This window comes from Ovis aries, chromosome 4 (assembly GCF_016772045.2).
Source record: "Ovis aries strain OAR_USU_Benz2616 breed Rambouillet chromosome 4, ARS-UI_Ramb_v3.0, whole genome shotgun sequence".
Classification (NCBI taxonomy): Eukaryota; Metazoa; Chordata; class Mammalia; order Artiodactyla; family Bovidae; genus Ovis; species Ovis aries.
The window spans coordinates 94,190,801-94,330,823 of NC_056057.1; the positions used below are offsets into that span (position 1 = coordinate 94,190,801).

Sequence of the window (140,023 nt, forward strand, 5' to 3'; positions counted from 1 at the left end):
GGAGTCCCCAGCACCCCAGTCTGGCCCTGCAGCAGCTTGATTCTCCCATTTGAGGGGGCTGCTCCACACTGAGGAGGGGGCTGTGGCTGCTGGCCCAGCTGAGGGTCATCCAGGTGGTCATGGCTGGAGGCTCCCTGATGCCACCTTACACTGACTTTTCTGGGGACCAAAGAGATACCAATACTGTCCAAGCCCTCAGAGTTTGCTTTCTGAAATCTTTTCCTTATCACTATACATGCTTATTGTAGAAAAGGTGAAAAATTCAAAAAATATAAAGACGACAAAAAATGGTTGTGGAGTGTCCCTTACCTGGAAGTGACCACTAGTAAACCTCCAGCATTTTGTCTTCCAAGCTTCTCTGCTGCTTCTTTGCCTTCACACGGTTTAAGCTCAAACTGTTGTCCTGCTTTTGTGCCCTGCTTATTTCTCTTAACAGTAGATGATAAGACATTCTCTATGGTATTAAGCATTTCATAATGTTATTTTAAAGACTGTGTGTGATGGCTAATTTACTTTCATGTGTCGGCTTGACTGGCCATGGGTGCCCAGATTAAACATTATGTCTGGATGTGTCTGTGAGGTGGTTTCTGGATGAAGTTAGCATTTGAATCAGTGGACTCAGTAAAGGACCTGAATAGGAAAAAAGGGGAAGGAAGAAAGAGGAATTTGATGCTTTTTTTTTTGCCTTACTACTGGAGCTGGAACATCTTATTTCATCTTCTCTTGCCCTCAGACTGGCTTTATACCACTGGCTCCCCTGCTTCCTGGGCCTTTAGAATTGAACTAAGTTTCACCACCATCTTTCCTGTGTCTCCACCTTGCAGATTACAGATTGTGAGACTTCTCAGCCTCCATAATCATATGAGCCAATTCTCTGTAATGCGTCTTGGGGATCGATAGATCTCTGTCTCCAGTCTGAAGAACCCTGACTAATACAAAAGCTGTCACTGAGCCATCTCATATAGAAGAAATGAAAATACTTTCCACCTCTCAGTGGACAGAGCAGTAAAGAATTGGCAGCCTTCTTTTTTTCTAACACTTTTTTTTTTTTGCACTGGGTCTTTGTTTCAGAGAGGAGGGTTTCTCTGCTTGGGGTCTGCAGGCTTCTCGTTGTGGTCGTTTCTCTTGCTGCACAGCACAGGCTCTAGAGCGTGGGCTCAGTGGTTGTGGCACACAGGCTTCGGTGCCTGTAGCATATGGGATCTTACTGAATCAGGGATGGAACCCATGTCCCCTGCCTAGGCGGGAGGAGTCTTAACCACTGGATCACCAGGGAAGTCCTTCGCAGTCATCTTTAATTCACCACAGCAGGTATATGAATGCTACGGTGCACCACGGAGAACCAGAACCAGGAGGAGACGTAGACACAGATACAGATACAAATACAGTCATAGTATATATCTCATTTACAATTACTGTAAGAAATTGGTTCATGCAACTGTGGATGCTGAGAAGTCCAGGATCTGAAGTTAGCAAGCTAGAGACCAGTCAGTGGTGCAAGTTCCAATCCTAGGCTGAGTCTGAAGGCTGAAGACTGATACCCCAGCTCAAAGAAAGGCAGAGAAAGAACCCCTTATCACTCAGTCTTCTATTTTATTCCAGCTTTCAGCAGATTGGATGAGGTCCACCCACCCTGGGGAGGGAAATCTGCTTTACTCAGTCTTGCTGTTGTCATCGCTCAGTCGTGTCTGACTCTTTGTGACCCCATGAACTGAAGCACGCCAGGCCTCCCTGTCTTTCACGATCTCCCGGAGCTTGCTCAAACTCACGTCCATTAAGTCATGAAGCCCTCGAACCATTTCATCCTCTGTTGGCCCCTTCTCCTTCTGCCCTCAATCTTTCCCGACATCAGGGTCTTTTCCAATGACGTTAATCAGAAATTAACATCCAGTGATGTTTCTCATCCAGAAACACCCTCACAGACAACACCCAGAGTAATACTTAACAAATAAATATCTGGGCACCCTGTGACTGAGTCAAGTTAACTCATAAAATAAAGCATCCCAGCCATCTAGCACCTCCTTCCAGATGAAGACATTTGTTTCCCAGCTGGTAGAGTGACTGCTCACAGCTGGGTGTCTTTCCAGGAGCTGTCCTCCCCCAAAGATCCCCCCACTCAAAGCACAGCTCCCTCCCAATGACTGGTGCATGTGGGGGATGCCAGAGCCCCCTTCCCTCTACTTGGAACAACTCTAAAGGGCCCTCCCAGCTTTAGGTCTCCCCACGGGATTAGCTGGTGACTCTGTTGTAACTATATCACAGTTCAAGTCACCTCCTGCCCACTCCTCTTCCCTCACTTCCTGGCAGATGCTGCTCTCAAAGTCTCCCCAATAATCAGACACAGATCTCTGTCTCAAGAGTTTCCCACCAGCCTGACCTAGCCGGAGGAGGGAGAAGCTGAGTTCCGAGGGGGAACTGAACTCTGAGCAGGGCAAGTATCCCCGTAGACAGACTCTGAAATACAATCAGAACTTTCTGTGGGATTGGAGAGGCTGCAGCTGAGCAAGACGTGGAGTGGGTAGAATGAGAGGATTAGGAGACAGGTAGAAACAAAGTAAGCATTGATCTAACCAACCTGCAAATGTTAATCATTTCGTTGTCTCCCTGTTCATGGTGATAAATAAAAAACATTGCAATGCATGTCTTGATTCCTAAATTCTTTTGTTCACAGTTCTGATAACTTTTTAGGACAGATCTTGAGCAGCGAAATTATGAATGAAAGAATGTAAGTTTTCTATAGAGACTACCAGAACTTTCTAAGACCCCTATTCACACTGCATTTACACAGCATTCTCTTTCAGTCAAACTCCTAAATTTATAAGAGACCCAGTTTAGGGAAGGTCATTGATTCAGCTACAGTTAATTATTCATCTGAATTGGTTTGTGCAAAAGACTCCAGAGAGCCTACAAGAATAAATGGAAAAGCTATTAGAACTAACAGGCGAATTTAATAAAGTGGCTGCATGCAAAATTCAATAGCTTCCTCATCAACTAGCCACAACCAATTAGAAAATAAAATGAGGGTGGATGGATAGAGGGAGCAGAGAAATCAGTTGAAAAACAATAACAGTAATGAAAATACCCAAGATTGACCTTACCAACAAGTGTGGGAAACAGGAAAACTAGATCTTAAAAATATATAAACTTCTCTAATACATATGAAATAGACAGAAAAGGCATGACATGTTCCCAAGTGGGAAGAGTGACTGTACTGTAGGTTTAACCTATAAATTAAACACAATCCAATTAAAAGTCCAAGGAGGTTTGTCATTTTCTTGTTAAACATGCCAGATTTATCCTAAAGTTTACTCAGAAGAAACACATGGGCAAGAATAGTTAAGAAAAAAAATGTGTAGAGGAATGAAAAGGAATTTTATCCCATCAGCTATTAAATACACAATGAAGCTAAAATAATGCAAGAATTGGAAGACAGGTCAAGGGGATTATAATCCTGTCAGAAGAGGCAGCATCTTTTGATAAATAGTATGGAGACAGCTGGTTAACTATTTGGGAGGAAAAATTATACCTTCTTTCACACCACTCATCCAAATAAGTAAATTCCAGAAGATGAAAGAGTTCAGCGTTATGGGTTGAACATATATATCCTAACCCCCAGCACCTTGGAATGTGACCTTGTCTGAAAACAGGGTCATTGCATATGTAATTAATTAACATAAGGTCAATAATTAGGGATGGGTCCCTAATTCAGTAGGACTGGTATCCTTACAAGAAGGCAGCACAGGAAGACAGAAGCAGAGGTGGGAGTTATGCAGAGCTGCAAACCAAGGAACATCTGGGGCTACCCGAAGCAGGAGAAGGCAAGGAAGGACTCTTCCCTAGAAGTTTCAGAGGGTGTGTGGCCCTACCATCACCGGACTTCTAGCCTCCAAAGCTGTGAGACAGTTCTTGAGACTTCCGTGGAGTCCAGTGGTTACGACTCCGAGCTCTGAATGCAGGGGACACAGGTTCAACCTCTCGTTGGGAAACTAAGATCCTGCATGGTTCATGACGCCAAGAACACCAAAAAATCAAACAAAAATAAACCACCTACTTCATGGTACTTAGTTACAGAAGCCCAAGGAAACTAACATCGTGTATAAATTAGACCGTTTAAATTTTTAAAGAAAATATAGGTGAAAAATGCATGCGCTTCCAAAAGCAATAAGGACTTTATAAGCATAAAAGTGATGGAAAAAATCCAAAGGGAAAATCAACATTTGTTATACATTAAAAAACTTAACATAAAAAATAGCTTTACCAAAAACTAAAAGGTTTTGGTAAAAGGAGAAGATATAATTGCTACAACATGATAAGTGACCATTATTCTTTTTTAAAAAAAAATTTTATTGGGGTATAGTGCTTCCCTGGTGGCTCAGAGGTTAAAGCGTCTGCCGCAGTGCGGGAGACCTGGGTTCGATCCCTGGGTTGAGAAGATCCCCTGGAGAAGGAAATGGCAGCCCACACCAGTACTCTTGCCTGGAGAATCCCATGGACGGAGGCGCCTGGTGTGCTACAGTCCATGGGGTCGCAAAGAGTCGGACACGACTGAGCGGCTTCACTCACTCACTCACTCCGTTGCTTTACAATGTCGTGTCAGTTTCCGCTGGACAACAAAGTGAACCAGTTCATGTGTGCCTATCTCTCCTCTTTCTTAGGTTTCCTTTCCATTTAGGGCACCACCGAGCATTGACTGGAATTCCCTGTGCTATCCAGTAGATTCTCACTAGTGACCTATTTTATGCATAGTAGTGTATACATGTCAGTCTCCCGGTTTATCTCACCCACCCCTCTTCCCCACTTGGTATCATGTTTGTGCTCTACACCTGTGTCTCTATTTCTGCTTTACAAATAAGTTCATCGGTACCAGTTTTCTTCCTTGGTGGATCAGGCAGTAAAGAATCTGCCCACAGTGCAGGAGTCCTGGGCTCAGTCCCTAGGTTGGGAAGATCCCCTGGAGAAGGGAATGGCTACCCACTCCAGTATTCTTGCCTGGAGAATTCCATGGATAGAGAGCCTGGGGGGCTACAGTCTGTGGGGTCACAAGGAGTCGGACATGACTGAGTGACAAACACTTTCACCACATATACCACGTATAAGCAACATTATACTATATATGTTTTTATCTTTCTAACTTCCCTCTATGACAGTCTAGGTGTATCCATGTTTCTGCAAATGGCACTATTCCATTCCTTTTTCTGGCTGAGTAATATTCCACTGCACATATGTACCAGAGCTTCTTTGTCCATTCGTCTGTTGATGGACATTTAAGTTGATGACATGTCCCAGATATTGTAAGTAATGCTGCAATGAACATTGGGATGCAGGTATATTTTTTAATTATGGTTTTCTCTGGGTATATGCCCAGTAGTGGGATTATTGGGTCATTGTAGCCCTATTTTTAATTTTTTGAGGCACCTCCATACTGTTCTACATACTGACTGTACCAATTTACATTGCCACCAACAGTGTAGGAGGGTTCCCTTTTCTCTTTATCGTCTACAGAATTTATTGTTTGTAGATTTTTTTGATGAGGGCCATTCTGATCAGTGTGCGGTTATACTTCACATAGTTTTGATTTACATTTCTCTAATAACTAGTGATGTTGATCATCTTCATGTGCTTGTTGGCCGTCTGTATCTCTTCTTTGGAAAACTGTCTATTCAGGTCTTCCACCCATTTCTTTCATTGTGCTGTTTTTTTATATTTTTCTGCACGAGCTGTTTGTATATTTTGGAGATCAATCCCTTGTCAGTTGTTTCATATGCAAATATTTTCCCATTCTGAAGGTTGTCTTTTCGGTTTGTAAGTGGACATTATTCTTAATATATAAGAACTCTAAAACCCAGGAGAAAATCAGGTGAACACAAACAGAAAACTCACAGAACGCACATGACTGTAAACATAAAAAATGTTTAAACCTATTAGTAATCAAATTCATATAAATTGAAAGATGGTAAATTTTGCCTTTCAAATTAGCCATGTGATACTACTTAATACCGATAAGGGTACAGTAAAACTTGTATGCGCCCAATAATACTGTTCAAAGTTTAAATTATATTTTTAAGAATGCATTCTGGGGCTAGGTATAAATAGATATTTAAAATTCACACCCTTGATAGAGAAATTCTTCTAAAAGTCTAGCTTAAGGAAACAAACCAAATTAGGCAAATATTTACATATGAAGATGTTCATTATTATAGTTTATAATAATGACAAATTAGAAATATCCTCATGCTCAGTCATGTCCAACTCTTTGCAACTCTCTGGACTGTAGCCTGCCAGGCTCCTCTGTCCATGGAATTTTCCAGGCAAGAATGCTGGAATGGGCTGCCTCTTCCTTAACCCAAGGATCAAAGCCAGAGTATCCTGCATCTCCTACATTGGCAGGCAGATTCCCTACCACTGCACCACCACTGTCCAAAGACAGGGGAATCCTGCACAACTATGTAATTACACAATCACTAAAGGTGGTGATTTCAATTTAATTAATGAAATAGTCACAATAAAAATCTAAGACCAAAAAGCTCACTATAATATGTATATTATAAACTAATCTTTATAAAACACAGAACTGTAGGGGGAAAAGTGGATTAAAATAAGCTGGAATATTTATCTTCTCTTCTGGGCAGCATGATTTTTGGATGTTTTAATTTTTTATTGTGGTAAAATATATATATAGCATAACATTTACCATTGTAATCTTTAGGTAAATAACTTAGTGGCATTAAGTATATTCACAATGCTGTGTGATCATCACTACTATTTCCAGGATTTATACCAAGACTCTTATGCCTTTTAAGCAATAACTCCCTATGCTCCTATGCTCCCTTCTGCATAGCCCTTGGTAACCCCTGTTCTAATTTTCCATCTCTATGAGTTTGCCTCTTCTAGGTACTTTATTATATATGTGGAGTCAAACAGTATTTTCCTTTTGTGGCTTATTTCACTTAGATCAGTGAATTGAATGTTTATATCCCCCCCAAACTCATATATTGAAATGTTAGCCCTTGACGAGGTAATACTTGGAGATGGGAACTTTGGGAGGTGACTAGGTCATAAGGGTGGAGCGCTCGTGAAGGAGATTGGTGCACTTATACGAGACCCCAGAGAGCTCCCTCACCCCTTCAGTCATGTGAAGTTACTGTGAGAAGGGGGCTATCAGTAGGAAACTGGACTCTCACTCAGGGTGTGTTAGTGGTACAGAATCCACCTGCCAATGCAGGAAAATCAAGAGACTTGTGCTTGATTCCCTGGATCGGGAAGATCATCTGGAGGAGGGCATGGAAATCCACTCCAAGATACTTGCCTGGAGAACCCTATGAACAGAGGAGCCTGGTAGGCTAGAGTCCATAGGTTTGCAAAGAGTTGGACCTGACTGAAGCAACTTAGCATGCAGACACGGAATCTGCAGGTGCCATGACTTTGGGCTTCCAGCCTCCAGGTCTGTAAGAAATAATTTTCTGTTGTTTATAAGCCACCCATTCAATGATATTTTGTTTTAGCAGCCCGAATGGACTAAGACACTTGGCACAATGTTTTTAAGATTCATTCATGTTATAGTATGCATCAGAATATCATTCCTTTTTATAGCTGATATTCCATTATATGTAATTTACATACCACATTTTGTTTATCAATCTATCCTTTGGTGGACTTTTGAATTGTTTTCCCCTTTGGCTGTTATGAATAATGCTACTGTTAACATTAGTGTACAGGTATCTAAGTCTCTGGTTTCAATTTTTGGGGGGCATATACCTAGGAATAGAATTGCTGTATGTATTATGTGGTAATTACATGTTTAACTTTTTGATGAATGGTTGGTTTTAAGTTTTTAAGTTTTCTTCTGCATTTTTCAGATTTTTTCTACTGTGCATGCATTATTTTTAGTATTAAAAAAACATTTATTTTCAAATGCCTCATCTTGCTTTTTTTTTTTTTCCTTTTCTCTATGCATAAACACTCCTTCCCTGGAGTCAAACAAGTGTTAGTTCCTCATCCATGTCTGACTCTTTGCAAGCCCATGGACTGTAGCCCACCTCTGGGCAGGCTCCTCTGTCCATTGGGATTCTCCAGGCAAGAATATTGGAGTGAGTTTGCATTTAAGAATTGCTCAAATTTTCCCTTTAACTGACAGCAAGGGCTGCACATGCACAAAATGACTGTTTTTAAATGAACTTGGGATTCGTTTTAATCGGACGTGGTGACATGATAGATGTGGAGACAATTGCTTTTTTTTTTTCTTCCTGTTTTAGTGAAATATGATTGACATGCAACATTGTATAAGCTTAAGGTATACAACATGCTGATTTGATATATGTCTATATTGTGAAATGATTAACACAATAAGGTTGGTTAACACATCCATCACATCACACATTTACCATGACAACTGTTTTTTTAAGAGATGAGTTTGTTACTTAACAATTCTCAAGGGCAGGAAGCATGCATGCTGTGCCATGCAGGAAGCTCCAGGGTCAGTTAGAAGACAAGAGTGAGGAGAAAGGATGGGCACAAGCTTTTATTATGGTTTCCATGAGAAAGACAAGGCAAGCCAGAGCAAATAGATTTACGATTGACTAGTCTGAATAATTTCTGCAGGCTCTAGGCTAAAAGGGTGGCCCCTAGTTGTTGGGTACCTGGTCCTGGGTACCAGGGACAGGGGCAATATTGACTTGGTGTGTGAGCTAGGCCAAGGAGGTGGTTGGCTTGGATTGACTGGTTTACATGTGAAAGGCATGCTGTCTGCTGAGTTGTTCACTGTCTTTAGGAATCAGCTAACCCTGAAAAGGTCAGACACAACTGGGCAACTAAACAACAACAACCCTGAAAGGGACAGGGTGATCATGCCACATGTCAAGCCACACGTCGAGCCAGATGATCAAGCCCCACATGTCAAAGTACCATGAAATTGAACCCAGGTCTCCCGCATTGCAGGCAGATTCTTTACCAGCTGAGCCACAAGGGAAGCCCTAGAATACTGAAGTGGGTGGCTTATCCCTTTTCCAGGGGCTCTTCCCAACCCAGGAATCAAACTGGGCTCTCCTGCATTACAGGTGGATTCTGTACCAACTGAGCTATCAGGGAAGCCCAGAGAAAATAAAAAACCTTATTAACACAGTGATGTACAGGCAAGGTTTCTCTTTTTAGCAGTTTGTAATAGCAAAGATTAGAAACCAATGGAATTGCCACCAAATAAGGAGCAGGGTAAATAAGTGCTGGTAAAAAAAATATACAATAAAATGCTATGCAGCCATGAAAAAGAATGGACCGTCTCCAGGAGACGTCATAAAAAGGAAAAACCTTGGTGAAAATCACCAAGTGCAATATTCTCCCCTGTACATACCTATGTGCTTGTCAGTACAGAATCTCTCTAGAAGGACCCACAAGAATCCCTGATGGTGGTGCCTCTAGGGAAGGGAACTCAGTTGCTGAAGACCTAGGTTAGGAGGGACAGAGGAGCAGTATGTTTTAAATTAGGGCTTGGTGTCTAGAATGTGAGCTCCATGGTGGTAGGAGCTCAGTTCTATTCAGTGCTTTCTGCCACTGCTGCTGCTGCTGCTAAGTTGCTTCAGTCGTGTCTGACTCTGTACGACCCCAGAGATAGCAGCCCACCAGGCTTTCCCATCCCTGGGATTCTCCAGGAAAGAATACTGGAGTGGGTTGCCGTTTCCTTCTCCAATGCATGAAAGCGAAAAGGGAAAGTGAAGTCGCTCAGTCGTGTCCGACTCTCAGCAACCCCATGGACTGCAGCCTACCAGGCTCCTCCGTCCATGGGATTTTCCAGGCAAGAGTACTGGAGTGGGGTGCCATTGCCTTCTCCGTCTGCCACTCCTAGACGTGATCAATTAATACTTGCTGAGTGAAAGAAGGTCTGACCTTTCTCAGGCCTCACAATATCATTAAATAAGCACACTAACAGCATCCACCTCCTGACCTTGTGGGGACTGAAGTTACACTCATGCTCATGAAACTCTACATGATGGCTGGAAAAAAACAGGAACTTTATAATGTTAGTTATTAGTTAACCCAATATTAATAACTAATATTGGGTTATGTTTTGACAAAGAAGACTGTTCCCTTACAGCAAAATTGGCAAGTAGGCATCCCCTCACGTGCCAGCTTCAGTTGTTGGTATGGTTGCCTGGACTGTTTTGTTGAAAAGGATCTTGAGGCCGGATGGCAGAGTGACATGATGAGTTAGCAATGATTGCCCTGAGCAAAGGAGGAAGTAGGGTGGCTTGGATGCCCCATCTTTGCCGTCTCCTTACAGCATTCCTATCCACAGACCTCCTCAAATGGCATAGCCAGCTCCTCACAGAGGTAAAACGTCCAGACAAGACAGATTCATCCTCCTGGCCATTTAGGAGGCAGGACTGTCTCCAATGAGGGCAGGTTGCCCTGAGAGCAGAGCCTCACCCGCGTATCTGCGTCTCCCTGCAGAAGTGAGGCCACCCCTCCCGTGAGGACAGGCAGTGGGCTCTGGGCTCTGGACTCCAGGCAGGAGAAAGGTGGAAATTAGCCAGTCCTCTGGAGGTGGGCAAAGTCCTTCTGGGACAATCATCCTTCCTTCTCTTCCCTGTGAATTCACTCAGGTCACTGAGGGCAAAAGACCTCCTAGAGACCTTCTTCCCCAGATGCTGCAGGTCTCCACCGTCAACTTCCACACTCCCCTCCAACAGCACTTTCATTCACTTAGTGCTAACAACTTTGCAAATGGGCTTTATTGCCTCTACTGGCTCAGATGGTAAAGCAACTGCCTGGAATGCAAGAGACCTGGGTTTGATCCCTGGGTCGGGAAGATCCCCTGGAGAAGGAAATGGCAACCCACTCCAGCACTCTTGCCTGGAAAATTCCATGGATGGAGGAGCCTGGTGGGCTACAGTCCATGGGGTCACAAAGAGTCAGACATGACTGAGTGACTTCACTTTCACTTTCAAATAGAAGAATGGAGAGTCTGAGTGATTTGTCCAAGACCACTCCTTTGCCCCTTGGCCTTTTATTCTGGGAAGAGGGACTGTGAAGGTGGGCAGAGGGTGAGTTTTCCAGTGCTTCCTGTCCTCCAGAATTTGGAATCTCTGGGGAGCAGCCCTAGAATCTTTTCCCCTTTTGTCCCTCGCCTGCTTAGAACTGCTCAGATCTTTCACTGCTTCCTTAGGAAAGTAGAACATGGGTCCCTTGTTAAAACCCTAAATTGCCTAAATCTCACTAAGGAGCTCAAACCCCAGAGGCCCTGCAGCGGGTCCCTGGGAGTTGTGTGGATGCTCCCCCAATACCATCTCAGCCCCAGAAAATTAATGCCTCCTGAAAAGACAGAGGACCTGTTGGGGGCCACCCCTGGAGGGCATCCTCAATGCATTCTCTCAAGTGCCTGCTAGCTACCAAGTATGCCTGGGGTTGGGCAGATGGAAGGAAAGTCACCCCACCCCGCCCACCCTGCTGCAGCTCACACCCTAGCACAGAAGGCTGGCCCAGTAATAGACTTTCAAGGGCCCCGTGGAGGGCATCATAGGTGCCCTGGGTTCTCAGCTAATTAGTCAAGTGCGAACCTGCATTCCAAGCTGTGTGACAATGCATGGGGTGTTTGTGGCAGAAAATGAGCTCCCCGTCCCAGAAGGTCTGCAAGTGGAGGGAAAGGGAACTCTAGCCTTCTTATACAGACTTAAGTCCCTTCTGTCCCTTTCTTCTGGCCTCTGGCCTTGGGGGTAGGGACAGGATATGCATTGTACTCAAAAAGATAATCCTCAGTGCATGCCTGACACAGAGTATGTGGTCGCCAATTGTCTGCTGCTGCTATGAACCATTATATATTTGAGTTTAGTGCATCCATCCTCTTGCAGAGAGAAAGAGAGGTGAAGGGTTCTTCCCCTTCACCAGCTGCACCCGTGCACAGCTGGCCGTGGGCAGGAAAGCCCTGCTGGCAGCTGTCCCCACAGACGGGAGCAAGGGTCTGTGATTTTCTGAGCAGCCACTTCAATTCTAATGTCCCTTTAATAGTCCTCGTCAAATTGCCATGGCTCTCCCCAGAGGTTTTCATACGATGGAAAATAAATAGCCATTATCTGACCTCCAGGGGAATGGAGATGTCTGCAGAATTCCCGGAAAGGCAGTTATAAAACTGAGTAGAGTCAATCTGTCCTTTCGGTATTTACAGCCCCAATGCAAACAGAAGGTATGGAGCCCTGGCGACTGCTAAAGAAATCACAAGATAAGTATAGCAGGCGCTCAAATTTTCTCTTCACCTGTTTTGATGTATATGAGTACATCTGGCTTCTGGTAGCCAAAGAGAGAGAGAAGAGAGGGAGAGAGAGAGAGGAAAACAACTACAAAAAGATGTGAAGACTGTTGTCTATTGCCCTGGGGTTTGGGGGAAAGGAGCTGGGAAGCAAAGGACTTAAACTGTTCACTGCTTCCAAAGAACGTGTGACGATGAAAATGTCCTTCCTTTTCTCATCATGTAATTTGAAAAGGAGAAACCATTTTTTTTTTACCCTAAAAACACATGGTGTGCCCGGGAAAAAGTATTTTCAAATAAAAGTTCCTTTTAGAGTCCCCAGAGACAGAGCTCTGGGCCAGGTCAGAGCCCTGCTCTGGTCCTACCTCAGCTGCCAAGGGTTCCTAGGACAGCGTCATTCTGTTTCCATCAGCTGTAAGACAGGGATGGAACAATCACCCCGTGGTGATCCAAGCCAGGATTGTTGTGACGATCACCTGAGATGAGCGATATGAAAGCCCTGCCCAGACAGTCTTCATGAGAAAGGGGCAATGCTCAAACCCAGTGGGCACCAAGGGAGCCGTGATACAGGCTGCAAAGCTGAATTAAACGCCTGTCACAGCCAGGCCACCTTCCCTCAGGCAAGCTTTATCTATTCTCAAATGACTGGGCTGTCCTCATCCTGCCTGGGAAGGGCCAGGAAGGGAAATGAGAAACGCAGTGTGGACTTCCCTGGTGGTTTAGTGGTTAGGACCCTGTGCATCCATCACAGGGAGTGTGGATTCAATCCCTGGTAGGGGAACTAAGATCCTACATGTCATGTGGTGCAGGCAAAAGAAAAAAAAACAACTGTTGTGATTGTTTTTGTTGGACTTCCCTGGCATTCTAGGGGTTTAGACTCCGCACTTCCACTGCAGCAGGGCACGGGTTCAATCCCAGGTCAGGGAACTAGGGTCCCACCTGCTGTTCGGCTTGGGCAAAAAAAATCAGGAGAGATGTTTTTCTTCATGGTATCTTCCCCATCATTAGCAAAGCTTCAATCTAGGAGGGGATGGAGGGGCCCACCATCATGCCCATTATTTCACCCCAGGGTTTTGCCTGCACACTCCCATGGGGTGGATGGCCCCAAGAAAGCCTGGAGCCCCAGGATGAAGTTGACTGGCCGCCCCTCAGCCCTGCCTTTGCCCACACTCCACTATTTTGATCCAGAGGCCCGTGTGGCTGTGGGTCCATCCCTCTCAACAGTCACAGGCTCTTCCGGGCCACATCCTCCCATAGCTGGTGACAACCAGGACAAGTGAAGCCCACGCTCCTTCAAGTAACTCTTTTTATGCAAAAGTGGACATGGAGGCCCTGAGCGGGGCAGGTTGGGCGGCAGCAGAAATCAGAGGAGGACAGAACACTGGCCTGGGTGTCAGATGATCTGGGCTCACCTCCCAGCCCTGTCCTGCACCGGCTCCCCTGTCTGGGCCTCAATTTGCCATCTCTGAAAGAGACGGTGCTCTCTGGCCTGCCTACCACATAAAGTGGGTCTGGGGTCTGATATAACGAGGGAGTTGGCTGCTGCTGGCTTGGGAGGAGCCAGAGCACTCTGCCTTGGAGTTGCTCTTCTTTTCCTTTGTGGTGTTGTTGTTCAGTTGCTCAGTCGTGCCCAACTCTGCGACCCCATGGACTGCAGCACGCCAGGCCTCCCTGTCCTTCACCATGTCCCGGAGCTTGCTTCATGGCATTACCCACCTCTAAAGACACAGGCCTACTTTGCTCCCTAGGGCCCTGCAGCGGCGGTATCGTGAGGGCAGGACAAGCACATATACTCCAGCAACTGATGGCCACTGCACTCCTGGAGGAGGTGTTTGTTGGGGCACTTTTAAAAGAATATTGTCTACAATTCTAACTACAATTTTGCATCCAACTCCGAAGGGTGTGTTTTTTTCCCCCACACTAAGCAACTCTCCAACACCAGCTGGTGTCCTACATTCCAACTGAGTTCTGACACTGTCTACTTGGAGATAGCATCAGATCCCACAGGTTAAAGGCCCAGTCCCCTAAGACTGCTCCCCACCCTCAAATCCAGAAACCAATCACACATTCAGGATGTCACCTGTGCTTCTGACCAATCGGAGTTCCAGTGACCCCCTCCTAAAGCAGCTCACAGAACCCAGAGAAACTGGATTACCAGTTAATCATAAGAGGATGTAACTCAGGAACAGCCAGATGGAAGAGATGCACAGGACAAAGCACTGGGAAGGGGCAGGGGGCTTCCATGCCCTCTCCAAGTGAGCACCCTCCCCAGATCTCCTTTCACGTTATCAACCCAGAAGTCCTGAGAACCTTGTTCTTCCAGGTTTTTATGGAGGCTTCCTCAGAGGTGTGATTGATTAAATCACTGGCCACTGACGACTGAATCTTCAGCCCATTTCCCTGCATGGGAGATGGGAGGGGAGGCCTGAAAATTCCAACCCTCCAATTGCTGGGTTGGCTCCACTGGCATCTTGAGGGACTTTCTAAAAGTCACCTTATAACAAGACACCTCTATTGCTCCCTGCACAGGAAGTTCCAAGAGTTTTAGGACCTCTGTTCCACGAACAGGGACAAAGACCAAATATATATTTCAAATTATAAATCACAACATGACACTATCTTATAAGAAGGGTACACCTAAATCCTCTCATAGGAACAATGTTCTGGACTTCTTCCTCCATCTGAGGTGCCAACTGCCAAGATAGGGTCTTCCCCAACACAGGTTAAAATAGAAAGCATTTGTCCTGCAGCAGCTTCCAAGGGGAAAACCTCATCAAAAGCCCAGCACCTGAGTATCTTTTGGTTGAAAAATGCATGCAGAGAATGGAGTGGCAGACCCAGGACAGAGGAAAATAAGAGGGGAAAATAGTGAGGCTGAGAGTGAGAAGGTGACACTTGAGAATCAGCTTCTTAATAGGGTTTCTGCACACAGCCTTTAATGTACAGCCCTGTATATAAGGGCTGGGAGTCCCTCGTGCAGAGGGGGACAGGAATGGGATGGGCACCAGCCACAAGGCAGATTGAACAATATCTGAGGGAAGTTGCTGTGGACTGAGGCTCAGACAGTAATCTAGGGAAGATGAAAATGAGACAGGAACTGACATTAACTGAGCACCTACTATGAGGAACAAGGTTGAACTAGAAAGAAAAAAGGAAATACTTCAAATGATAGGCTGGGGAGACGTCACTACAGCAGGTGACTGCTGTACCCCTTATCTTCATCATCCTTATTAGCAATCACTAAGGGCACCATCGGCCATGCCCTGGGGCTGGGACTGCCATCATAGGGGTTCAGTCTACTCGGGGAGGTCAGACCCAACGAAATGACTAGTAAGCTAATTGCATTATTACAGAAAGAGTAGGACACCAACCAGAAAGCGTCAGGGACCAGGGAAGGGGCTGTAATGCCCTGCGTTGGATGAAGTTCCCAGGGAGAAATGGTGGATATGAGTGGAGAGGGACAGTTTGGCATGGACGAGGGACAGCAAAGAGAACACAGGTGGCATGCTCAAGGGACTGTGACCAACAAACAATTTATTACTCATTTTCTATCACTTTGTATTTTGGATCCCTTTCACATACATCACCCCAGGAAATGACTCTGCTGTCCTTCACAAACCCTGCTAAACCCTGGAACAGATGGCCTTCTGTTCCAGGGAGTTCAATGGAGTTAAGCGAATTCCTACGATGGGTAAATCATTGTTGAGTATTGCAGGGTATATAGAAAAGTGTAAAATACAGTCCCTGCCCTCAAGGACAAAAAGGATTTCCCTTCTGTCAAAAGGCCAGAGAAGGAGATCCCGGGACAACTCTGCAGCAGTGAAGTCTTATGTCTGACAAAAGGCAGCAGGCTCTGGGTGGCGTGGACAAACCTGAGGAAAATTGGATTTACCATCCATTAACATGCTCCATTTGGGGGTGGTCCAAAAGGTTATTCTGGTGACTCTGCAGTTTCCTTCTCAGAATTACCGAGCTCGAGTCAGTCTGTCCTTCACATTCTTCCCACTATATTACTCTACGCAGAAGCCGTCTGCAGCCAAACACCAGTTCAGAATTAAGAGCCAAAGTCACTGTAGATGTACTTATACCTCATCCTCCGCTGGGCCACTGAATAACATCCCAATCAATGAGCAGTCTCGGACTCTGCAGTTAATCCTGGAGAGGAAGAGGCATCAGGACAAAAACAAAAGAACCAAAATAAGACAGTGCATCTGTGTAACTTCTAAATTAGTCAACTGTGGGCAAAGAGAGGTTTGGAAATTTTTACTCTGCCCGAAGGTAACAGAGCAACCTTATCCTGGCCCTTTAAGTGCCAGTGAGGACTGAGGGGGAGAAAGCACAGTTGAGCATCATCTGAGATAGACGGAAGTGCAGTCCTACCTCAGGAATCCTCAGTCTGATGATATGGCTCCTGCCGTGGTGTGGCAGTCCATGGAGGAGTCTCAGGAACCTTCCAAGCTAGGTGGGCAGCGTCGCAGTTACACGACAAAATTGGCAGAAGCCTGTCAGTCACTTCTCAAAAAGTGAGTGACAAGAATATTAAGCAACGAACTAGCTATATGGGTCAGCCAGAGGGCCTATGAACCGAAGATTCTGAGTGGTCAGCACTCACAGAGGCCTAAGTGACCTCCTGCTTCCTCAGATGACTGAAGGTCAAATACATGCTGAGAAGGAGCTCTCTGGAGCTTTGAGGTTCTGTACTCTGAATTTTTAGTTGGAAAACCTCTTTTCAAGACAAAAACATACCAGAGGACATTTGGAAGTATTTCCAAGAACAACTTCACATGCCCTGACTTTGTAATAGAGGGAGTTGGAAACCTCACTTCAAGACAGTGGAGGCAGAATCCTTGCCGCAGGCGAAGTCTAGAGGAAGGGACTTGTACACTGTGGATCAAAGCAGAGTCTTCACATCGACCGAGTCTCCCCCTTACACCACCCCCTTATGAAAAAAAAAAAAAGCAAAGAAACAGCCAGTACACAATCTTAAGACTCTTTATTTAAAACAAGAATCTCTGGGGCAAGCTGCTACATAATCGAGCCAGAAAATCTACTGACACTTGACAGTTCTGACCGACAGCCTTCAGTCTTGGATGTTAAATGAAATGTTTGTTTTGACGTTGTTTTTGAACCAAGGAGCCCAGAAGTCCACTTTCATGTTTAATCCAGAAAATTCCATTTCATGAAACATCAGGCTCTGAAGTGAAGAAGCGGGCACAATTCTCCTTGCATTAAAACTCCCAAGGCAAGCATAAGAGGCTGCCCAGATAACCGGTGGTAACGTGCCCCCGAGGAGGACGTCACACAAGGAATCTGGGTGTTGAGAAAGTGGATGATTCACCCTAGAACTTTTTAAAGAACTTTTCGGGCAACTGAATGATGTTTTAAATATACCGGGTTGCTAAACCTGTCAGGAGAAACATCTGGATCTGAGAAAATCTGGCAACGCTATCTGAATGAACACCAACTGTTCTCTATCCTAAATGTTAAGATTATTTTTAAAGGTTAATTTATAGATATTTGGACAACAGGCGAAAAACTGTCTGGTGGGCAGAGAGTTGGAGAAGGAAAAACAGAGCAAAGGACAGACAGGCTGTGGATATTCTATGCGTTAATACACCCTTAATAACACGTCTGACTCCATCCTAGGGTTGACGGGCTGCCAAGCTGCTGCCAGGATTCCCCAGGTCACACAGTCTCAAGGTAACTCTGGAGACAGAGATCTCTCCAAAAGCTTTCAGCATTTTCATGGTCTCTCTTTTACCCGTCATTAAGCCAGTTAAGAGCATTTCTGAGCATTCACGGGTTTCCCAAGACACTGCAGTGAAATAGTGATATCCCTAGGTCAGCAGTGGTTCTGAAGAAAGCATCTCTCATGATAGCACCAGATTGGACTGGGGAACTAAGAACTCTCTGCTGTATTTCCCTCTCTCCAGCCTGCTCACTGCTCTCTCCACTACCCATGACATCTCTGAGTCCACAGGAGGTGGTACTGGAAGACAGGAGATGCAGGCCAGCACCAGCCAGGCTGGTGTCTGTGGGTCACTGCAAACTGACTTCAAGTTAACTACCAGCTACTCCCCACTCACTTGGCAGAGAATTATCAAGCGCTGCTCCTGGCCAGGCCCCATGCCCTCGATTACTTTCCAAGTTTCTCCCAACCTCAGATATTAGGTTGGAAATCATTTTTCTCTGCTCTTTCTTAATTCCTGCAGTATGTAGGCCTAAATGACTGAACGAGAGTTGGGAATATTAAAGACATTTATAAATTATAATAAAGAAGTCACATATGTTAAAAATGAGAGTCTGTTACTCAAAAAGCCACAAATTATCTCATTTAGAGAAGACACTTAACAAAATATACATCTTAAAACTTCGGCAGTCAAGAATGCTTTTTATAATTGTTTCCACTTGAGAAACACAATTAAAATGGGTAAGAATTAATAGACACAACTTCACTCAGAATATGTAAAAAGCATCACAAGTTTTTCTGATATTCCTCTTTGTGGTTAGCTAACCACGCACAGGAGGAACCAAAGTCCAAACGTTCACATCCCGAAGTGGCAGTGCTCCCAGGGGGCTTCTTCCCTCGTAAGTGACAAGCGGCAGGGGGAGGAAGCGCTACCAAGATGCACACAGTCCAGCTCCTTACCCAGTCTTCTAGCATCAACTGTCAAACCATTTGCTCCGCTTTGCATGAGGAGCTCCTTTAGAAGGTCCCAATAATTTCTGCTTATATTGTTCCACCAGCTGGTTGAAGCGAACTTCTGTCTTATTTCCTTTAGCTTTTTTTCTAGGTATCTACAAATGAAAGGAAAGGAAACATAAGATAATCAGTTTCAAGCATTAAGCATTACTTTACCCTCAGGCCAGCCAAGGGAGAAAGAGAGTTAGGTTCAGAGATCTTGTCCACCACATGAGGGACTTCCAGGGAGTGACCCCAAAATGATCATCCATTGGTGAGAAAACAGACCAGGAATGCTTAAGAGAAGGACCCTGCTAAAACACCACTCCCTCTCCAACTCCCGAATGCTCACACAGATCTCCTCAAGGATGAGTCAGACTCGAGTACAGATGGTCTCGCTTGCCCTTTCCTTCACCAAGGATTACAGGGCTTCAAAGAGACCTCTATAAGAGAGTCTGCTGGGTCAGAGGCTTCCCAGAGACACAGATTCCTTGAGTGGGATGAGAAGGCAAATGTATCTTGTACCCTTAAAATAAAGGAACTAGGCAAGGAAAAAAGAAAATCTGAGCTCAAATGATCAAGAACGCATGACTAACACTTTCTACTAAAAAGAGCCAGGGCCCCTTGGAAGCTAATGCCAGGACTGACAAAGTAATAGATAAGTGGGGACATCCCGCTGGGTTAGAAGCAAGGACACTACCACAGGCAAGGTTACATCAGGACTCAGGAGTCACCCTGAAGGGGCTTGTGCTGGCCTCAGATGGGACAGAATAATGACTGCATCTGGCTGAAACATGTCAAGTACACAGAAACTCGTGAATTCACAATGCTTCAAAAACCTTACTTTCTCAGAGAAGGTTGGTAGGGCAACAACTCATTACTCTGGGAACTGATAAAAAGAAAAAAAACAAACTCAAGCAATTACCTTGCTTTTCCTACACAAATGGTATTTCTTGGTAACGAAACAGTTGATAAGGGAAGGCTCTTTTTTCTAGAATTTTACTTAAAAACACATAAGGATTGATAAAATTAAGAAATTACATTCTGCAACTCGTACTGAAATACAGATCTAAATAAACAGCAATCATCAATGGGTCTAAGACTTTACAAATGGACGGATGAAGCAGACAATCTCTAAGGCTACTGATAAATCAGAGCATCACTGAAAATGGAGCAAGCAAGGAAGAATGGGGTGACGGGGCAATTAGGGAGTTTGGATTGACAGACACATATTGCAGTATTGTTTAAAATGGATATCCAACAAGGTCCTACCACATTGCGCAAGGAACTCTGCTCAATGTTATGTGGCAGCCTAGACCCATGTATACAATGGATACATGTATATGTAGCCGAGTCCCTCTGCTGTCTGCCTAAAACTATCACAACATAGTTAATCAGCTATAATCCAATGTAAAATAAAAAGTAAAAAAAAAAAAAAGAGGCAACCAGGCAGTATGCACCTTATGGTACAATACAACAGAAAGCACACAGCCCCACCTATGAAATACTCTCACCAAGAAAACAGAACCTAGATCTAATCAAGGCTCTAGAGCTAACATCCCGTTTGTAAGCAACGTGGGGTACTACAGGAACAAGTTCAATGATAGCAACAAGGAAGAAAGCAGCTAAATTCAAAAGGTAATATATTCTAACAGGCCAAGGACCTGGGTGATTCAGCTAATTAATAGCATGGAAAAAAGGGTGTAGTAAGGAAAACTGGATATTATAGGGGAAAAAAGATATAAGAGATTTAAAAACCAAATACAGGGAATTCCCTGGTGGTCCAGTGGTTAGGACTCGACACTTTCACTGCTGCGGCACTGCTTCAATCCCTGGTCGAAGAAGTAACCAGGCTTTTTGTTTGGAACCCAATTTATACAAACCAACTTAAAAATATGTATTTTTGAGGTAACTGGGAGTGTTTTAATATGGGCCACATATTAGCTAGTAAGGGTTTCTTATTAATTTCATTAGATGTGATAATCGCATAACACGTGTCTGTATATGTGTGTTTAAAGTGAAAGCAAGTGCTAGTCGCTCAGTCGTGTCTCAATCTTTGTGACCCCACAAACTGCAGCCCACCAGGCTTCTGCTGTCTGTGGACTTCTCCAGGCAAGAATACTGGAGTAGGTACCCATTCTCTTCTCCAGGGGGATCTTCCCAACCCAGGGTTCAAACCCAGGTCTCCCACCCTGCAGGCAGATTCTTTACCACCTGAGCCACCATATGTGTGTTTAAGGCCTAATCAGCTGGAGATGAATCCTGAGATACCTTTCTACATGGGGTACATCTACAAGTGAGGTAGATATACTCACAGGATGGGGTGGGTGGTGGGTAAGTAAAACAAGATAATTGTTGAAGCAGAGTAACAAAATCATGGGGTTCATTGTATTCTTCTCCCTACTTTTAGGACTGTGTACCTCCACATCTGCAGCCCTGTACATAACTGCAATCTAGAAGAAGCTTTTTCCTTTGCTTAACTAATCAAGGCTCAAGCGGCTGCCGACCCCGGCAGAGCTGTGCCATACCGAAGCCTCAGGGCCTACAGAACTTACCTGCTTGGAAGGTAACTTCTGCTTCTCTTGCTTCTGGTGGTTTGTCTGGGGCTTTGGCTTCTTGGGAGGGAGAGGCTGCGTTTTGCCTTTGTCCCGCAACCTGAAACAACGTGGTCAAGTGTCACCCTGAGTTCTTCCTCTAATTGGCACTCCTGAGGTTTTCTCAGCCCAAAAGATAAAAGGCCTTTTCTCACACTGGCTCTTTCTAAGCCCCTGAGAAATCAAGGGATACTGCAACAGAATGTCCTAGGGCTCAACATTTGTATACTTGTCTTTTTGCTTTGGCTTAAAAACCTCAAGGGACTTTCAAAAACCATTGTTTACTTAACAAAAATTTCGTAAAGATTGGTTTTTGTTGACAGCATTAATCTGTTGTTCCAGACAGAAACCTCAAGTAGGTGGGCCTCCTACTTGAGACAGCCATCAAGACAAGAGGAAGCGCTTCAGAGGAGGAGAAAAATTGCATGAGAGCCCACCCTGGAAGGCTCCTCTGAGGCACCCAAGGCCAGTCCTGTTCTGGCCTCCATTTGGTCCAAGAGTGACTGCCGGCACAGAGATACTGCATGCGGGACTGGAGCAACCAGCATCCCTTTCATCCACACAAAAGCCCCAAAGAGGGAACACAGCGAAGTAAGACAAACCCTCTGAGAAGCCATCCCACAACTCACCTAATTTTGGGGCCTCGGTGTGAAGGGAGCGCCAGGACCTTTCTTCTCTTCTTCCCATCAGGCAGCTCCACGTGCTCCACTTCGGCCTTGGTCTGGAACCCTGCCCACGAGACAGAGTCCGCCATCCTCTTCTGCTGCACGGAGGCCTGGCTTTGTTTCTGCATGTGGTTCTGAGCTGCCTTCTGTTGCTGCTTTTTCCCAGGCTCTGGTAGTACCTGCTGGGGCTCACCAGTTTCAGGCTTGGATTTCACTTTTTGCTGCAGAAGACGAGAGAATGCTACTTGATTACTAGGTGAGATTTATTTGCTGGAAACACTCAGGAGAAGAGGACTTAGTTTGGTGAGAGAAGGGGAATTCTTCCCCCAAATAGTCAGAGACTTTAAGAAAGTGAACATAAGCAGTTCACAGGCCCTGACATCGTAACAGAGGGTTACTGGGTACGGGACACAAAACAACCATTTTCCTTTTCCCACACAGAAAGGAGGGGACAGTGTAGGTACATCCCAAACTCAACAGCCAGCAAAAAACAAACAAGAAAGGGCCAGCAGCGTGGGCCAAAGGTGTAATGGGAATGAGAAGAAATACCTGAAGCAATGAGAGTTGAAGATTTTCAAACTTAAGGACAGACACTAAACCACAGATTCAGAAAGCTCAAACACCAAACAGGATAAAAAGAAAAAGTACATCTAGGCATATCATATCAAATTGCAAGAAATCAAGGAGAAAAATCTTTCCCCAGAGGTAGGGAAAACTCATTACCCACAAAGGAACAAAGTTAAGATTACATTGGATTTCCCTTATGTAAGCAAGAAGAAAACAGAATAAAGTGTTTAAAGTATGTGTGCGTGGCAGGGGAATCACCAACCTAGAGCTCTGTATCCATGTAATTATCCTTCAAAAGTGAAGGAAAAACAAAACTTTCCCAGACAAACAAAAATTAAAGAAATCTGGGGATTCTCTGGGGCCCAGGAGTTAGAACTTGGTGCTCTCACAGGGCCCTAGGTTTGATCCCTGGTCAGGGAACTAGGACCCTGCAAGCTGCTCGGTGAGGCACCTACCCACCTCCAAGAAACAATTAAGGAAATTTATCGCTGGTAGACTTGCATCGCAAGAAATACTAAATGAATTTACTAAGAAAGGCAAAATGACAGGTTAGAAACTCAAATCCACATTTAAAAAAAAAAGAAGAACCTTAGAGAAAAAAATAAATGAAGATAAGGAAAAGACATGAGGAGGAGGACATAAAGTATGTTACATATTTATTTTGCACAAGTGGGGTAAGACAAAGAAGATTCATGTGAAATCAATGCGATAATAATAATGTTATTCTGTCCTTTTCACCTCAGAAATCTAAATAGGCATAGTGGGAGAACAAAGATCTACTTTACGCCTCTTATGTGCCAGTCTCTAGTGGTAAGGGTACAGATGAAAGAATGAAGTGTCTACCTTTTAGAACTCACAGCCCAGTGGAGAAAAGAGATATAAACCAAGTAAAAAACTAAAAAAGAGCCTAAGGACGTTCATGAAAGCACAAGTAATAAAATCTTATCTCTTCTGAGAGAGGTGGGGAAATGCTACTTGGGGAATATGAGTGTGGAGATTGAGAAGTATCCCTGAGTCAGGGGAAAGGGGCACTTCTACACAGACAGACAGGTATGTACGTAAGTATAGACAACAAATAAGGCCACCCGAATTTTTTTTTAAAGCCAGAAGCTATAGAATCACCTCTGATTGAGGCAGTAAATAATTCTATAACTACAATAACAAAGCTGCCTTAAATAATAAGCAGAACCCAGATTTTTCCAACCTAGGGTAATGGTATGAATCACTGAAACTCCTCTTCTATGGGTCATGCTCATGATATACACCATAAAGACCCAGAACACAGCAAATGTGTGGTATATATGCAAGTTAAGGTACAGTATCGATGAGATCTGTAAGAGTTATGGTATCAAGAATAACCTGGCCTTCTATGTCCTGTGGCATGATGGATAGGAGAATAACTACTGACTGTATACTGACCATGTAGCTTGTGAGACAACTTACACATGTTAAACACAGATGATATTAAACCTATTTTTATAAACCAGAAGCTGAAGCTGAGGGGGGGAGTAACTTGCCAAGGAACTCAGAAAGGGGCAGAGCCTGAGTCTGAACATGAGTCTTCCTGTTCCCAGAGTTCCTCTACACTACACTAGATTAGAAACAGTACTGAAACTACCAGGCATCACACCTCTGGAGCATACAGGATGGAAAGAGGATTACGGAAGAGAGAGCTGAAATCTACAGGTAACGGACAACTTAACCTTGGCTATTAATTCTGACAGGTACCATCACCAAATACGGCAGTGCAAGCACTGCTGACCGGTAACAGCATCGGGCTGATTCTCCTCTCCCTTTCCTTCTGTGGAGCTATCACCAGCCAGCCCAGCAGAGGAGAGAGGGCCTGCAGAGTTCTAGGGAACTAAGAGGAAAGGGTACCCAAGAACCTAGCAAGGCAGAGACCTAATTTAAGGGAACAGAACCACAACTGAACAAAACAGGAGTTTAAATATGGTCTGAGAAAAAATTGAACTGTATGCTTAAAAACAGTAGAGTTTATGTGATGCATACATTACCAAAATTAAAAAAGCAAAGAGAAAAGAAAAAAATTTCAATTCTGTACCTGGCTGCGCTGGATCCTCAGTTCCTTGACTTTAAGTTTCCTTCGATCTTCCAAAGAGAATTCCACTATTGGTCTCTGCGACAGAAGGAGGCAGATTGTCATTCATTTGATTTCTTAATCTCTGCATGCAATGGAGCTGAGATGCTCGCCACCCCCGCCCCCACTACCCTCTTGCTTGCAAGTCAGAGGGTGCTGCTCACTTCCCTCTGCCTAAAGGCAAGGGGCCGGTTCAGCAAGCAGACTACCCAATTTAGAGTTCCCTCCAATCATCCCGTCACCCGAATCACCGCTCACTTTTCCAAGGCCTTGCCACTTTTACCCATCACACAAGTGTCAGAGGGCTTCCATAAATGGCCCCCGGAGCACAGGCTCCCCGCCCCAGGACAAGGCTCACCTTCTGCGGCCCGAAGATCTCTGGATTGTTGTTGATGTGGCGTAGGGCCACTAGGGCATGCTCGTGTTCCTGGAACTCTGCAAAGGCGTAGCCCAAGGACTGACCCTTAATCTTCCCGTAAGCTCCTTTCAGGTCTCGCATCACCCGACACTACCGGTAGAGTGAGGAAAAGAAACAGTCGTTAGAGGATTTATTTTTATTTTGATTAGAGACTAATTACTTTACAATATTGTAGTAGTTTTTGCCATACATTGACATGAATCAGCCATAGATGGAGGATAAAGATCCTTAACAGCTTCAACAAGAAATCAGGTTATTGAAACAGTCTTCATCTATATCACCATCACAAGAGTTTTACTGGAGTAACACTTATGAATGTCTGTGTTATTAGAATATACCTGAGAGCACAGAACACATTAAATAGGTATTTTCTTGCTTTCTAAGGGTTTACAAACATCCACACAGACCTCCAAATAAGCATGCAGAGAAACTTCCCAAGGAAGAATTTTAAAGGTAACTACTGACATGACAGCACATGCTAGCCGAGAGGTGTGTGGTACCTGGGGTGGTATATAGATCAGCTCCAGGCCTCAAGTGCTGTCTGCAGGTCTCCTCACTGAAGAAGTCACTCAAAAGAGATATTACTCAAGAAGGGAAGGATGAAGGCCTGATGGCTTTAGATAAGAAAGTTCTGGCATGAGGAAGATCCTGACCAACAAATAGCCTCAGAAATACAGGAAGGAGCGTCACCTGTATTTGCTCAGAGCTCAGATCTTCTCTTGCATGATTTTTTCCTAAAACTTTAAGCTGTACCAGGCATCTTGGGGCACCAAGGAATGGTGGGGTATTTTGGGAAAACTGACCATTTACGGGGTTTCACTCCTAGGAAACTGTGTTTGTCAGTAATGGAGAAGTCTAGGTATCAGGGACATGTGGATGCCGCATTTGGTATATGTCCAGTATCCACTCTGTGCCTAGAACGGTGCCATGTACTGCAGGGAAGTCGAGAAAAGCATTTTGGCAGCCAGACACGCTGCGCAGCCCTCCAGTTTCCTCAGCTGCCGCCCCTAGGCCTGGCCAGGTCTCGCCTCGATGCAGCATGGCACAGCACCCTCGACTTCATGCTCAGAGCCAAAGTGAGATCATTGGATGGTAAGACCATTCCAAAGGCCTCTAGTCCATTTTCTGGGAGCAGGTGATGATGGAGTCAGTGCACACCTGGCAGGACCATGGCTATTTAGCAACCTACATAAAAATGGCAGCTTTTGCCAATTTGAGAATTTACCTGCCTGGATCCAGATTTATTCTGGACCTTCAGAGTTACGACTGTGATGCCCAAGGCAAAGAAGCTGACAGTCTTTTGAACACAGTAGAAGAATGAAAGGACTGAGTCAGGACAGTACTGAGCAGGTGAAGTGATTACCACCCGTAGCTAGAAGAGGGGCCATCAAGAGATACTGGCCCACTGCAGATGGCAGACTGGCTGGGCACAGCATCGATGAAGTGGTATGTGATGAAGACTCACCTTAGCAAAACATTAAAATTGTACACTCAAAACAATGTGGAAATATTCTTATCCTCAGTGGGGATGTTACTAAATACTCCATCCCTTGGCACTACTGGTGGGTTGTTTTTATTTTTGAGATGAACATTTATATTAACCTGTGGCTCGTCTGGCATGCTTTATAACAGAGCCATAGAAACTGTGTCTTGATACTCTTTTTTTCCTTAGCTTTCTTAGTGATTAAGAAATTTGGATTGTATTTCAAAAGAAAATATAACTGATTTTTTTGCTGTTTAAAAATTTTTTATTGAAGTATAATTGATTTACAATGTTGTTAGCTTTCAGTGTATAGTAAAACGATTCAGGTATTCATTTAAAAAAAGAAAAGGATAAAATGAGGCTCTGATCTTCAAAAAGCTTACTATCTTAGCTGAACACTATACTTACACATACAAAAGATTTAAAGAGAAAATTCAATATAATGCAAATACTGTAAAATACACATACATGTCTCTAAGCAATGACAGGTGTTAGATATGCAGGCTCTTACTAAGTCCTGCAGATGCTGATGAGAAATTACATAACTGACTCTTATGACAGTAACTGAATGGTTTTACCAAGAGTGGTGGCAGCTATGTTCACATTCTCTCCTATAATTCCCTGAATAGCAATATCTTACATTTTGAAGAGGATTTCCAGGAGTAGGAAAATAGTTTATGGTGATGAATCAGAGCAAAGCAGATTCATAATACTGGCTATGCTACTTATTCAATAAACACTGATCAAGAGACAACTATGTGCCAGGTACTATGCCAGCAACTGGGAACAATGAGATGACACCTGCCCTCAAAGAGCTCAGTGTGGTTGGGAGAAATGACTGACGAACAATTACAGGACAGTGTAGTAATAAACGCCACAACAGGCATGTGGGGGTGCTGCGGGGGCAGGACAGCAGTTCCTGTAGTCATAGAGAGCCTGACTAAGTCTTGGTGTGAATTCAGAGTTTGTCTAACACAACTGCCGAAGACCCGAGTGACTCCCTGTGCTCACCACAGGGCACTGAGAACTTACTATAGTGCAAGAGCCTAAATGGTAGTGAAATGCTCCTCCAAGGAGCAGAGAACATAGATTATCTTCTCTGCAAGAAAACTAACATTACAGCACCTGGTATAATGCTGAGAATGCAGCAGGTACCCAATAAATGCTTGCTGAATTAAGTCATGAGCGCAGATACTTCTGCACATTCTGCTGCAACTGGTCAGATATGAAAAGCAGTTCTTAGAAGAGGGGAAAAAAGTTTTTTAAACCTCCCAAACCATGAACATCACTAAACTCAGTCTTGTCTGCTGACAATGAGCCCAAAAGAAAATCTGTCAATCTACTAGCACCTTGGGCATGCGCGCTCAGTCGCGTCAGTAGTGTCCGACTCTTTGTGACCCCGTGGATGTAGCCCGCCAAGCTCCTCTGCCCATGGGATTTCCCAGGCAAGAGTACTGGAGTGGGTTGCCATTTCTTCCTCCAGGGGATCTTCCCGATCCAGGGATCAAACCTGCGTCTCCTATGTCTCCTGCAACGCAGGTGGATTCTTTACTGCTGAGCCATCAGCGAAACCCACTAGCACCACAGCCTGAAATAAACATGCGCTCTGGCCCAGGACGAGCACCGAAGCCCCCAGTGGGCAGAGCCAACTCTCACCTCTTTGATGCGCACCACCTTCTCCCCTCTGGTGGCATTCAGCAGCAGCTTTCTGAGCTGTTTGTCATCCACGGCCTTTGGGAGATTGTGCAGGCACAGCCTGGTCCGGGAGACAAAGATATTTTGGTCCTTGAGTTTCTGATGCTTCAGCAGCTCGAACTGAAAAAATAACAAACTGTTAACAGTACAATCCACCCTTTAAAGATACAGGCACATAATTCTCCAACAGGAAAGAACCATGACCCCAATCCAGTAACCACACATCTAGAAAAGATAAGGGAATCACCCATGCTGCAGCCTTTTGGTGATGCCCAGCACATAGGGAAAGAAAGGTTCGAGGCGGCAAGAGGGCGGGTGGGTGATAAGATCATGGAGTCGGGCTGAATTTGAGAAGTTACGTAACACTTTTTAAGCCTCAATAATTTCACCTACAGGGTAGAACTGCAGATCAAAATATGATACCAATTTTTCAGTACTGATGTGAGGCTGAAATAAGGTAACATGCATAAAATCCCAAGCTCAAATCTGGCCCAGAGCAAATGATAAACAATACTGTAGTTAACATCTATGCCAAGTCCTTACCTATCCACCAACTCAAACTGATTATTTACTCCTTCCAAAAGGAGATGGATTTACTTAAAGAATACGCGACAGAATACTGTCTTGTCTCAACTCTGCCACCTTGAGGCAAAGAAACGTCAATAGAAACAAACAGTTTCCAGAGCCTGACCTATGTTGCACAAAGCACTGGCCCCAGGACAACCTCTCTCTAAAGTGAAAGGGTGACCTTCTCCTGACTTGTTTCTTAAGAGCAGCTCAGCAGAAAAGTTTTAAGCTAAACTTTTATCAAGTTTCATTTTTGCCACTTCTTACTTGGTAAAGATACTATTACAGAAACTCACAAAATAAATACCCTGGAAATGAATATTAAAAGGGCTATCTGAAGGGTTATCGTGCTTAAATTCAACAGTGCGATTTTTCTCCCAGGAAAAGCTGTGTCTGCTGTTTAATTATAATGCATATAATCTAGTGAGCCTTTTGCTAGGAAAATTCACTTTAAGGAGAATTAAATGTGTCACTATCGCACTGTGATCAGAAAAGGGCATTCAATGCCCCCACAGACCATGATCTCCAGATGCTCACTACCAACACCTGTTGAGGACACCAGTCTAGAGCCTGCACAGAAAAGACATGCTGCCTCCAGCCGTCACTATATTCTCATCTCTGTCCGTCATCTTTTGCACTTCCAGGCTCCAGAGCTAATTCTATTAATGATCATGCATCTTTACCATTCTAGGCTGGCTTAGCTTTGTGAAAGTAAACTATACGGGCAAAAGCAAAAATTATTGGAACAAAGATTGCTAAGCAGCAAAGGAACTCAACAATATTAGTTATCACTAGAAATCCCATAGTATGGGGTTTTCCTAAAATGATTTCATAATCTGGAGATACCACCCTCCCTCCACCAAAATACATCCTATCTTTCCCTTCCAAGACACACATCCACACTTCCCTCCCTATTTACTCTAGCCCACACTGACCTTCCTTTCTCATATTATTCTGCATTTATACTGACACCTAATTATATATAGCCTGAGCCTCTGTCTACTTCATGATCTAAAAGCATACTATTTGGCAAACACATACTGTTGAGCATTACAAAAACAAAGAATAAGACCCAGTACATAATGTTGACATGGTATGATGTATAACGTCAGGTTAGTGGCTGTTCCACCTGTATACATGTTTTCCAACAATAGTATAAGTAGCACCTGTGACCGATACTTGCTTGGCTCTTTGATGAGCACCTTTAGCATTATTATTTATTGATTTATATTAAGTCCTGCAGAACCTGAAGCTGGTGCCTAATCTACTCACTCGTTCTCTCTTGGCCATATCAGCAGCGCTCACACCCTCTGCAGCCTTCGTCCCAGCGCGAATCACTGCAGAAAGAGGGAAAAAGGCCAAGACATCAGCAAGGGAATTTTCACTGAGCAATAAGAGGAATGTGATGTGAATGATGCAAGCTCTCTATAGAGGGCCCAGAGGACTATGCTGGCCAGGACACAGTGGTTATCTGGGTAGGTCCAGAAATAGGCTACAGGGCTAAGTTCTTGTCTATGAGCTGCTCTCAAGGACTAAAACTCTGAACATTTTGTGATTTTGTTCTTCTTCTTCCTTCCCTTCAAAAAATTTCATGTCGTGCCCAAAGTCAGATGGGAAGGCCTAAAGGAAGTTTGGAAATAAGTACATTTTAGGCATTTGGAATGCCAATATGCTCTACCTATGACCTGTCCTTGGAAATCTCCCTGCTAATGTATTTGGGAGCCATTTCTAAGCGGTGAGATAAGCCAACCAAGAGAACAGCCACACTGTATAACACCAGGCCCGGCCTCCAAGGTTAACAGCCTCCCATTTGCTAGTCCGGGCGGTAAGGTTGTGCAGCAGGTGGCAGTACTGTGTGACCTAAAGGAAGGAATTCTCCTTTTGTCTTAATTAAAGCTAATTTCTGATTATCTTTCAGACACTAAGGGAAAGGTGCTCAGTGCATATTTTAAATCCATAAGTAATCCAAAAGAGTAATTTTAGTCATAATTTTCAACTCCTTCAAAAAACCTATCAGAAATGATGATAAGGGACAAAGGTACTTTGGGTTTTTCCTCCCTCTGATGAAATAATCTTCTGATGAAAAGGTCTAAAGACAATCAGTCAGAAAGGAGAATGGGGACTGGCTAACCCATGAACTGGGTGAAGGCTTCCTAACAGAAAGCTGTGCTTCTGTTAAAGTGGACTATCTACTACATCTGCTAAAGTACAATAATAATAGTATACCACCATTAAAGAGGCTGCAGGGCTTTTAATTTGAAACATGCTCCAAACATACTACTGTCAGGTTGCTGTCATGGCAAGTGGCCAGCTACTCCAGAGCCTGGTTCCCCTCTCCCTGCCACTACTCACAGCCTTCTCGCGCCAGGTAGAGGTTACGGGTCCCAGTCGGCTTCTTCACCTTCTTTGTCCGGAGTTTTGCAGCCTCATCACGGGTCACTGCCAAGTCAACCTTAAGCTGCCGGCCATCCAGTTTAAGTCCGCCACCCTGAAATAGATTGCAACCTCTCTCTTAAAATTCATGATGATGGCATTGTAACATGTATACTATCATGTAAGAATCGAATCGCCAGTCTATGTCCGACACAGGATACAGCATGCTTGGGGCTGGTGCACGGTGATGACCCAGAGAGATGTTATGGGGAGGGAGGTGGGAGGGGGTTCATATTTGGGAACACATGTACACCCGAGGTAGATTCAAGTCAATGTATGGCAAAACCAATACAGTATTGTAAAGTAAAATAAAGTAAAAATAAAAATTAAAAAAAAAAAAGAAGAGTATCTTGGAGAAAAATGACTTTTATGGGTGGATGGAGAATAAAGACCTAAAAAAATACCAAGAGTAAAAAATAAAATAAAATAAAATAAAATTCATGATGAGCAGAAACTAAGCACCTGACAAGGAGCACCAAGGAAAGGGAAACCAGCAAACCCCCACTGTTGTGTGGACCCCCGCTGCTAGGATGTTTTAGGCCAGCCAGATGCAAGTGGATCACTGAGCTGAACAGTATTTAGCACAGCTATGCAAAGGCCACATGTTCATTTGTTTTCAGGGAGTTGATTAGTCCCAAAGTAGGACCAAATTAAGAAAAACGATCTGTAAATAGGCAAATTTTTAGTATGCTAAAGAAAGCTAATGAAATAGTAGTGATAACTCTACTCATGAGAATTTAAGAGACAATGGCAATACACGATAACTCAGCTCAAAACAGTTTATACTTGGTTATAGAATACACAGAAAAATTCTCTATCACCTACACACTTTCTCTCTCAAACATTTACTCCACTTCATAGATGGCCTTAATCCCTTCTTGTCCCAGTCTTTCACACCATCAGCCTAGGATAGAGACTGATATAAGAAACTGACCCATAATATAAATTATTATACCTACTTCCTCACCTATAAAGGATTACTCATCTTATAAACACCTATAGGACTGATGTGAGGATTAAACAAGGTCATGCGTGTAAAGCTCAGTGCCTAACACACACTGTGCTGTGCTTAGTCCCTCAGTCATGTCCGACTCTTTGTGACCCCATGGACTGGAAGCCCACCACGCTCCTCTGTCCATGGGATTCTCCAGGCAAGAATACTGGAGCGGGTTGCCATGCCTTCCTGCAGGGGAGCTTCCCCACCCAGGGATCAAACCCAGGTCTCACGTATTATAGGCAGATTCTTTACCATCTGAGACACCAGGGAAGTCCTAACACACACTATGTATTCAATAAGTCTTAGCTTTATTATTTTCATATCATTGACAATAATAATAATAAAGTTTTGTGGAAGTATCAGCTATTGCCCCTGGAAGGCAATCACCTAAATTACAGAATAAAGGAAATGTTTTCCTTACCTCGGCCTCTGGAGAAGCAGCTTCAAGGCATTTTTGGGCTGCTTCTTGAGTCATGAACTGGGCAAATGCACAGCCTGCACAGAGAGACAAAACTAAGTGGGATCCCAGGCTCTCACGGCCCACCTGGAAGCCAAAGACAACACTATGCATGGTGGCAGCCTGACATGAAGCGGAAGGGGTAGTAGCACCCTTGTGTTAAGTACAATGAAACTTAACTAAAAAGCACTGTGTCCAGCACCAGGGGTTCAAGACAGGCAAGACAGCACACCTGCTCATAATGAAATTTTTTTATTATTGCCTTCATCTTTTCTAATGCTTCTTAGAAACTTTAGTCGTACCATCTCATGCAACGAGATATATCCGCAAGAAATACTAGAGAAATCCCAGCCTAATGTTTCAGTGTCACATTCTACGTGCTTGTTAGAGGGCTGAAAAGAAAAAAAAATGAAGCAGCAATCACTTAAGCCTGAAACTACAGATCTCACTGTCATCAGATTCCCTAAGGAGGGATCAGATGAGGGCAAGTCTAGTTCCTGGAGTAAAAGTCCCTGGCCTCTATCCTGTGAATATAGTGGTGAACTGGAAAGTCATGAGCTCAGCTTTTGACTCCTGCTATAGAATTTCCACAGGCATAACTTTCACTGGTTAGAGGCAGGACCTATCAACTATCCTAATCTTTTGCTTTTGATAAAAAGCAGCTTTTATAAGGAAAAAAAAAAAAGTTGACTTTATAGTAAACTAAAAAAAAAAATTAAGTTCCATAATATTTTGTTAACATTCCTAAAAACCTTAATTCTTCCCTCACAGAGGAAGGCAGTGCCATATTTCCTAGAGCTACTGGGGCACTGACCTTTTGCCCCTCTAAGAATGAATGGCAGCCAACTAACTGCAAGGACGCATGTGGCAGGCCAAAGGCCTCGTCTAGTGAGGTCTTCCCTGCCTCCTGCAGGCAGAGCTAAGTAAGAACCCCTGTATCCCCCCCCTGCCCCTACACTCCACCCCAGCCATCCTCCACTCCCATTTCTATTATGGATGTCAGGGAGCATCTTCCTCAAAAGACTTGAACGTCTCAGGAAGAAAGCTCATGTTTCTTGGCTGTTTCTACATCCAAAGTATGTACCATAACATCCACCATTAGAAGATACTCAATAGGAAGCAACAAGTAAAACAGAAAGAAGTCCAATGTGAAGAAAATGAGGTGGGTTCTTCTCTCTGAATGGGTAAGAATGTTACCATGGGAATTTCCAGGGTATCTACTGGGTCAGTTTTAACACTTCCCCAAAAGTCTTCAGATAATACTTAGCCCTTCCAGGCAGCAAAATAGCAGCTAACAGGGATGAGGGGTAGGAGGCAGCCAAGGCTGTGTGAGTAGGCAGAAAGTGCCAGGAAAATCTAATATGAGCTAGGGAAAGACAACATATCATGGAAAAAAAACAAACTATGCTCATTAAAACCATTAACTCTCAGCTAACATTAACAGACCAAGAAAGAGATTGAGCAATCAACCACAGACTCCATTCTAAAAATGTCAACCCAATACATTAGGGCACTCAGAAAGAGATAAAAGAGATGACCAAAGTCAAGCAGAATCAGACAGTACTTGCAACATTCTATGCAATTCTAGTTGCCCATTTTCAGAAAAATAAAAATGGAGAAGGTCCAAGAGGTATAATTGAGTATCAGAGCTAAAGGCACCTTAAGTGATTACTCTAGTTGAACCCACTCATTTTACAGATAAGGAACGGAAGCCCACAGTGGTTAAATGGGTGCCAAAAAATCACCCAGCTGGTGATTTAGCTGGGATTAGACCCCTAACCTAACCTTTCCATTATACTACCTCATTTTACATCTTCTAAAGCTAATGAAACTAAAAATGATCAGGTTTCATCAAACAGGAAAATAAGATTTAGAATGGAAGTAATTAATCCATAGATAGGCTCCAGAGAGCTCCAAAACACTCAGAAATGGCATTTTTATGAGGATAGGGTTCAGAGTTCTTGCTAGATCTCAAAGGGATCAAGAACCAGAATGAATTAAAAAGTCACTGCTTTAGCAGAACAATTGTACTTGATAAAAATCAAAGATTATGAATGGGTTGAAAAGATGTTTATCTAACAACAGTATATTAGAATGAGGAGTGGTCAACCTTTAGCTCAAAAGAAACAGCTTAGGGAAAAAAAAAAACAAACCAGCACCACCACTAAGGCAGCACTTCTGCTTTTCCTTTTGACTGTTGGCATTGCAACAAAGTTTCCATCAGCTTCCCTCACTAACAAAAGCAACTGAAAAATAGCTCCCTAATTTCAAGCACTGTGGAATGATTAATAGCCATGAGATGCTATCACATTTGAAATTCAAAGAACAACAAATGGAATTCATTACCCTAAAGTAAATAAGCAAGAGCTTAAAAAGCTTAGACAAAATTACAGCTGGCAACACCATGACAGATGCTGAGTTTGACATCACTGGAAAACAACCTCAGAATGTCCTTGGTGCTTCTATGGATCACAGAAACCTGGATGATGGTGGACCCCTCGGAGGGCACACATTATGCCCTCATGTAACCTAGTCAGTGCCCATGGCAGTGGTCTCAATCCTTTTGGGCCTAACCAGATGACAGCAAATACCTTTAGAATGCTCTGTGTCTGGATGCAAGACAATACGGACATATTTAAGATCTCCAAATTGCTGCAGGAGCTCTCCAAGGTCTTCTTCCTCTGAGTCGAAGGACAGGTTTCTATGGAGGACAATCAGGGAACAAGAGAGCTCAATTACAAAAGTGAGACCCTGTGCTCCAGTACAAGATGAATGAGTCAGACATCATCTGGAGTGGTTCCTTGGAACCACCCTCCCCAAGGATAGCACCAAGGGGTGACCCCCGCTAGCCAGGCCACCGATGTATGACTCTGGCCATTGGCCATAACCGACTGAACGTCCTCTGTTAATCAGATTCTCTCTCCCAGGAATATAAAACTTGAACACACATATACAAAGACCGGAAGTTGCAGATACAGATTTATCTCAAAACAGCTGTGTGGGGAGCTGAACATGTTCTGTAACATATATATGTATCTCCACATATAAAGGTATATGTATATCTGTGGCTATATATATGAAAAATGTCACTGGGTTGTACACATACTTTACAGAATACATGTTATACCTTAACAAGGGATAAAACAAGAATGAGTGTCTTCAGAGAAAGGATCACACAGTCTTCCACAGCAAAGGACCCAGCAAAGGTCCCTTTTTGAGGTTTGCTCTTTGACAACTTTGATTCTGTGAGCTACCCTAACGTTCATCCGACAAACCAGGTTTTTCACTTAAATTGGCCAAAATTAGTTTCCCTTAGAACCAAAAGACTGACAGCAAATGAGAAATCAAACATCTCTCAATGTCTCCTCTGTACTCCTATGAAATCTCGGTTTCAGTTAAAACTTTACAAAAGTCAGAAAATCTTTCAAAATAGTAACTCAAAACCAAACATGGTAAAGTTTATTAGCTAAGTACAAAAAAAAAAGCGGGGGGAGGAGGGGAGATGGGATCCCTTGATGGGATTAAAAATGTTAGGAGACACTGTTCTACTAAATTTCAACACAGTGTAAAGGTTCTTAACCCAGTTATACACAGCCTTCCAGGGGCAAGAAAAAGAGTTCCAAGTAAATATCTACAATTTTACTTCTCTTTTGCTCAATTAACAGCTCCATAAACAGTTTTATCTTATTGAGCAACCAAGATAAAAAAGATTTTCTGCAATAAGACACATCCTAGCTACATTATTGCTTCTAATTTGCCTCATCGTGTTCATAGCCTTCTCTCTTCCATCCCTTTACTTTCCTAAGTTCTCTTTAAATTAAAAAGATGTATAAGGAAGGGAATCTTGGTACTGAGGTCACAGGCTTCTAAGTGTGACATTCCTCATTCCTATTACACAGAATCCTCTACAAACATGAAATTGTTTACATGGAAATTCCAAATAACACAGAAGAAAAAAAAATGGAGACGTGCTATAAAGGAAGAAAATGGGCTACAGCACAGCATGTATAAGCTGAAATCATCCTTGTTAAGTATTTATGATATGAACACATGAGTGGGTATTCCTTGAGTAGTGATGAAAAGTTAATTTTGTGCATATGTCTTTTTGCCTATTCATGTCCTAAATTTCCCACAATAAACATAAATTACTTGCATAATGAAGACCATCTTTAAAAGACTGTACAAGAGAATAAAACAGAAATCTCTAAAATAAGACCCAAATAGCCCGAGCAAAAATGGTACTCAAGAAAGGATGAAAAGGCCATTGAGGGGTGCCAAGGACATCCCGACTTCCTGAAAATGCCAACCTACGGCAGTCAGTGCAACTGAAACAGCAAAGGCAACATTGACACGGTATCCCCTTCTCTCGGTTTTCCAGGAAACAGACAGGATGCTTCACTTTATGGACATGACTTTAGATCAGTCAGGCGTGAGGAGAGAATTAGGGACAAGAGGTACAATCCCTCCCCAGCACTCACCCTAAAACAAAGGCCAGAAGCAAGACGCTTCTATTAATAATAGTTGAAGAATTCATTTGTTCCAATGACACCACCCCAATTACAAAGAATAACATCTAAATGGGGACAAGATACAAAGACCCCTGCTGCTTACCTCCTGTGTATAGTTGATTCTCCTACACGTTTCTCAGTGGTGCTACGTTCCTAGGCAGATGTGCTGATGGTCTTACATGCATCTAACTTTTTGGCCTAGCTAACAGAATTAGTGAAAAAAGAAGAAGAAGAAGAGGAAAGGAAGGGAGAGAGGAAGAAGAGAAGAAAAACTTATGAAGGTGACAGAAACAGCAGTTCTCCAGATAGAAAGTCATACCTGATAAAGACAGTCTTCCCTTCATTCACATCAGAGGGTAATTTCCTCTTCTTCCTCTTCTTCTTTGAGACTTCTATATTCAAAATAAAAAGAAAAGCAACAAACTGAATTTAGGACTAGTGCAAGCCTTACAACAAAGAGCTAAGTTGTTAAATATATAAAGATCTTACATAAATTAAGAAGAAATCCAATTAAAAATGAACAAAGGATATGCAACTAAATATATGAAAATGCTCAAATTCACTCATAATTAAAGAAAGACATAGCACCAGAAATGAGATATTATTTTTCACCGAAGATTGGCAAAAATCAAAAAAGACAGATGAAATTCATTATGGTAAGGGTGTGGGGGAAAATGAGAGAGAAAGAGATTCCCCTACACTGTCTGATGGTAAACTTTCTAGAAATGTAAAATGTAGAACATCCGAAGAGAAAAAAAAATACATTCACATAGACAAATATACATTACACTGTACACCAGTGCATATACATTCATGTTTTAGCTTACAGAAGTATTATATTAGCTATCCTCAGATACACAAGAAACCCTGGTTGTCTGGTGGTTTACTTGCTAAGTTGTGTCCAACTCTTGCGACTCCATGGATTGTAGCCCATCAGGTTGTTTCTGGGAAAGGGCCTTAAGTGGCTGTGGATTTGGGTTTAAGGGAGATTCATTGATTTTAAGAATTGACATATATGCTTATATATATGAAGAAAATTTCTGGAAGGATACAAAAGAAATAACAGAGGCTACTTTGGGGGAGCGACTGAACTGAACAGAACTGAACTTTGGGGACTGATGGGAGGACTGGTGAGGAATTTCTACTTTTCTGTGTTACATCCTTTTGCACCACACATATATTTTAAATTATTTTTCTCTCATTAGTGTCTATCAGCCATTTTTCCTAGTGAAGAAGAGACAGCTGAATCTCGTTGCAGGATGAAAGGTCTCTCAGTTCTCTCAGTGTAAAAGCTTCTTTGCTTCTAAGGTGTCTACCATTCTCTCCTCATAGAAAAAGTTTATTTCCTCAGATTTCTCATATGGTCAAATCAACATGCCAGACTTACAAAAAAGGGAGAAGGGAGACCTGATTAGTGAATAAAAACCTCCAAGGAAACCAAAGGACCACTTACTGACCACTCTTGATTCTGTAATGACCTGCCTCACTCAATAAATAAGTGGAGTTTAAACCCAACATTCTTGATGAAAGTAGTAATATGGTTTGGTTACAGTTTTACAAAATGCCCCGGGAGGTCCTTTATCCCCATTTCAATTCAAAATTGTTGTTTATACTCCACTACTGGCAGAGAACAGTAACAATGATAATATTGGTAGTCATTAGTAGTACAGATAATTTAATCTTCACAATCCTATGTGGTTACTAGAGCCATTTTATAGACGAAGAAACTGAGGCATAAAGAGGTTAAGTAACTTGCCCCAACGTCATACCTCAAGAAAGGAGCAGAAACAGGATTTGTAACTCTTTGCTAAACAAGCTGCACCTGTGATCTCTGGGAAACATGGGGTTTTATTCTCTTAATTCACTCCTGTTCACCCAGTATCCAGCACTGCAGGCATTCTGAGTATCTGCTGTCTGAATAAATCAAGGTGTGCATATCAGAAAAAATGTCAACAACCTCAGATATGCGCATGATACCACTCTAATGGCAGAAACAGAAGAGGAACTAAAGAGCCCTTGAAGAGGGTGAGACAGGAGAGTGAAAAAGCAGGCCTAAAACTCAACATTCAAAAAACTAATTTCATGGCATCTGGTCCCATCACTTCATGCCAAATAGATCGGGAAAAAGTTGAATCAGTGACATATTTTATTTTCTTGGGTTCCAAAATCACTGCAGATGGTGAATGCAGCCATCAAGATGCTTGCTCCCTGGGAAAAAAGCTATGACAAACCTGGACAGCGTATTAAAAAGCAGAGACATCACTTTCCTGACAAAGGTCTGTATAGTCAAAGCTATGGTTTTTCCAGTAGTCAGACGTATGGATGTGAGTAGTAGTAGTGTTAGTCACTCAGTTGTGTCTGACTCTTTGTGACCCCAAGACTAGCTCGCCAGGCTCCTCTGTCCATGAGATTCTCCAGGCAAGAATACTGGAGTGGGTTGCCATTCCCTTTTCCAGATAGTCTTCCCGACCCAGGGATCAAACCCAAGTCTCTTGCATTGCAGGCAAATTCTTTACCATCTGAGCTACAGAGAAATCAGCTGGACCATAAAGAAAGCTGAGCACTGAAAAATTGATGCTTTTGAACTGTGGTGTTGGAGAAGACTCTTGAGAGTTTCTTGGACTGGAAGGAGATCAAACCAGTCAATCCTAAAGGAAATCAGTCCTGAATATTCATTGGAAAGATTGATGCTGAAGCTCCAATACTTTGGCCACCTGATGCGAAGAACTGACTCTGGAAAAGAGCCTGATGCTGGGAAAGACTGAAGGTGGGAGAAAGGGATGACAGAGGATGAGACAGTTGGATGGCATCACCAATGAACATGAGTTTGAGTAAACTCCGGGAGATGGTGAAGGACAGGGAAGCCTGGCGTGCTGCAGTCCATGGGGGTCACAAAGAGGCAAACACAACTGAGCAACTGAACAACAGTTAAAAAAGAAAAGGTACATTTTTCTATCCTGACAGGTTCAAAAATCACTGTCACATGCAGCATCTATTGCAACAGTTCAAAGAGCAAACACGTGGGCATTTATTTGCACACAATTTGGAAGGGTATGCACAGAATAACATTCATTCATCAGTTTCAAATTTGTTTATCTACATTTAAAAAAAAATCTCTACAAATGCAGAAGTGTTTGTTGGTCTTTGCTTGTTTTCTTGCCAATTCTTTGGGACTGAAAGTCATGAGCCAGATCAAAACTTCCAGGAGAACAAGGATTGTTTTTTTTTTTTTTCCAGTTCAAAGTTTAACATTAGTAGGTGTTCAATAAGTGTTTCTTTTAACTGAATGAAGAGGAGAGGGGACTTGTTTTGCTGAACTGAATGGAGCAGTGGAATGCCAAGGTTACATTCTAGTTAGCAGAACTCAAAAACTGCCTCTACATCCATCCTAGTTACCGCTAAAGCCAGAAGATTCTATCAGCAGCCATCTCACATCTAACTTGATGAGACTCACACATTTTTTAGAAGACTGTTGGAGGAGGAGGCCATAAAAAGACAGTAGCAACAAAGGCAACTAGTATCACTGAGAGTCTACTATAGGGAAGGTACTCTTCTAAATGTCAGGAGATGAGGACCTCTGATATCCAGTCACAGATGAAGTAATGAGGACACCAGAGGCAAGGATTTGACAGACCCATACAACTGGAAATAAGAGAGTCAGGACTTGAAACCATGTGATGTGACTCCTAAGCCCATGCAATAAAAGGCAGAGATGACTGCTAAAAAGACCTGAGCTTTTCCAGATAAAAAATTCTGAATTCAGTAGTTTGTTGCTATAATAATGGATTACTTTATTGCTGTTGTTAGTCTCCATCTTGGAAGGTGTCAGTGATTCAGTTCAGTTCAGTTCAGTCGCTCAGTCGTGTCCGACTCTTTGCGACCCCATGACTTGCAGCACGCCAGGCCTCCCTGTCCATCACTGTCTCCCGGAGACTCAGACTCACGTCCATCGAGTCCGTGATGCCATCCAGCCATCTCATCCTCGGTCGTCCCCTTCTCCTCCTGCCCCCAATCCCTCCCAGCATCAGAGTCTTTTCCAATGAGTCAACTCTTCACATGAGGTGGCCAAAGTACTGGAGTTTCAGCTTTAGCATCATTCCTTCCAAGGAAATCCCAGGGTTGATCTCCTTCAGAATGGACTGGTTGGATCTTGCAGTCCAAGGGACTTTCAAGAGTCTTCTCCAACACCACACTTCAAAAGCATCAATTCTTCGGTGCTCAGCATTCTTCACAGTCCAACTCTCACATCCATACATGACCACAGGAAAAACCATAGCCTTGACTAGACAGACCTTAGTTGGCAAAGTAATGTCTCTGCTTTTGAATAGACTATCTAGGTTGCTCATAACTTTTCTTCCAAGGAGTAAGCGTCTTTTAATTTCATGGCTGCAGTCACCATCTGCAGTGATTTTGGAGCCCAAAAAATAAAGTCTGACACAGTTTCTACTGTTTCCCCATCTATCTTCGTTTTCTGAATGTTGAGCTTTAAGCCAACTTTTTCACTCTCCTCTTTCACTTTCATCAAGAGGCTTTTTAGCTCCTCTTCACTTTCTGCCATAAGGGTGGTGTCATCTACATATCTGAGGTTATTGATATTTCTCCCAGCAATCTTGATTCCAGCTTGTTTCTTCCAGTCCAGCGTTTCTCATGATGTACTCTGCATAGAAGTTAAATAAGCAGGGTGACAATATACAGTAAAGTAATGCTCAAAATTCTCCAAGCCAGACTTCAGCAATATGTGAACTGTGAACACCCTGATGTTCAAGCTGGTTTTAGAAAAGGCAGAGGAACCAGAGATCAAATTGCCAACATCCGCTGGATCATGGAAAAGCAAGAGAGTTCCAGAAAAACATCTGTTTCTCCTTTATTGACTATGCCAAAATCTTTGACTATGTGGATCATAATAAACTGTGGAAAATTCTGAAAGAGATGGGAATACCAGACCACCTAACCAGCCTCTTGAGAAATCTGTATGCAGGCCAGTAAGCAACAGTTAGAACTGGACATGGAGCAACAGACTGGTTCCAAATAGGAAAAGGAGTACGTCAGTGATTCAAGTACCTCTGATTTTGAGTAGCATATACTAAGCTGAGTTTCTGGGGTCTGCTAACACTGTGGTTGTTGTTTTAGTAACTATGTCGTGTCTGACTCTTTTGCAACCCTAAGAGCTGCAGCCCACCAGGCTCCTCTGTCCATGGGATTTCCCAGGCAAGAATACTGGAATAGGTTGCCATTTCCTTCTCCACTGGTAATACTGTAGATACTTCAAATAATATCTCTTGATCACTGAGGGGAAAAAACACCCTCTTTGGGTTTTCAAATCTACTTCATAGAATTTGTTGTTTACAGACAACAGCAAGAATGGAAAAATACAGCAGGGATGGGAAAATGAGTTTGTCACATTTAATAGAATGTAATTTTAGTACAAAAACAAAATAATTAGATTAATGAAGGAGGACCTACTTTGGTGGCAGGATGCAATATCCTATTTATCCAGTTATTCATTCAACATGGATAATTCAGAGAGAGAGAGAGAGGCAAGACCTCAGCAGTAAGCTAGGTTTTAAATTCCCTAAGAATCTTAATCCTCAAAACCACTCCAAACTCATTTAAAAAACAAAAAATATCTTTAGAAGAAAGGAATATAAAGGTTTCACTTTCAGCATTTAAACAAGTTTGACAAAGAGGCCTGAGTGGAACTGATGCCCATTTCTCAGTAAACTATTTCAAATTTAAAGGTGTCTACAAAAAGTCCAGGCAAACCTTCCTCCTCTTGCTCTTCACTGCTGGTATCACTCTGAGCCAGGTCCTCTCCACCATCAATACTATCTCTTTCCTCCAGGTCGCCGTCGTCATCAGAATGCTCCTCGTCACTGCTTTCTGCAGGTGCTGGCTTCTTGACTGCCCTGCAATGGCACAGATCAGAACTGAGGTTCTGGGTTGAGAGGGGGCCCTATCCAACTTCACCACTCATGCCAATTCTTCAATGTTCGGGCCAGGGAAAGATACCATCTTCCTCTTAGGGACAGTCCTAAATCTTCCTCTGTTGTCTCAGAACACACTGAGCCACTTACCTCTTGTGAATCTGTACAGGCTTGGGCAGCTTTGATCCTTTATCCTCCTCCTCCTCATCATCATAATCACTCCCATTCTCCTCCTCCTCCATATCCTCTTCTTCCCTGCCATTCTCTTGACCCAATTCCTGATGTTCAGGTTCAGGCCTCTTCTCCTCACCTTCATAGTCAATAAAGAAAGTTAGGAATTCATCAGGTATCCAAAACAAGGTCATTTAAACAAGAGTTCCTAACACTCCAAGTTACTGGTTCCTATAGTCTTACAGACCCTCATATATTTTTCTTACTCTACCCAACAGGAGAAAGTATGAGGGGAAAAAAAAAAAGCAAAAAACAAACAACAAAAACCCCTCATCCCTGAGGTTTCCTTCAGGCTGTTCCATTCATCAGAAGTCTTAAGGTTAACCTGGCTCAGCAACTGAGCCTCTGCAAACAGTCCACCACTGTGTGCCATGGCCAGCACAGGAAACACTCTGGAGCCCAGCCATGAGCTTTAACCTCTGTGAGTTCTGTTCTCTGAGCTCCTGATGGCTTAAAAGCCAATTGTTTTCTAAATAAAACTCAAGTCTTAAGCTTCCCTATTTATAATGTTCCATTACTCTGTATTATGAAAGCTGGGAAAGGACAGCAAATAGTAGGGATAATGAACTTGGGCTCCACTACTCACATCCACATCGAGGAGTGAGCTTAGACTCAAAAAGTCCTGTTTTGGGACCAGATCACCAGATGATACAATGCGGACTGACACACAGTTAGGACACACAGCCCCTCCTACCCAACACCACTGCATCTTACCTGGGACAGAAGTAGACTGTGTATTTTTATATTTATCCTTTGCCACAGCCCAATCCACAGCCACTGTCCGCCCTGTCAGACACAAAAGTAGCATCAGAAAGGCGTTCTTCTCTTTAACATTCCTATTTCCTATAAACAACTTCCTAGTCATCAAAGACAGTAATGGAACCAAAGGAGGCAGATAAACTGCAGATTCAGAGGCTGTTGGTCCTAAAACAAAACTCCTGATAGGTGTCTATTTTTTAACCCTTAACCATTTTTTTAATCAATGAACAGAAGTTTTGCCTTTCTACATAGTCACTACACCTGGAATAAAATATAGACTAAAAAAAATAAAGCATTAGTACAGTGCTTCTAGTTAGATCAAGTTTCTAGTTATATTAGCAAGAGGGAAAACAGACATTATGGAATAATCTGCACATTACTCAGAAGTTAGGAAGTCTCCAATCCCTTCTTTAGGCATAGTACCTGGTAAATTAATACCCAGAGTAACCTCAAGGTCAGTTTAGGAGCCCACGTATGCTGAATAGGGATCATAATCAAGAAGGAAGAATGTGCTAATCCCACAACCGCTAGACAGCAATCTGCCTGTATATTAATAATTATTTCAGCAACGGTTTTTCATTAAGAGATTTAAAGGACACTCATCACCGAAAAAAGAAAAAGAGAAGGCTGGGAAGGGTCCTGTCAAGGTTAACCCTAAGATCAAGTCCTAAGAACAGTTCACCAAAGCAGCTTCTATATTAGCAGTGAAACTCTCAACAAGGCAAACACCTTTCGGAAGTGTAGAAAGCAGGTTACTGTGTTAATCTGCATGAACACCAGAAATATCTGAGTCGATAGCATGGGCACAGAAATCTTACCTTTTATCTCTTTCATGTTCATGCCTTTGAGAGCCTTTCCTGCTTCTAGGAGGTTTTTGAACTGAACAAAAGCAAAACCACGCATCTTTCCATCTGTGTGCAAACATAACAAAGAAATTAGAGGTAGCAGGAGGAACCAACAGACACTAAAAAGGACTATACAGCAACCTGGACTGGCGAGAAGGCTCAAATCCTGCCAGCCAGTCAGCCCCCTGCCCAAAGCAAGAGCCTTTATCCTGCTGACGTTAGCCTGACACAGGCTCAGGAGAGCAATGCATTTAACTCCTCTTCTAAAAGGAGTTCTGATCGAACTAAAAACACCATCCGGGGAATAAACATTGTTCTGTGTCAAGCACTATACTTACATATATATATCATATCATCTGGGGCTTGGAGATTATGACCCAAAACTTATATTTCTATTTCAAATAGTGCTTAGTTGAAAGGTGACATGGAAAAACACCATTATGTAAAATAATCTAATCCACACAAAATAAAGCTTGGCAGGTACCTGGTTTCCTGGGGATATTTACTTCCAGGATAGTTCCAAATTGAGAAAATACTGTCTTCAAGTCATCTTCTGAGCACTGAAGCAGAAAGTGAGAAAGAAAGAGATGTTATCACAGCAAATAAATATAAAACATCAACTATTAAATTAGTTCACTGGGAAGAGCTTGAGTATTTTTACTCCTTTTAAAATTTTGAGACTAGGACATCAAACATTCCCAAGTAGCGGACATTGTGCTTTGTACCCAAAAGGTAAAAAGGACAGACATGAGAGAGCTTGTCCTCCTTTCCCAATCTTAGCAGTAGTTTCTGCAAAAGGAAGACATCTTCATGCTTTCTGTCCTCAATAAATTCTTGTTTATACAGGCCCATTTTCTGAATTCAATGCTGCTAAAATTCATTCCCAGGAGGAATGAAGCCCAATTATACCACCTTGGTAGGGAGTTCAACCAGCAAGCAGGCCTTGGCTCCAAGAGCCTTCAGAACACTCACTGTTAGTTTTCTCTCTCTCACCTTAAAGCTCAGGTTTCGAATAATTAATCTGGCTTTCTTATCTGCCACTTTGGCTTTTTTAGGCTTCAGCTCCTTCTTTGGGGACTCTGAATTTTCTGAAAAATAACAGGCAATGAAGTAAGTCTGTGATCCTCTCAGCCCAGAATATCACAGGAAAGAAGTACTAGCAACAGAAGGCATTTATCACAGGGTTATGTACGGCAATGCCCAGCAACACCAGGTTTTCCAAACTCATAAGTAAACAAAAGACTAAAATGAGTAACAAAACACCCTGGATGATTCTGGACATCAAGAGAAAATTCAGGAAGCTTTTAAGTCTAGATGCCAGCCCCAGCCAATCCACTGCCCCCTCAATCCTGGGGGAAAACTCCTTTCAGTTACTAGAAACTCACCAGTTTTCCCCTTTTCCTTGGACTTATTTCTCAGTTTTTTCTTGGCAACAGTCACGTTGATCTTGCGGCCTTCAAAGGTGGTAATCTCCTTGAGGGCCCTCTGAACGTCCTCCAGCATAGAAAAAGTGACATAGCCGAAGCCTCGACATGCCTTACTCCCTGGAACAGTATGGGGGGGAGGGGTTAACAGTAAGCCAAGATCTCTAAACCAGTAAACTCTCACAGCCCTAAACTGGCAGATATACAACCAGGCCAGCCAGTTATCAGTTGGCCAAAGTTCTGAAGAGGGAAAGAGACAAGATTAACATGAGAGCCCCTCGCCCCCCATCTCCTTTTTCCTCAAAATCTGTTAGGCTTCCTCTTCTAATGTGGTGTCTTGGCTGTTACCTCCCTTTCTTCCATCTTTCCTGGCAATCTCAAGAATATGGAGGACCCATAATATGCATTACACCTCCAAAGAAGATCTCAGCATCACACAGAACAAAACATCACCAGAGAAGGTAGGAAAGATAAGGATGGTAACTTCAAAAACTACAATGAAATAATTCAGTTACCCCTCCTCAGAAAAGAGGACAGATCAGCAATGAATGGTGGGGGCCCTGAGAAAAGAACCTCAAACAATAAACACTGCTTCAGGAGCCTGCAGATACTATTACTGTTATTACCAAGCCTTAGAAATCAATATCAAATTAAACCTTTCCAAAGCAGCTGAAAATCTCTTATCTCATTTTGTCAGAACATACCAAGAAGGGAAAAGCCAATATTATGATCGCTTTTTTCCAAAGGAATTATTGAAGATGAACAGTTGCAAATGTCAGCTGTAACCCACCTTTGCCCTTTCTGGTATGCTTTTTTTTTTTTTTAGTTTAATATTTTTGTGTAGTAAGATTTTAAGTAATTTATTGCATCAAAAAAGAAAAAGACAGACCAAGCAGTCTGCCTATTACCTGAAAACGAAACAAAACTCCACACGCTCTCCTTTACGACTACACACTAACCTGCTTTAGGATGCAAGCCTTCTAACACAGGACGCTGAGCCACGTACACTGGTTAAAGTTGACACCTGGCACTAGGAAAGCATACTATATTTCTTTATCCTTGAAACTCCTTCTCACAAAAGCCTACCCACTCACCTTTCAGAAAACAAGAACAAGAAAAATCAGGGCCCCTCCTGATCAGCACAACCAAAAATAAAAAGCAGCTGAAACGTGAAGGAGTTCGCTGACAAAATAAAAGCATGTGCTCACAAAAACACCACTGTTACAAACAATTACAACAATACTGTGAAATTATTCCCATCTTAAAGAGGGTAAGTGGCACGTTCAAGTCACCACTACTGGTAAGATCTCATCCGCCACCCCCTCTCTCCCATCCTTTGAAGTGGAGTACTCAATACATTTGGCTGTCTAGACAGGAAAGCAGGTTTTTTATTGTTGCTGTTTAAAAGGAATAGGAGCTTTTGTTAAAGATGCTGACTATGTACACAGCTACAGGTAAGGTTACACGAAGCCTATATTCTCAGGACCCAAAGGAGAATTCCTATTCAAAGGCCTGCTCTTCCCTGGAATACAACCAACCATTGTAGAGCAGTGTTTCTCAGACTGGTTTGGTGACCCACAGTAACAAATGTAATTTACAGTGGACCCAGTTGTTTATATACTGAAAAAAAAAAAAAGTCTTATGAAAACTTCTCCTTTACCATATATAGATATACTCCTATTTCATTAAAAAAACAACAACAACAACAACAAACTCAAGTCATGAGCCACGCAAGACCCACAAATGGACAATGATCTGCCGTTTAAGAAACACTGCTGTACAGCACTCTCATTCTCTCATTTGCCCGGTATCTATACTTAAAATGATAAAGGCCCCAGCTGTGTGTATAGCAATCAGAGCCATGTCAATGATCTTAAATCTAATTTCTGTTACTAAGAAAACAGAAGATAATGATGGCATGATTATTAGCGCACTGTTAGCCTGCCTACTCACACACTCTGGTACCATGGGGGGAAAGAGGGGTACCCAAGATATTACTTCAAACCAGTTGCTAGCCTGAAAGGCAAGAAGGCAGCCACCTACTGCAACAGATTGATGACTTGGAAGGAAGCTAAATTTGTGTTCTGGGCAACATCAGGTGTCATGTAATACAGTCTAAGTAAGAAGAAGAAATGCTTCTACAATTAAAATCCTTACAATTCTTACTCATTCTAACACATGCTAACCCTCCTTCATAGTGATGCCATGAATATCATATACAATGAGAGGCATATGGCAGTATTCCACAAGTCAGTAAATACCTCCCACGGCTCAAGTCAAAACCCTTGGAGTCAGACTTGACACTTTTTTTCTCAGACCCCAAATCTGATCCATATTCCAATCATGTTTTACCTTCTTCGCTGCTAGAGCACATGGTCCAACCCCATGACCTTTCACCTGGATTACCACAAGAGCCTAATACCTGGTCTCCTGGCTCCTGTCCTATTCTCAACGGCCTATTCTCAGCATGGCTGCCTCAGAGAATCTTTCAAAATGCAAGGTAGATCATATTCACGGCTCCCTGCTCAAAATTAGTGGTTTCCTATCTCAGAGTAAAAGTCAAAGTCCTTTTGATGGCCTGTAAGATCCTACATGATCTGGAAGGACCAGGTGGCATCTGCTAATTCTCTTTCCTTCACTCAGTGCACTCCAGTAACCCTGGTCTCGTCTATATTCCTCCAATATACTACACACACTCCTCTTCAGTATCCTTGAGCTCCCTCTGCCTAGGCTGTTCCTCGCACTGAGAAACCCAAGTTCACTCTCTCACATCAGTAAGGTTTCCCCTGTCTATTCTTCACTCTTCTACAGCTTCCCCACCACCACCACACACACTACAGAGACTCCCTTTCTTTCTTCCCTGACTTATGTTTCTCCTCAATATCTATCACCATCGTCACTATGTATTTTGCTCATTGCCCATCTTCCACATTCTGAATTTGGTCTGTGCACTACTGTATCCCGAGGACCTACAACAGTTGCCTGGAACCTAGTATAAACATCCAATTAATATTTACGGAATACATAAATGGGGGAATGAATAACATATTGGTTAAGAGCTCCGGGTCTGGTGATCAAATTCTGAATCCAATTCTTACTAGCAATACGAACTTAAGCTGAAGTTACTAAATTTCTCTAAGCCCTAGATTTCTCATCTGTAAAATAGAGTTTACTCTCGACTCAAAAAAAGACTGATGGGGAAATTAAAGGAGCTTACAGATGAAAGTCCTCTTGCCTGGAAAATCCCACGGGCAGAGGTGCCTGGTAGGCTGCAGTCCATGGGGTCGCACAGAGTCGGACACGATTGAAGAGACTTAGCAGCAGCAGCACAGATGAAACTCAAGCACCGTACCCGGCAATCAGCTGCTTCTCAGTAAGTCTTAGTGGTGTTTTACCAAGTTCAGTTCAGTTCAGTCGCCCAGTCGTGTCTGACTCTTTGCAACCCCATGGACTGGAGCACGCCAGGCCTCCCTGTCCATCACTCTGTCCATCACGTTTATTAAGTTATTCACTAATAAATCAGATCTTGTATGTGAGCGCGAATGATAAACAGGAGCCTGGTGGGCTACAGTCCATGGGGTCGCAAAGAGTCGGACACGACTGAGCGACTTAACATAAACTTAAGGGGCTGACTTGACTTTCAGAAACGGCTCCTATGGATTTATCTAGTGTAGAGACCGTTTGGAAAAAAATTCAACTTCCAAGGCCTTTCATTTAAGGGCTCACTTAAGGCTGGGAGAATGTCCTCTGCCTCCATCCGGCTCCCAGGAACCCCAACTCTGTTCTCGATCGCCCCGCCCCCTACCTTTTTCAGTCACCACGAAGCACTGCTTGACCGGCCCCACCTGACTGAATAGTTCCTCCAGTTGCTCGCTGCGAGCCGAGGGCGGGAGGCGGCCCACAAACAGGGTTAGTCCGGCCATGAGGCCGAGAAACGCGTACGCAAGGTCGCGCACGCGAGTCAACTAACTGGCTTTAGTAAGCGGACCACGCTTACTAAAGTTGCCGTGAGACTCCGGAAGTGCGCGTCACTCAAAAGAGTCCGGAGGAAGACGTCGTAGAAAGGGAAAAACCATTCCGGAAAGGAAGAAAAATCGTGCCCCCTGAGGGCGGAGCTTCTTGAGCGAGGCTCCACCCCCTAACCCAAGTACCGCCCCCGCCTCTGTAGGGAAATTTGGCTTGGCTTAGTTTCTAGGCTTATTACAATCTAACCTGCTGGGGATCGATACCAAACTCAGCAGGGCAGGCCAGAGAAGCTGTTTTTGCTCTGGGTCAACAGGATCTGACATACAGTGGATGTTTAATAAATATTTTCTAAACTGCCTGTGTTCCAGGATCCAGGAACACCCAGATTACATGCATAAAACACAGCCATAATGCAAGTCAACACAAGTCATATATCATTCGAACAAATCTCCAGTTCTCAGAGAATATGAGACATCTGTCACACTTTAACAGATAACTGTATCTGTGCCTTTAACACTTCGCTGACAAATTATAGCTATTAAGGTTCAAATAGGCACACAGGTCACACATAATCATTCTTTCAAAAAATATTTACTGAGCTCCTACCATGTGCCAGGCACTAAAGATAAAATTGATGAGCTAAAAAAAGACAGGGCTCCTGCCTTCATGGAGAATAGTCTTGTGGAGATAGACAAACATCAGTACAAAAAAAACTTACAAGTAAACCAAAGCCTGCACCATGCAAGATCACAAGAGAACACACCCCGAACAAGCAATACATCCAGATTACACAGACCTAGAACCCAGGTCTTCCCAGAGACAGCTTTCCTCAGGTCAGCTTATTAGATGGACCCAAGGCTGTGTAATCTCACTGGCCAGGAGATCTGGGTGCTCCTGGATCCTGGAACACAGACAGTGTTTGCTACCCCATTGGGTTCAGGAACTGACCTGTGTGCAAGACTGCAGCACCCTGCAGAATATTTGTACAGAACAAAAGTACCCAATGTGATTTTTTAGTAATTACTTTTAAACGGTATAACCTGAACACAGGGCAGGTAGAACATTCAAAAAGTACAAAAGGTACAGTGAAAAGGTTTCCCTTTCTCCTCAAACCCCATCTACTTTCCACACATTTTGGATTGGTGGATAACTGGTTGATAGCGATGAGGGGAAAGGGAAAATGTTTAACATTAGATTTATGAAACCCTAACTTGAAGTATTTTATGCTTAAAAGAAAATGCCACAGTTACTTTTAAACACATAACTCAGCAGAGGAAGTATTGAAATATGAATCAGATTTATAAGGGCATGGGTTAATTCCATCCAGGATAAACAGAGACAAATAGACAAAGGAAACTGAACACTTTGAATAAAGTTGATTTGGAACTCCACATTTCTCCTTTATTTTCTCCTCCTCTCCTGCCCCCTCACCACCTTAGAAATAAACATTTCATACCCAGAGTCTAAGTTACAAGCGTCAGGGCCCTAGCTGTGGGGACACCTTCCCAGTCCTGGCTGCAGTGTGCACTGGGGAAAGAATCCTGAGAAGGCTGCTCCAGCATCCCTTTGGGACACCCTCTACAGTGTTAAGTTGGAGATGCTTTGGACCCAGACCTTCCCTACAGAACACAAAGAAATTGTGGTCCTGTGCCCATCAGAGGGCAGCAGCCACCCACAGTGCAGAGGAGCTCCATGCCCCTAGAGAAGGAAAACAGTGCAGCTGACCCTTTGTACTCTTCCCGACTTTCACAACTGGCTCCCCATCTCAGTCTCCCAGCCTCAGCCGCATCTCCTCCTATCCACTCATATCAGCAAGGCCATGCGGTTCTTCAATCAGGAATATTTGCTCATTCATCTATCCAGGACACATGCAGGGTTCTTTATTAAATAGCAGGAGTCGTGGTACCCTGCACCACATCAGCAATGTGGCTTCCAGGGGAAATAAACTGCTGGACTCTCTCTCATCCATCACTTGCAGCAGCCTGGAAAGGAAGTAGGAGAGGGCTGGGCTGTACTCAGCCAGCCTCTCCCAAGCTCCATCCTTTTGGCTCCATTCCTGCTTGCAAGCTAAACATTCTTATAATACTGCATACTTCTCATTCTTAGCACTTTTCACACTATATTTAATTATTTGTGTTATTGGAATTACTTATATGATGTGCTCTTTAATGTCTGCTTTCTCCCAAAGAGCTTCAGCTTCACGACCTCAGGATTGTTGTCCACCTGCTGCTGCTGCTGCTGCTGCTGCTAAGCCGCTTCAGTCGCGTCTGACTCTGTGCGACCCGATAGACAGCAGCCCACTAGGCTCCCCCAGCCCTGGGATTCTCCAGGTGAGAACACTGGAGTGGGTCGCCATTTCCTTCTCCAATGCGTGAAAGTGAAAAGGTAAAGTGAAGTTGCTCAGTCATGTCCGACCCTCAGCGACCCCATGGACTGCAGCCCACCAGGCTCCTCTGCCCATGGGATCTTCCAGGAAAGAGCACTGGAGTAGGGTGCCATCACCTTCTCCGGTTGTTCACCTAGGTCACCTTTTTACTCCCAGCATCAAAGCACACTGTAAGAACTCAATAAAGTGTTTTGAAGAGATTGAATGAATGAAGATGAGTTTGTCTCTCAGTCTTCTGTAGCACTAAGAACTGGAACTGAGGGTGTATATAGTACATCCTGGTCTACCCAGGCTCTTCTGGGAAACTGCTTTGGGTTAGGAAGGGCTGAGGCATGAGATAAAAGGGAAGGGCTGTCTCACCAAAGCCTCTGCCTCTTGATCAAGTCAAAGGGCTTAGGCGATTCCCACTGAGGAAAATCAAAGAAGTGATGGAGTTGATGTACACCAAGCTCTATTCCCCCACCCCACTCCCAACTCACCAGCCCCATTCAGAATGTCCAGACAGAAAAGGAGCCTCTGTGTGTGTGTGTGTGTGTGTGTGTGTGTGAGAGAGAGAGAGAGAGAGAGAGAGAGAGTGACTGGAGGTACATGGGTCTTGGACTGCTTTGCTGGGAGGTGTGTACCTGAACTCAAGGACCCATAGTGGGAAGAGTGAGTGAGAGCAGCTGGCAAGCATTACAATGAGGAAGAGACAGCAGAGAGGAGCTGAGTGTGAGCAGAGGCAGATGGAGGTGTACGTGGGGAAGAAAAGAAACAATTTCTCAGAGCAGCAAGCACTCCTTCCATGACACAAAGCAGCTCTGAGGCTGGGGCCGCTACAGCCACTACGACACCAGTGAGAAATGCCTGTAATTAGGAGGATGGCAGTTCTCTGGGCCTCATCCCAGAGTGACGATGCAGCAGGAATTTCTGAGCCAAGCTGAGCCAGGTGATGAAGAAGACACAGTCAGAACCACTCAGGTCCCATCCCTCAGCGGTGCCTGCCCTATCCTCCTCTCCTTTTCTTCCCTACTATGACCCTCACTTACTGCCCTTCTCCTTCTGAGGTTCCAAGCCCTGGATGCTCCTTTCAGCCAAGACAGAGCTTCAGGGGCGAGCTGAGCAGTGCTGTAATTCTTCCACTAGAGCATTAGACCTGGTCTGGTAAGCGCCCCACCCCCTCCCAGCCTGCTTCCCTCTTGGCTCCCTTGCTTCCCTTCTCAAATCCTCATGAGCTGATGGGCAGAGTTGGAAGAAAAAACCATTCCTATTCCTGTTTTTCCACTTCAAGCCTAGTATGTGTGCCCCTGTGGGCCTCCCTGTGATGTGCAGGACATCTGCCAAAACACTGCCAGAATTTCGTTCTAAAATCTACAGCTCTGTTTTAGTGCCACTCTGAACTTACTGCATTTGAGCCAAATGACAAATGCACACTGCAGCGCTCAGAGCCAAATGCCCTGGACAAGGGAGGGATTAGAATGCCTGGTGGCTGGATGTATTCCTGGGTCTCTGCACTGTGAGCTCTGCTTTGATGGGTAGGATGGTGCTGGGGCTTGGGGAAGACAGGCTTTCCCCAGGGAGGCTCTGCACCTGTGGGAGATGAATGTTCTCCAGGGAAGAGGGTTGTGAGTGCAGACTTGAAGAGGTCCTGTTGGTAGATGGAGCCAGCAATTTCTTCTGTGAATCCAAAAGGCCTCTGTGAATTACTCTAGATATGTGGCAGGGAGATTGCTGGGAATCCCAGCTCAAAGTGATCATGCTCTTGAGATGCGTATCAACTTTTCCATGAAGGACTTTGCCACTAACTAGTCCCTAACCAGTTGTCCCCCAGGATGTAAAGCTAGGTCCTTAGGAATACAGACATTTCCACCAACTATTGCAGAGTTTCTGCCTCACCGCTCAGAGCTGTGTTCCATCTCTGAAAAGCCACTTCCTGGGGAGTCAGAAGGATCTTCAAGGGGCCACTCCCAGGACCTTCACTCATCCCGATAGGCCATGGAGCCATCTATGGGGAAAGGTCGTGTGGAGGACAAGACTCGCTTGGGTCAGGACTCACTAGGGTGTGAGATGGACCCACCCCACCCAAACACTGCTGCTCTTTCTGTTCTCGCAGAACCACTGCCGCTGTTGCCTCATCTAGGCTTTTCCAAGAAGGTCAGACCTTTCTCCTCTGAAAATATTTTATTGATAAATTAACTCTGAAAGCGCTCACCTCCCACCCAACTGCTGCAGAGTCTCCTAGATGGGCCATGGACCCTTCTACGGGGAAGGATCATATGGAGGACATGGGAGTCTCACTCAGCAGGGATGGGATTCCTGGGCGTAGCAGAGGTGGGTCTGGGGACAGAGGTGGGTCCTGAGGTCTTCTAAGGACAGCCCCTCTCACTCAGCACCAGAGTGGGAAGTGGTGGTCTGGAGTGGAGCACCTTGGAGCTTTATTGCTGGTGAATGCCAAGGACAGTGGGGCCCCTGCCAGCCTAGAATTGCAGCTGAGGGCATCAACGCCCTGGGGCTCCAGAGAAGGTGGCACTAGTTCCCCATCAACAGAGCCTGGCTGCTGACCCACCCATCCAGGGATCTCTGGATGGGAAAGGAGGCCGGGAGAGGTATCTGAGCCAGGCAGGACTGGGGAAGGGTTACAGTGTGCAGGTCTCGAGTGGGAGATGAGGGGGCAGAACAGGCGCCAGAAGGGGGCGTGCGATCGGGGGTGGCTGGAGGGCCACCTCTTCACAGGTCTATGGTGTCGCTGCCCATGCTCAGCTCGTCAATCTGTCGGCAGGCGTCCAGAAATTGCTCCTGCAGCAAGGCCTCTTCGGCCTGCAGCTCAGGAGCAGGTTCTGGGGAGTCGCGGGAGGGTGGGGACAGAGCCTGGTAGGATCCTGAGGCCGGGAGGCTGGGGCTGCTTCCTGAGGGCCGCGGGGGACTGAGGACGCAGACCAGCGGACAGCGCGGGGCCCTGTCCGGGCTGGAGCACAGGAGCACGGACGAGCTGTCCCGCGAGAGTCCGCACAGCGAGCCGGAGGAGGCGCTGCTGCCCGCGGGCCAGGTCCCGGGAGAGGGGAGCTCGCGGGGCGCCGGGGAGCCAGGGGCCTCCCCAGACCTCCCAATGGGGCCGGCCCCGGTCTGAGCCCCCAGCGAGGCGGTGCGGTAGACGCCGAGGCTAGGCAGAGCTTCCCCGAAGGCAGGGACATGGAAGAGGCCGGGCGCCAGCAGGGCTTCGCTGCAGAGGGCCTCCTCGATGCTGCGCCGCAGGTTGATGGGGGAGGGCGGGCGGAAGTCCACTGTGTCATCGCTGCAGGGAGATGAGGCCGGGGAAGGCGCCGGGTGGGCGGCCGAGCCGTCGAAGCTCTGGCAGCCTGCTCCCTGGAGGAGGAGGTCGGGGCCCGGTCCGGCCAGGGCGCACAGCTGCAGCAGTTCCGCGTCGCCACGCGCGATGGCGCTCCCCAGCGGCTTCTTGTCCGGGGCCCCGGTGACCCAGCCTCCGGGCAGCAGCGGGGCAGCGTGGCTGGGGGACAGGCGGAAGAGCTTGGCCCAGCAGCGCGGCGGCACGCGGGGACTGCAGAGCGCCGGGTAGAGGCCCAGCAGCGCCAACGGGAGCGCGACGCCCACCTCGCCGAGGCGCAGGCCCAGCTGGAAGGCCCACCAGGGCCAGGGCCCCTCCAGGCCAGGTTGGCCGCCGTAGCCCAGGGCGTGCAGCACCTCGTAGCCCTGCAGAGCTCCGCTCAGCAGCCCAAAGGTGCCCGCCACCGGGGCCGTGCGCGCCGCGCGCCGCCAGGACTCACGCGGGCCGAAGGGGCTGCGCGCCTGCGGGAGAGGCGTGGCGCCCTTGAAGCCGGCCCCTCCCAGGGGCGCTCCAGCCCGCCGCCGCCGGCCCCCCCAGCAGGAGAGCGCCAGCAGGAGCCCGGAAAGAAGGGCCGCGAGGAAGGCGTGCAGCCCGCGGGAGGCGAGCCGCAGAGCCCGCAGCGGGCGGTGGGCAGCGCTCCCAAGGGCGGCGGCAGCCGCCAGCCCCAACCCCAGGAGCAGCAGCGCGGCCAGGCCGGCGGGGCAGCGCGGCGGGCGCGGCCGGGCCAGCAGCAGGCAGGCCAGGCCCAGGCCGGCGGCCAGGCAGGGCAGCGGGAGGTCCTGCAGCAGCAGCCAAGCCAGCGCCGGCAGCCGATCGCGGTGCCCGTAGGCGTCGTAGAAGAGCGGGAAGGCCCGCGTGGTCCCGGCCGAGAGCAGGAGCATGTCCAGCAGCGCCAGGCAGGGGGCGCCGGGCGGGCAGCGCCAGGGCAGGAGGGCCAGCGCCAGCAGCGCCAGCAGGGCCACCAGGCCGAAGAGCGCGCCTACCCCGTACACGTGGGCCTCCCAGGCCAGACCCCAGCGAGCCTTTGCCTCTGCCCAGTCGGCCTCCAGCGTCAGGAAGAAGAGGGGCAGGGGGGCCGCAGGCGGCTGCCCCTCGCGTTCAGGCAGCTCTCTGATACTGCAGGACCCTGGCCCACACTCTGGGTGCACTGAAAGGTTCCCAAGGCTGGCAGGAGAGGGGTCGTCCAGGCCAGAGGTGGGGGTGGTGGACTCTGTGGGCAAAGAATGTTCGTCTGAGGCATTCGTGCAACCCTCCCCTTACTCACCATACAGCCAGTAGCCTGTATGCCAATGGGAGTCCTCCTGACATCCAGGAAGGACTTGAAATAAATATGAGACTCACGGACCTGGCCGCCCCTCACCGGCCCCTCCCATATCAAACACCTCCAGAGTTTCAGCTCTCAGCCCCTCTGGTCATCCCATCCAGGCCTGCTTTGTTCAGTACACTGTGATTCCACTGAAAGGGTTTTTCTTAAGAGGTCACAGAATTTTACAAGTGGAGGGAGCTATAGAAACCCCCTCTAACTGAACCCTCCTGCCAGGAAGGAGGAGTCATGAGGACAAGGATTTCTGTTTGCTTTGCTCACATCTGAATACTCCTCCCTAAAACATCCTGGCACAGAGTTAGCGTTCAGCAGATACTCACTGAATACTTGCCAAGTGAAGATATTCAGGCTGCACCGAGAGGCAAAGTGACTTGTCCAAGGTTACACATTAGCAGAGCTGCATCTAAAATCCAGATCTGAGCACCAGTTTGAGCCCCTCTTCTTGATGGCACAGCAACCTCATACTACTACTTTGCTTATCTCTTTTTCTGCACCCCTGACTCCCATCTCACACCTTGGTGCTAGAAGGAGCTTCTCCAGCCCGTTTTCAATAGCTTCCCCCTTCTCCCAGTCTCTTCAAGGAAGGCCACCATGCGTGCACGCGCATGCGCGCACACACACAGCAGAGGAAGTGATACAACCCTCCTGTCTCTAGCAATCTTTTGTATTCACTGGCCTTCCTGCCTGCTATACCTCCAACCCTCAGCCTACCAATGGCCGTGGTCCCCATTCTGACTCAACTACAAGCTATTAGTCTGAGGCCCTTAATACTCCTTTGGTTTTCACCCCTTTTACAGAAGATGACATTGAGATCACTCCCCTAGGTCTCAAGACTACCCTTGAACTCCCAGGAAGGAACAGTTGTGGGGATCATAGTGGGATAAAATGCCATCTTAGCGAATGAGCCCCTCAGGTGCTCTCGGGGGCTCGGGCTAACTCGGGCTCCCAGCCCCACACATCCCTTGGGAAAAGGAAAGTCAGGTAAGAGAGTGTGAGGACTAAGATCCCCCATGCTACTCTCCTGGAACAAGAGAGGAGTGAGAAAGAGCTAGACCCAAGGATTTTCCTCCTGGCCAGGCAGCAAGGGAAGACGCTTCAGGCTAAACCTCCCTCCCCCACCTAGCAGGCTGGGCAGAAGCACAGCTGCGGGCAAGGATGGAGGCAGAAAGATTGTGGTGAAGGATAGGGGAACCAGCTAGGGGTCAGGAGGTGCACAGGAGACAGCTGTAGAATGAGGCAAGGAGGATCTCTTGACAAGCAGACCCCTGCCCCAACTGCCTGGCCATACTCAGCCCTGCCTCGGTGGGACAGAACAGGAAGGCCCCAGGAACTCCCACCACCACCCACCCCCACCCCAGGCAGTGCCCGCTTGAGCTGCTGCTACTGTTGCTAAATCGCTTCAATCATGTCCAATTCTGTGTGACCCCATAGACGGTAGCCCACCAGGCTCCGCTGTCCCTGGGATTCTCCAGGCAAGAACACTGGAGTGGGTTGCCATTTCCTTCTCCAATGCATGAAAGTGAAAAGGGAAAGTGAAGTCACTGAGTCATGTCTGACTCTTTGTGACCCCATGGACTGCGGCCTTCCAGGCTCCTCTGCCCATGGGATTTCCCAGGCCAAGTGTACTGGAGTAGGTTGCCATTGCCTTCTCCAAGCCTAAGCTTAGTACATGCAAAACTGAGGAGTCCTGAGAACAAGGGTAGGGAGTGAGGGGGCCCAAAAGCAGTCCCGGAGAGAAGGGAGGGAAAGGTAGAACTGGGCAACTGGAGAGCGCAGAGAGGGAGCTGCCAAAACAGTGCATATTTACAGCAGGCTGCCTGCTCAGTGGCAGCATGTTCCCTGGTTCCTGTCCCATCACATGCCTCGAGTCTGAAATGGGGAAGAGCGCAGGGCTGTGATGAGGATAAATAGCCAATATGTGCAAAGCTCTGTGGAAAGCCTGGTGCATAATCAGCATTCGATACACAACTGTTGTTGGTCTCATCATTATGGGCTAATGTTCATCACCCATCAGTCATTGGTGTGTGTCCGTGTGAGTGTAACCATTTCTGGGGCCTCAAACTCATTCTTGATCTAACTAACAAAAGGCTGTTGTCCCTTATAAAGTCAACAATTAGCCAAATCAGTGAACATCAACACATTGTCTCACTCTGTGAACCCTGTTTGCAGAACACCATTTGGATAGACTGACCATCCCCAAACATCTACTGAAGACACAGCAGTGAATTAAATGGAGAATCATTCAGCTGGAACTGACGGTTTGCTGGTGGGGTGGGGTGGGGCAGAGCCAGTCGGACAGCAGTGGGATCAAATACACACACACTCTCCCTCACCCCTCATGTTTTGGTCTCCTCAGATGCCCTTACATGACTACTGGAAAAACCAAGGCTTTATACGGACCTTAGTTGGCAAAGTAATGTCTCTGCTTTTTAATATGCTGTCTAGGTTTGTCATAGCTTTTCTTCCAAAAAGAAAGCATCTTTTCATTTCATGGCTATAGTCACCATCCACAGTGATTTGGGAGCCCAAGAAAATAAAGTCTGTCAATGCTTCCACTTTTTCCCCATCTATTTGCCGTGAAGTGATGGGGCTGGATGCCATGATCTTAGTTTTTTGAATGTTGAATTTTAAGCCAGCTTTTTTACATTCGTCTTTCAGGTCCAAAGAGGAACTAGAGAAGAGAAGCCCTAGGGTCAAAGGCTAACTGTACCTAGGTTAGAAAGTTCCTAGAGAAGATACAGAGAGATTCCTTTATCCCCTAACTACTCCCCTCAGAAGGTACTGCCATGAATAAAAAAAACCCTTTGGCCTTTTCTCCAGGAGGCCTGGAGCCCTCTGGGGTTTATCCAGGAGGAACAGCCAGGAAGAGACTGGCTTCCTGCAGCCATCAATGAGGAGGGGGAAGGAGAGTGGGGCCACCAGCCGGCCGGGCTGCCTCTGATACTGTCCAGACTCATTAAACCTGCCTGGCCAGCGCTGTCACCAAGGCTGACAGACCGCCAGCCAGCCTCCTTCCCTTGAGGCCACAGAGCCTGCCCCCAGCTCCACAGCAGATCCTGCCACTGCTGCTCACTGGGCTGGATGGGGAAGAGACGGCAGGCTTCCCACCCACATGCCCAGGAGTGCTGGGACTGCTAGGGAGTGAGCAACAGTCAGGTGCTCGACAGTCAGTTGCTGTGTTAAGTCTAGAGCTGGAAGAAGCTTGGGGACCAGTGGTTTCCTTTGTCGCACCAGTTCCTGGTGTGGGGTGGCTCAGAGCATTCCCAGTCAGTTAGCCCTTTGTATGGCTCCCTTGGCTTCACCTGCCAGAACCCCTCCCCCAGCAGCGTGTCCTCTGCCTTTTACAGTATGTGTTGTCCCATCACATTTTGGGGCCACAGTTGCAGTGTCTGAGAGGTATACCTGGAAGTGCATTTGGAACACAATGGGGGGAACCACATTAACAGATACTATTTAATGAGCTAATACTTCATGACCAGCCTCATGCCTGAAATTTACATTACGTGGAAGCTTTACAATAGCAAAATTCGCACTATTACTAAACCCTAGATATATGAGAAAATTAAGGCTCAAAGAACTTAAATAGCCTATCCAGCCATCATTGAGGAGGGGGAAGGAGGGTGGGGCCACTGGCCAGTTAGGAAGCAGATTGGGATCCAAAGCCAGGTCTCAAGACCCCGCAGCCCCTGGTCTTTCCTCTGCACCAGCAGCTTGCCTCCACGCATGTTCTAAGGGCTCCCTTGACAAGGGTGGTGCCTGTCTGCTCAGGATCTTCTCTTCAATGTCTTCCCAATGAGAGGCCCTGCTCTGCCCATATGTGACAGCATGTCATGTCAGATCAGACGGCAAAGGAGAGAGCCCCAAGCTCAGAGTGGGAGGGCAGGAGGCAGGCCAGGCAGATTGAAGTGGAGGGCGGGGTTAGTACTGAGGCTGTGGAAATCATGGAGTTCCTGAGTCTGTTTGCCCTGATACATCTGTCTACATCCTGCTCTGCCTATGATTACAAAACTCCCAGAGGACTGCTATGTAACTCTGTGGGACCATCCTCAGCAACACTTGCTCTCAGACCATTAATATACATCTCCATGGTGATGATGAAGAGAATGGTGATCATGATCATGATGACCATCAAATGAAAGGATCCCAGAATGTCAGTGCATGGCTAGCACATAGTATGTGCTCAATAAATAATCGTCAAGTTCAAATGAATTGGACACTTACCTAGTGATGCTGTTGCAATTAACGCAGAGCTCAGAGAAGCAGCTGGTTCCAGTGGCCTTGGACTTGGGAGCTTTCTTTCCTGGGGGGATGGGGGCGGGGACAGAGTGGTGCCAAAGAATCCTGCGAAGGGAGCACATTAGAGCTAGAGTGCCAGCTGGGCATTGGCCTCTGGAACTCTGGAGAAAATCAAGTCCTTTCTCAGAGCTTGACCAAAAGGGGACACTGTCCCAGGAATTGGAGCCACATGTATGCGTGTGTGCATGCTAAGTGGCTTCAGCCATGTCTGTCTGACTCTTTGCAACCCTAGGGGCTGTAGCCCGCCAGGCTCCTCCAGGCAAGAATACCAGAGTTGGTTGTCATTCTTTCCCCAGGGGGTCTTCCCCACCCAGGGTTACCCCATCTCTCACGTCTCCTGCATTGGCAGCAGGGTTCTTTACCACCGGTGCCACCTAGAAAGCCCAGCCGCATAGATGTGCCGTGCTGTGCTTCACCGCTCAGTCGTGTCCAACTCTTTGCGCCCCATGGACTCTAGCCCACCAGGCTCCTCTGTTCATGGGGACTCTCCAGGCAAGAATACTGGAATGGGTTGCCATGCCCTCCTCCAGGGGATTTTCCCAACCCAGGGATCAAACCCAGGTCTCCGGCATTGCAGGCGAATTCTTTACCATCTGAGCCACCAGGGAAACCCAAGAATACTGGAGTGGGTAGCCAATCCCTTCTCCGGGGGGGATCTTCCCAACCCAGGAATCAAACCAGTATCTCCTGCATTGTAGGTAGATTCTTTACCAGCTGAGCTACCAGGGAAGACCAGCCAAATGTATACCAGAAGCTAAACTACAAGAGCCAAACCAGACTTTGTATGACAAAGAGGGCATTTCCCATGGGAGCAGTGGCTGTATCCCAGGGCCTGGGAGAAGGAATGCAAGCTCCCCTTAAGTCAGAGAAAAAAGAAGGCACTGTCATTTAGAGGTGTTCTATAAACGTTGGTTGCAGTGAAGTAGACACTCACCTGGAGAATCTGAAACTCCAGAGGCAGAGCCTGGGGATGTAATTGGGCCTGGGGGGCTCGGGCCTGATAAGTTCCGGAGCGGGGACACTGTAGTGCCAAAGAACCCTGCAAAAGGAGCCCCATGCTGAAGCTTCCTCCTACCTGCCGGATGGCCCAGCAGCAGCTCTCCTCGGGAGAGGGTGGGTACTCACCAAAGGGTCCCAGGCGCCCAGCAATCTCTGCCAGGCTGGCCCGCAGGCTGGGCAGCAGGGGCAGCGTTCGATGCCCGAGCGTAGGGGCTGCGCCTGCTCTCAGCGCCACATCAAACTTCAGCTCCAGCTCACTCTGGCGGAGCCTGGGAGCACTGGATGGAGGGACTGTGGCTGTCAGAGCAGTGTCCCAGGTCACAGTGCCCATCCCGGGCCGATAGGGTGCAGTGGGCCTGTCAGCGGGCCGCGAGAGGAGGGATGCGGACTCTAGAGCTGGGGAGGAGGCCCACGGAGTAGAGCTGCCTTCTGCAGAGCCCCACTCTGGGGGGGAGTTTCCGAGAGAGCCCACCAGCAGTTCCCAAAGCGGGTCAGTCCTCAGCCCATTGGCTGCCTCTTCCTTGGGCTCCCGGCTCGGCCTGGGAGAAAGTGCCTGGGTCTCCGTGACAGGGTTCCCCCAGACAGCAGCCGGTCCCCGAAGGTGGAATTTGAAGTTAAGTCCCAGGTTGAGAGAGAGCATAGAGGCCTCACTCTGGGGCGGGGGGGTCAAAGTGGTGAGAGGGGCCCCTGGGACAGAGGAGGCAGGCTGGGGGCCCACAGGAACAGCAAGCAGGACCCAGCAGAACAGCCCCAGCCCCAGATAGCCGTACCCTGCCATGGCCTGGTGGGGCCGCGAGCTTGGGTCTTCTGCACCTTTGCGCACGAAGGTCCTGGAGAGAGAAGTGCTATGAGCCCTAGCGGGTTGGAATCCGATGCCTCCAAGAGAGGCTGCAGATCCAGGAGAAGCAGGTGGTAGGGGCAAGACACACAGGCTTCTGCCCAAGGAGAGTAGCCAGCTTCTTGCTGAACATTCAGGCCCTAGCACCAGTCTCTCCCCTGCAGTTGCCCTTCCCTTCCAGCCAAGGCTCCTTCTCCCCAAGTGCCCACCCCCCACCCCCGCCTGCTCAGTCTGAGGCCTGGGGTCTGACTGTATCCAGCTGCCCTTACCCTTGACTGATAACAGAGCGTGTGGACTTGACTCCCAGACTCTGATCCCCTCCCTTCCTTTCTTCCCTCTTTCCTCCTTTTGCCCTAGAGTATCTGTTCAGGCCTACTACGTGGCGGGCACCCTTCTGGTAACAGAACTGTGAACAAGCTCCCCTCACAGATGAGTGTCCCCCTATTCCCACCCCTGCTCCAGCCTCACTCTCACTTAGACCCAGGGAGCCCTGGAGGGATAAAGCACAGGGTGAGCGATGGCAGAGGTTGGAGAAAGCGGCTCTGGCCAGGGAAGCAGGGTGCCCTAGGCTGGCAGAAGCTCTGCCCCTTCAGCCTTTTCCCTCTTGCCTGGGTTTTGGCTTGCTATCCATCCCTTAACCCTAGAAGTACTGGTGGGAGGAATGGCCTGGCCATCTCTGGCTTCCTGGGGGAAAGATGGCCAGGCAGGCAATGGACCGAGGGCTGGCTGCAATACACGCCTGACCCACCCCAGGCACACAAAGCTGGAAGGGGAAGGGGAGGGGAAGCCAGGGGGCACACATGTGTACCCACCACTGTTACCTCACACGCACGGCCACACCTAGCACCCTGACCCACACTCACCCACTCACCCTTCACACATCCCTGCGCCTAAGTGCACACACACACAAACACACACACATTCAGTCCTGTCAAGCCCCCTCCCTCCTACATGGGTTCAGTTCCAAGCTCTGTGAGCTTCCAGCCTGCTCTGTCTCACACACACACACACCCCTACCTCACAGACACACAGTATACACAGAGGCACACACACCCCTACACACATTCGCACAGTCAGAACACAGATACACATCACACACCATCATCCCCCCCCACATGCACATTCCTACACACCCACCCCCACAGACAGGCACACGCACACACACATACACGCGCGCGCGCACACACCTCCCTCTCCCCCTGCCCAGACAGCAGACCTGCTCCTCTCCCGCAGGAGGGTCTCCTCGACCAAGTCCCCGGAAAAGGGGCGGTCGCGGCGACCCAGGCGCCCGGCTGGGCGACGCTCCACCGAGTCTGGCCGGTGCTCCCAGCGCCCGACGTCCCCTCGCCTCGTCCCGGTCGCGGCAGCTTCGCCGACGCGCGGCCCCCAGTCTGGCGCGGCCCGGCCCCGGCCCGCAGCGCTGGCCCCAGGCGGGCGGCCCGGCCCGGCTCGGGCTCCGCGCTCCCACCCGCCGAGCCGCCTCCTGGCTGCGAGCCTCGCTCCCCGGCAGAGCCGCCCGCGCCGGGCTCCGCGGCAGCCGCGCTCTGCCCGCCCTCCCCGCCTCCTGCGCTCCCGCCCCGCGCGCCCGCCCTCTCCCCTCCTCCTCCCCCGGCCCGCGGCCCGCGGTCCGCCCCCAACCCGGCCGGCAGGCGGGCGCGCACCGCAGCCCCGAGCCGCCGCCGCCTCTGTGCCTGCGTCCCCACGCGCGCTCACTCAGCGCTGCCCGCCGGCCGAGGCGGGCGCCGGTGCCGCGCTCTCAGCCTGGTGCCGGCAGCCGCACGCTCCCAGGGCGGCCCATCACACACATCCACTCGCATGCCCTCCCCGGGAAACACCGCGGGCTAGAGCACCGCGTGCACACTCGTGTGCACACACGCGCACGTGCACACACACCGCAGCCTGCCCAGGGTGGCACCCGGGCAAGAAGAACCACTATGTTTATTAAGCCGTGAGTGGAAAGTGTAATAAGCATGTCCACACCCCTTGTTTCATTAGTCCCTGACAATAACTCTGTGGGTGTACCCATTTCACAGATAGGTAAATTAAGGCTTGGGGGAAAAAATAACTCAGGAATTTGTCCAAGATGGCACAGTTTGGCAACCTGAACTCAGTCTCTCTGCTGTCTTCTCCATCACCTGATGGCTTTCAATAGTTGGAAGTACCTCCATTTCATAGATGAACAGCCAAGGCTCAATCTGTGTGTAACATTTCTTTTTGCTAAGACTGAGTTCTCAAAAAAAAAAAAAAAAACACTTCAAGAGCCTTGTGAGAAGTGGTTTACAACTTGTTTCTAATAATGGGCAAGAGGAGAACAGTGAAGTCAAAGAGTGTTGCTGCTACTGCTGAGTCACTTCAGTCGTGTCCGACTCTGGGCGACCCCATAGACGGCAGCCCACCAGGCTACCCCATCCCTGGGATTCTCCAGGCAAGAACACTGGAGTGGGTTGCCATTTACTTCTCCAATGCATGAAAGTGAAAAGTGAAAGTGAAGTCGCTCAGTCGTGTCCAACTCTCAGCGACCCCATGGACTGCAGCCTTCCAGGCTCCTCCGTCCATGGGATTTTCCAGGCAAGAGTCCTGGAGTGGGGTGCCATTGCCTTCTCTGTCAAAGAGTGTTAGCCCAGGAATATAAGAGCACCCAGGCCAGTGTGGAAAATTATTCATGAGCAGGGCAGTTACTGTGGACACTTCAGGGACCCTGTGGTTCTGTTGCAGTGACTGATTTAAGTAATACTGGCTGGTTTATGCAGACTTGAATCTCTAAATCCCCAAAATGTTCCTATTTGAAAGTATCAGGAAAACATAAAACACAGTGGGTTCTCTGCACCATATAAAGCTGTCCTGGAAAAACCCAGACATCCAACCATGGTGGGTGCTTAGGCATCTCCTCACTTTAGTCCTCATCACAAGCTGCATAGAGAGAAAATGTGTCAACAGATTACAGCCTTGGATGTTACCCTGATCCCTCTAACTTGCTGCTCGGTAAGATTGGGGAGTGGGTGCTTAAAGAGTTACCTAGGGCAGGTCTGTCTCAGGTATGGCCAGCATAGCACTTGGCCCAGGGGCACGCTCACCGTGTATTAGCAAAATGAATAACAAATGAATGAATGATTCTGGGGCCCAAATGGGCAATGGGTAGCATTTCAGAAAGGCATCCAGGGCTCACTTTCTTATTACAGAATCCCCACAATTGATGTAAGATAAAATCAGGCCACTGACTGAACACCCCCCACCCTTCCAGGGCACATCACTGATGAAATCTGGGATTTATTCTGAGTCTCTAAACAAAACATTGCCAAGGGCATTCCCTGGATGCACCCTCAGGGATCGCTATAGGGTCCTTCCTCTAGTAGGGAAACCCTCACCCCACCTTGTCATTTAGAGGCTGCCTGGAGACTGCATACTGAGATCCAGCCTTTGGGCTTCTCTTATATACTTAATAAAAGTTATCCCACTAGAGACATTTTCCTTTCATCCTCCTCATAGAAAGGCTCATTTCCTGCTAATCATGTTCACAGAAAGACTTCTAAATGGAAAGACAGAAATAAACATACCCCAATACATTAAAATAACAGCCCTCCATGGCCAAGGAAGGTGATTCCCAGGAATTATATTTTTAAAAACATGTTGTAAAGGGAAGTTAGGGTTCTGGGTTAAGATGGTAATTGAATGTGTACATCTACTTTCACTCCTTCCCAAAACCCCACTAAAACTTCAATAAAGAGGTTTTTTAAATCAAGAGATAAACCTACAAGGATAGAGAGAACATGGAAAAAGACAACAGCCACAACATTTTTGAAGCAGAATGGCAGACCAGCACTGACTTATCGGCGCCAAGGAAAAAGTCATGTCAGCTATCACGGCTGATGGGAGCTGAAAGCCTACTGGATCTGCATTGCAAGATTCTCAGAGGCATGGAGAACTCCGTGGTACCTATGGATTCCCAGAAGTGAAAGGTGGAAGAGGTTGCTAGGATAAGGACCAGAATGGGCAGTTAGATTCCTCCATCTCTCCCCTAGCTCCAAACCCCTGGGCAACAGCTCCTCTCATATCCCAGCGAGAGTCTGGGGAGTTTTCTTCTGAAGATAAGATAGAAGGTATCTGGGTTGGAGCACAGTTGTCAATGGAGATACCACACTGAAAAATACTGAAATCCAAAGGATCAGTTGACCTTGCCAGACGGAATGGTGAAATGCAGAGATGCTGAGCTTTCTATCACCATCAGGCTCCCCAAGTGCTAGGAGTAGGACCTAGACAGGAGATGACACTACTCTGGGGCATTTCACCAGTCCAGGAGGAAAGACCTAAAGTTACTGACATGAGAAACAGCCCAGCTAGCCCAAGCTGCAGTGGCAAACCCAGCCTCTTTCTGAGCTCAGAGTTTCTGACTAGCCGCCCTCCCATCCCCACAATCTTAATCATAGCCAAAGATTGCCAGACATTTAGGGAATTTTCAAAGGCAGAAGAGAGTAACAAAACAATCAGAAAAAAAGTAACTTCGAGGAAACAGACTACCCAGAGAGAAGAGAGGGTCAAAAAGACCACAGTATCCTTAGAGGGATAAGATCTGCATCCATGAAACAAGAACAAGGTGCTATACAAAGAAACAGCCAGAGAATAGCAAAAGCAACAATTATGTCTTGAGAAATAAAATTCTGACAGCAGAAACAAAAAAATCAACAGAAAGACAGGCAGGTAAAGCTGATTGAATCTCCCTGGAAAGTAAAACAAACGTACAAAGAGATAGAAAATGTGGGAATGCGGGAGGGGAAAGATGAGAGCATTTTAAAAATTGGAATATAGTTGATTTACAATGTGTTATTGTAGTTTCAGGTGTACAGCAAAGTGAATCAGTTATACATATACATATGTCTATTCTTTTTAAGATTATTTTCCCAAATATGCCATTACAGAGGGTTGAGTAGAGTTCTCTGTGCTATAAAGTACGTTCTTGTTGATAAGAATTTTAAAGGACACTTTCAGGATAATAGAAATAATCTAAATAGAAATAATATAAATTCTAAAAGGAGAAAACTGAAAGGGAGGAAATCACCAATGAACTAATTGGAGGAAATTTTCCAGAACAGAAGGATATGCGTTACTGGATTATAAGGGTTGGTTGGATGAAAATACACCCATACCCAGGCCATTAAAGAGAAGAGTCAAGAAACTTTCAAAAAGAAAAAAAAAAAAAGTAACATACAAAGGATTACATATAAGAAAGGCTTTGGATTTGGATTCATTCAAGTTATCTATCAAGTAAAAAGAATATATAGATTTTTCAGAAACGCAAGATTTCAAAAAGTTTATCTTTCATGCAGGTTTTCTGGAAAGCATAGGAAATCCGTCACAGGAGAGAGGCAAAAGGATCTCCTGGAAAGATAGTGAAGGGGGATTCCAGGGCATCAGCCGTGTGTCTCATGTAAAGGGACATGGGTTCAGATCGGAGCAGCGTGACTGACTCAAGAGACGGACGCTTTGACAGTTGTCACCACGATCCTTGCACCATCTTTAGACTCTCAGCTCAGAATATCTGGGTGAGCCTGCCCCGGTCGGTGTTTGCAGTACTTGCCTTGTCTTGACTGAGTACAGTGAGGCTGCTGTTCACCCTTCCACACCTGCTGAGGAAGGGTTCCACTGTGGCCTGCTCCTGAGAGAAGATGGGAGTGAGCTCCGAAGCAGAGAGCACACTCTATTGTGTGGCAGCCTGGATGGGAGGGAGCTGGGGGAAGAATGGATACACATATATGCATGGCTGAGTTGCTCTGCTGTGTACCTGAATCTATCGTGACATTGTGGATCAGATATACTCCAATATAAAATAAAAAGTGTTTAAAAGGAGAAGAAGCAGAGAGCACAGCGCAACCTACTGCCCTGAGCATATTCCATCCAGATGTCCGAGGTCTAGTTCACAGCTACAGCTCTCACCGCAGTGAGCTCTGTGTTTTTCAGGACTCCCTCGAGATGTGCTCCACAGTTATTCCCAGCAAAGGGTCTTGTAAACTCTCAGGGACGTCAAAGTCACACCAAAACCCAGAAGCTCTGTTCAGCATCTCTCATCCTGGAAGAGTGCAAGAGTGGCCTTTCGTTTCACAGTTAGGATTATGTTTCCTTCTCAGCCCTGTTTAGGAAAAAACGCAGATGCAATGAAACTATAAACAAAAGCAAGGAAGAGATTAGCCTAAACATCAAGAGACTCATTTCCTAGGGGAGGGGAGGACATAACCGGGGACTGGTTAAGACTGAATGAAGGGAACTCAGGGGACTTCTAAGATGCTCCCTTCCTCCCAAAGGAAAGGAGGGACTTCCTTGGTGGTCCAATGGTTAAGATTCCACACTTCCATTGCAGGGGGTGTGGGTTTGATCCCTGGTCAGGGAACTAAGATTCCACATGTCTCACTGTGTGGCAAAAAAAAACAAAATAAAAGATGAGATGCTGGTCATGTTCTATTTCTCATCTTATGTGGTAGATACATGAGTGTCCATTTTAGTATATTTTTATAATATCATATATACTTTACTTTTTACATATAATTTTATAAACTCTTTTGAATGTATGATACAAATACCTTTTTCAATAAAATTTTAAATGCACTAAATAATATATCAACAGGCCTACTATAAAAAAATACATTTTCTCATTTTACTAGATGTTCAAAAGATATTCAAAAAAGAATAATGGAAGGATATCACCTTTACTGATAAAAATTATATTTCAAAAGAACAGCTAACCCCATACTGAACTGTCAAGCACAAGAGACATTCTCATTAAAATTAGAAGCAGAGATTCTTCTATCAATGCTTTCTCCCACACAACTTTGTTTTGCAATTTGTAGCCGAATTGAGATGTAAAAGTGTGAGAAGAAAAAGGAGGAGGAAGGTGAAGAGGAATAGAAGGAGGAAGAAGAAACGTAAGTATGAAATATTGGAAAAGAGTAAATGAGAAGCCAAAATAGCATTACACTGTGAAACACTTGGAAACCCATTAGAAAAAACTGTGATTAGGTTAAAGCTAAATAGAGAAGGCAATGGCACCCCACTCTAGTACTCTTGCCTGGAAAATCCCATGGATGGAGGAGCCTGGTGGGCTGCAGTCCACGGAGTCACTAAGAGTCAGACACGACTGAGCGGCTTCACTTTCACTTTTTACTTTCATGCATTGGAGAAGGAAATGGCAACCCACTCCAGTGTTCTTGCCTGGAGAAGCCCAGGGACGGGGGAGCCTGGTGGGCTGCCGTCTATGGGGTTGAACAGAGTGGGACACGACTGAAGCGACTTAGCAGCAGCAGCAGGTTAAAGCTAAATATCTCCATCAATAGCTTTTCTATACAAGATTTGGGAGAAATATCCCATTTGATATAGGCAAAATGCATTAAGGAAAGAAGGAAACTTAACAGGAAATGAAAGAAACCTGGGTGAAGAAACCTATAGAACGGTATGAGAGCTATAAGAGGCTGTGAGAATCCCGCAATGTGTGCACGTGCCAGACCGTCACACGACACGCTCACCTATCTCACAACCTTGTGTGTCAATCTGTACCTCAATAAAACTGAAAAACCTGAAAAAGGCCTTGACCAATGGAGAAACAAATCTCGTTTCTGGGTAGAACTTCTCATTATTTTATAAAATCATTCATTCTTTCCAACTTGACTTATATGTTGAGTACTATTCCAATTAAAATATCAATGAGATTTTTTAAAATTTTGAAATAGTTATTCTATAGCTCAGCTGTAAGAATAACAGGCAAAAATACTTGAGCACTTTTGGGGATAGAAGAGTGACAAATGGGATATATGGCAAAAACTTGCTCCTCGGGTGGTATATATCCATTTACATAAATATTCAACTATATTACAAAGCTACAATGATTTAATTTTATATAACTTTAAAGGTTGCTTTCCATTTACAGTTATTACAAAATAATGGCTGTATTTCCCATGTTGTACACTACATCTGTGCGCCAGTATCTTATATCCAGTACTTTGAACCTCCCACTCCCCCACCGCTATATTGCACCCCAGCTGATAACCACTAGTTTGTTCTCCATATCTGAAAGTCTACTTTTTTATGTTATATTCACTGGTTTGTTGTACTTTTAATTTTTATTTATTTTTTTAAAGAACATTTTATATGGGCCATTTTTAAAGTCTTTATTGAATTTGTTACAATAGTATTTCTATTTTATGTTTTGGCTTTTCAGCTGAAAAGCAGGTGGGATCTTAACTCCCTCAGTTCAATTCAGTCGCTCAGTCATGTCCAACTGTTTGCGACCCCATGAATCGCAGCACATCAGGCCTCCCTGTCCATCACCAACTCCTGGAGTTCACTCAGACTCACGTCCATAGAGTCCGTGATGCCATCCAGCCATCTCATCCTCGGTCGTCCCCTTCTCCTCCTGCCCCCAAGCCCTCCCAGAATCAGAGTCTTTTCCAATGAGTCAACTCTTCGCATGAGGTGGCCAAAGTACTGGAGTTTCAGCTTCAGCATCAATCCCTCCAAAGAAATCCCAGGGCTGCTCTCCTTCAGAATGGACTGGTTGGATCTCCTTGCAGTCCAAGGGACTCTCAAGAGTCTTCTCCAACACCACAGTTCAAAAGCATCAATTCTTCAGCGCTCAGCTTTCTTCACAGTCCAACTCTCACATCCATACATGACCACTGGGAAAACCATAGCCTTGACTAGATGGACCTTTGTTGGCAAAGTAACATATCTGCTTTTGAATATGCCATCTAGGTTGGTCATAACTTTTCTTCCAAGGAGTAACTGTCTTTTAATTTCATGGCTGCAATCACCATCTGCAGTGATTTTGGAGCCCCCAAAAATAAAGTCTGACATTATTTCCACTGTTTCCCATCTATTTCCCATGAAGTGATGGGACCAGATGCCATGATCTTCGTTTTCTGAATGTTGAGCTTTAAGCCAACTTTTCTGTTCTCCTCTTTCACTTTCATGAAGAGGCTTTTTAGCTCCTCTTCACTTTCTGCCATAAGGGTGATGTTATCTACATATCTGAGGTTATCGATATTTCCCCTGGCAATCTTGATTCTAGCTTGTGCTTCTTCCAGTCCAGCGTTTCTCATGATGTACTCTGCATAGAAGTTAAATAAGCAGGGTGACAATATACAGCCTTGACGTACTCCTTTTCCTATTTGGAACCAGTCTGTTGTTCCATGTCCAGTTCTAACTGTTGCTTCCTGACCTGCATATAGGTTTCTCAAGAGGCAGGTCAGGTGGTCTGGTATTCCCATGTCTTTCAGAATTTTCTACAGTTCCTTGTGATCCACACAGTCAAAGGCTTTGGCATAGTCAATAAAGCAGACATAGATGTTTTTCTGGAACTCCTTTCCTTTTTCCATGATCCAGCAGATGTTGGCAATTTGATCTCTTAACTCCCTCACTAGGTATCAAACCCACTTAATCGCTGGACCACTAGGGAGATCCCTGTTGAACTTTTTAAGATTCCACATATAAGCAATACACAATGATTTTTTTTTGTAATGTAGCGTAACAGAGCACAAGAATCAACAGGTAGGGGAAAGCAGTGGTAAGAAGCACTAGCCAAGCAACTGGCCTACTGCTTTGCTCCTCACGGCAGAACTTCTCCAGCTGTCTGCCCCATCATCTCTACTTCCTTACCTCCTGCTCCAGCATGGCCTCCATCCCATTGCAATCCTGAATCAGCTCCTGTCAAGACCAAGTGCAGTGGACCTGAATCTTCTTTCTTGACTTCCCTGAAACAGTAGACACCTTCCATCACCTTTTCCTCTGTCACTTACTCTTCTTGGCTCTGGAGACGCAGTGCCTGCCCGGCTCCCCTCCTCTGCTGCTCAGCCCCCTCCACATATGGTATATAGTCTTGCTTAGGCAATCTCATCTGGTAACTTGGCTTTAAATACCAACTCTGACTTCTGGGCTCCAGATTCCTATTGTCTAACCTCCTACCTGACATCTCTGCTCAACTAAGAAATGCTTCTTGTCATGTCCAAAACATAGCTCTTTCCCCTGGTCATTTCCCACAAAACACCAGCCAACCTCTCCACCGAGAGAACTTTCCCTTCAGTCTCCCTCATTCTTCCCTATTTTATGTAATGTTACTACTTTCCCCTCCTCAGTTGACTAACCAAAAATCTAACTGTTTTTCCTGACTCCTCGCTTGCTCTCACCCTTGCATCTAATTCACCAGCAAACCCAGGCAGCTTTATCTCTAAAAGCCTTCTCAGTCACCCCTTATCACCCTCCATCACCATCACTGTCTCACCTAGATTACTGCTTCCTGTTCCCCAGCTCCCGGCAACGACTGATCCTTTCAGTGTTTCCATTCAGTTCAGTTCAGTCCCTCAGTCGTGTCCGACTCTTTGTGACCCCACGGACTGCAGCATGCCAGGCCTCCCTGTCTGTCACCAACTTCTGGAGTTTACTCAAACTCATGTCCATTGAGTCAGTGACACCATCCAACCATCTCATCCTCTGTCGTCCCCTTCTCCTCCCACCTTCAATCTTTCCCAGCATCAGGGTCTTTTCCAATGAGTCAGCTCTTCGCATCAGGTGGCCAAAATATGTCTTGCCTTTTCAAAAATGTCATTTGGTTGAAATCATATAGTATGAAGCCTTTTCAAGCTGGTTTCCTTCATTGAGAAATATGTGTCTAAGTTTCCTCCTCAATAGCTCTTTTCTTCCTAGTGCTGAAGGATATCCCATTGTCTGGATGAACCACAGTTTAGTTATCCATTCTCACATTATCACATTTAGTCATCCATCCACTTACTAAAGAACATCTCGGTTACCTCCCAAGTTTTGGCAGTTATGATAGAACTGCCACAACATTCATAGGCAGGTTTTTGTATGGGCATATGTTTTCAATTCATTTGGGTAAATATCAAGGAACACAATTGTTAGATCATATGGGAAGAAAGTGTTTTGAAACAACCAGTCTCCCCACTTGCATTCCCACCAGCATTGAATCAGAGTTCCTGTTTCTCCACATGCTCAGTAGCATTTGGCGATGTCAGTGTTTCAGATTTTAACCCTTGTAATGAATGTCTAACAGAATCACACTGCTTTTTTAGTTTGGAATTCCCTGATAACATAGGATGTTGAGCACCTTTTCCTTTGTTTATTTACCATCTTCTTCAGTGAGATGTCTTTCAACTCTTTTGCTCGTTTAAAAATTGAGCTATTTCCTTTGCTTGTTGAGTTTTAAGAATTCTTTGTATATTTCGGATGATAGTCCTTTATCAGATACATCTTTTGAAAATACTTTCCCTCAGTGAAAACTCAGTGATTTGTCCAAACATTATTTTTTAACCAGAAAAACAGAGCTTTTTACATTCAGTACCACATGCATCACCCAGGAGAGTGCTTCAACACGTTCCACACCTCCATAACCCAAGAATCCTGCACTCTCCCTAAGTCCTACACTAGGCCCCCTCTCGGCTCCTCCCAGCGGCCTGGCTAACATCTTCCCTCAGACACTGCCCTGTCCAGCCTTCCTGAGCCTGGCTGTTCTCTAACGCTCCCTCTGAACCTTGCTCTGAGATTTCCTACCCCTTCTCTGTGAACAGAGGATGAGGTCACATTCCAGGGATGCCCCTGGCAGCCATGAGCCCACCACCTGGGAGTGGAGTTTGGTTTGACCCTCAGAGGCAGAAGGGTGGAGGGGCCACAGCAGAAACCATTGAGAAGAGTCAGATTTCACGCCTGGGGTGGGAGCTCCTCTGCTCAGGAGGTCAGAACACCTCCCCAGCACCCAGAAGGCCAGTGCCTGTGGCTGATTGCCTGCTTTCTCCAAGAGAGATGAAGACAAATAGGGGCAAATGAGAAGCAGCGTGGTAAGAGGAAGGAGGCTCCAGGAACCAAGCTGGCCCCCAGGGTGGAGGAGCTGGGGCAGGTTGGCAGGGAGCCTCCCCAGCGAGTCCCTGCATTTCATCTCTTTGTGTCTTTAGCTCTTGGGGATTAGGAGTGACTGGGACAAGGGTCAGGGAGGTCTGCTGCACACATTACTGTGCAATTTTTTTAAAAAGAAAAAGAGTGCTTTCATCTTTTGACAAGGACAGCTGTTGCCAAATGTCTGCTTTGGGGCTCTCTAGCTCCTTGATTTCTGCAGTCCTTAGACTTAACTCAACCTTACTGTTTTCCAGTGATTCAGACTCCTCATTTGCCAAATGGGGATAACAACAACTCTTCCTCCATAGAGTAACTAGTAACTGGGGCCACTAGATGAGTCTGTATACATGAAATGTATATATATATACACATATATATATATATATGTGTATATATATATAGCTGCCCTGAGTCTTTAGTTGCAACATGCGGAACCTAGTTCCCTGACCAGGGTTCGAACCCAGGCCTCCTGGATTGGGAGGGCAGAGTCTCAGCCACTGAGCCACCAGGGAAGTCCCCAAAATGCTTTGGATACATAGAAATAGCACACAAAATACTATGGAGCTGTTTGCTGCCATATTACCATGGTGTTATGATTCCAGGGGTGACAAATAAAGCCTCTGCGGTGAGTGGAGGGATTGAAGTTTAGGGGGAGCATACAGAAGAGACTGGAGGGGGATAGGGTACCAGGAGCAGGTAGGGACGAGTAAGAGACAGAAGTGACAGAAGAGACAGAAGTGGCTGGGAGAGGAGGATTCCTACCCAGGAAGGGACGGCAAGGTGCACTCTCCCCAGCAGGTAGAATTAAAGAGGTTGCGGCTGGTAGGAGCAGTGATACCATCTGTGAGGTTGATCTGTTTAAGTTTTATAGGGCAGAGTGGGCCCCAGGGAAAAGTGTCCTTGTTCTAGCATCCCAGTGTAAAAGCACACGCCTTGCTTAGAGCTGAGGTCCCTACTCTGCCCCTCCCATCCTACCCAGACCCTGGGACCACCCAGGATCAGGATCAGAGGGCAGTGGGGGAAAAAGATTGAGAGCCAAAACTGGGGCTCAGCCCTTTCTCCCACACAAACAGGGGTTGGGGCAAACTGCAGCTGGGCTTTGGTTTTTGACAGCAGGAAGCCTTCCCACAAGGGCCAGGAAAACCGAGTCATTTTCCGCAGCAGGGAAGTGGAGACCTGCCACCTTTCCAACCTCCTGGCGATGCCCCCAGCCCTCAGGTGCTGGGAGGAACAGAGAAGCAGCTGAGGGGCCCATGGGGCCGAGGGGGGAATGACCACAGCCACCACAGCAGCATCCATGTGAGGTTTGGTCAGGACATGGATGGGGGGAGGCCCCCTGCTCAACCTTTATTGCCAGAGGAGAAGCCAGCAGCCCCAACCCAGGGCCAGCTCCTCCTGCAGCCGGCTGAGGAACCTCACAGCAATCTCCTGTCCTCATCTCAGATCTCCTCCTTTTCTGAGACCTGATGCCTTCATTATGTAAATGGCAAAGTTGACACTGGGGACTCACTTCTACCTTACCTGCCACAGCACCTGGGCTGGGTAAGGAAGGAAGGAGCGGACAGGCTCCAGGCTTGGGGCTGCCCGTTGAATGCCCTGGGGTCCCCTCGCCCTGAAACACAGGCTGTGGGTACAAGTGGCCTGTGGTCTATTTGTTTCTATGCTCTGGGCCCTACTCCCAGCACAGGTGTAACCTCTGATCAGGTTGCCTGTGGGAGGGGGGCTGGTGGAGTTTCTTGCAAAACTTTTCTAGGAATAAAAACAAGGGTGAGGGGTAAATCAGAAATACTGTTGCCTCAGGCAGTTGGAGCAGATTGCTTATAACAAGCATCTTGTTTCACCATGTGAAATAAGCAATTCATCAAACTCTATCATTAACAGTAACAGTGATAATAATAATAACAACTAATAATGTGTCTGAAGAAGCCTCACTTGCAAACTGGGAGGGCAGTGTTCTAGTCCTGGCTCGGGCAGAGCTGTGAGGAATGCTCACTTTTCCCTTTGGGCTGGGTCGATGCTGATAGGAGGGTGAAGTCATGTCTGCAGGGTAAGGACAGGAAAAACTTGAAGGGTGGAGACCGCCAGGAGCCTTGGGGCAGGCAGGGGCTTGGGAGGTGATAAGGGAAGTCAGAGTGGACACTGAGATACGGAGAGTGGGGGAGAGGTGGGGGTGACATGGGAGGAGGGCAGAGAGTGGCATCCTGTGTGAAAGTGAAAGTGTTAGTTGCACAATTGAGTCCGACTCCTTGAGACCCCATGGTCTGTAGCCCACCAGGCTTCTCTGTCCATGGAATCTTCCAGGCAAGAATACTGGAGTGAGTAGCCACGCCCTTCTCCAGGGGATCTTCCCAACCCAGGGATCAAACCTGTGTCTCCTGCATTGCAGGCGGATTCTTTACTGTCTGAGCCACCAGGGAAGCCCCGTACTGTGGAAGTGCAGGAAGTACTGAATCGTGGACTGAGTGCAGGAAGAGTGCACTATGAACCAACCCTCATCCCAGCAGCTCCTCACAGCCTCCTTGGCCTCGGCCCCTGGGGCTGGGTGAATCTTTGCAGAAGGCTGGTTCAGAGAAGGGGGCCCAGAAAAGGCCGGTGAGGACCAGCCAGAGCAGGGTTTGTTGATCCTCAGAGGTCAATCCCCTTCTGAGAATCTGGTGCTCCCTCAGCCCAGAAAAATAGACGCACAACCTTACATGCATGGCAGGGGGGCTGCCAGAGCCCACAAAACCCAGCCCACAAAATCCTCTCTCTTCTTACCATCCTGACTTTGCCCATGTGCCTGCTCCTCCATGCCCCATGCCAGGACCCCAGGAGTTAAGACACAACCCCCTGCTTCAGGGCAGCCTGTGAGCCAGACCAAGATGCAAACCCAAGGGGCTCAGAGCTAAAGCACAGGGGCCGGTGGGAATTCCCAGGAGGGAGGGGTTCATTTCCAATCTGGGGAAGCAGCCTTGGGAGCACAGCGAGCCCACAGGCTCTAGAGTCAGCAAGCTCTCTGTCATACAGTGGGGATCTGAAACCATCTCTTAGGAATGGTGTGGTACACAGTGTCTACTGTATTTCAATATGTATTTCTTTGGCTGCGCTGGGTCTTAGTTGTAGCACGCAGGGTCTTCCATCTTCGCCAAGGCACACAGGAGCTTCAAGTTGTAACATGTGAACTCTTATTTGGGATCTAGTTCCCCGACCAGGGATTGAACCCAGGGCCTCCTGTATTGGGAGCGGGGAGTGTTAGCCACTGGACCATCAGGGAAGTCCCTTGTCCGTGGTATTTAGCAGAGAGCAAGGTTCAGGTAAAAGGGCCATAAACATAGAGGAGGTGAGCATCCTGCTGGGTGTGGTAAGCTGAATGATGGCCCTCCAAAAATGCCCATGTCCTAGTCACTCTAGTGACTCTCGCACGGCCAAAGGGACTCTGCAGATGAGACCACATCAAGGGTTTCAAAACAAGCCGTTATTATGGATTATCTGGATGGAACAATGATTCCAAGAGTCCTCTAGGAGGCTTCCCTGGTGGCTCAGATGGTAAAGCGTTTGCCTGCAATGTGGAGGACTGGGGTTCGATCCCTAGGTTGGAAAGATCCCTTGGAGAAGGAAATGGCAACCCACTCCAGTATTCTTGCCTGGAAAATTCCATGGACGAAGGAGCCTGGTGGGCTACACAGTCCATGGGGTCGCAAAGAGTCAGACACTTTCCACTTTCTAGGGAGGCAGTAGCGTCAGTCGGAGCAGATGTGACCATGGGAACTGAGGTCAGAAAGGCAGTGAGGTTTGAAGATGACGCACTGCTGGCTTTAAAGATGCAGGAAGGGGCCCAGAGCTGAAGAACTCAGGTGGTCTCTAGAAGCCAGAAAAAGCAAGGGAATTTTCTCTCTTCTAGGGCCTCCAGAAGGAACAGAGGCAGGGACTTCCCTGGTGGCTCAGTGGCTAAGACTCCCTGCTTCCAGTGCAGGGGATGCAGGTTTGATCCCCAGTCAGGGAACTGGGATCTCACATGCCATGAAGCATAGCCAAAAAAAAAAAAAAGAAAAGAAAAAAAAAAACCAGAAGGAACACAGCATGGAGGATCCATTTTCAACTTCAGACTTCCAGAACCATAAGATAGAACATTTGTGTTGTTTTATTAGAAGCTGCTGCTGCTGCTAAGTCGCTTCAGTCGTGTCCGACTCCATGCAACCCCAGAGACGGCAGCCCACCAGGCTCCCTCGTCCCCGGGATTCTCCAGGCAAGAACACTGGAGTGGGCTGCCATTTCCCTCTCCAATGCATGAAAGTGAAAAGTGAAAGTGAAGTCACTCAGTTGTGTTGACTCTTAGCAACCCCATGGACTGCAGCCTACCAGGCTTCTCCGTCCATGAGATTTTCTAGGCAAGAGTACTGGAGTGGGGTGCCATTGCCTTCTTATTAGAAGCTAAATTCGTGGTAATTTGTTACAGCAGCCACAGTAAACTAATACACCAGGCCTTGCCAGGGAAGGCCAGATCCGGTTGTGATGCAGGAGAGAGGTCGCAGGGGGGCATTTTGCAGCCCACAGGGTGAGGAGAGAGACTCTGATGGGAGGGAGGAGGGGCCAGGCACCAAGTGCTCAGCCCGTGACCTCACCCTTGGCCAGCCAAGCTGCCCTGGCATCCGGACGCCTGTCAGCCCGGGGTTACATGCCTCACTGGGCCAGAAAGGGATCCCTGTGTAGCCAGGCCCCAGGCAAGGGTAGGGGTGTGGCAGAGAAGGCTGGTGCCAGGGGAGGGAGCCCCATCAACCCCCAGGGCTGTAGAGGCCACATGAGTAAAGGGGGTGGAGAGAGGCCGGCAGTGGCTGGCGAGGTACCCAGACACTCAGAGCCCCCTGCCGGCTCAGTCCCACTCTGCTTCTCTCCTGCAGGGCAAAAACCTCTCCCTTCCTCTCCTCTTTTTCCTTCTCCACCTCTGGGATCCCCTGGGAAAGTGGGAGGAGGAGGGACTTGGGGGCTAGAGAGCAAGCAATGGTGTCACAATCTCAGTTCAGTGGCTGAGTAGCTGGGTGACCTTGGGCAAATCACTTTGCCCCTCTGGGCCCGTTTTCTCCTCTGGAATCGAGGACATGGTTTCCACTTCATGGGGCTATATTAAATGACATAACACAGGCCTATACAATGCCCAGCATATGGCAAACACTCCAAGAGCATCATATGTTATCATATGTATACACGCCACTCCCCACAGACAGAACATCAAGTTTATCTGCCCAGCCAGGTGCCAAGTTCCACCAGGGGAACATGGTGTCCTGTCTATCTTTGTATCTCAGCATTGCTCTACTTACCGGTGTGTATTAGGCGATGCGTTGTACTTAATCATCCACTCATGCAGACAGTATGTTTGTGATTGTTGTGAAAAACAACAAAGGAGGAAGAGGGAATGCCAGCAGTGGGGGTAGGGTGGTGGTTTGCTGTTTCGTACAGGGTGTCAGAGAGAAGGTTGTTTCACAAGATGCAGCTGGAGTAGAGGCTCGAGGGACATGAAGGAGTGAGCCCTGGGGGTTTCTGGGGAAGCGGAGGGCTCTGGCTGGGGGGAAGCACTGGAGAATGGCAAGCCCTGTGCGCTGGGATCCGAGCGGGTGAGGGCAGAGGGAGAGAAAACAAGGTCTGGCATAGTGGGGCCGGACCACACGGGGCCTTGTAGGCCACAGTAAGACTGAGCTTTACTTGCCGAGCCTGGGGGCGCCTTCTTGGAGAAGCCTTGCTGCTTGGGAGAGGCCCCCAAAGGCCCTGGGAGGCAGTGCTCCGCCTCCCATTGGGCTTCTAGGAGGGGATCATAGGGGCACCCCTAGAGTCAGGCCACTGCCTGGGGAGAGGCAAAGACCCCAGTGGGCACCCCAGCCCCCCTTACTGTGACTCCTCACACTCAGCAATGACCTGTGGGCTGGGGGACCCAGGATGTTTTTAAACCTAGGGTTTGGATTCTGGACTAAGCTCCATCCATGTTACTCACAAGTTGCTGTCTACATTTCTAGCTTTTTAAATACAATTTTTTTAAAAACGCAGAAAACAGAAGTTTTCACAGCGCAGAAGTGTGCCAGGGGTTTGGCACACTTGTCTGTGCCCACCTGCCCCGCCCTGGCCCACTGGCCCCATTCTCTGGGCAGATTCACACCCAGGAACACTTTCACTAACAGACCAGGTCACACACACAGTGGCACTGTAACAGACTGCCACACACACACTCTCACTCACCTGTGGGTTTTGGGTTCCGTTCACTTGGGGCTTTTAACTTTACACGGTCAGTTCTGCTTTGCCCCTCCTTTTGTATGGAGTTCCATCTGAGGGATTTCACCTCCTGCTTCAGTCCCGAGGCCTCCTGCACCTGACGTGATACACCCCAAGTCATCTATGTTTCTTATATTATTATTGATAATAATAATGATATTATTATGTAATACGTTTATAAGAAATTTTTAAAAAAGAGAGAGAGAGAGACTGGGCTTTACTTTGCCACCAGGGGTGCCTGGCTTCTGGAAGGCTTTGAACAGAGGCATGAGTTGCTCCGGCTTATGTTTTAAAAGAATCACCTGGGACTTCCCTGGTGGTCCAGTGGCTAACACTCCGCACTTCCTATGCAGGAGGCCCACGTTCCATCCCTGGTCATGGAACTAGATTCCACACGCCACAGTTAAGAGTCTGCATGCTACAACTAACGATCCTGCATGCTGCAACTAAGACCTGGTGCAGCCAAATAAATAAATAAAACAAAACCTTTTTTAAAAAATAAAAGAATCACCTGGCTGCTGTGTTGGGAAGATCCTGTAGGGAGACAACATGGGGGGCTGGGAGAACGGGAGCTCACTGCAGGAACCCAGGCAAGAGATGGTGATGGCCTGGGCCAGCATTGCTATGGGAGAGAGTGGAGGAAGTGGTCAGACTGAAGATATATTATGAATACAGTTAAGACAGGATTTGCTGATGGATTAAACATGGGGTGTAGGAATTGAGGGTGGCTCCAACAGTTTGGATGGGGGTTGCTATTATTTGTTTACCTGAGCAACTAGAAAAATGGAATTGCTATTTTTTGAGATGGGGCAAGTTTAAGGAGAATCAGGTCTGGGAGGATGGTGAGGGAGTGTGGTGATTAATTTTATGTGTGAACCTGACTGGGCCCTGTGGTCTCCAGATATTTGGTCACACATTCTGGGTGTTTGTGCAGGTATTTCTGGATGGGATGAACACCTGAATCTGCAAGGCTGGGTAAAGTGGATTGTCCTTCCCAGTGTGGGTGGGCTTCATCCAATCTGCTGAAGGCCTGAAGAGAACGACAACAACAACAGGCTAAGAGAGCATTTGCTTCCTCTGCCTAAGTCCTTGAGCGCAGACATAGACCTCTTCTTGCTTTTGGAGCTGGCTCTCCCGGTTCTCAGGCATAAATAAATATCGTGTACATACGTCCTATTGGTTCTGTTTCATTGGACACCTGACAGAGTCAGCAGCTGGGGTGCTGCTTCTGTTCAGCATGAGATCCTACTCAGTATCCTGATGGAGATGGGGAGTAGGCAGAGATACAAGACCATGAGGCAGTGAGAGCCGAATCGATCACTGAACTGAATCCTCCCAATCTCTGTCCTTCCCCCCTCCCCCTCAATATTTATTTATTTGGCTGCACCAGGTCTTAGCTGTGGCATGTGGGATGTAGTTCCCTGACCATGGGTTGAACCTGCAATGGGAGCTTGGAGTCTTAGTCACTGGACCAGGGAAGTGCCCCAGTCTCTGTCCCTTGACCCAGCAGAAGTTGCTTTTCTCCTCTGCACAGCTGCTGAAGCATTCTTTCCTGATTCTTCTTCCCAGAATAGTCCTGGGCTCCAGCTTTGTGTCCTCCTTAGAGAGGTCACCTGTCTTTGGTTTCCCTAGAGGGTGCACATAACCCCCAAGAAGCCCTAAATCCCCTTCCCTCCAACTGTGTCAGGTCCTCTGACAGAGGGGAGCCCCCTACAAGATGAGGGAGCCCTGAATAGAGAGATACCCCACTCACAGCAGGCAAGAACAGCTGGGCTGGAAGGGGTGGGTTTCTCTTCACTGCTCTCTCCTGGTCTCCCAACAGGTCTGGGCCCCAGAAGCAACCCCCACGCCAGCTTCTCTTGTGGGGTTGGACCCTTCAGACTTCCAGAACTAGGAGGTGCGGTGGAAGGGAAGGGTCATCCAGGCAGGTCCAGCTTCCTAACTGGGCATACCTCTCATCACTGGTGACCTGGGCAAGACACTTTGTCTCTCTGAGCCTCATTCTCCCCATCCACAACACAGGGATACGTGTGAGTGCCTTACAGTGCTGAGTGTGGGATGCACCTGCCGCAGTGACCTGTCCTTAGCAATAAATGACAGCAGAGAGCAGGTCTTTCAGAGTCTTCTCCCATCCTCAGCCAGCCTCTCTCCTTTCTGAGATTAGATTATTTTACCCCCAGCCTGTCCTTCAGAAACCAAATTTTTACTAGGGACATGGGCAACCAGGGAACGGTTGCCAAGGGCAGGGCTTTCAGAAAGGCTGCCCGTCGCCCAGGAAACTGCCCCACTCTGGTTCCCTGGGGTCCAGCAGGTCGATGGATTCTGGTGCCACCTGCTGGATACTGTGCCACACTGCTCCTAAAGCACCCACACGCGGGAGTCCCCGCATCCCCGGGCAGGGAACACCCTCTGCCCCGCCCCTCTTCTCGCCCCAGCATCTCCACCGTGAAAAGTCCTTCCTACTTCTTGTCCCTAGGTTTTCCCAGAGACTAGAAGAACGGAAAGGAGCTGGAAGCACTGTGAACCACGGGGAGCAGTGGGAGGAGCAGTGTCCTTCCCGGAGAATGGCGAGGATCGAGGAGCAGGACTCCCGGTGGTGCGAGGTCCTAAGGAAACCCCTCCCCTTAATTGACTTCCTGAAGCTCCGACTCCGCAGTGCGGACACACGTTTTGCTTCTCATTTGTTCGCTTCCCACCGAGAGCAGCGGCGGGGTGGGGAGGAAGGGGTTAACACGGGGTGGGAGAATGACGTGCGAGGTCACAGCCAGGTCCTTATGCAACATCCCCTCCAGGCTCCCTCCTCCTTGCCAGCCGCTCAGCCCCTGATGCTCCAGTGCCGACTTCCCTTTTCTTCCCTGGGGAGAGCCTGCCTACTACCTTGACAGGATGTCAGACCAACCCCACCCCCCACCCCCCACCCGCCACCGTGGAGCCTGCGATCACCCTGCTTAAAAGGGAATCTTCAGTGCAGGGCAGAAGAGCAGAGAAGCAGAAAGTCCTCTTCTGTGAGAGACCAGGTCTCCTGAGTCGGATTCCTGCCTGGGGCAGCCCCTGTGCCCGGCCATCCCGAGGTCAGCCTGCCCTGAAAAGTGAAGGGTGAGGTGGAGCCACTGCTGAGTGTGTGTGTGTGTTGGGGCGCGGGCGGGGGTGATCAAAAGACAGGAAGCTGTTGGGGTGCCTGTGGATGGCTCCTCTTTCCCTGGTTAGGATCACAAGCAGAGAAACTGAGGCGGAGGCACTTCCGGAAGGAAAGGCTAGTCTCTACCCACCTGTCCCAGGGGAATATCGCACCTTGCAACCCACATGCCTCCTCCCAGACTTTTATCTGGGCTGGGGATGTTGCTGACTTGTGAGCCAGACACCCTGGCTCCCAGCCCAGAAGCTCATGTTGCCAATGGGCTTAAGAAGGCTTGAGGGGTGGAGCAGGAGGTTGAGGACCAAGGTCTCCCAGGTCCCTGACCCTTCCCACCTTCCCTCCGGAGCTGAGCGGGAGGGAAGGGAAAGGAGGCTGATGGAGGTGAGTCCGCATCCTGCAGGTGAGGGGTTCTGCCCTGAAGACAGTAGGTATGGGGAGCGGAGTGGGGGAGCTGGGGCCCTGGATAGGTTATGGGGTAGGGGGGCCTGCATGCTTTGACTCTGGTACTACCCTCTGACTCCAAACTTCCCTCAGCTGATGGCAGAAGGGCTGCTGGGAGTGCACCGGGGTGGACAGACTTGGCTCCTCAACTTCCAAATGGCGTGTGTGTAAAGCAGAGAGGCAATCAGAGAGGCTGGGGTGGGAATCGAAAGCTCTTCTGAAGAGTCGAGGGAGATGCTGCATTTCCCCAGCACCCCACCCCCACCCCCGCGCGCACCCAACCCCACCGCCATGGCTGGTCCCTCCTCCTCTCCAGACCCCACTCCTGGGTATGAGGAGAGCGGGAGGGCAGGGGTGGGCGAGGGATTGAGGGAGAGATTGAGGGCTCCCTCCTCTCCGGGCTGACTGCCCAGCTCCCCGAAGGGCATTAGAACCGCAGAAGCTTAAAGGGCCCTCCGAGAGCTAATCCCAGCCGCAGCCATCTGAGAGCGGATGTGTGTGGGGGAACCGCGGGGGCGAGCGGAGGCCCACCTACCACTCCTCCTTCCTCTGGCCTCCAGGGCGCGGCCATGGTCCCGCTGCTCCCCGCCGACGTGACGGTGACCCGGCTCTCCCGCTCCATCCACTTGTACTGCAGGCCGGGCCCCGCGGGGTCCCCAGGGCCCCGCCCACTGCTCCTGCTCCTGCCCTGGCTGGGGGCGGGGCCAGCTGCCCAGAGCAAGTACGTGCAGCTGTACCTGGCCTGCGGCTTCGACGTGCTGGCCGTGGAGAGCGCGCTGAGCCACTTCCTGTGCCCGCGCCTGGGCCTGAGGTGGGCTGCCCACGTGCTGGCACTGCTGCGGGAGCCTGGGGCCCTGGCCAGCCGCCCACTGGTAGTGCACGCACTCTCCCTGGGTGGCTACACCTTTGCACAGATGCTCCTGCTCATGGGCCAGGACCTGGGGCGCCACGGCAGCGTGGCCCAGCGCCTGAGGGGCCATATTTTCGACAGCCTGGTGGTGGGCAGCCTGGACCGCATGGCGCTGGGTGAGTGTGCTGGGGCAAGTGTGAGGGGGCGCCTGGGCCACACAAGCCAAGCTGGACTCCAGATAGATGCGCAGGTCTGCTGACCAATGGGCCTGTGATCTGAGTGTCCCAGAGGTGTCTCGAGTCTCTGACCATCCCCCTGATGTGGCCTTCCTACCTGGAGTGTCGGTCATCTTGTCCCACCTGGGTCTTCCCCACTGTGGCTGAAAATACAACCCAGAGTGAGTGTGCTGCCTGGGTCCAGCCTGGCACGCCTTTATCTCCAGCCTCTATTAGGGCTAATTTACTGAGCACCTGTAACTTTCCATACATACTCACATAACCCCCACATTGGGACCGTGAAGTAGGTGTGGTGCCTTTTGAAATTCTTTTCTTGGGACACAAGCTTTGGAAAGAGTCTTAGCAATCATGTACAGTTGACCCATGAACAGCAGGGTTTTTTTTAACTGCTATGTGGGTCCATTATATGGGGATTTTTTTCAGTAAATGCGTATCACAGCACTACGATCTGAGGTTGATTGACTCCACAGATGTGGAATTGCAGATATGGAGGCCCGAGTATAAAGTTACCTCTGATTTTCAAACACGTGGAGGGTCAGCACCCCTAAACCTACAGTGTTCAAGAGCCAACTGTGACTGGGTGCACGGGTTTCCTCTAAAACAGTGATTCTGAAACTTTGGTGAGTATCAGAATCGCCTGGTGCTGAATCCTACTTCCATGAGCCTGGGCCTCTAGGTCCTAGATCTAGGTGGTTTCTGTTACACGCCATAGTTTCAGGACCACTGTGCTCTAACTTCCTCTAGAAGGACCAAACTAATATACCTCAAGTAACAAAGTAACCGCTCACAAAAGAGCTGGACACAATTTAGTAAAGAATCTGCCTATAATGTGGAATACTTGGGTCTGATCCCTGGGTTAGGAAGATCCCCTCGAGTAAGGGATTGGCTACCCACAGCAGTATTCTTGCCTGGAGAATTCCATGGACAGAGAAGCCTGGTGGGCTACAGTCTGTAGGATCACAGAGTTGGACAGGACTGAGCGACTAACACTTTCAACTAATGACTAAACAACAATCAAAAAAACCATCCCATGGGTCAGTTCTAATTGACCAGTTAGGTCTAGCTCAAAAGGAGAATTCACCCTTGATGCAGAGTGACTTGGCATTTCTCTAAAAACCCTTAGATCTTTTCAATTGCTGGTCAAACTGCTTCCTGTATGGTTTTTGTAAAGCAATGTGCAAGACAAACTGTGAAACAGCCTTGTTCTGGTCCATCCCCTCTTATCTTTTACCATCCCTGGGTATCTGGATTTCCTTCTCCCACCCAATCAGGTCACCTCAGACTCCAAGGTGCTCTCCAAGGCAGCAGATTCCAGGGCATAAGGCCTCAGGGGACTCTCAATGACCCAGTCACTTTGCAACTCCAGGAGCAGTTGTTGAACCAATTCTGAACCCACCCAACAGTCTTACCACCTAGATCTTTCCTTCTCATCCCTGAAGATGTCACAAAGCTGGAAAATACCAGAGAGAGAGGCTGGGTCCTGACCACATGGCTCTTTTAGGAATGGCCTGGGAGAAGGCAGGGACCAGCAGGCCAAGTGTGGGCTGAGGCCACCCCTCCCTGGCAGTCATGGGGCTGTTTCCAGCTTTCCACTACTCACAACTAGGGCCTTCTGCCCTCTGCTCCGTCCTGTCACTAGAGCATTCCCAGGCCACCTTCCTTGCCTCTGCCCAGAATGGTGTGTGTACCAGGCAGGACAGCTGGGTGCCCACTGACCAACTACAACAAAGGCAGAGAAGGCAATGTTTGTGTCCCAGGACCCCCAACTCTAGGGATCCTCAGCAGTCCGTGTGTCAGTGCCCCCGCTCCCAGGAGGCAGGGCCTAAGCCGCATATGACAACAGGCGCTGACCCCCTCCTCCTGGAACCCACAGGTGTGTCTCAGCTGATGAAGCTGCAGGCCCTGGGCCCAGTGGTCAGGGCCACAGCCACGTTCTACTTCCACCTGTGTCCCAGCTGCACCATCCGGCATTACGAGGCTGCGGTGGGCGCGTTTCGGCAGCCACCCGTCAGGCCCCCGACGCTTGTCTTCTATAGCCTGGACGATCCCCTCTGCGACAATGCCCGCCTGCAGGAGCTGCTGGCCACCTGGCAGCAGCTGGGCATGCCGGTATGGGTGCAGGCCTGGGAGACCTCGCGCCATGCGGCCCACCTGCGCCAGCACCCCCTGGAGTACAGCAGCACCCTCGCCACCTTCCTGGGGAGGCTCGGCCTGGCGGCCCCTGCAGCCCGGCTCTGATGGCGCTCTGGGCTCCGGCTTCCCACTGGGATGGCGCTGGCAGTCCCACGGACAGGGGATGAAGACGAGACGGCAGAGGCGCTGAAACCTCTTGATTTATTCAGATTATTTTAACATACAATGACGCAACTGTGGCCCCCAAAGTGTGCAAAGTTAAAGCCTTCGACTGCAGCTGAGAAAAGAGGGCAGGGACGGTACACCCAGGGATGGGGGCCAGTCAGGAATGGTGGGCAGCCTCCCCCCCAGGGCCAGGGACGGGCAGCCTGAGGAGCAGGGCTGGGGAGTCCCAGCAAGGGGTAGGGGGTAGAGACCTCCCTCCGGCCTAGGTCAGGAGCCCAGCAGTGCCCCACGGCTGAAGGCGCAGCAGCCTGGGAAGGGGCCGGAGGCAGGCCAGGAGAGCACCATTTTTGGGGTGGGGGGGGGTGCCCTACGGGAGAAGCCAGGAGGGGCCACTGATCCCAGGGGTGGGAGCCGGGCCGGAGCAGGCTGCAGCGAGAAAGACCTGAGGCAGGCGCAGGGCCTGAGAGTCCAGGCTGGCTGGGCTCAGGGGGCGCTGAAGAACGGGGAACCTGGGAGGACTCCCAGGGCAAGCTAGCCCGGGAGCAGTCCTGACTCTGCGGGGGTGGATGGGGCTGGGGGCGAAGTGGGGGGCAGGGGGAGGCCCAAGGAAGGGCCGTGGACACTCAGGACCCACCCCTGCTTCTCTCCCTGGAAAAGGAGCTGGGGAACCAGCAGTGCAAGTCTGTGGACTGCTCAGTTACGGAGGGAGGCTGCACCCAAAGCGGGGCCCTGGGGCATGCCTCCTCCACTAACTCGGCCGCCGGCACCGTCCTCAGTACAGCCGCTTCTCGTAACTGTGGGCACAAAGGCAGAGTGAAAACCCAGAGTGGGCGTGCAGGAAGTGGGCCCCGCCTTCCCAGAGCCCCTTGCCCAGGCTGGCCCTGGGCTGCCAGGTGGCCCCCAGACTCAGGGGAGGCAGTGAGCTGCTGCTGAAGCCCCTGCCCCTCAGCCACGGTTGGGGGTAGGGGAGGGGGTGGGAAGGGACAGGAAGCAAGCCCAGTGCCTCTGTTCATCCACTTCAGGCCAAGGCTCCCGGAAGAGGCAGGCCAGGCCCAGAGACAGCCATGCTCCTCGGGCCGCAGCTGGTGGAAAGCCTGTCCTCAGGGCCGGGGTGGAGGCGGCTAAGGACAGCACAGCCCATCCTCACAGGAAGAGGTCAGGCCAAGCCGGGGTTCTGCCGCTCACATCTCCACCCACCCCTGCAGGTGCAGTGGCTGAGCCCCCTGTGGTCACTGGGTCCAGTCCCAGACAGGACAGCCTCAGGCCTGTGGTCAGGGACGCCTCTCTGCACCCCAGGAGGGGACATTTCCCCTGCAGGGGAGGCCAAGGCCAGCTGCCCCCACCACGATGCTAGTCCTACGATCCAAGTCCCATGATGACACCCCAGCTCCACCCTCAGCCCAACGCCCCCCACCCCAGCCCAGGCCCCACCCAGACTGCCCCCTGCTCTACTCTACGCTTGGCCCCGGGCAGCGCAGTTACTTACACGGCAGAAAGGTATAGCTATGGGAGGATGGGGCAGAAAGAGACACAGGTTAGATGCCCGCCTCTGCCTGGGGGGACAGGCCCTCTCGATCAGGGTGGGGCTGCATGCCTGCAACTACTGCTGCCAACTAGCACTACCCCCTCCCATGGTTGCCCCAGCACTGGCGTTGGTCTCTCTACCCTTCTCCCTACCAAGGGCTTGTGCCCCCAGCCTCCACCGGCCTGCTTGGTGCCACCACCAGCAAGAGCCCAGCACCGCTAGCCCTGCGACCAGCCACCAAGCTTCTGAGCAAGCAAGGGCTAGGAAGCTGGGAGGAACAAGTGGTCACGTCTCCCGTGCCCAGCTCGGGGTCGGGGGGTAAGACACCCGAGGGGAGGGGAGGGCCTGCCTACATTGGGGAGCTAAAGGGCGGGCCAGGCCCTGAAGGAGAGGGTGCTGGGGTCACCCTGCCACAGCCTCCATCCCTGAAACCTTGGCTCAGCCTCTGAACCACGGCCCCGCCTGCCGGACCCAGGGCCAGCCAGCCAGGGCCGGGAGGCCGCCGCACTTACGAGTGCAGGCCGTGGACGCCACCCTCGATCTGGGCCGACATGGTCCGCTTCTCAAACTTGAGCTCTCCTGAGTACATCATGGACCTGCCAGCAGGGAGATGGCACCAGTCAGGGGCAGCAAGCAGGGAGGAGAGACAGAGAAAGGAAGCAAGGGGGGCACCAGGAGCCTCCCACTCGCCTTCCACCTGTGGCCCTCCAGTCACCACACTCACCGCAGGACAGACAGGCTCCGGGCCCCGATGTCCTGGCAGCCGTGCTGGATGCCCGCTATGAGGTAGGGCACGAACTTCTGAATGGAGCCTTTGTCCTGGATGGAGCCCGAGACGCCCTGCGCGATCTTCACCTTGTCTCCCTCGCTGCGTGGAGGGCGGGAAGCCTGAGCCCCACTGCCCAGGGCTCAGGGGACCCCACTCCACCTCTCGAGGGTACTGGCAGAGGGGCTACTAGCCAGCAGGCGTGCTCAGTCCTTCAGTTGTGTCCGACTCTGCAACCCCATGGACTGTAGCCCTCCAGGCTCCTCTGTTCATGGGATTCTCCAGCCAAGAATGCTGGAGTGGGTTGCCATGCCCTCCTGCAGGGGATCTTCCCAACCCAGGGATCGAACCTGTGTTGCTTATGTCTTCTGCATTGGCAGGCATGTTCTTTACCACCAGCGCCCCCTGGGAAGCCCCAGAATGACCCCCAAAGCTGTTACTCTCTGTGCTACCGGATAAATAAATGTGGGTTCCTAGTCAGGGGGCCCCGGCACTGTCTTGGGCCTGCGACTCGTTGCCCTGTGCCTCGGCTTCCAGAGCTGTGATATGGAGGCTGGGTGCCACCGTGGGAAGTCAGAGGGTCCGTGCAGACCTGAAGGCCTGGGGGCCGACGTGCTGGCCCAAGGCTGGGGAGGGGTGGGGTGGGCAGGCACCTGAAGTAGCGTTTCTGGCTGCTGCTGCTCTTCTCCATGGCGTCCAGCGAGCCCATGCCACGGTACTTCTTGAGCCTCACACCATCCGAGAAGAAGTATTCACCGGGGGCCTCCGTGGTGGCCGCGAGCAGGGAGCCCATCATCACTGCAGCGGTCGGGGGGGGGGGGTCAGGGTCTCTAGCCCCCAGGCCCTCCGACCACCCCTCGCCGGCCTGCCCCATCTCCAGTGGACCCGCCCCCTCACCTGTGGAGGCTCCGAGGGCCAGCGCCTTGACCACGTGCCCCACGGTCTGGATGCCGCCGTCGGCTATGACTGGGACCCCGAAGCGCCGGGCGTACTCAGCCACCTTGTACACGGCAGTGCCCTGGGGCCGACCACAGGCCATCACTGGGGACAGTACACAAGACAGGTGTCAACAGCGTCAACAGCAACAGGGGCCAAGAACAGGCCTCTCACGCCTTGCGCCCTACCTCCACTTGGGGAAAAGGACCACTCTGGATGTTCATGTGGCAAATAAAAATAACAACAGCAGTAGGGTAAATGTCATTCCAGGAACCTGGACCTCCTCACCTACAAGAGCCCTATGGGGACACCAGCGGCTGCATCAGCACTGACCTCAGCCTTGCCTCTCTCCACACACTAGCTCCCCTTCACTGTTCCTAGGGTTAGGTACTCACAGCCTCCTTTGGGATATTGGCTTGCATTTCTTTAAGTTTCATCGTCCAAGGCTCTTAAGTATTTGATTTCTAAGTGAGAATTCTAAGAAACCGGCACCTATCTAGGGAATGGATGCAAGACTAGATAAAGGAGGAAAGAAGTCTCCTCTGCCTGTACCTCTGTTTTGTTCTTTTTACATCCCCAAGATTTAGAACAACACCTGACACACAGTAGGTGCTCAACTAACATTTCTTAATTTATAGAAAAGGCCTATATCTCACCTCAGGGGTCAGCTAATACAGAGGTGGAATGGAGTGGGTTGCCACATCCTCCTTCAGGGGATCTTCCCAAACTGGTATTGAACCCTGGTCTCCCACATTGCAGGCGGATTCTTTACCATCTGAGTCATCAGGGAGGCCCAGACAGTTAAAAGCAGAGGCTTAAAGACCAAACAGGTTGTGCAGCATTTGGGAGACATCACCCTCACTAGAGGGACCAAATACCTCAGTCCCGGGCCCACCAATTGGGCTTCCCAGACCAGAATCTAAGAAGCAGACTGACGCACACCAAAAACTTACAGTCACCTCCTCAGATACCTGTCTCCCCGCAAGTCAGTGGGCTAAACAGTCAGTCTGAGCCTGGGTCACTCCTGAACCCCAAGAAGGGGCCTGGCTGAGTGAGCACTCTGCACACTCTCATGGCAGGAGAGTGAGGCCCTGGGGCCTGATAAAGGCCAGAGGGCATTCGAAGTGCAGCCACTCACACTCCTCCTGACACTCACCTTCCTGGGTGATGCAGATGGAGCCGCAGCCCATACCCACACGCAGCCCGTCCACACCAGCGTCAATCAGGTTCTTGGCCTGAGCGGCTGTCACCACTGGGGAGAGGGGCAGTCGGAGGGGTGGAAGAGTGTCAGGATGGGTTGCCCCTGCCCTGCCCAAGGGTGTCCTGGGACCCCAGTCCATACCCACCCCCCACACCTACTGTGACCAAAGCCCATTCCTGCAGCCCCCCGCCTCCCATACCAGGAGCAATGCCACCACCAGGGGATGCCAAGTGACACGGAGAGGTTACACAGTGGGGGGCGAGGGCCAGGATGTGAGCAGGGACCCTGCACTCACCATTCCCCCCAATCACCTGGAGGTGGGGGTACTTCTGCTTAATGTAGTGTACCATGGCAATCTGATACACAGAGTTCCCTTGGGATGAGTCCTGTGGGAAGGGGACCAGGAAAGTTGAGGGGTGGAGGCTGAGGGCCCTCACTGAGGGAGGGGAGTTTGGGGGGTTTTGAGTGGACAAACCGATGAAAGCCCTATGAGAATGCACCTCTGTCTTTTTCTGGGCAGTCACTAGACAATTCTCAGCAGATTCTCAAAGGGGCTTGCCTCCCCCACAAAGGGTAAGCATCACTCATGGACAGCTGCAGGGAAGACAAAGCCCCTTCATACCCACAATATGGACCAGTCCTCACAGCAAAGAGATGGGACCTGGGGTCATATTCTGTTCCCACCAACTCACTAACTAAATTACTTAACCTCTTGAACCTCAGTTTTCCCACCTAACAAATGGGCTTGGTGACTGTACATCTACGAGGATTAACTGAGTTCACCTACATAAAGTTCTCAGTGCGGCACCTGGTGAGTCATCGCACTCAATGAGTGCGATAAACATCAGGGTCATGTTATGTAGTGCAGAGTGCCCCCAGAGGCTCCTCAGTTTGTTCTAAGCTGTCAGAGTCCCAGTGACCCTCCCAGTTCTGACACTGGGCTTAATTAGAGGTGAAGCTGGGTCTTCCTAAGTGCAGACTCCCCTGAACCGCCCCTTCTCCAGGGCAGTGCCCCTACCAGCACTATGACATCGGCGCCCGCCTGGGTGAGCAGGTCCAGGCGGTATTTGTCATCCTCACGGGTGCCCACAGCCGCCCCGCACAGCAGCTGCTTGTGGGAATCCTTGGAAGCCAGGGGGTAGTCCCGGTTCTTCTTCAGGTCAGTGCGGGCAATGATGGCCACTAACTCGTCTCGATCATTGACAATGGGCAGCTTCCCTGACAAGGAACACAGGAGTGAGATGGAGGAGCAGGCTGAGGATGAAAACAGACCAGGCCAGAGATTCCCCTGCAGTACCCAAAGCCACCACTAGGTGATAGCACCCACCCAGGAAGTGTTCCGAGGGACCTGGCCCTCTGCCCAAGGAACAGGAAGCAAAGAAACCCAGTTCCTGGAGCTCTTCCTGCCCTGTGGCTAGGCTGGACTCAGTGGGCAGCCCCTGCGCACTGGCAGCACTTCACCTGCTGGGCCACAGGCCACAGTGGTCGAAACCTCCTAGCCAGGGCACAAACGTGAGGCTCTCCTGCAGGGGGGAACATGTGTCCTGTCCACTGCTACCCCTGAGGACGATCCAGCCTGGGCCACGGGGGCATTTCCCAGTGGCTCCCGTAGGGACCTAAGGGAGGCCTGGCGTGCTGCAATTCATGGGGTCGCAAAGAGTCGGACACGACTGAGCGACTGAACTGAACTGAATGAATACTATGTCAACTGCCCCCACTGGCAAATGAATTTAACTGCAGGACTTCTCAGAGCCCTTGATAAAGTAATGAACCATTCCTTATGCAAGATGGGGACACCGATGCATTTTCCAACTTTCTAGGACCACGGTGCCCTTTCTTCATGATGAGCGTTTCACAGAACGAGCTGTTGTGAGAAACATACTGTGAAGACGCCAAATAAGGGATGGGATTTCCTAAGCCAGGAAAGAGACCTCAGGAATCATGCTCCAGTCTGAGGTTATTCAGACCTTCCCCGAGGCCCAGCCTGGTTGCAGGGACAACTTGCAAAGCTGTGAAGCAAAAGGGGGCTCTGATGGGAGGAGGGTGGGGGTGCATTTTCCACCTGCTCCCTGGTACCTTTCTTGCTGCGCTGCAGAATCTCATTTGCCTCTTTCAATGTCACACCCGCTGGAGCCACCACCAGCTCATTCCGCGGGGTCATCACCTGTGGGGCCAGGAACATTTGCCTGCAGGTTGGCAGGTGAGAGAGAAGGGAGCCAGGCCTCCCTCTGGTCCCTGGTCACAGGCACCAGCCTGAGGCCCCGGACCTGGGGTCCTCTCTGCCCCAGCCATGCCCTCCCTGCCCTACAGGTACCTCACTGAGAAGGGTGGTGTGGTCCTTCTCGGCGAGGAAGTCAATGTCTCGGGAGGTGACGATGCCCACCAGTTTGCTGCCCATGGTGCCCGTCTCAGTGATGGGGATGCCTGAGAAGCCATGCCGGATCTTGGCCTCTAGCACGTCGCCCACAGTGTTCGACGGGCTTAGCACCACCGGGTCTGTGATGAAGCCCTGTTCAAACTTCTGAGGGCAGAGACAGGGGAAAGAAAAGGCTGGAAGAAAGCTGGAGATGGTGTACAGTCTGGCCACAGGAGACAGAATGTACTGGGGCAAGAAGCCAGTGGGAAAATAAAGGCTGAGCCCTGAGCCCTCACTGGAAGGGCAGACAAGACCCCACAGGAATCAGCCAGGGAGCGCACGGGCCCACAGAGCTGGCAATGGGGGTTTGGGGAGGGGTGAGGGTCTGTGAGGCAGGGGACCACCAGAGGGCATCTTCTCATGGGAGCGGGCCTAGTACTTGCCTTGACCTTCCGCACTTCATTGGCCTGGAACTCTGGAGTGCAGTTATGGTGAATGAAACCGATACCGCCCATCAGCTGGGGTAGAAGGAAAGTACAGCTAGAGTCAGCCAGTTGTCCTCACTCTGCCAACCCCACCTCTGATTCCAATTCCTCCTGACGTTCAGCCCACCCTGCTCAGTCCTCCCGGCCCTGGGGTCCCCACCCCCGTGCCCAACTCACAGCCATCGCGATGGCCATGTCAGCCTCTGTCACAGTGTCCATGGGGGATGAGATGAGTGGCGTCTTTAGCGTGATCTTTCGAGTCAGGGCTGAAGTCAGGTCCTGAGGGTGGAGACGTGGTCTACGTGAAAAGTTTTATCATTCATTCAACAAACACTTACTGAGCTCCTGTGTGTGCCTGGCACCGACCCTGGGGATACAGCAGTGAGCAAAGCGAATGAGGCCTCTGCTACCTCCTCTGGGGCTTACATTCTACTTGGAAAGAAAAATGACACACACGAAACGTATCCAAGATGATTCCGGTTGGGATGAAGGCTCCAAAGAAAAGCAAGAGGCAGAGTGACCACTGGAGGAAGAATGTGGTGGTTGGTAAAACCTCTTTCTTGAGGGGCTGACTAGACAAGTAAAAGTCCAGGAGTCTGTTTTTCCAGGCCGAGGGAACTGTGTGTGAAACCCTGCCTCTGATTCCAGTTCTCCCTGAGGTGCATTTAAGAAAGAAAAAACTAGCAGAGTAGAGGGAAGGGAGAGAGATGGAGAGGGGAGGGGGGCAAGGATGTATAGCCTTGAAAGCCTTGGAGAGGAGCTTGGATTTGATTTTGCGATGAGAAGCCACTGGAGGACCACAAGCAGAAGAAAGACATGATCTGATTTATGTTTTAAAGAGGTGGTTCAGGCTCCAATGTGAAGACGGGATTTTGGGTGACAAGGTCTAGACAGAGAGACCACTAGGGAGACTGCTGACAGGTCCAGGTGGGAGATTCCGGGGCCTGGTGAGATGGAGGCATGGGAAGGAGTCTATTAGGCCGCCCAACCAGGGAGAAGGTGACTGCCTGTCCATAGCTCAGAGAAGAGGTCAAGATGGCAGGGTATTCAGGAAGCATCTGCCTGTGAGCAGTAGATAAGGCTGGACGGCAGACGCCTCCGAAATTCAGGCTAACAGCTGTGGATCCTAGCCCCCCAAACCCTCAGACACAGACTTTGCTACATAACTTTCTGGAGACTCAAGGACCCCTACAGTCTATTGCCAGAGCCGAACCGAGAACCTCGGCCCTGCAGTCTAGAAAACTCCCCCTTCTTGCTTATCCTAGCGCAGAAGAGCCACAGCCTCCTGACATAGACCAAAGGAAGGAGACCCTTGATGGCCAGTGGGCTTGTTGCATCCCTCTCTTCCTTGCACTCTGCCCAGGATCTGGGACAAGGTCAAGTGTTAGTCGCTCAGCTGTGTCCAACTCTTTGTGACCCCGTGGACTGTAGCCCACCGGGATCCTCTGTCCACAGGGATTCTCTAGGTCAGAGTACTGCAGGGGGTTGCCATCCCCTTCTCCAGGGGATCTTCCCGACTCAGGGATCGGACCTAGGACTTCTGCATTGCAGGCAGATTCTTTACCATTTCAGCCACCAGGGAAGCACCAGCACAAGGCCAGGCTGCTCACTTTCACTTTGTGAAACTGAACAGCCAAACCAAGAAGGCTTCCAGGTTGCTATCACAAAGGGAATATCCAGAATAGTCCTAATGTCCCCTTAACAATCTGTCTGGGTCAGCACTGACTACACAAGCTGGATGTGAGCTTCCCCAACATATAAAAGATCTGGGCACATTCAGGCCCTCTGGCATTCCATAAGAATCAAACCTGAATAAATATTAATGATAACAGCCACAGAAAAACTTTTTTTAAAATGTATACTAATTCATCATACGATAACTTTTCCATGAAATGACTAACACCCATTAGCATTTAGCCTCCTATAATGTTGTTGCATATTTTTTAATTTTTATTTATTATTTAAAAAAACTTTTTTTGACTGTGCTGGGTCTTCCTTGCTACACATGGGCTTTCTCTAGCTGTGGTGAGCAGGGGCTACTCTGCTTTGTGGTGGGAGGGCTTCTCATTTCAGCTTTTCTTGTTGCGGAGCACAGGCTTTAGGTGTGCAGGCTAAGTAGTCGTGGTTCGCTGGTTCAGTAGTTGTGGTGCACAGGCTTAGTCGTTCTGAGGCGTATGGAATCTTCCCGGACCAGTAATCGAACCTGTGTCTCCTGCATTAGCATGCAGATTCTCAAACACTGCGCCACCAGGGAAACTTGGGTTGTCATATGTTAATAGTATAAAGGATATTGGTCATCCACTCGGTTTATTCCTAAGCCCTGCTGGTTAAGAGATGCACTGTTTCCTTGTATTAGACCACAATCTAACTTCTTCAGATCCTCTCACCAGTTCTTCTAAGTCATGGATCCACAAACAAGTCTGTCCACCTCTTCCAAAGTTTCCATAATTTTACTGGCTTCTAGGATATCTTTGCTTAGCACTTCAGAAGAAATCCAGTAAGTAATAAAGCAGCCACACCTACATCCACCCCACACCCTCCCTGAGCCTCTCTGAACTTCACTGCAGGCCCCGGGCTAGACCCACCTTTCAGGATCCCACCAAATCCCCATCACTGCCTTTAACCCATCAGGCATAATCCACTGCCCACGGCACAAATGGCTACATCCACCACCTTCCCCAGAAAAATCTCTCTCCCACACCCCTGAGCCAGAGATCAGTGTACTATACCACACACACAGCCCCTCTGCCCTTTACTCACCACTTCATCAGCTGTGAAGTCTATGAATCCTGGGAGAATCAGGAAGTCGCTGTGAAGAAAGGAAGTGAGCATTACTGGGTGAGGAGGGGGTTCCTGAAAGGGGCAGGGCCTGCCACACCAGGGGAAGCAGTGTGTGGGTAGGGAGAGGAGCCAAGTACCTGAACCCTGTGATCTGCTCAGGACTGAAACACCCTCGTGCCCCCTGCTAGTATCTTGTCAACCTCAGCCCAGAGAGCTAGAGTCAAATGTGGCACAAACTCTGTGGTCCTGGGGCGCCACCATGGCAGCTGGCCCCAAACACCCATTGCCTTGAGGACTCAGAGTTCATCAAGGGACTCAGACGTTCCCACAAGGCTGCACACAGCGGATACAGGGTCTGCCCTTGAAAACTTCTCAGTCTTGGAGGCGAGGAGATGATAAATAAACACGGAATGCACCTGAGAACAGTGTAGGAGCGCCACCCAGCAGGAACACCACACAGCACAGGGCAAGCTGCTCAGCCCAGTGCTGGGGCTGCTGAGTCACACAGGGCTCAGAATGGCACCAAGGGACCCCAGGGGGCTGAGCACGGGGTGCATGCCAACAGAGCAGGCATCCCTAACGCTCTGCCCAGTTGGACTGGAGCAACCAACGGACACGGCCTGGATGGGAAACGAGAGGAAGGGGCCTTATAGTTAGGACCACAACACAGGAGGCCCAGCCAAAGCCTGGCAGTGGCCAACACTAACCTGGGCCATGGTCCCAGCAATCCCCAGAAGAGGGATACAAGCCTACCCAGGTGCCGCAAAGCACAGGGCCACAGCCCAGGAGCCCTGACAGGCCTGCAATCCTAGGGCCTTGACAGACACGCCCAAAAGTAAACGTCTCAGGGTGTTCAGGGACACTCCCAACCGGACTAAGGAAAGCAGCAGGCACCCCAGGGCCGGAAGGAAAAGTTACAGGGTGGAAGGGACGGGTGGGGTCTTTAATTTGCCCCAGGGTGTAGAACGACTCCCTGGGAAATGTTACTGGGAGACACCACTGAAAAATATATCATATATACTCTATCCCACTTCATCAAAGACCACCAGAGAAATAATCTTAACTGCCCCTGTCCCCTGGCAGCCCTTCTGTACAGTGAAGAGGCCTCTGTGGCTCACTTAGAGGCAGGAGAAGAAATGCTGGAGTCTGGGACCCTTGGCATTTTCTAGGTATCACACATACCCCTTGCCTGGCCCACATCTCAGCTACGCAGACAAGCAAGAGACACTCCTCAGGAGTGACTGGGTATCCTGGTGTCCAGGGAAACGGCCTGCCAGGCAGGAGTGCTTACAGGCAAAGGCAGGAGCTAGCAGGGGACAGGACAAGGATGCTCTTGGCTCAGAGCATCCCTACCCCACCCTGGTCCCAGGTCCTGATGCTCTTTCCTGGCATGGACACAGTCCTGCAGCCAAGAGAAGAGCTAGTGCCAGGCCTGCAGCCAGCAGGACAACTGGCCCAGGGCCCATGGAAAAACACACTAAGCCAGAGGCAAATGGTCTTGTCTTCTTCAAAAATCCTGGGTGGGGAGGGCTTGGGTGGGTGATGGTCAAAGAATACTCTGGCCAAGTGAGGAACACCAGTACTAACTAACTTGTAGGCAGGCAGGGGCACAAGTGGAAAGTGGGTTGGACTGGAGGGTGGAAAAAAAATAGCCATCTCAACTGCCCAGCTGGGCATCTCCTGGGGGCAACACCCAAGCAGCTGCCTGAACAGGCCCCCCCTCCCCCACCCCGCCCTGACTCCTGCCCTCAGCAGGACGCTGAGAGTGACGCTGGGAGTGAGAGTGTCCTGGACCAAGGTCTGGGAAAAGTCTCCAGAACCACATCTCGTGTTCCCACACGCCCCCAATGCCCTCTTCATGCGGCCAAGATGCCCCGAGGAAAGAGGAAGGGGGCAGGCCGGACCCGGATCTAGCCAGAACGGGGCATGGCACCGAGGGCCGCGATGTCGCTGTGCCACGTCCGTCCGTCTGCTCTCGGCGCGGGCCGCCTTCCTTCCCTGGCCCGGCCTTGCCCGCACCCGCCCACCCCCACCCCACCCCCCGCCCCGCCAATCCCGCTCGCTCCAGCCGCTGCCCAAGTGGCTCGAATCGGGCCGGGGACGCGGGCGTCACCCAGGAGCGAGCGGCGCACGTGCAGGGCCGGGGCCTGGGAGGATCGCGGCGCGTTCGTGTGCGCGCCCAGGTGGGGCTGAGGCCCCCAGCGCTTACTTGTAGGTGAGGCCGTCGGCGTTGGCGAACAGCTGCTGCGCAGTGAGCCCATCCTCGGGCACGTAACCGGTGCCGCCGCTGATCAGGTAGTCCGCCATGCTGCCAGGAGACACCGCGACCCGACATAAACACCCGCGCGGGCCGCCCCGCCGCTGCTGCCGCCGCCGCCGCCGCCGCCGCCGAGGCTGCTGCTGCTGCTGCTGCTGCTGACGCCGCACCACGGCCACGCTGCCGCCGCGGGCTGGGCGGGCCGGGGGCGGGGGCTGCGGCAGCCGCGGGGCGGGCCCCGGGCGCCGCCCTCACCCGCACCCCTGCTCCTCCCGCCCCTCCCTCGGGAGCCCGCCGCCTCCGCCCCCAGCAGCACAAAGAGCCCCGCGGAGCCCGGCCCAGCCGCCGCCGCCGCCGCGCGCACGCCCAGGGCTGCCCGCAGTGGCACAGCGGCCGCTGGGAACCGGGGCGGCGGAGGGCGTGTGTGTTCATCGGAGGAGGGGGCGGAGCCAGGTCGGGACACGCCCCCTCCGCCGCTCCAAGTCCCGCCTCTTAGGTTCCCCGCAGCGCCTCCGCCAGGGCCAGCATCCCGGGCCACCCAGGCCACCGACCCTGCGGGCATGAGTCTCCCCGGGGCCCTGCTGCCTAGTCCCAGGGTAACCTCTCACACGGTTTATCTTCCCCAAGACTAAGGCTCAGACTTGAATCAGGGCCCGGAGCCCTGAGGAACTGGTTTGGGCCGGCAGCTGCCCAACACACCGGAGTCTGAGGTTGTATACCCTCTCGGCAGTGCACACCCACCCTGCTCCCCACAACCGGGCATCATTCCTAGGAGTCAGGCATCTGAACAATGACAATTCCTGACCTTTGGGTGGCTTTGGAGCCCTCTGCTGTCTACAAGGCATTTTTCATAAATGATCACATTTACTCTACAATCTACTAATTGCCAATTACTAGGTGTCCTCCCCCCGCCCCTGCTCTACAGATGCAAAACCTACAGTTCAGGAGGGGTTGGGGACAGGTACTACCCCTAGTTCCTGATCTAATGCTTCAACCTGACATCCTGTGTCATCCTCAGCTCAGAAAGTACTGTGGATACCAGGGAGGTTTAGCCCCAGAGAGCAAAGTTTGCTTTTTTTCAGAGGGTAGCACGGTGGGAAGCTGGGGGTGGGGGGGAACCACAGGCCTGGCTTAGGCAAGTAAGTATACATACAAATTAGGACAGAGGGTAGGGAAGTCTTGAGAATTTCTGCAAGCAGACATTTGGTGGCCCTGGATGCCCAGCAAGACCCAGATTTCTACATGAAGGTAGTAAGATTAGGTAGCAGGTTGATTCCCATGGGAGTAGGTGGGGTGTCTGGGGCCGGCCCTTCCCCTTCGTGTGACCAGAACTGCTAATGCTACTCCCTGATGAGAAGCCAGAAAGCAGATGTCAGCCCCTTCCCTGCCTCAGGCCCAAATGCCACCCTCTCCTCCCTCTGTCCTCCTCTAGTCCCTTGGTGAGATGAGGGACAAGTGGGCCAGGAACCCTGTCCTCTCCCTGGCAGGGCAGCTGTCTGTGGTGCTCCCCCTGTCTCCAGCCCTGGAGGCTGGGTTTGTTTACCTCTCACCAGTGTGGTGGCAGCCGAGCCCAAGGGAGCCTCCCTGAGATGCCCAGCCTCCCTCAGTGACTCCCCGGGACCCTGCCAGGAAAACAGAGACTGTTCCATCTGTGTGAGAGGGAAGGGGAGGCTTCCCACAGAGCTAGAGCGATGAGGCCTATGAGGCTAGAGTGCTGCTGGGGACTCACAGATGTCCACTGTGCCCTCTTTCTTACTGCGGGGCACCAGAAAAATCACAGATTCCCAAGCTCCCCTCTCCAACCGGGGAGTCTGAAGGAGGCTCCTGATGGGGGCCCCTGGAAGCCCTCTGGTGTTGAGAAGGAGGGCCTGCTAGGGTTCTCTGCTGAGTTGGGGCTGGGGCCAGCTTGCCAGGGATGCCTAGGGTATACCTGATACCTCAGCATTCACAGACTCATGCGGAGGGTCTGAGCCATATGCGGAAAGGGGTTATCCTGAGGGCACCAGCATGAGGATCTCCTAGTAGCCGCCTGGAGGCAGAGCAGTGAGCCTGGCTAGAGGAAGCAACTGGCCATTCAGCACTAGTTGCTTCCTGGACACTTTTCTAGCCACAGAAAGATGAAGCTAGAAGGGCATGGCAGGAACAGCACACAGGCTGCCCCGTCATCTGCTCTGGGTCACTGTCTCCTGCAACGTGGGCCATGGATGGCTAGGGTTCCCCCAGGGCTGGGGCCCAGGATAGCAGCTGGGGTCTGCCAGCTCAGGTGACCTCAGTATGACATTTGCCCCGGCCTCGAACTCAGAACCAGGAGAGGAGGGCTGCCACCAGGCTGAGTTGTGGGGAGAGTCCTCCTCCCAGCATGACAGACCTCACAGCCCCACTCCCTTTCGGCTTCCCACCCCCTGCCACCCCCCACCCCACCTCCTCCTGCTTTGACCTGTGTCCGGGCGTCTCATTACTCTAAGCTGCTGGGCTCAGCCCTGGGTTAGGCTGTCCTTTTCCAGAGACTGTTAATCCACCTCCCACCCCCACCCTCAGCTTTCCTCCTCCCTCTTCCTGATCTTCCCCAGCTGCTTCCTCCCTGGGGAGGAGACACCAAGCAACCAGTGGGCCTCCCCAGCTCAAGGAAGGGCCAATGGTCCCCTGAGGCTCCACATCTATCAGCTGTGAGCAGGAGAGCAGGCCAAACCCCATCAAGGCCCTTCCTTCTACAGGGGCGGGTATGGTGCCCAGCCAGGCACCCACATCCAGTCAGGGAACCCAGAGGTCTCTTTCTAGTCTGGGGCTGATTTGAAGGGACAAGCTTTCAAAACACTTCCAAGGGGAGAGTTGTGGGAGTTCTGGGGAGGAGCATTAACACTGACATTGTTGAGCTGGTTTAGGGGACCTAGCTTGCCCAGGTTCAAGCCAGAGGGCAATAACTCTGGCCTCAAACCTAGACTTCTCATGGAACCCTGTCCTCTTCCCACAGTTTCTACACTAGAGCTGGCAGATGGAGGTCTAGCCAGCAGGTTTTGAATCTCACTACACCACTTGGCTGGGTCTCAGGTTTGACACCGGCTCTTCAGAATCTGGTGGGGTGGCGATAAGACAGGTGCAGAAGTACAGTCTGCAGAAAGGATGCTCCTGCATGGCCCTGGTCTGAGTTCCAAAATGACACTCTTGCAACACCTGCCCCCAACCAAGGCATTACCTCCATCCAGCCCCCGTGGGCCCCTCTCCTCCTATGGCCTCTCTCTGTCGCCCTAGACCCTGAGCCCCAGCAGCTGGGTTTCTAGGATAGCAGGAAGGATGCAGGTGCCCGAAACTGAGTCAATTCTAGAGAGCCAGCCTTCCGGGGCAGGAGGGGCCAGGTTTCACCCAGCAGCCCCTTAAGCCGTTAAAAGTTCTTACATAATAGCGGCCAGCCCCTGGGCAGAGCTAATTCCCCCAGACCACCAACCCCCCTCCCCCCACAAAAAAACCCCCAGCTTCCAGGTCACCTCCCCAAGCTGCTGAGCACCAACAGATGGGAAACAGAAAGAAGTCCAAATCCTCTGGACCGGAAGGACAGTGGGTTGCATTTCAAGCTGCAGTACAATCCAGAGATTAGCCACTGTCTCCTTTTCAATCAGTCCCCTGCGGCCCAGATCAACACCTCCACTCTTCCTCCAATGACCCTTACAGACCCCAGCGGGGTAAGGGCAGAGCCGGGTTTAAATCTTAAAGAGAGAATCTGGGGTGAGCTGCACTGGCAGTCTCAACAGACCTCAGTGAATGGGGGAGGAGGGGCTGCTGTCCTTACCAGGCTCTGAGAGTGTCATCCATCTGGACACCAACCCTGACAGTAAGACTCTGAAGATAGTTCTAGGAGGAGACAGCTAAGGAGGAGTAAGCAAAGTTGGACATGGACTCCAACAGGTTCGGTTTGAACCACCCCAGTTAGAGCCACTTGGACCAGGTATTATCGGGTGTGTAGTTGAGGTCAGACCCCGGACTAAGATTTTAGGGATCGTTTTTTTTTCCGACCTGCTCCCCGGTGCAACTCAGCACTGAGCCCTCTGCACAGTGCCCACCTGCATCCCCCAACCAAAGCCGGGTGTGTGGCATCTGAGCCCAGTTTCAGGAAGTTTCAGGTTGAGGCGGTAAGAGGGCTTGAGTGGTGTAATATGCCCTTTCCCTCCCCAACAGCGCTGCCCGGTTCCCAGGGCCACCGCGCCCGCCCCGGATGCGCCCCGCGCGCTCTGCCCTGGGCGTCACCTCTCGGGCTCGTAGCCGGCCTGCAGCAGGCGGGCGCTGTACCGCTGCGCCGCCGTCTCGTGTCCCGGGTGCTGCCGGGCTCCGGGCTCCGGAACATCAGCGGTTCCGCCTCCCTGCAGAGACACCGGGAACGGCGCCGACCCCGCTGGCGGAGCGCGCGGCTCTTCCATGCGGAGGCCGCTGCTCGGGGCGGGCGGGAGCCTCTTCTGGAGGCTCCCGGGCCACCGCTCAGGAGTGAGCGCAGCCCAGTCGGGTCCGGGGAAGGGGCGGGGCCGCCGAGGCGGAGCCTGCGCGCCGGGGGCGGGGTTCCAGTGCCGCGGGCGGGGCTGCTCCGGGGAGGGAGTCCGCTGCGCTGGCAAAACTCTCCCGCCGGCCCATCTACCGAAATTCAGCCTGTCTTTCCCATCCCCGGATCCGCCACAGGATGCTGGGAGATGGAAGTTGAACTGCACAGGACCTCTACCCCTTCCCCGCTGCCCGGACCTTCTAGTTTTTCCTGGCCGCTTCTAAGGGAAAATCAAAACAGAGCGCAGCCGGGGCTTTCTTCGCGTCTTATGTGGGTTCCTCTTCTTGAGAACCGAGGCTCGGTCCTTTGAAGCGCCTCCTACCGGCCAGCCGCAGACCTACCTTGCTAGAGCAAAATGTGTGTGCTTAGTCGCCCAGTCGTGTCCGGCTCTTTGCGACCCCATGGACCCCGCAAGGCTCCTCTGTCCACGGGATTCTCCAGGAAAGAATACTGGAGCGGTTTGCCATGCCCTCCTCCAGGAGGGCGAGATAGGCTGGGAGATTATCCATCTGCCTTTGCCTACCGAGCCCTTCTGTTCAACAGATCTCTTAGACAGGAGGGAAACAGATTTCCCTTAGCCCTTACCTGTCATTGTCTGAGGAAGGAACAGATAAGACTGCAGGCTCCTTAAGGAAAAGGAGCTTGTTTTCCCTTGCCTGGGGTACCACATAAGCAGGAAGTGGGGCTGAGCACACAGGTGCGCAAACCTCTGTTCATCTACTGACTAAAGAGCATACTTTTTCCTCTTTCAAAATTGTTATCATCATTGTCAGCAATGATTGAGCACCTAGCAGAGTTGGCAAGGAAAAATAAGCGTCCTTCACCTCAAGCAATTTCTTTAAGGAGACAGAATAGATAGAACATAAGCAGTTGACAAAAATCTGTTTTATTAAATATATTTTTACAAAAACATATCAATCTGAGGGAGCAACTGGTAAACGCTGAATGGCTGAGGGCTAAGATGCATTTAAAAGAGGCAGAGTCAAGGGTGAGAACTTTCAGCAACTATTTCACAAAGGAAATTGAATTTATGCAATAGAAGGATTTTGGATTTTATCCTGCCTGGTACCTTTTCCTATACATGTATTCACCTGCTCCCCAGATTCAAGATCAAAGCACAGTTTCTCTGACACTGAGCCATACATGAAATCTTGTCACTGTGAATGCCATTAAAGACAATTATTTTTGCTATAAACTGAATGTTTGTATTTCTTCAAAAGTCACATACTAAAACCTAATCCCCAGTGAGATGGTATTTGAGGCAGAACTTTGGGGACGTGATTAGGTCATGAGGGTGGAACCTTTCTGTGTCCTTATTAAAGAGATCTCAGACAGCTCCCTCACTCCCTCTGCCATGAAAGGACATCATGTCTATGAACCAGGAAGTGTGCTCTCAGTTCAGTTCAGTTCAGTTCAGTCGCTCAGCTGTGTCCGACTCTTTGCGACCCCATGAATCGCAGCATGCCAGGCCTCCCTGTCCATCACCAGCTTCCGGAATTCACTCAGATTCACGTTCATCGAGTCCATGATGCCATCCAGCCATCTCATCCTTGGTCGTCCCCTTCTCCTCCTGCCCCCAATCCCTCCCAGCATCAGAGTCTTTTCCAATGAGTCAACTCTTTGCATGAGGTGGCCAAAGTACTGGAGCTTCAGCTTTAGCATCATTCCTTCCAAGGAAATCCCAGGGTTGATCTCCTTCAGAATGGACTGGTTGGATCTCCTTGCAGCCCAAGGGACTCTCAAGAGTCTTCTCCAACACCACACTTCAAAAACATCAATTCTTCGGTGCTCAGCCTTCTTCACAGTCCAACTCTCACATCCATACATGACCACAGGAAAAACCATAGCCTTGACTAGATGGACCTTAGTCAGCAAAGTAATGTCTCTGCTTTTGAATATGCTGTCTAGGTTGGTCATAACTTTTCTTCCAAGGGGTAAGTGTCTTTTAATTTCATGGCTGCAGTCACCATCTGCAGTGATTTTGGAGCCCAAAAAAATAAAGTCTGACACTGTTTCTACTGTTTCCCCATCTATTTCCCATGAAGTGATGGGACCAGATGCCATGATCTTTGTTTTCTGAATGTTGAGCTTTAAGTCAACTTTTTCACTCTCCTCTTTCACTTTCATCAAGAGGCTTTTTAGTTCCTCTTCACTTTCTGCCATAAGGGTGGTGTCATCTGCATATCTGAGGTTATTGATATTTCTCCCAGCAATCTTGATTCCAGCTTGTATTTCTTTCAGTCCAGCGTTTCTCGTGATATACTCTGCATATAAGTTAAATAAGCAGGGTGACAATATACAGCCTTGACATACTCCTTTTCCTATTTGGAACCAGTCTGTTGTTCCATGTCCAGTTCTCACTGTTGCTTCCTGACCTGCATACAAATATCTCAAGAGGCAAGTTAGGTGGTCTAGTATTCCCATCTCTTTCAGAATTTTCCACAGTTGATTGTGATCCACACAGTCAAAGGCTTTGGCATGGTCAATAAAGCAGAAATAGATGTTTTTCTGGAACTCTCTTGCTTTTTCCATGATCCAGTGGATGTTGGCAATTTGATCTCTGGTTCCTCTACCTTTTCTAAAACCAGCTTGAACACCAGAGGCTCACAGTTCATGTATTGCTGAAGCCTGGCTTGGAGAATTTTGAGCTTTACTTTACTAGCATGTGAGATGAGTGCAATTGAGTGGTAGTTTGAGCATTCTTTGGCATTGCCTTTCTTTGGAATTGGAATGAAAACTGACCTTTTCCAGTCCTGTGGCCACTGCTGAGTTTTCCAAAGTTGCTGGCATATTGAGTGCAGCACTTTCACAGCATCATCTTTCAGGATTTGAAACAGCTCATCTGGAATTCCATCACCTCCACTAGCTTTGTTCATAGTGATGCTTTCTAAGGCCCACTTGACTTCACATTCCAAGATGTTTGGCTCTAGATTAGTGATCACATCATCATGATTATCTGGGTCATGAAGATCTTTTTTATACAGTTCTTCTGTATATTCTTGCCACCTCTTCTTAATATCTTCTGCTCTGTTAGGTCCATACCATTTCTGTCCTTTATCGAGCCCATGTTTGCATGAAATGTTCCCTTGGTATCTCTAATTTTCTTGAAGAGATCTCTAGTCTTTCCCATTCTGTTGTTTTCCTCTATTTCTTTGCACTGATCGCTGAAGAAGGCTTTCTTATCTCTTCTTGCTGTTCTTTGGAACTCTCCATTCAGATTTCTTATATCTTTCCTTTTCTCCTTTGCTTTTCGCCTCTCTTCTTTTCACAACTATTTGTAAGCCCTCCCCAGACAGCCATTTTGCTTTTTTGTATTTCTTTTCCATGGGGATGGTCTTGATCCCTGTCTCCTGGACAATGTCATGAACCTTAGTCCATAGTTCATCAGGCACTCTATCTATCAGATCTAGACCCTTAAATCTATTTCTCACTTCCACTGTATAATCATAAGGGATTTGATTTAGGTCATACCTGAATGGTCTAGCGGTTTTCCCTACTTTCTTCAATTTGAGTCTGAATTTGGTAATAAGGAGTTCATGATCTGAGCCACAGTCAGATCCTGGTCTTGTTTTTGTTGGCTGTATAGAGCTTCTCCATCTTTGGCTGCAAAGAATATAATCAATCTGATTTTGGTGTTGACCATCTGGTGATGTCCATGTGTAGAGTCTTCTCTTGTGTTGTTGGAAGAGGGTGTTTGCTATGACCAGTGCATTTCTTGGCAAAACTCTATTAGTCTTTGCCCTGCTTCATTCTGCATTCCAAGGCCAAATTTGCCTGTTACTCCAGGTGTTTCTTGACTTCCTACTTTTGCATTCCAGTCCCCTACAATACAAAAGACATCTTTTTTGGGTGTTAGTTCTAAAGGGTCTTGTAGGTCTTCATAAAACCGTTCAATTCAGTTTCTTCAGTGTTACTGGTTGGGGCACAGACTTGGATAACTGTGATATTGAATGGTTTGCCTTGAGACGAACAGAGATCATTCTGTCGTTTTTGAGATTGCATCCAAGTACTGCATTTTGGACTCTTTTATTGACCATGATGGCTACTCCATTTCTTCTGAGGGATTCCCACCTGCAGTAGTAGATATAATCCTCCAGGGACTGACAGAATGTGGTCCACTGGAGAAGGGAATGGCAAGCCACTTCAGGATTCTTGCCTTGAGAACTCCATGAACAGTATGAAAAGGCAAAATGATAGGGTACCAAAAGAGGAACTCCCCAAGTCATTAGGTGCCCAATATGCTACTGGAGATCAGTGGAGAAATAACTCCAGAAAGAATGAAGGGATGGAGCCAGAGCAAAAACAATACCCAGTTGTGGATGTGACTGGTGATAGAAGCAAGATCCGATGCTGTAAAGAGCAATATTGCATAGGAACCTGGAATGTCAGGTCCATGAATCAAGGCAAATTGGAAGTGGTCAAACAAGAGATGGCAAGGGTGAACTTCGACATTCTAGGAATCAGCTAACTAATATGGACTGGAATGGGTGAATTTAACTCGGTGTGCTCTCACTAGACATCAAATCTACCAGCTCATTGATCTTGGACTTCTCAGCCTCCAGACTGACGGGGAAAATGTTGTTCAAGCCACCCAGTCTATGGTATTTTTGTTCCAGCAGCCTGAATGGACTAGGACCATTTTGTATAACAAGATTATTACCATGTTCCTACGGGAGCAGACTAATCTAAATTGTACACAGTGGTGAAGTCATTTTTCTGGTCTATTTGTGAACTGATCATTCTTTACATAAGAGGAGTCAACACACAGGTTTATGACTGAACAGGAGAGGTAGTATATCAAAAAGGACTAGGACTGGCAGTTGGGTGAGCCTTGGTCCAAATCCAGGCTTTTTACTAAATAATTACCTAAGTCAATCTTTCTCTGAGCCTCAGTTTCCTGATTTATTTATTTATTTTGGCTGAGCCAAGAGGTTTATCGGATCTTAGTTCCCTGACAAGGGATTGAACCCACGGCCTCTGCAGTGGAAGCCTGGAGTCTTAACCACTGGACTACCAGGTACATGTCTCTTCATCTTACAAATGGAGTTATAATATACATCTCATAAGGTTGCTTCACCATTAGTGAAATAACACAGGTAAGCTTCCTGTGTTATTTTAAGCTAAGTAAGCTATGGTTTAAAAAATTCTGCACTTTTGACCCACAACTAAATGAAATATGTTGTAATTTCTATTATATATTCATTAAATAAATGCTTATTGGGCACCTCCATGTGCCAACTGGATGCTGAGAATACGTGGTGAACAAGATGGTCATTGTCTCTGCTGCTGTGAACCTTAACGTCCACTGGGGCAGAAAGACAAACAGGCAGTGAGAGTACAATGTAAGAAGGGCTGTGGCAGGGCAGAATGGCCCTTCACACAGTCCAGACTCCTGGGCAACACACAGAACATAGTCACTTGTTCTGAGAAAGAAACATCAGGGTTCACTTCAAAGGTCCCTGGAAGTAGGCAGAATACGAAAAATAAATGACACACATACTTGAGGAGTGGGTCCCCCCAGGGACTGAGACCTGTGCTCACTAGAGAGTGACTCTTTCTTTTCTGCGGAGCTTGTAGGGCACAAGTGAAGTTTATCAGCCAGCTATTCATTAAGACAATCACATAACCTGAGGGCCGCAGTGTGTCATTTGAAGGGATTTTACTTGCAGTAAAGTCTAAATCAGTGGTTCTCAGGATATTTCTGATGTCTGGGGACATTTTTGAATGTCATGACTAAGGAGGTAGGAGTGATTTACTAGTGTCTGGTAAGTAGAGGCCAGAGAAGCTGCTAAACTCCTATAGTGCACAGGTAGCCCTTTACAACAAAGGATTTTCCAGTCCCAATTTCAGTAACGCTGATATTGAGAGACCCCAGTCCAGAGGAACTATTTGAAGAAACCAGAACTAAACAAAAACTACTAAATTTTCCTAAAGCCACAGGACAAGGGATGGTTTTGGTTACATGAAAGAGCTATGTATCCTTACTGGGCCTCCTCATCTGAGAAATGAGAATATTGGATCTGATCTCTTACAAAGTCTTTTCAAGTTTGAAGGTATATGAATCAAATACTTTTATAGGATTAGGATGCAATTAACATAGGGCTATAAGACTGAAGGATGGCTGTCAGTGCAGGTACTAGTGCGTCTGCATTTCTTTACCTTCCAGACTTCCTAAAGTCAGGTGTATAGTCCATTCATCAAAAATGTATGGCAAAGAAGAGAAAAAAAAGAAAAAAAAATGTGTGGAACACCTCCTATGGGCAAGGTTCTGTGCTTAGGTGTTAGAGCGATGTGCAAAGAGAAATTAGATAGAGCAGTTATGCTAGAGTTACCTACAACAGAGAAAGGCAGAAAAAGGAATATATGAGGTCGCTCAGTCGTGTCTGACTCTTTGTGACCCCATGGACTGTAACCTACCAGGCTCCTCACTCTATGGAATTTTCCAGGCAAGAGTACTGGAGTGGGTTGCCATTTCCTTCTCCAGGGGATCGAGCACTGGAGTGGGTTGCCATTTCCTTCTCCAGGGGATCTTCCCAACCCAGGGATCGAACCCGAGTCTCCTGCATTGCAGGCAGACACTTTACCATCTGAGCCAGATAACTATAATATGGGACCAAATCCAATGGAGGGGAGAAGACCAATATTTATTGACTATATTTGCATCAGACACTAGGATAGATCTTTGCATATGTTTCTCATTAATTCTGCTCCCCATTATTTATTATTTCTCAGGCAAAGAAACTGAGGTTCAGGGAGGCTAAGCAGTTTGTCCACAGGCAGAGAAGACATTGATGATTCCTGGCGTCCAGGGAAGATGGTGGGCCTGTTTATTCCAACACCTGAGCTTTTAAATATCTTCCTAGGAACTCTCATCTTCTTGTACAGAACCTGACACCACCAATGGAGAATCTAATATGAGGTAGATAGCCCATTGCAGAGGAATTCAAAAGATAATTTAGATTATTTTGTGATTCAGGTTTTGATCCAGATATCACTTGAAATAAGTGGAGTTTAGCTTGGAAATATTTTTATTGTGGGTTCCATTTATTATAACAAAGTTTCTGCAGTCAACATAAGGCAGTTCCTTGTTAACAGTTGTTCCTCAAGATCTAATGGTGGGAAGAGAGTGGACTGACCTTTTGGAAGCAAATATGAATATCTCCATGGAAAAAGCAAGAGAGTTCCAGAAAAACATCTATTTCTGCTTTATTGACTATGCCAAAGACTTTGACTGTGTGGATCACAATCAACTGTGGAAAATTCTGAAACAGATGGGAATACCAGACCACCTAACCTGCCTCTTGAGAAATCTGTATGCAGGTCAGGAAGCAACAGTGAGAACTGGACATGGAACAACAGACTGGTTCCAAATAGGAAAAGGAGTATGTCAAGGCTGTATATTGTCACCCTGCTTATTTAACTTATATGCAGAGTACATCATGAGAAATGCTGGACTGGAAGAAACACAAGCTGGAATCAAGATTGCTGGGAGAAATATCAATAATCTCAGATATGCAGATGACACCACCCTTATGGCAGAAAGTGAAGAGGAGCTAAAAAGCCTCTTGATGAAAGTAAAAGAGGAGAGTGAAAAAGTTGGCTTAAAGCTCCACATTCAGAAAACGAAGATCATGGCATCTGGTCCCATCACTTCATGGGAAATAGATGGGGAAACGGTAGAAACAGTGTCAGACTTAATTTTTGGGGGCTCCAAAATCACTGTAGATGGTGACTGCAGCCATGAAATTAAAAGACGATTACCCCTTGGAAGAAAAGTTATGACCAACCTAGATAGTATATTCAAAAACGGAGACATTACTTTGCTGACTAAGGTCCATCTAGTCAAGGCTATGGTTTTTCCAGTAGTCATGTATGGATGTGAGAGTTGGACCGTGAAGAAGGCTGAGCACCGAAGAATTGATGCTTTTGAAGTGTGGTGTTGGAGAAGATTCTTGAGAGTCCCTTGGACTGCAAGGAGATCCAACCAGTCCATTCTGAAGGAGATCAACCTTGGGATTTCTTTGGAAGGAATGATGCTAAAGCTGAAGCTCCAGTACTTTGGCCACCTCATGCGAAGAGTTGACTCATTGGAAAAGACTCTGATGCTGGGAGGGATTGGGGGCAGGAGGAGAAGGGGAAGCCCAAAGATGAGATGGCTGGATGGCATCACGGACTCGATGGACGTGAGTCTGAGTGAACTCCAGGAGTTGGTGATGGACAGGGAGGCCTGGCATGCTGTGATTCATGGGGTCGCAAAGAATCGGACAGGACTGAGCGACTGAACTGAACTGATCCCATAAAAGTGTAACTTAATCCTAAAGGTAGCTATCATAATGATTCTACTTGTACTTTTTAAAAAACTTTTTGATTCTGGAGTACAGCCCATTAACAATGCTGCAATAGTCTCAGGTACACAGCAGCCCGGCTCTGCCATATATACACATGTATCCACTCTCCTCAAAACTCCCCTCCCACACAGGCTGCCACACAACATTGAACAGAGTTCCCTACTTGCATTTTTAACATTTGCAAAGTGTGCATTGATTTGTTCAACAGAAATTTGTGGAGCACTTGATGCATATAACAGTGTGTTAGGCACGTTAGGGCACTAAAGGAAAATGAAATTTTAAAAGTTAAATAGTAATATAAAGTAATGGTTCCCAGCTGGAGACAATCTTGGCCCAGGGTTCCTTTTGGGGTGTCTGAAGACATTTTTGGTTGTCACAACCAGAGGGGTGCTGCTGGCATGTAGTAGGTAGGGACCAGGGATGCTGCTGAAATCCTAAAACACACAGGCTAACCCCTTAAAATAAAAAGTTATCCAGAGTAAAATGTCAATAGCTCTGAATTTGAGAATCCCCAATATAAAGGAATTACATGCTTGTTGGTAATGCCAGTTAAGTTTACAGAAGTTGTAAGACGAGACCCAACACTATAGCTGGCGTAATCAAGGACAATTTCATAGAGAAAAAAAGTTCCTGCCTGGGTCATTGAAGAAGCTAGGATTTAGGAACGGAGGGGGCCTGGTGGGGACATCCCAAGGAAGGAATATGGCATGGGTGAAAGTGCTGAGGTGGAGAGCTAGGAGGTTTCTGGAACAGTGAGCGGGCCATCCCTGGTGGAGCCTTATCTCCACTCCCCAGTCTGTGGGTTGGGTCAGGCTGGTGGCGCCACATCTCTGTGTGACAGGTGAGAAAATTGCAGCAGAGAAAACTTGAGAGCAGATCCTGGGATGGTCTCTCTGAGTTGGAGAAGAAACCAGTCCTCCCATTGCCCGGGTCCTGGGCTGTCTCCACTGTAGTCCACCTGCCCTGAGCCATCGTCCCACCCAGAACTGGGACCTGCCATCAGAAGCATCACTCAGAGAAAAGCTTCCTTCTGTCCTGGATCCAGCTGTCCCACTCTGGAGCATCATTATTCCTTTGTTTGAAAGGACTCCCAATAGAAATCTAAACACACACACACTCTTAAGCTTCTCAAGCCAGAAAAGGAGAGAAAGCCTGGTAGAAAATGGAATCAGGTTCTAAAGAACACAAATGCAAAATTAACTGTCAGTCAACAGACTAACCAGGGGCAGAGAAGCCAGAGGTTCAACAGAAACAGAGCAACTTTGGGCTGGCTGTGCTTGTGGTCACCGTAAGGTGGGGAGGGGCAGGGCGGTCAGGAATAGGGACAGGTAGGTCTTCCGTATTGTCAGAGCAAGTGAAATGGATAGGAAATTTCACCCAGCGGAGGGAGAGGACCAAGAGTTTTGCACTTAGACACACCATAAATGTCCCATGAAGATGATGGCTGACGCTGATTTAAGGACAGAGGTTCCAGGGTCCCCAGGCATGATCACAAAGCCTATTCCTGAATCTGATCTAACTGCCTGGAGCCTCTCCTCTCCAGTCTACATTTAGGGAAGAAAAGATCTGGAGGCAAAGCTTCAGGAGCAGGGGCAGAAAAGGGTGGAAAGGAGAGCAGAAGGCAGGTGTTCTCAGCTGGCTGAGATGGCTTGCCACCTGGACTTGGAGAAAACACCCTGGGGGTTGCCAGGGGCAACTGCAGGCTTTGCAATGGCAAGGAATCATCTACCTGTGCCCTAGATGTTAAGAAGGAGGGGCCTGAGATCAGGGAAGAAGGAGCACCCCGGAGATTAGCGAGATTAGAGGTCCAAACCTGGGTCTCTCTCCCACCCCTGCCGGCCACCCACATCCAAGGATGGGGCCAATGGGAGGAGCTGCGACCCACATGAAGGTCTCATGACTGTTTTCCCTCATCCCTCCTTGTCCCGGCCCTGGCCTCCAGGGCTTAAATAGCTTGACAGCTTTGCCACATGTCACTCAGTTATTGATTGCCTTTGTGTCTCCAGTGAGGATGAGGTTCTAGTTGCACAGGATTGGTGTATGGGTGAGCAAGGAGTGTGAACTGCGGTGGTGGGTAGAGGTCACTGGGCCAGTAAATATCTACGCCAAAACCACGGCAACTCCTCGTGCCCACGCCCACAGCATCCTCTGCACCAGATCCCCCACTGAGATGCCCTCGCCCAAAGGGGCACAGGGGGCACCAAAAGCTTTTCTTTGAGGACAGTCTGTCCACCTTCCCACGCTTTTATTTCCAACTATTTCCCAGCCTGGCTGCATAAGAAAAATGTAAGCAATGTGCAAACTGCACTTTTCTCCTGCCTGGGAGGCCCTGACATTATCACAGCCATAACAAACCCCGGCCTTCACCCCAGCCCACTCCTGCCTCTTGCCCGAGGCTGGACCAGAGGGACGCAGAGCACTGGTAGGGTCAGTGTGGGCCGAGGGAGCCAGGGCAGGCCCCCACCCTGTTCATGCATTGCCTGGCTTGGGGGATGGCTACTGTGGGTGCTTGTCAGTCCCCAGAGTGCCCCAAGGGAACTGAAGGCAAGAAGGGGAGGTTATTCCTCTCCAGGGAGAGTGGGGAATTGGGGCCCACATTTCCCGAGTTTGAAAAGAGCCCCACCCCCGCCTCCCTGCCTGCCAGCCCCACCTCTTGCCTCCTGCCAGGTCACAGAGGGCAGGGGAGAGAGGCCAATGGGGCCTCCACCTGCTCCTTGAGGGGAAGGCCTGGATCCTGGGGGGAAAGGAGATGCAGGGGAGGGCTCAGTCACAGGAGTGGTAGCCCCAGACCCATCTCGCCTCCCCAAGCCTCCCCCCATCCCCAGGCATAGCCTCCCATTTGCCTAATTCATCCAAGGGCACATCTGACATTGAGACCCTGCTGGTTCCCACGGGCTAGACTCCCTCCTGCCCCACCCACTCACCGCGTGACACTCTGGGGGATGCTTGGAGAGGTTATCTGCTCTCCTGTTTCCACCCCTCCCTCCAAGTGCTCCAGCTCCCACCCCAGCTCCGTCCTCAGGGTGAGGATGGCCCAGCTCCCTTCTGAAGCCTTGGGCCCCTTGGCAAATCCCCAGGGCCCCTCACAAGCTTCAGCCTCCCCTGGTTACCTACAGGCGGGCCCTGCCTACAGCACCGCCTTCCCTTCCCTTAGGTGCATCTGCAGTTCAGCCAGGGGCCACTGGCTGGGGAAGGCTAAGGCACCAGAGGACCAGAAGGCAAGCTTGGGGGTGAAAAGGGGAGGCAGCAGCCCTCTCCTCTCAAAGGTGCAGAGGTGGCCTGAGGACCCCAGGCCAGGGTGAGGTTGAGTTGGCATGCTCTATGCTTCTTCTCCCTATATACATTGAAGAAAGGGAAAAGGGCATCATATCTGTGTTCCTAAAAAGCCTGGAGAGGCTCTGCTTATCTTCCAGCCAACAAAAAGAACTCTCCCAAGACCGAGAGCATATTTAGGAAGTGGTTCGAAAACTTAAATCACCACTGATCTGTAGCAGAGTGGGTTTCTGCCTGTGGCCAGCTCACTGACAGCTCTGCCATCGCCTCGCTGGGGGCTGGCATGGGGAGTCAGGGCCTGGCACCTGGTCCCAGCCCCGGGCAGTGTGCCGCTAACAGCTTAAGCAGGTGGGAGCTGCTGCAGCCACGCTGAACTGGGACCTGTCTGTACAACTGTATGTCCACTCCCCGGGCCCCCACATCTTGGCCTCTGCTTCCAGCTACTTCGTCATTTGTTTTTCTGAAGCTTGATTGTCATTGTGATGGAAGATATTAAATGCTAGGTGAGATAACAAATGAAGTTCAGTTACTTGAAAGTGCTTGACAAATGTCAAAAGTTGCACAAACACATTATTGTTCTCAGTATTTCCATCCATCAAGGAGTGTCATAAGACTGGGAGGGATTGAGAGTTCATCTGATGCAGCTCTTTCACTTTGCAGATGAGAAATGCGAGGCTCAGTGTAGTGAACTGGTCTTTCCAAGACCACACAGAGGGAGTTCAGCTGGATCCAGTGTCCTGGCAGGAGATAACTGTCCACTGAGCATCCACTACACTATACTCTTTATTTACACTGAGTCATTCCACACAACTACGTATCAGGTATAAATATTCATTTTATAGATGAGGAAACTGGCTGAGGAAGGGTTAAGTTCATTTTTTAAAATTGAAATGTAATTCATACATGAAATTCATTTAAAAGTCTACAACTCATAACAATATTAGAAAGTGATTAGCCTCCAAATAAAATAAATTAATTTTTAAAAGGTCTACAATTCAGTCGGTTTTAATATATTCACAAGCTTATACAACCATCACCACTATCCAAATCCAGAACATTCTTATCACCTCCGAAAGAAACCCCACACCCATTAACAGTCATTCCCCTCTCCCTCCAGCCTCTGGCAGCCACTATTCTACTTTCAGTCTATAAATTTTCCCATTCTGGATTTTTCATATAAATGGAATCAAACAACATGGGACCTCTTCTATCTAACTTTCAATTTGCTTTATTTTTAAAAATATTTTATTTATTTATATTCTTATTTGGCTGCACTGGGTCTTCGTTGTCCCAGAGACACATGGGGATCTTCAATCTTTGTTGCAGCATGCAGGTTATTTTTAGTTGTGACATACGGGATTTCATTTATTTAGTTGGTTAGTTGGAGCATGCCAACTCTTAGTTGTGGCATGCAGGATCTAGTTCCCTGACCAGGGGTTGAACCCAGGGCTCCCCCCCCCCCCCCCCCCCCCCCCCCCGCATTAAGAGTGTGGAGTTTTTGCCACTGGACCACCAGGAAGTCCCTCAATTCACTTTAAACATGTTATTTATATACAGTAAAGTTTACTTCTTTTGCTAGGCAATTCTGAGTGTTGACGATGTTTAGAGTCACGTAACCACTAATCCAATGAAAACATCAGACAGTTCCCGTTACTTCATGCTGCCCCTCTGTGGCCAGCGGCCCCCACTGCCACCTCTGGTCCCTGGCAGCCTCTAATCTGTTATCTGTTTTCTGTTTCTGTGACTTTGTTGTTTGCAGAGTGTCCTAGAAGTGGAATCATACAAGTGTAGCTCAAGTCTGACCTTTTTCACTTAGCATACTGCATTTGAGATTCATCCAGATTGTTGCCTATATCAGGAGTTCCTGCAACCACAGGTTGTTAATTCACTAATCATCTGCATTTATGAATAAAACCTCTATGCTTCCCTTGTAGCTCAGTTGGTAAAGAATCTGCCTGCAGTGCAAGAGACCTGGGTTTGATCTCTGGGTCGGGAAGATCCCCTGGAGAAGGAAACGACAACCCATTCCAGTATCCTTACCTGGAAAATCCCATGGACAGAGGAGCCTGGTGGGCTGCAGTCCATGGGGCTGCAAAGAGCCCGGCATGACTAAGCGACTAACACTTCACTTCAAACATTCATGACAGTTGCCCTGTGTATCCACAGTATGCAATCAACTGGACATCCATACGTTGGAAAAAAAAATCCAGAAAGTTCCTTAAAGCAAAACTTGAATTTGCCACATGCAGTCTATTTACATACCATTTACACTGTATTTACAACTATTTACATTGTATTCCTTAACCTGAGTAATCTAGAGATGATTTAAAGTATATGGGAGGTTGTGCCTAGGTTATATGTAAATTCTCCACCATTTTACATAAGAGACTTGAGCATGTGTGGATTTGGATATCTGCTGGGGGTCCTGGAACCAGTCCTCTGAGGATACTGAGGGGTGAGGATTACAGGTTTTTATGTTAAACATAAAGTTCCATATCTCTTGGGTAAATAGGAGTGGAATTGATGGGATACACAACAACCATTGTTTAATTTTATAAGAAATTAAACTGTTTGCTAAACTGTTTTCCAGAGTGGCCATATAATTTTCCATCCCCAGTTCTAGCTGCTCTGCGTGCTTGCCAGCATTAGATATGGTCAGGGGTTTTTGCTTGCTTATCTTTTTGCCTTTCTAATATGAATACGTACGAAGAGGGCTTTAAAATTTGCTAAAACCATACTTTGAGTGGCATAGCTGATGTGTGCATGTGTGTGCTCAGTTGTGTCCGGCTCTTTGCAACCCCCTGGACTACAGCCCACCAGGCTCCACGGTTCATGGAATTTTCCAGGCAAGAATACTGGAATGGGTTGCTATTTCCTACTCCAAGGGATTTTTCTGACCCAGGGAAGGAATCCGTGTCTCTTGCGTCTCCTATATTTGCAGATGGATTCTTTACCACCGCACCACCTTTGAATTGTAATCTATCTGTCTCCAAAAATCCATTCCTCTTCTTGTACACACACCGCTCCTTAAATAAGCCAGTTCCTTTACCCCGACCCAGAGTGGATCCACTCTGCCAGTCAGAACAACACAGACCATGTTGCAGTAAGAAGAGCAAAAGCCAGTCACCAGTAACTTCAAATAGCAAAGGTTTCTTTCTCGTTTATTTTGCATATTCTCTGTGGATCAAATGGGACCTCTACTCCAAGCTCTCCTCTTGCCAAACTCAGGCTGAAGGAGCAGCCACTATCTGCAGTGTTGCCACTTGCTGTGCAGAGGGGAAGAGAGCTCAGAAGGGCACACAAAGGCAGTTAAACACTCCAGCTTGGAAGTGACACCATCTCTTCCACTTCTACCAGGTTGGCCATATCCTGTCTATAGCCTCTCCAACCACTAGGGACCAGCGACCAGGCAATGCAATCCTAGCATGTGGCCAGAAGGTAGAAAGGAGGAAATTTTTGGTGAACAGCTTTAATACCTACTATATGTATAGCACATACTTATTGCTCATTTAGAATACGCAGGGTAACAGTAAATGAAATGGGGTTCATATAAAGCATCACATTATTCTAAAGGCTAGTCTTATCCAAGATTTTCAACATGCTTTTCACAGGTGCTGCAGAAAGCCTTGGCTGGGTACAGAGTCCCTGCCGCTATACAGGCAGGCACCTCTGCTAATATTTTCCCTGGATTCAGTAAGAGCCCACATGACTTATAAAAACATAGTTTCCATTAAGGTCCAGCAGTAGACTGAAAATCCAGTCCTTCTGCCCCCTACTTCATCTCTCAGACTCATATTGTTATTCCAGTCCTGCCCTAATTCCCCTTGATTTGTGACTATGGACAAATCATTCTGGGAGTGGGTGCAAGGTACCCACTGAGCTTCAGGGTCATAAAGTTTCAGGGCAGCTCATGTGAGATAGAGCAGGAGCTATGGGAAAGGATACCTCCTCTACAACACCCTGCCTTGAGGCCTTGGACTAAGCCTCAGAGTCTCCAAGACAAAGTTACTGGGACTAAAACAGCTAAGTCGTGTCGTGAATTATCATGAGCTGGGCAGACATGAGGCCTCCCTCTTTCCCCTCATATCAGCTGTGTGAATGTGGGCAGAAATTCTCTGAGTTGTTTCTGCATCTGGAAAATGAGGGTGATCATGACCTCCATTAATGTGCTATGAGGAGCAGTTTGTAAATGAAGCATCTGGCACGTAGTACTTGCTTGATAAATGGTAGCTATTATCGTAATGGGTGTGGGAGTAGGTGTGCTCAGTTGTGTCAGACCTATTTCGACCCCATGGACTGTAGCCCACTGGCTCCTCTGCCTATGGGGAATCTCCAGGCAATAATACTGGAGTGAGTTGCCGTTTCCTTTTCCAGGGGATCTTCCCCACTCAGGGATTGAACCAGTGTCTCCTGCGTCTACTATGAAGACAGGCCAGGGAGATTCTTTACCACTGAGCCATCTGGGAAGCCCATTATCATGATGAAAGCGAAAGTGAAATTCGCTCAGTTGTGTCCATCTCTTTTCGACCCCATCGACTATACATGCAACAGTCCGTGGGATTCTCCAGCCCAGAATACTGGAGTGGGCAGCCTTTCCCTTTTCCAGGGGATTGTCCCAATCCAGGGATCAAACCCATGTCTCCCACATTGCAGGCAGATTCTTTACCAGCTAAGCCACAAGGGAAGCCCCATTATGATATTTGGGGCTAAAAAGAAGCTCTGTGCATTTTCATACTGAGTCTACAGTGAGTGAGTTCTGAGGGCCTGGGACTTGATTTCCCTTGACCTTGGGGTATGCTTAGAGTGAAAGTATAAAGTATTATTGCAAACTGGCTAAAACCAGTGCTTTATTTCCTAATGAAGTAACTATTTCAATGTAACTGTTTGCATGACATATCCACACCTAATTTGCATGGCTGATATATAAGCCCAGTATAAATATAGATGCTATCAGTAAAAGTCCAAATTGTGATTAAAAGATCTAGAGAAACTTTTTGCTAAGATCTATACCCAAGAACCATAAACAAGTAAAACTTAGCTTTCATGTCTTTTTCATTGTTGTTAGGATTTTAGTTCTTGAGTTTGTAATTACTTTATGCATTGTGGTATAGTGGTTAATTTAAAAAAAAAAAAATCTGAAAACATTCACTTCAACTTTTCCGAAACAAATTGTCTGATGGTGACATGCAAACCCATATGGGGCTGAGACAAGGCTGCTCCCTTCTGGAATTTTCCAGTACTGCAGTGATTCCATAAAGAGACAGGCTGTGGGCCTCCCACAGCTGCTGAGAAGGGGCCCATGTGTTTCAACCCTCTCAGCTGTGGGTCTAAAGTCCCTTCTGGTGCACAGCACACAGAACTTTCTCGTGTGGTCTTATTTAACCACCACCACCCACACCCCAGTTTCTATGAAAATGTATTCAAATGCTTTACTCCCAAGAAAATTCTAAAATGAGGCTCATTATTTAGATCATTGCTTCTCTCAGGGGAGGGGGAACTGATTTTGCGAAATAATCTTGAAGAAAAATTACCAGCCATTAAATACCTTGACAGTTGCTCCTGTTCCACAAGCAGAAGCTGGTCTTCTCCCATCTCCCTAGAGGGCAGCCCAGCCTCCCTCTCAAATAGCACACATCTTATAATGACTCCTTCTAAAGCTCTGGATAGACTCCTTATTCAAGCATAATTCCCAAAAGGCTATTTGAATTAAGTGTTACCTTGGTCCTTGATGATATATTTCCCTAAGTCAATTCTAATTCTTTTTATCTATTTTCAGTGGGTTTTTTTTTTCCCTTTTAACCGCAATCAACTGCATTTATATGTTTGCATTGGTAACTACCAACTCACTCTGTCTCAGCTTCTGACCATGCCTAGACAGTAAATTTGGAAAACTCAGCAGTGGGCACAGGACTGGGAAAGGTCAGTTTTCATTATGATCACAAAGAAAGGCAATGCCAAAGAATGTTCCAACTACTGCACAATTGCACTCATCTCACATGCTAGCAAAGTAATACTCAAAATTCTCCAAGCCAGACTTCAACATTGTGTGAACCGAGCTGGATTTCAAGATGGTCAAGCTGGATTTAGAAAAAGCAGAGGAACCAGAGATCAAATTGCCAGTATCTGCTGGATCATCGAAAAAGCAAGAAAGTTCCAGGAAAATATCTACTTTTGCTTTACTATCTATGCCAAAGCCTTTGACTGTGTGGATCACAACAAACTGTGGAAAACTCTTAAAGAGATGGGAATACCAGACCATCTGACCTACCTCCTGAGAAATCTGTATGCGAGTCAAGAAGCAACAGTTAGAACTGGACATGGAACAATGGACTGGTTCCAAATAGGAAAAGGAGTACATCAAGACTGTATATTGTCACCCTGCTTATCTAATTTATATGCTGAGTATATCATGCGAAATGCCAGGCTGGATGAGGCACAAGCTGGAATCAATATTGATGGGGAAAATATCAATAAACTCAGATATGCAGATAACACCATCCTTATGGCAGAAAGTGAAGAACTAAAGCGCCTCTGATGAAAGTGAAAGAGGAGACTGAAAAAGCTGGCTTAAAACTCAACTTCCAAAAAACTAAGATCATGGCATCCAGTCCCATCACTTCATGCCAAATAGGTGGGGAAACAAGGGAAACAGTGACAGCCTTTATTTTCTTGGGCTCCAAAATCACTGCAGATGGTGACCACAGCCATGAAATTAAAACATGCTTGCTCCTTGCAAGAAAAGCTATGACAAACCTAGATAGGATATCAAAAAGCAGAGATATTACTTTGCCGACAAAGGTCCATCTAGCCAAGGCTATGGCTTTTCCAGTAGTCATGTATGGATGTGAGAGCTGGACGATAAGGAAAGCTGAGCGCCAAAGAATTAATGCTTTTGAACTGCGGTGATGGAGAAGAATTTTGAGAGTCTCTTGGACTGCAAGGAGATCAAACCAGTCAATCCTAAAGGAAATCAGCCCTGAATATTCATTGGAAGGACGGATGCTGAAGCTGAAACTCCAATACTTTGGCCACCTGATGCAAAGAACTGACTCATCAGAAAAGACCCTGGTGCTGGGAAAGATAGAAGGCAGGAGGAGCAGGGGATGACAGAGGATGAGATGGTTGGATGGCATCACCAACTCGATGGGCATGAGTTTGAGCAAGCTCTGGGAGTTGGAGATGGACAGGGAGACCTGGCGTGCTGCAGACCATGTGGTCGCAAAGAGTCGGACATGACTGAGCAACTGAACTGAACTGAATTGAGATAGTAAAGAATCTGCCTGCAGTGCAGGAGACCAGGGTTCGATCCCTGGGTCGGGAAGATACCCTGGAGAAGGGAACGGCAACCCACTTCAGTATCCTTGCCTAGGAAATCCCATGGACAGAGGAGTCTGGCAGGCTACAGTCCATGGGGTCCCGAAGAGTCGGACACAACTGAACGACTAACACTGTGGTGCACAGACCAGCAGAGGGCAGTGGCCCTCAAGAATCCTGAGTTTTGTTACTCACTGAGGAGAGAGATCACACGTTCCACATCCCCACAATGCCTCACATTGATATGCATTGTACAGTTTAAAGAGCACTTTCACACATGTTACTTCACACATCATAACAGCCCTGTGAATTAACGCTGGACAAAAGTTTTCGACATTTTACATGGAAGAATAGAGGTTAAGAGATAGCAAGTAATTTGCCCAAGAGCACACAGACTCTACATGGGAAAGAAGTTCTAGAATTCAGGCCTTTGAATATCTGTTTCTCTTCTTTCTGCCTAACCATAATAAGAATATTACCTTTTTTGGGGGCGGGGGGCCCACTTCACAAGGTTTAGAAGGATCTTAGTTCCCCAACCAGGATTCAAACCTAGGCCCCCTGCAGTGGGCACACTGAGTTTTAACCACTGGACCACTAGAGAATTACCTACTTTTATTTTTAAAAGAGCCTGTTTACTGTGTTCTAGGTCAGTGATTCTCAGCTTTGGCTAAATTTTAAAATCTCCTGGGGTATTTAAAAATTAACTCACATGTTGGGCCCTACCCCAACCAAATACATCAGACTCTGTGGGTAGGGTTCCAGGAAACCATGAGTTTTATTAACTCTCCCAGGTGACTCCAAAGTAGAATGTCGAGTCCCATTGTGTAGGTGTGTTACAAACACCTCATTTAAACAGCATAACGGGGACTTCCCTGGTGGTCTAGTGGCTAAGACTCCACACTCCCAAGACAGAGAGCCTGGGTTCGATCCCTGGTCAGGAAACTAGATCCTGCATGCCACAGCCAGAAGATCCTGTGTGCCACAACTAAGACCGGCACTGCCAGATAAAGAAAAACAAATATTACAAAAATGCCTCATTACAATCCTATCAGCTAGGCGTCATTCCCCACATTACAGGAAATCAAAGCATAGAAAAAATAAGTTAATTGTCCAACTGACCTTGGATAGCTCCTAAGACCACAATTTCGCAAAAACAATGTGTCACAGTGCTCCAAGTTGCCACAGTGAGATTCCACAGGATATTTGAAAATTTTCAAAGATCCAATAGAACCTGACCTCAGTCAGGCATCCTGTGAACTATTAGTTCACGGCAGCTCACCGTTGTCACAGTAGATGGTGCTACATTCCTTCCAATGATGTCATTCACTCATTTCACAGAGAAGCAATGCAAGGCCCAACAGTCAACAGATATCCCATTAGTAACTGCGGTGATTTAAGAATGAGTTAATATATTTTTCTTTCAACTTATATACATTGTTTTTTTTCAAATGGCTATGCTGTTCAAACATAATGTTAAGTTGTTTGGACCTGACTGCTTAGTAAAGGGAAACTTGTAACATTTTTTTTAAAAAGGCGCTGATGCACCCAGGGCACCCACTGTAATGTCAAGTCACACAGTGAAGACGCAGAGGTAGGATTTGAATGGATTCAGTCTGAACTGACTCAGAGTCTGATTGCTCAATGTTTCTTCTTAACTGGGCTCAGTCAGTTTACTTCTGTGTCCTGTCTTGGAAACAGTAGCACAGACATAAATTAAACATTGTTATTGGGAACACAAATTATAACAATGTGCTTTGGCAAGTTAGTTACCAAAGGTCCTGAGTCCCAGTTTCGTCATCTGTAAAATGGAGATGGCAACATCCACACTACAGAGTTGTTGTGAGGATTAAAGATAAACATTGTAAAGGATCTGGTATAGAGCAGGTGCCCAATAAACATTCTTTCCCTTTCTCCCCTCCTCACTTCCATGGCAGACCCAGAGGCAGAGGGACACACCAGTGTCCACAGAGCTGTGACCCCACACATGTATTTAACCACTTGTCTGTACCCACTTGTCAACCTCAAGCACGCTTAATGTATGCATGCTTATATACCTATAATCACAGCATCTTGGCAATTAAGTCAGCACAAACTAAACTGATATAACAATGAAGCAAATAAAGTTCTTTTATTTATTTATTTTTTCATCGTGCTGGGTCTTCGTTGCGGCTTGTGGGCTTTCTCTAGTTTCGGCAAACAGGCTCTAGAGAGCTTGGGCTCGGTAGCTGAGGCACACGGGCTTAGCTGCCCTGGGGCATGTGGGATCTTAATTCCCTGACCAGGGACTGAACCCCAGTCTTCTGCATTGAAGGCAGACTCTTAACCACTGAACCACCAGGGAAGTCCCCTTGGTTTTCTTGAGCTCACTCCCCTTTCTCCATCTATTGTCCATGGATAACTACTGCTATGGAAAGATCTCTGCCGGCTCCATGGTGTTGTGTACACTCAGACCCACACCACCCTCCTCTGCAGTTGCCCCGTATATCACTGTACGTGATGCTGGATCAAAGGGCTGCTCAGGGCCTAAAAATGTCCTCCATTTCAACTCAACACACACATACACTCTCCTGAACATTGGTTCTTAGCGGTGTCAGCCCCAGAACAGATGGCCACCTCCCCTACATGTTGTTATTTGCAGGAGGAAACTGCTACACCAGCCAAGATACCTGAGCTTCCAACTTTAGATATGATTTCTTTGGGCTTGAAGACTTTTTACAAAATAGACCTCTCTGTGTAAGAGGTAAATCTTATGTCTCACTAGGCAGGTGGTTGAACTTCAGGTCAGCTTCTGGGGAGGAAGTGGAAGAAGAATCAGTGTCTCTAAGACATTCATCTCATACATATCTAGTGAGCATCTACTGTGTGCTAGGCACAGGGGCATGGCCATGGACAAGGTGCAGTCACTGCCCTCAAGGCTCATGGTCTAAGAAGGGACACAGGCTGGGAAACAGGTAATTACAAATCCCATGTGATAGATGCTAATACAGGAAGGAAGTAGAGGCAGATGGGGGCACATAAGAGGGACAGAATCCAGACTCAGAGAATCAGTAAAGATTTCCTGGAAGAAGTGAGATCTAGTCTGAAACTAAAAGGATGAAAAGGAAATAGCCAAGTGAAAAAGGTGGGGAACATTCCAGGTAGAGAAAGCAGGAGCACAAAGGATAAGGTCCAGTCATGGAAAAGCAGAGTGGGAATTGTGTGTGTGCTCAGTCATGTCTGACTCCTTGGCGACCCCATGGACTATAGCCCACCAGGCTCCTCTGTCCATGGGATTTCCAAGGCAAAGAATAATGGAGTGGATTGCTATTTTCTTCTCCAAGGGATCTTCCGGACCCAGGGATTGAATCTGTGCCTCTTGCGTCTCCTGCATTGGCAGGCAGATTGACCCTTTACCACTGAGCTACCTGGGAAGCTCCACAGTGAGAATTAGTTGCCTCCAATTGTGCAAAGAGTTGCGCTTGTTTATGACCTGTTTTTGACTCTTTTTGAGACATTTTTTCATTTAACAACTATCTGCTGGACTCCCACCACAGGAAGAGTCTTTGCTGATGTGGGGTGTGTGTGTGTAAGGAAATCTGCATACCGTGACGGTAGGAGCCCCATGCTGACCTTCCCTATCTTGCCACATCTGGACACCACCTTCTGAAGACACTCATGATTCCAGGCTGGCATCCTACCTTGATGGCAAGCCTGGTTTGAGTCTTGATTCTCATGTGTCCTAGCTATGGACATGCTCAGGATTCTGGCAGCCCTGATGAGAAGTTTCAGCCTTAGCCAGGGCTTGTATTTATTCATCCTTCAGCTTCCAGGGGCAATGGGTCAGAAGTGAGGGGACTAAGCTAAGTGGCACTGAACCCATTCTGAGCTTGAGAGGCCTGGAGATGTCTCACTGCTCTATCAGAAGCGTAAACAGTGGGAAAGGTGGCAAAGGTGATATTTACAAAGGTGGCTGAGGGCTGGACACCAGCTTTCCGATCACAGCTGAGGAGAGGGTTTGGCTTATTCTCTTTAAACCTTTGGAGTTTCCAGGTTGTGCAAGACAGAAGGTTGGGGTGGGTGTTGTCAGCACAGCCAGCCTCAACATGCTTGCTGTCTCACATCCACGTGGCCACTTCTGGGCATGATGTCCCAGCCTAGTCATGATGCCCACCTCCTACCCTGGGACTCCCAGTACCCAAAACACACATCCCCACTTTGGTAAAGTACCATCTTATATATATATATAAAAGCAACACCAGTCATGATAGATACTATCCCCAAGGAGACAGTGCTTCTGAGAAGCCACTCAAGGCATCCCTGACTGCTCAGCTCTTGACCTGTTTGTAACCAGGGCGTGACCTCTACCTTTCTCAGCTTTTGGAAAGATTCAGTCACTCTGGATCTCCCTGCCTAATCCAGCTTTGGTGACCTCATGAGTGCAGGTGGAGGCTTAGGGAGACCTTTCACCTCCTTCCTGCCTTCGCAGTCCCCTGCTGCAGCCAGATCCCTGCAGAGTGCAGACAGACTGCTGCCGCAGGCAGCCTGACTCCTCTGATGTGTGTGTGTGTGTGTGGGGGGGGGGGGCTTGGGGGGGAGAGGGGGGGGGGGGGGAGGGAGGGTGCTGTGCTGGACACAGGACAGAAGTCTGCCACCCTAAGGGAGGTTTATGATTCTGGCCCGCCCAGGTTTGGGGCGCTTCCCAGGACATAGCTAGCTCTGTGGTCATCCTCAGGAAGGTGGAGCAGCTGCCTTATGGAGTTCTGGGACCACTGCCTGCTGGAGGCCCCTCCACATGAGGGAAAGTCTGAGACAGGACCCCAAGGCCCTCACAGACAAACCCCTCTACTAAGACCTGGAAGAGGGTGGCCTCTGAGGTTCCCTGGAGTCCCTGCAGACCTGGTGCCCCCAAATCACCTCCAAACTCCTTCACCGAGCCTCGCCTAGTGAGCAGGAATACTGGTTCCTGTGGTCGGTTGGTTGGCTTGGCCATGGGCCTCTCCCTGCTCCAGGGTAAAGGTGAGGGTGTCTCAGAGCAGTTTCCGGCTGAGTCAGCTTTGCAGGGAGAGCAGCTCCAGACCCTCAAGACTTGGCTCAGCTGGCCAGCAGGTACTTGCCCACGCCCTTCCTCTGGCATTGGACAGCCCTCAGTGGTGCGCCCCTTGGCCCCTGGTCGGTGGACAGGCAGATGGACAGACAGCCTTGGGAAAGCTCCAGCACCAGCCTGCTGGAGGGGAGCCAGGAGCAGGCCGGGTGAGCGTGTGGTCCTGGGCCCCTCGGATTGTCAGAAGCTGGCACTGTCCGGCCAGAGAAGGGACTCTTTGACCCCAGCAAATAGGAGACTGCTTAGATTTCCCTTCTCTCCTGGGACAAAGTTGCTATCCTTCATGCATACAATGCGCTGAAAAGTGCTATTTCCCTCATCAGGACTTTGCTAGTAAAGTCATTGTTGCCCCTGAGGGCCCCTTTCACTCTCAAGAGGCAGTAGGAAAGGCTATCTACACAGGAAGTGTAAGAAATAGTTAAGAGTATGGATTCTAGGAACTTCCTTGGAGGTCCAGTGGTTAAGGTTATGTGCTTGCAAAGCAGGGAGCCTGGGTTTCATCCCTGGTCTGGGAACTGATCTCAGGGGGAACTAGATCACACACGCCACATCTAAAAAGATTCTGTACGCCAGAGCAATTAAAACACAAATGAGTATGGGTTCTAGCATCCTGACCCAGATTTGAGTCCTGACTTTGCCATTTTTTTTTTGAGCCCACCGAGGCGAATGTCTGTTATTTCTCAGAGGCCAGTTGTTTTCATCTGCAAAATGTGTAATGATTCTCATTCTTGTGATTTCTATGAGGATTAAATGAAACAAACGTGGAAACACACTTAACATGGTGCCTGGCACATTGTACCTACTCAAGTGTTGTGTTGTTTAGTTGCTAAGTCGTGTCTGATTCTTGCAAAACCTCATGGACTATAGCCCGCCAGGCTCCTTTGTCCATGGGATTTCTCAGGTAAGGATACTGGAGTGGGTTGCCATTCTCTTCTCCAGGGGATCTTCCTGACCCGGGGATTGAGCCCACGCGTCCTGCATTCCAGACGAACTCTTTACCATCTGACCACCAGGGAAGCCCCAAAGTGTAGAGGTTTCACACAGAAGAAAGACACATTTGGGCAGGCAGGTTTTGTATGGCCGCCACATCCCGTTAAGTCGACTACAGCATGCTTCCCACCAGCCACTTCAGTTTCTTTCTCAGATGAAATGTTACTGAGCAGGGCCCTATGGGGCCTTCCTAGAGCAGGAACTGCCCCCCTTAACCCCACCATGCCCCCCACCGTGTCTTGCATCTACCTTTCATCTGTAGAAAAACTTTAGTCCAAGAATAAATTTAATCAGAGAAGTAAGAAAATGCAGAAAGGAAAACAGTCAAGCATAACAAAGTCAAGGTCCTTTAAGTTCCTTCTCAAGGACAATAGATAACGTTCTGAGCCTTGTCGTTAGAGCTGTTTTGCAGACACGGAAACCTCCACCAGGTGGAAGAAGTTCTCCGTATGCCCCTCGCAAGCACATAGACCCCAGACCGGTTGGAATCAGAAGGCTGATAAACTGACTCCTGATTACCTCACCACCAACCAATCAGAAGAATGTTCATGAGCTGATCATGTATCCCACAATCCATCTCCCTCACGCTGTCTTTAAAAACCTTTCCCTGAAGCCTTGGGGGAGTCTGTTAAGCACTGGCTGCCCTGAATTCTTTGCTTAGTGCCCTGTGATAAATGCTGCACTTTCCTGTACCACAACTGGTGTCAGTAGGTTAGCTTTACTGCAGACAGACAAGGGAGCCTAAGTTTGGTTCAGTAACAAAAACAGTCCTAATTAAAGGCAAGCTAGGGAATAGGATGCAAAGAGCCCTTCCTAAAACTCTTAAAACAACCAATCTTCCCATCTGCCAACCCCACCCCACCCCCCACATACACAAACAAGTTCTCAGCCCAGTCTCCCAGATCTACAGGCCAAGAGGCAACATAGATGTCTCCATGTTGGCAGCATAATAATCAGCCTATAATCAGGTAATAATAATCAGTCAATTTTGATATTTTTAGAAAACTTCTTGGCCATGTTGCACTGCATGTGGGGTCTTCCCCGACCAGGTATCGAACCTGTGCCCCCTGCAATGGAAACTTGGAATCTTAACCACTGGACCACCAAGGAAGTCCCAGTATTTGGCTTTTTAATCATAGACTATAGATTCTTTCCCTCCCATTTGTCCTTGTTACCATTGTCTAATCTCGAGTCAGTTTCTGGAGGCACCAAAAATCTAAGCTGAGTCTGGAGAGATGAATGAGTTCACCAGATAAAGAGAGAATAGGTCATTCCAAGCATTTACACGAGCACAGGCAGGGTTCTGAGGGTTCCCAGAACATGTTTTGTGGAATAATATGCTCTCTCTGTGATAGAATCTAGGTTCCCACGGAAGCGCTATGGCATAAGAGTTTAGCACAGGAATTCATGGGCTACGCTGTTGGGTTTAAATTCCAGCTCTCTTACTTATGAGTTACTTAAGTTCTTTGCGCTTCAGCTCCTCATCTATAAAATAGAATTATGGAAATACCCAGCTCTTAGTGTTGTTGGGATGATTACATAGATTGATACATGGAGAGAACTTAGAATAGTGATGGTACCTAGTAGATGTTTCATAATGATCAGATTTACCATTCATAATTCATAGGTAAGCTTTGGAGCAGCCCACCTTTTTCTTTCACCGTTCAACCCAAGTACACCCTGTCCAAGAAACTCTCTTTGACTAATCTGAAATGACAATCTGTTGCCTACCGCCCCAGTGTGCTTCATTTCTGGATATCAACATTCTAACAGATTCGTTCTCTAACGCTAGCCTGGATAATTTGTCACCTCAATAGAGAGGGAAGTTTACTGATGAAAATCGAGGCGCTGTCTTGTGACACAGTGACTCAGCTATACATTCAGCGTTCCGTCAGCAAGTGTTTATTGAGCACGTGTATGACAGACATCATGTCTCACACATCTTCCCCTAAAGCCCCATGTCAGAGAATTAGGTAGAGGGTGATGGATTTAAGGGTCTCAGAAAAGCTTTTGTCTCCAGCCTCTCTCCTCCTGACTGCTCGAAAGATTCAGCATTGATTCCATGTCTTCAACCCCTTCTTAAGGGTGATGCATTCTAGTGGGTCAAAGCTCTAGGTTACCCAGAAAGGTCAATTCGATATCTATTAGCAGTAAGGAATCCATTATCTGATTAACTAATCTTCTGGAGCAAATAGATCCATAAAAGGCTTTGGTGCGCTGGAAATCACATGGTTTGTCAATTTGTGCACGTTTCTCCCTTGAAGTTCTATGTCAGGCATGGTAACAGCTAGATAATGGGACAATCTTCCCAAAACAAGACACCTAAAACATAGCAAGCATGCTTTTACATGCATAGCACAGCTTGAAGAAAAAGAAAAAATAAAGAAAGGGAAATCTACAGGGGCAAAAGACAAACAAACATACAAAGAACAAAGAGAAGCCAGAAAACCAGTGTTGTTGTTTAAGTGTTTGTCCCTACAGCCGCGGCTGTCCTGAGGGTGCTGACCAGTCTTGATAATCAAAACCTGGCATAGAGCAGGACCCTCGAGGCTATGCTCTCGGGGAAGGCAGGCCTGGAGAAATCAGCAAAGGGAGGGGTCAGTGATATGTGTTTGTCTCTACCTGCTTTCTTGACTTGAGTAAACAGTTTCCAGTGCGAATTTATGATTCTGTGAATTTGAGAGCGGAATGTATACTATGTGTGATCTGGGAAAACGCAAGAGGGAACATTAACAAAAATTAGGAACGGATTGTTGGTTCTTTGAAGGAGCTTTTTACAAAGCTTCTCCGGAGGAGTTCCCCCTCACCCCAGGCTATATAGGATTCCCACATAGAAAGTTTGAACAAGTAAGGCTCAAATTAAAAAAAAAAAAATCTAGGGAATTCCCTGGTAGTCCAGTGGCTAGGACTCTGAGCTCTCACTGCTGAGGGCCCAGGCTCCATCCCTGATCAGAGAACTAAGATCCCACATTAAGTGCAGCACAACCAGTAAATAAAAGAACTCATATTCTACTTATGAGTTGAATATATTCAACGGGTAAAGGAGTTCCATGGACATATTTCAGAAGAAGATATACAAATAGCCGTATGAAAACATATGAAAAGACACTCAACATCATTAGTCACTGCTGCTGCTGCTGCTGCTGCTGCTGCTGCTGGGGAAGTCAAAACCATGATGTGATACCACTTCAGACTGTAGGACAACAGAAATAAGAAAGACAAAAAATAGTTTCACCCAAAATGCGGAGAAACTAGAGTCCTTATACATTGCTAGTGGGGCTGTAAAATGATGCAGCCACTTAGGGAAACATTTTGGCCGTTCCAACTAACTATTAAACAGAGTTACCACTCTTAGTTATACACTGAAGAGAACTGAAAGCACATGTCCATATAAAAACTTGTACACAAATATTCATATCGGCATCATTCACAACAGCCAAAGAATAGAAACAACCCAAATGTCCATCAACTGACGAATGAATGAGCAAAACATGCTACATCTGTACAATGGAAATTGTTTGGACATAAAAAGAAATGAAATCCCAATCTTTTAAAATTGTGAATAACTATATTGTACATCTGTAACATGTAATATTGTATGTACATCAATTATATTTCAGTTAAAAAACATGAAATTCTGTTACATGCTATAGCATGGGTGAGCCTTGAAGACATTATGCTAAATAAAAGGCAAACACAGAAGATCACCTATTGCATGATTCATTTATACATGAAATATCCAGAATAATATTCCCTTATATAGAATCTTTAAATTATACCCCTGCAAATCTATGTATCTGTACATCTATAGATATCTAGGTCTTTGCGGAAGAATGCATAAGAAGCTGTTGAAAGTGGTTTCCTTTGGAGATGGTAGATGCATGGATAGAGCCCAGAGACGGGCTGGAAACCTTTTTTGTCGTTGTTATTATTGAGGTAAACTACATACAATTAAACTCACCTCTTTAAGTGTACTAATGCTGGATCATATAGCAGCTCTGTTTTGTCTTGTTTTTATTACAGTATAGTTAACAATATTGTATTAGTTTCAGGTATACAGCAACTACATTCAGTTTCTTGAGGAACAGGCAAATTTTTTCAAGAGAAGCAACATCATTTACATTCCCACCAGCAGTTTATGAAGGTTCCTATTTATCCAAATCCTTGTCAAGAATTGTTATCCTCCTTTTTTGTTTTAGTTTTATTACCTCGGGATCTGAAGGTCTATGAGAAATGGCACAAATCTTGCTTTTATTTTATTTGTATTATAGGGTCTGTGATCTCTGTGTAGGGGTCACAAGGTTAGGGGGGAATATTGCTCTCTCTTCACCTTTTGGAATTAAGAGATCAGCTTTATCCACACTAAAAAGGGCCCCAGGGATATTTTTAATATTTTAAAACTTCTGATATAACCGATACCCTCCCTCTTATTAGGGATCCTATGCTAACTGTAATGTCAAGTGATTTAATTTTGACTAGAGTTATTTAAGTTCAGGCTGCTTAAGAATAGAGAATGCATTTCACCTAGTAGCGCAAACCTGGCATACAGTAAATGTTGAAGTGAATGAATAAATAATTATCAGTTCTCGCTTGTTAATCAGAATCTCTGATTGGCAAATTTTCAGGGGGCACAAAATCAAAATGTGAATTTATAGATGAAAGACAGTTGCAGGAATCCTTGGTGTGAAAAAGCTGGGAAACTGCCTTTGGGGAATCCAGAAGTGCGGCCTGTTCCCAGTTACTCCTTGGGTAATAATGATGGGAAACTTCGCTGAGCTCATCTCTGGTCTCACCTCAGATATCCTCAACCCCTACAAGCCTTGCATCCCACAGTACCATCCACCTCCCTTCACCCCCATTGTCTTCTTCCCATCCCCTTTCCCAGGATCCAGCATAGCTTTCTGGTGTCCTAAAATGAGTTAATCTGCCAAATTACTGCAGCTTTGTAAATGATGTCAATTCTCGTTAGAATCCTTTTCATTCTCTGTATACACACCACTCCACCCCATCAGTATTAGTGTCCTGGGGGGGCTTAGCAAAGCACCACAAACTGGATGACTTAAAACAACAGAAATTCAATCTCTCACAGTTCTGGAGGCCAGAAGTCTGTAAATGTCAGCAGGGCCAGGCTGACTCTGAAGACTCTGAGAAGACCTCTGTGCCTGTTCCAACTCTGGTAGCCCCATGCTTCCCTTGACTTGTGGTAGCATCACTCTAATCTCTGCCTCCATCTTCATATGATCATCTTCCCTCAGTCTGTCTGCATACAAATTTTCCTTGGGTTATAAAGGACACAGTCATGTTGGAGTAGGGCCTACCCTACTTCAGTACAACCTCATCTTAATTTGGTTACATCTTCAAAGAGCCTATTTCCAAATAAGGTTACAGTCATATGTCCCAGTGGTTATGACTTCAACATATATATATATTTTTTTCAGCATATATTTTGGAGTGACACAGTTTAACCCACAATACCAAACTAATTTACTTTCTGCCGTTACTAGAATTAAAATTGCCCAGTATATCTGGAGGAATGACAATGACTTCCTAGAGGTGTTTTTTGTTTTTTTTCTTGGCCACACTGCATGGCTCGTGGTATCTTAGTTCCCAACCAGGGACTGAACTCAGGTCCTGGCAATGAAAGTGCCAAGCCCTAACCACAACCCTTCATAGAGGTTCTGACTCACTGTCTCAGTTTCTGCCCTGGGTGTTTCCCCGTCACACACACATATGATCACCAGCAAAGGTCATGCACCCAGGAAATGGCAGAAGATAGTACAACTCAGCCTCACCCCTGACCCACTGAGGATCATGTTCTTTAATCTGAGTCACCTCAGTCCTCTGTTGAGATACCAGCCCTACCTGTCTCAGAAGGGATTCTGGTTCCCCACTCTCATTTCCTCATTTGCAAATGGATATAATACCATTTGGATTGTGTGTGCATGGAATATTAGAACACAGACACTTACATGAAGTGTGGATGGGAGGGCTGTTGAACAGTATGTAACAAGAACCTGAAAGAGGTATGATCTCTTGTTTTCGCTCTTAGGATTTACTCTTAAGGAAATAATTGGGCAAGTGTACAAAGTCATAAAGATATTCACCGCAACTTTGTTTATAATATTAAAAAGTATAAATGTCCTGTGAAAGTGAAAGTGTTAGTCACTCGGTTGTGTTGGATTCCTCAGCCCCATAGAATATAGCTCACCAGGCTCCTCTGTCCATGGAATTCTCCAGGCGAGAACGTTGAAGTGGGCTGCCGTTTCCTTCTCCAGGGGATCTTCCCAATCTGGGGATCGAACCTGCATCTCCTGCACTGCAGGCGGATTCTTTACCACCTGAGCCACCAGGGAAGCCAGTGCTGGACACATGGAGGCTATTCTGCTCTTCAGTTCAGTTCAGATCAGTCACTCAGTCATGTCCAGCTCTTTGCGACCTCATGGGCTGCAGCATGTCAGGCTTCCCTGTCCATCACCAACTCCCAGAGCCTATTCAAACTCATGTCTATCGCGTCAGTGATGCCATCCAACCATTTCATCCTCTGTCGTCCCCTTCTCCTCTTGCCCTCAATCTTTCCCAGCATCAGGGTTGATTGTAATGAGTCGGTTCATCACATCAGGTAGCCAAAGTACTGGAGTTTCAGCTTCAGCATTAGTCCTTCCAATGAATGTTCAGGACTGATTTCCTTCAGGATTGACTGGTTGGGTCTCCTTGCAGTCCAAGGGACTCTCAAGAGTCTTCTCCAACACCACAGTTCAAAAAGCATTACTTCTTTGGTGCTCAGCTTTCTTTATAGTCCAACTCTCACATTCATACATGACTACTGGAAAAACCATAGCTTTAACTAGACAGACCTTTATTGACTACTGGAAAAACCATAGCTTTGACTAGACGGACCTTTGTTGACTAGACGGACCTTTGTTGACTAGATGGACTTTTGTGTATGATCGAAATTTTCCATAACAAAAAGTTAAACAAAGAGATTTCTAATTGAATTCTGGTTTATAGGCTTTTCTAGGCACTGAGACTTCTAAGATTATTTTGTTGAAATAATTTGAAATTATTCTATCATGGAATTGTTCCCATCCCTTACCCCATGACCCAATATACCTTGAAATTTTTTCTAATGTCATCTGTTTCTCTAACTTACCCAGTTATTGTCCAGAATGAAATAAGCATGAGAGTGCTTTCACAACTAACAGTCCTCTGCATATGTAGGGGATGATTACAATTCATTTTTTCCAAACATGTATTGTTGTGCTGTTTAGTGGAATAAGTAGGTTAAATTTTTGCCAAAGATTTTACTTGATTTAAAGTTACTTTTCTCAACAAGGCAGTGCAGGAAGGGATGAAGGCCATGTGTATAACTGAGGCTGAATTTGGTGCTGGAAAACTCAAGTCTCACTTGATCAAGTGTGGCAGTGGGAATTGAAAATCAGGGTATTAGGCCCCTGGGAGTGGTGAGGGGCAGGGATCTTGTAGGGTTTTTAAATTTTTTTTATTTTTATTTTTTTTGGCTGCACTGAGTGGCATCTTAGTTTCCTGACCAGAGATCAAACCTGTGCCCTTGCAATGGAAGTGCAGAGTCTTAACCACTGGCTTGTGGGGGTGAGGGGGGGGGTGGGGAGGTGTCCCAGGGACCCTGTCTTGTTCATTTCTGCATCCCCAGCACACAATACCACCTTAGGCACACAACATAAGGACAAAATAACAAAACATAACTAACGTCAGTTGAGCCACACACTGTAGAAAATGCTTTGCCTACATAATTACATTTAATCTGTCAACAGTCCTATGATGGTAGGTATCATTATTCCCGTTGGGAAAACTGAGCCTTAGAAAGATTAAGGAGCTTGTCCACGGTCATCCAGTCCCTCAGTCATGAAGCTGAGCTGCAACTCAAGTCCAGTTGTCTTGGAGGCCACTGGTCTTAACCCTGAAACATCCACATGAGAAATCCGCTCCTGCTGTGTATCTTCATGCAGGGACAGTGAGGATAACAGACTGATGAAGCTTGGTGACGCTCATCCCCAAGATGCGCCCCCAGAGCTCCCAGCTCTGATTCTACTGTCCTGAGCTACTGGCTGTCATGATTTTAGTCCCTAAGTGGACTTTTGTAGAGAGGAAAGAAAGCACTCCTCGCTGTGATTTTTTAAATGGAAGTCAATTAATATGCATTTATATGTCAATTTCACATGAGTTTTTCTAATATTGGGTACATAGTACATATTTATATTTTAAATTGATTTGAAATTTTTATTACTAATATATTTTATTATATTACTAATATATTAATATATTAGTAATTACTATATTACTAACATATTTTATTACTAGTTAACTCTATATTACTATAGAGCTAAAATTTTTGTTACTGATATAAGTGAGCTATTTATATTACTGATATAGTGAGCTATATATATATATAGCTAATATATATAAGTGAGTTTATATAGAGAGCTATATATAAGTGAGCTATATATATAGGTTTAAGTGATAAACCTTAAAGAAAGTCAGAATCTTATCAACTAAAAGTATAACTATACTATCAAACTTCTAGATCTGTGATTTCACTAATTGGGAGTAGGAAGGAGGAAGAGTCCTAAGTTGTCTCCCAAATGCTTCACCTGATGCTAATTTCTAGTGACATTTAATAAACAGTTCTGAATAAATGGGTGTAAAAAGGAGAAAAATAATCATAAAAAAAATAAAAAGTGAGCAGATAGGGAAATAGTTCATAAATACAATAAGAAAGGGCTCAATAGATCAAGGAGGGCTCAGTATATTCTTAATATGTCAATAATTTGGAAAACTGATACCAAAAATATGAAATCTTTAATAGAAAAGTGATAACACTGAATGAATGAATAGTTGGCTTGGAGCTACTGGAATGATGCCTCTCCTGGAACTTAGCACCTTTAATTTTATAAGAGACCGCTGGGGACCATATAAGGACAGTGACCCTCAGGAAGGTGAGGAGAGGGAATTGATCAGAAAATGCAAAACGTTTAGCAGGAGAGGGCAGGAGAGGAAGTGCTCTGAGGCCTAACAGGGTTATCGGATGTCCCAAGTTGGTGAAGGAAGCCAGAAAAATCAGAAGTATTTGGAAGCAGGAATGTGGCTTTCTACTGGAAAGGAGTTGGAGGGTGAGCTTACCCTCTGGGGAGGAAATTCAACTCTAGCAGGTGGACAGCAGTCCTGGGGAGAGTACTCGAGGGGAGCAGGGCCAGATCTGTTCTGCCCTGACAGGTCACAGGACACCAGCTTTGGGAGCTATTGAGACTTGGGCTCTGATGATAGCAGTAACATGTCTGGCACGTGAAAATGCCTTTTCCTTGTGAGAAACCAGGTGAGGTTATATGACTCCGGGGCTTAGCAGCTACAGGGTTGGTTAC

The 140,023-nt window shown here is 47.8% G+C and overlaps 4 protein-coding genes across 11 annotated transcripts; 1 reads left to right on the forward strand and 3 right to left on the reverse strand.

Annotated features, from left to right (window-relative positions):
* Positions 1–15,746: 15,746 nt before the first annotated feature.
* On the reverse strand, positions 15,747–50,613 carry RBM28 (RNA binding motif protein 28). 2 transcript variants are annotated; one of them, XM_012177093.5, is made up of 20 exons: positions 50,385–50,613; positions 46,541–46,699; positions 46,149–46,243; positions 45,640–45,715; positions 45,129–45,221; positions 44,266–44,337; positions 43,471–43,630; positions 43,160–43,302; positions 37,716–37,788; positions 35,480–35,589; positions 32,853–32,926; positions 31,354–31,489; positions 30,274–30,338; positions 28,396–28,554; positions 25,197–25,346; positions 24,803–24,877; positions 22,138–22,394; positions 21,470–21,569; positions 18,882–19,030; positions 15,747–16,387 (listed from the first exon to the last, which is right to left on the reverse strand). In XM_012177093.5, exons 1-19 carry the CDS (start codon positions 50,500–50,502, stop codon positions 18,896–18,898), a joined length of 2,250 nt encoding a protein of 749 aa, XP_012032483.3. In that variant the 5' UTR covers positions 50,503–50,613; the 3' UTR covers positions 15,747–16,387; positions 18,882–18,895. The 2 variants fall into 2 exon arrangements, with proteins under 2 accessions (XP_012032483.3, XP_004008088.3); XM_004008039.5 differs by lacking the exon at positions 15,747–16,387 and having other exon boundaries at positions 17,207–19,030.
* A 4,223-nt stretch (positions 50,614–54,836) lies between these two features.
* PRRT4 (proline rich transmembrane protein 4) lies at positions 54,837–86,065 on the reverse strand. Of its 4 annotated transcripts, none has more exons than XM_060415102.1 (8): positions 85,939–86,065; positions 81,798–81,927; positions 64,927–69,831; positions 63,643–63,702; positions 62,999–63,268; positions 62,808–62,912; positions 61,799–61,918; positions 54,837–57,463 (listed from the first exon to the last, which is right to left on the reverse strand). In XM_060415102.1, exons 5-8 carry the CDS (start codon positions 63,201–63,203, stop codon positions 55,638–55,640), a joined length of 2,256 nt encoding a protein of 751 aa, XP_060271085.1. In that variant the 5' UTR covers positions 63,204–63,268; positions 63,643–63,702; positions 64,927–69,831; positions 81,798–81,927; positions 85,939–86,065; the 3' UTR covers positions 54,837–55,637. The 4 variants fall into 4 exon arrangements, with proteins under 4 accessions (XP_060271085.1, XP_060271084.1, XP_060271083.1 ...); XM_060415101.1 differs by adding an exon at positions 73,347–73,441 and having other exon boundaries at positions 62,999–63,702; XM_060415100.1 differs by having other exon boundaries at positions 62,999–63,702.
* LOC121819425 (uncharacterized) lies at positions 84,612–91,580 on the forward strand. Of its 3 annotated transcripts, none has more exons than XM_042248784.2 (3): positions 84,612–84,926; positions 85,968–86,433; positions 88,367–91,580. In XM_042248784.2, the coding sequence occupies exons 2-3, from the start codon at positions 85,977–85,979 to the stop codon at positions 88,729–88,731; spliced, it is 822 nt and encodes a 273-aa protein (XP_042104718.1). In that variant the 5' UTR covers positions 84,612–84,926; positions 85,968–85,976; the 3' UTR covers positions 88,732–91,580. The 3 variants fall into 3 exon arrangements, with proteins under 3 accessions (XP_042104718.1, XP_042104717.1, XP_042104719.1); XM_042248783.2 differs by having other exon boundaries at positions 84,612–84,901; XM_042248785.2 differs by lacking the exon at positions 84,612–84,926 and having other exon boundaries at positions 85,778–86,433.
* IMPDH1 (inosine monophosphate dehydrogenase 1) lies at positions 88,809–105,545 on the reverse strand. Of its 2 annotated transcripts, XM_042248780.2 has the most exons (16): positions 105,338–105,545; positions 104,883–104,958; positions 101,051–101,149; positions 98,821–98,869; positions 96,238–96,339; positions 96,019–96,093; positions 95,534–95,740; positions 95,296–95,383; positions 94,238–94,437; positions 93,515–93,605; positions 93,175–93,270; positions 91,980–92,123; positions 91,736–91,880; positions 91,041–91,184; positions 90,829–90,912; positions 88,809–89,585 (listed from the first exon to the last, which is right to left on the reverse strand). In XM_042248780.2, the coding sequence occupies exons 2-16, from the start codon at positions 104,903–104,905 to the stop codon at positions 89,564–89,566; spliced, it is 1,569 nt and encodes a 522-aa protein (XP_042104714.1). In that variant the 5' UTR covers positions 104,906–104,958; positions 105,338–105,545; the 3' UTR covers positions 88,809–89,563. The 2 variants fall into 2 exon arrangements, with proteins under 2 accessions (XP_042104714.1, XP_042104715.1); XM_042248781.2 differs by lacking the exon at positions 104,883–104,958.
* Positions 105,546–140,023: the final 34,478 nt, after the last annotated feature.

Bases quoted from the DNA above. Each gene is read 5' to 3' on its own strand.
- RBM28 (XM_012177093.5), bottom strand. From the start codon at position 50,502: ATGGCCGGACTAACCCTGTTTGTGGGCCGCCTCCCGCCCTCGGCTCGC. The intron at 45,716-46,148 runs GTGAGAGAGAGA...TTTCTGCTTCAG, and splicing joins TTCGAAACCTGAGCTTTAAG to TGCTCAGAAGATGACTTGAA. The intron at 21,570-22,137 runs GTGAGTTGTGGG...ACGTTGTTTCAG, and splicing joins CACCGAGGCCCCAAAATTAG to GTTGCGGGACAAAGGCAAAA.
- PRRT4 (XM_042248778.2), bottom strand. From the start codon at position 63,650: ATGGCAGGGTACGGCTATCTGGGGCTGGGGCTGTTCTGCTGGGTCCTG. The intron at 62,913-62,998 runs GTGAGTACCCAC...CTCCTTTTGCAG, and splicing joins TGGGCGCCTGGGACCCTTTG to GGTTCTTTGGCACTACAGTG. The intron at 57,464-61,798 runs GTAAGTGTCCAA...CTTTGCCCACAG, and splicing joins AATTGCAACAGCATCACTAG to AGTCCACCACCCCCACCTCT.
- LOC121819425 (XM_042248784.2), top strand. From the start codon at position 85,977: ATGGTCCCGCTGCTCCCCGCCGACGTGACGGTGACCCGGCTCTCCCGC. The intron at 86,434-88,366 runs GTGAGTGTGCTG...TGGAACCCACAG, and splicing joins CCTGGACCGCATGGCGCTGG to GTGTGTCTCAGCTGATGAAG.
- IMPDH1 (XM_042248781.2), bottom strand. From the start codon at position 105,507: ATGGAAGAGCCGCGCGCTCCGCCAGCGGGGTCGGCGCCGTTCCCGGTG. The intron at 95,741-96,018 runs GCAAGTACTAGG...CTCTGCCCTCAG, and splicing joins ATGAAGTGCGGAAGGTCAAG to AAGTTTGAACAGGGCTTCAT. The intron at 91,185-91,735 runs GTGCCTGCCCAC...CCCTCCACGCAG, and splicing joins AGCCAGAAACGCTACTTCAG to CGAGGGAGACAAGGTGAAGA.